A 117,978-nucleotide genomic window follows, 5' to 3' on the forward strand; every position below is an offset into this window, starting at 1 on the left:
TTAATTATGTTTTAGGAGCTAACACTTTCAAAATAGCGTTGGGTTCTCAATAGACTAGGATTACTTGTCTGACAGGAAATTAAATTCTGCTGCATAAACGAAAAATATCCTTTTTGTATAGTTATCCATACACTCTTGTAATCCAAGTTACTTATCAAAGACCAATTCTGTATTGCATAGGCTACTTATAGCATCGCAGGCCCACGAGCCAACCAAACTTTCAGATGGATTTAGGGCGACAAAGCCCACAATAGAAGCGTTTTAAATCGGTGAATCTCATAGAGACACAGAACTAGGGTTTCATACACACACATCACTAGGTTACAAGGTTTCATCTCCAAGATCATTGATGACGAAAAAAGAAGAGAAGAGGAGAAACACAATAGATCTTCCCGACGATTTGCTCGTGGAGATACTCTCTAGGGTTCCGGATGCTTCTCTGGCACGGTTCCGATCTAGCTCAAAAGGATGGAACTCTCTTATCAAAAAAGAAGGGAGACTTGCGATGAAGTCTCTTGTTGCCATGTTAACTGATGATAGGGTCTATTTTGCGAGGCTTGATCTCCACAGCACTACCGATGTTAACGTTGTAAAGGTAATAAGTCAGTTCAGCCTCAATGGTTATCCTCTTTCTAATTGTTCAGAAGAAGTTTATATACACGATGTCTTTCACTGCGACGGCCTATTGCTATGCACTACTACGGACGAAAAACTAGTTGTTTGGAATCCATGTTCAGGAGAAACCAGTAGGATTATCAAACCGTTAAACTCCAAACGTAGGTCTGATACCTACGCTTTCGGCAAATCCTCATGCAACAACGAGTACAAAATCTTGAGGGTGTATCATAGTGGAGATGGTTGGATGTCACCATGCCTTGTTAAGTACGAAATCTATGACTTTACATCTAATTCGTGGAGGGTTCTTGGTGAGGCTAGAGGGTGGACACTTCCAGGGCCCTGGCGACGTGGCACATCTGTGGATGGAAATACTTACTGGCTTTCTTTTGATTTTAGTCAAGACCGTCAAAGACCGAAAAATACCTTACGATATTTTGATTATTCAACAGAGAGGTTTGGACTTGTGTCTCTTCCGGGTGATCCTCTCTCTTACCATCCTTTTGTTTTATCAGTTACTAGAGAAGAGCAAAAACTTTGTCTGTTAACTTCTTGTGACAAGCTACTCCATATAGCTGTATGGATGGCAACTAAGATTATAGGTACAGGAGACATGTCATGGAGTAAACTCCTAACAGTGAAACGAACCAGTAGCGACCAGTTCTTTAAGCTTTGTAAAGGAATGAGTTTCTTGGCCGACCGGGAGAATAAAGTTATAGTTCATCCCATTAAAGATATGAACTGTAGTAACTTGTTACACATTGTGGGAGAGGATAAGTACAGAAAAGTGAAACTTTGTGCTGTAGGATACGCGCGCTCTGCCAGCTGTGCTCCAACTTTGGTTCAAATCCAACAAGGTTCTTCGGGGGTAGGCACATGGAAAGCACCAATCACCAAGTTTTCATGATATTTGATAAATTAAAATGTAAGTCTTGCTACTCCAAAATGTTTCAGTTACAATTCCATTGCTATTTCTTCTGCGACTGGAACAATATATTTTTGGTTATCTCTTATTAAATAAGCAAGTCTTGTTCTTAAAAAATCAGCAATACCACTGACTTCATTTACATTTTGTGATAGATTTTAAATCTTAAAACTTGGACGATTTTCCTTTTGTTTCATATTAACCTTAGTGTCCCTTGGATATGGTTTAGAGTTGTCTTGCATTGTAAACTAGACATGGGTACTTTTTCGGTTTCTTGTCCTATCGACATACAGATCCACAGTTTTTAGAGATCAGCGTATGTGATCAGTTATCAAGGACATAGGGTTGACAGAATAATAATTAAAGCATCTTGAGTTTGTAAACATTTGAACTCATTAGATGTTTCATAGTCACTACTGATTAGTGAGTGTGCGGCGTTACTTGGTCCAGAAGATGTTATTTTCGAGTAGATTGCAGTTTTCTTGTCCCTTGCATGGATTTTCATAGGTGAAGATGATAGCTGGGTCATTTTGTATATATATAATCTAAACTAAAAGCAAAATTTCTATAGCAAGTCCAAGTTTCAACTCATATCCTTCTTTGCTCATGAATCATGATACCGAATCCATTTCATGTTTAGGTGTTAAATATGATTTCTTTTAGTATGTAATTGTACAGAAAAGCTGTTCTATAAAGAAACACAAAAGTAACAAGGCCAATAACAAGCCACCATGAATAAGTGTTATATGTATATCCCTCAAACGCAGGGCAATTGCATAAAGTGGAGTACTAAACTGATTTGAATACATGAGAGATCCGACCAATCTATGATATATCTCCCTTTTGTAATGCAAAGTGGCAACATTCTTTTTAGGTTCAAATTTATGAGCCCAATTTATCCTACTACAAAATTGATATATCTTGTTAATGAGACAATATTTGTATATTGTTACGTAAAAGTGTTCAGTTTCATCTTACACTTGTCTTATGTTTCTTCTTAATCCGAGAACACTAACTTGAAATATATATAGCAAGTACGAAGCTTGTTTTTATAACACAAACTTGCGTTCAAGTTTGTTTTTTCCTTTCCAGTTCGAGAGGAAGGTTTCGAACTGTGTTTACCGCAGTCAGTTGTTACATCTCTATTACAGAATTGGGCGTGGGAGTTGTCTTCTTCTTCTCAACACAACAATGTGCGCTTCCTTTTATCTCATAGTTGTCTTCTGTACCTAATTAATCACAAGGCATTTTTCTCTTCCTAAAAGGATACAATTCGGAATCTGTTTTAGTGTAAGTGTCAATTTGCATTAATAACATAATATATATAGAAACTATATTTTATTTTAAAATATATTTTTAGATTTATGATAATTTTTCTTTTTGTTAATTTTAACCACTTATCGAATCAAAAAGTTAATTTTATATATTTTGTGACTAATTTATATATTTTTCATTAAGATATAAATAATATTAATTGTTTAACTTTTAATATGAGAGCTCAAATGCAAAATTTTGCAAATAATATTATAGATTATGGGGGTGATTGGTAGAAGCTGTAGGAGCTGTGGACAACCACTTTAATTTCTAAAGCCTTTTTTTAAAGCAATCATGCTTTTATTTTCAAAATTAAATCTAAAGCCAAAACATTATAAAAGGAAATATATTAGTTTTAGACAGCACTTTCTCTAGAGATTTTGGGGTTGATTGGTAGAAGCTGTAGCTTTGTTTTTTCTGCTGTAGAATTACTGCTGTAGATTTTTTGCTGTAGCTGTAGATTTTATTGCTGTAAAATTTTAGCTGTAGTTTTTTTTTTGTTTTAAAAATATGATTGGTATAACTTAGATGTACATTGTATTATACATGTATAAAATTTTATTAATAAATAAATCATAAGATTTATATAATTTCTAATTCTCGTAAATAAATAAAATAATAATTTTAATTTTTTCATAAATAGACTAATTTATAGTTTTAGAAAAAAATAGATTTGATATAAGACACAAAAACATAACCATAAGAATAAAAATAAGATATTTAATTGTCAGATCAAACTTAAAAGCAAAAAAAAACCCAGATGAATGATAAGAAGAACTAGGGTTTTAATGTTTACAAATTAATATTGGAATAAAACTAACGTAAATATACTTTGAAAGCCCAAAAAACTAGGCTGTAGATATATTGCTCTCTAGAGCTGTTGTACAGCCGTAAATTTAAAACAATGCTGTAGAAACAAAAATGTTAACAAAGTCTGAATGCTGTCAAATTAGTGCTGTAAGTATAATAATGCTGTGTGCAGCTTCTACATCATTAACCAATCACCACCTTTATCCAGTGTTCTGAAAATTTTCTACATCGAAATAAACTAAAGCCAAAGCAAAAAATCTAAAGCCTAAATCTTAGAGGAAAAAAATAGAAAGCCTAAGGATGGGCGTTCGGGTACCCATTCGGGTTTCGGTTCAGTCCATTCGGGTTTCGGGTTTTTGGGGTCAAAGATTTCAGCTCCATTTGGGTATTTATAAATGTCGGTTCGGGTTCGGTTCGGATCTTTGCGGGTTCGGTTCGGGTTCGGATAACCCATTCAAATTATTTTTAAAATTTTAAAATTCATTATATACTTTAAATTTTCAAAATCTATAAGAAAGATAATATATTACATATAAATTTTAATAACAAACATGTCAAAATACCTAAATTTAACATATATATTGGTTTTCTTTGAATATTTGGATAGAGAATCAATATATATTTAACTATTTTTGGTGTTTTTAGTATACTTTGGCTATTTTAAACATTTACTTTTTACTATTTTCATATATTTTTCGAGTATTTTAGAAAATTAAATGTATCTTATATATTTTGAATGCTCTTAATATACATTATATCTAAAAATAATTTATATATTTAAGTATATAAATCTATTTCGGATACATTCGGGTACCCGAAATACTTCGGTTCGGATCGGGATCGGGTTCGGTTTCGGTTTTTTAAATACCAAAATTTTAAACCCGTTCGGATATTTAATCAATTTTGATTCGAGTTCGGTGCTATTTTTTCGGATCAGGTTCGATTCGGTTTTTCGGATTCGGATTTTTTGCCCAGCCCTAAGAAAGCCACAGCATCTACCAATCATCCATATAACCTAACCCACTTTTATCTATGGACAAATTGGAATTCTTACATTTTAGCCCACATTATATATGGATTTAACCAGAACCGGTCCATTTAGATTTGGACCACAGCCCTAACACCATATAGCAAAATCTGTTGCTTATCAAAGACCAATATAGCGTAGCTGCGTAGGCTACTTATATAGCACTGCAGGCCCACCAGCTCAAATTTGAGCTAGATCTAGGGCGACAAATCCACAAGGTTTCATGAACACACATCAATAGGTTACAAGGGTTTTATACAGCCAACTTTGAAAGTTCTGCAGCACTGTTTTAAAGCTATCTGAAAACTCTCTGCTTAAAGATGTTGAAGAGGAGACTCTTATTAAAGATGATGAAGAAGAGGAGTAGATCTTTGATGACAAAAAAAGAAAAGAAGAGCCGAAACACATTACATCTTCCGGAGGATTTGCTTGTGGAGATACTCTCTAGGGTTCCGGAGGCTTCACTGGCACGGTTCCGATCTACTTCAAAAGGGTGGAATGCTCTTATAAAAAAAGATGGGAGACTTGCTAAGAACTCTCTCTTTGTCATGTTAATTTATCGTAAGGTCTATTTAGTTAAGCTTAATCTCCACGCCATTCACGACAACAAAGTTGAAAAGGTAATAAGTAAGTTCAGCCTCAGTGACCCTCTTTCAAGATCTTCTTTGAAAGAAGTCGATATACGCCGCGTCTGTCACTGCGATGGTTTATTGCTATGCACCACCATGGACGGCAGACTAGTTGTTTGGAACCCATGTTCAGGGGAAACCAGTAGGATTATCGAACGTTCTTACAGTGGTTTCTATACCTACGCTCTCGGTAAATCCTCATGCAACAACGAGTACAAAATCTTGAGGGTTAAAATTCATGTATATGGTTACTGGCTGCCGAGCCTTGTTGAGTATGGAATCTATGACTTTATATCTAATTCGTGGAGGGTTGTTGGTGAGACTAGAGACTGGTACATTCCATCAGACCGGCAACATGGCACGACTGTGGATGGAAATACTTACTGGCTTACTCGTAATCATTCTCCAACGGGGACGAGGAATACTGCCTCATAATGTTTTGATTATACGACAGAGAGGTTTCGACGTGTATCTCTTCCCGGTGATACTCTTTCTTGTAATGTTATTGCTTTATCAGTGACTAGAGAAGAGAAAAATCTTTGTATATTAACTTCTCGTGATGAGGTACACGATATAGATGTATGGATGGCAACTAAGGTTAAAGGTACCGGAGACATGTCATGGAGTAAACTCCTAACAGTGAAACGAACTTATTCACAGCAGTTTATTGCGTTTCGTAACGGGATGAGTTTCATGGTCGATCGGGAGAATAAAGTTTTAGTGCATCCCACTAAATATAAGAACTCTAGTAACTGCTTACACATTTTGGGAGAGAATTATAAACATATAAAAGTTGACCTTGATGATCATGTAGGATCTACTCCATTCAGGTCTACTCCAACTTTGGTTCAAATTCAACAAGGTTCTTTGGGGCTAGGCACATGGATAAGCTAGCTCCAAGTTTTCATGATATTTGAGAACTTAAAATGTAAGTCTTGCTACTCCATAATGTTTTAATTTCTTATACAATTCCAATTCTGTTTCTTCTGCGACTGGAACAATATTTTTGGTTATCTCTTATTAAATAAGCAAGTCTTGTCCTTAGTAATCAACAATACTATTATGGACACATTAGCTCTTATTTCACATTGATGTTAGTATCATTTTCATATGGTTATAGAGTTTTGTTGCATTGTAAATTAGACATAGATACTTTTTTTTTTTTTTTTTTTTTTTTTAAATAAAAATATTATTTCACAACCCGAAAACGGGAATTCAAGTTTCGATTACAAGCTTAATGAAAACAAAATGATCTAATTCAAACAAAAGACAAGCGAGCTTCGCTCAACCACCACCCCGGCGCATTCCACTAGCTGTCTCCGCAATCCTTAGACTATCAATCACCGTTCTCAACTGATAAAGTTACACACAAGGAAGGTGGCGTTCACCTCGTTTCCTTGGCTACCGGTTACTTCTCGTGCTATTACCAGAGTAGCTGGTTCTTGACGATCTCATCAAGCTCGTTCTCTCCACTGACTTTAAGCTCATTTTCCGAAAGAGAGGCAGAGATAACATACCAGAGCCTCGAGATACAATAGACGTAATGGAGATGGGATGGCCGAAGACACTAACCGAAGAGAGAGCTCCGTAAAACCAGACTTTACACCGCAACTCCACCGCCACAAACTAGAACAGAGAGAAGCCGAAGACTCCTAACTGAAACAAACCACACAAAGCGGGTCCGAGACAACTGCCGCAACTGATCCAGTAGAGCTCTATGACCTGCAAAACAAGTATTAGCAAGGCAGCACCACCAAAGGCAACTAAGAGGCTGTCCATGGCGTCGGGATGAGCTACTATGCCGAAAGGAGACACCGGTGAATGAGAGAGCCCACGAAGACAAACCGCAGACCCTACTAACACCGCCTATCGCCGCCTTCGAGAACCGAAGGACGGTAACTTGAAACTCGTCAAGGTTTGAACCGGTGACCACGGCACAAACAACAATCAAACTCCAAGAGCAAACCCCGAAGAAACTCGACGACAAAGGTTCATCGGGGAACCGAAACACAAGCCGGAAAGTGAAGGAACCGGAAGATGAGCTTTTACCACACCGCCTCCGAGACGACCATAGACGACCGCTCCGACACGGCGATACAGCAAACCACAACGAACCACCATCTAGGACAACAACACACGCCATTACCCTAAACTAAGCTCGCCCTTGAGTTGAGAGAACCTCCAAGGCATCCATGGCAGAGGATGACGATAACAGCTCACCAAGACGCCGAGATGAGACCACCAATCGCTACCCCTGCCTCTCAAATCCGACCAGAAACCAGAGTCACCGAATCGGAACAGAGCGGCTCCCCTCCTTCACGTGCTGAAATCTCTCCAGACGGTAAAAAGGCCGTCTGTACAACCCTAAAAAGCCGACTTCTTCAAAGGCCAAGCCTTACCCTTACAGCGTCATGACTCCACCACCATCTGAAACCGCGTCGTACCTGAACCTCTTCGCGAGCAGAGGCGAGTACGAGCTGTTCTCCTGAAGCAGAACCAACGACAAAACGGAAAGAGAAGCATGGGATTGAAGAAGCAAAGGAAAGACGAGAACAGAGGGAGAAAGGGGGAGGCTCCGGCGCCGGAAAGCGCGCTCACGCGCCGTCCGGACGTCGGACCCGAACTCAAATCGACTTTAGATCTGGAGAGAGTGAGGAGATGAGAGAGCAAGGGGACAAGGGGATTTTCACAGAGAAAGCTTGTTTTTGTTTGAAACTTCTTAATCGAACCTAGACATAGATACTTTACGGTGTCTTGTCCCATCCACATCCAAATACACAGTTTTTACAAATCGGCTTATGTGATCACATCCAAACCCACAGAGGAATATTTACAATAATTTCAACATTTGTCTTTAGTAATAATCACTGTAAAGATATTTCTCAATACGAGAAAGAAAAGAAAAAAAAAAGATTCTTCATTGTCTTTAACAGAGATGAAAGAAAAATTTAGAAGTTTAACAAGGCCTACATCACCTCCTAAGAAGCTATTAACTTGTAACAAACCCAAGTTCTCCATCCCTTAATTGTCCTTCAGAGTATCTCCACGACCAAATCCTCAAGAACTGTGCTCCTTTCCCATCATAACACTTTGAAGATAACTTGGAATTTCAAGAAACTAGAGTTACTTGTGTGACAAGAGATGATCACCACAATCATGTATAGTAAAAACACACACACTCTTGAAACTCAAATTAATTAGTAAATAACTTACCCATACACCATATGATGAATCCGACTACTATGCTCTCTGTAAATCTTCCTGGACCAGGTATAAAATCGTGACATTGGGTGTATGACTACCCCAAGTTGTCAAAAAAAAAAAAAACTACCACAACAACTTGGAATCTTAAGAAACTAGAGTTACTTGTATGACAAGATATATTATTCAGCACCACAACTATGTCGTATGGGTGGACTAAAAGAAACTCTTTGTATAATAAATACACACACACCACTCTTGAAACTGGAATTAGTTAGTAATTAACTTATCCATACACCATATGATGAATCCGACTACTATGCTCTCTGTAAAACTTCCTGAACCAAGTATAAAATCGTGACTTGGCGTGTATGACTACCACAAGTTGTCAAAAAAAAAACTACACAACAACATTCTAAAGACCCCGTTGATTAAACAATATTATAGCCAGCGTGATGGCCATAGGCAGTGGTGTTCCACTGATGTGATTGTGCAGGAGCGGCTTGCAAAGTTTGAGGGCGTGCAGGATTTGCGCCGTAAGCAGGTGTTAATGCTTGTGGCGGGTGGAGATAGGCAGGGTGCCACTGATGTTTTTGTGCAGGGCCATCTTGAGCTTGCCGCGAAGTGTGAAGCTGTGCGTCATTCTTAATTTTTACCCTTTTCATCATATATGAAGTGAGAACCTTATCTGCCCCATGCCTGTTTTGCTCTGAACTGATCCGGGGATCCAAAAAGACTATCGCATGCTGCCAGTTAGCAATCATAAGGTCATCATAATCTCCAAAACGATGCAGGAACTGCAAAATCCATACGCACATTTTGGTATTAAACCCCATATATATAGTTACTTAGAAGCCTTTAAGTATGGAAAAAGAAGATTGGTTCGTCACCCTTATGTAAAGTAACGATAGCTTTTCTCTCTCACGTGAACTTTCAGAGTTGTGGATATCAGCTTTTTGATATATAAAATCTTCAATAAGTGGCTTAAATTGATCAATTCCTTCTGGACAAATAGACTCCAAACATAACAGTTCGTGGATAAGCTGATAGATTCAAGATATCTCTTTACTTGTAAATTTCCCAAACTCTTTATTGAATATGAAGTAAGTGTTTACAGCTTTGTTGTTCAACAATGGATCACTCTCATCACGAGTTCACCATTATCGATAGTCTCATAGCGACTAGAAACAGAGGACTCATATCGTCTCTCTACAACAACATACAAAGCATGACTAACAAACACTAACGACTTCTCTATTTAACTCTCAGCTGAAAGCTGTAACTGACAATACTCCTTCTCAACCCGAAGGTCTCTACTCTTCTCCTTTATTCAAAGCCTCTCTTTCATTCCGAAGGTTACTCGTTTGAAGTGTTTCCCTCGCTAACATCCACTTCCTTCTCACTTCCTCTCTTGTTTCTTCGATAATAAGCCTTTCGGAACCTATCAATACTTCCCCCAACGAAATCCAGCTTGCCCTCAAGCTGGTAATCAGGAAACTGTGTGATGAACTCCTGATAAGGCAGCCACGAATTCTCCAAAGACGATTTCCCTTGCCATTTCACCAACAACTCCAATTCACCTTTCTTATCATAACGTTTCTCCAGCAAATCCTCTGGTGACACTGGCTCATCCACCTCAGTAATGCTTCCTGGAGGTAACGCCTTTGACTGATCCACTGACCCTAAAGCCAACTTCAACTGAGAGATATGGAACACAGAGTGAATCCTCGCCTCTGGAGGTAGCTGCAGCTTATACGCTGTCTTACCCACTCGCTCTAGAACTCGATAAGGTCCATAAAACTTCGCCGCAAGCTTCTGACAAACCCTGTGAGCTACTGTCTTTTGACGATACGGTTGAAGTTTCAAATAGACCATATCCCCAACAGCCAATTCAACCTCTCGTCGAGACTTATCTGCTTGTGTTTTCATTATCTCTTGAGCACGCGTAAGATTTTGCTTCAAAGATACCAACGCTTCATCCCTTTCTTGTAACGCTCTCTCTAATTCGAAGTTATTAGTAGACCCCTGTTCAAAGCGTAGCAATGCAGGAGGATCTCGACCATAAACAACTTTGAAAGGCGTGGTTTGAATCGACTTGTGATATGTTGTGTTGTACCACAGCTCCGCCCAAGCCAGATAAGTATGCCAAGTACGAGGTTGTGATGAAGAAAAACAACGCAGATACGTTTCAAGGCAACGATTCAGCACTTCTGATTGACCATCAGTCTGTGGGTGGAAAGCAGTGCTATACTGTAGCTTAGTACCCGCTAGACGAAAAATCTCTGTCCAAAAAGAGCTCAAGAATATCCTATCACGGTCAGATGTGATGCTCTTTGGAAAACCATGTAAGCATACCACCTCAGAGACAAATTTTTTGGCGACATCCAATGCAGAATACGGATGCTTCAGACTGATGAAATGAGCAAACTTACTCAGACGATCAATTACTACCAAAACGCTGTTATAACCGTTAGAACTTGGTAATCCTTCAATGAAATCCATGTTAATCTCCTCCCAGATCATCGTAGGAATTGGTAGCGGTTGTAACAGGCCGGCTGGAGATAAGGTTGAGTGTTTATGCGTCTGACAAATCTCACAAGCTGCCACATACTTCTGAACCTGTTTATACATTCTCGCCCAATAGAAAGAACCTTGTATACGCTTCAGAGTTTTCAAGACGCCTGAATGACCTCCTATCTTACTGTCATGAGCCTCTTGTAGAATAATGGAAATGAACGTTGAAGTCTTCGGAATGACCAATCTCCTTTTTGACCATAAACGTCCATCACTCACAGTATATTTCTTAGACTGCAACTCCCCATTTTGCAATTTCCGAATTAACTGTTGAATGCCCTCATCATCATGAATCTCTTTGTACAAGTCTTCCCACTGTAATGCGGTTGGCACTGTCAACGTAAGAAGCATTGTAGCCATGGACATCGATCTTGAAAGGCCATCAGCTACCTTGTTCTCAGGACCCGGCTTGTAGAATATCTCAAAGTCAAACCCCAATATCTTCGTTAACCACCTCTGATATTCCAAGTTAACTTCTTTCTGCTCTAATAGAAATTTCAAACTCCTCTGATCCGTATGTACATGAAACTTCCTTCCCAACAAATAATGCTTCCACTTACGAATTGCCATCACAATAGCCATGAGTTCTCGTTCATATGCAGGCTTCAACTGTTCCCTTGCTGTTAACGCATGACTAAAGAAAGCAATAGGCCTTTTGTTTTGCATTAATACAGCACCTAACCCAAACCCTGATGCGTCAGATTCGATTACAAACACCTCTTGAAAGTTCGGTAATGCCAGTACGGGAGCGTTAACCATAGCTTGCTTCAACTTCTCTAACGCTTCTTGTGCTTCGGATGACCACTGAAACTGATCTTTCTTTAATAATGTTGTTAAAGGACAAGCCATACTACCATAGTCTCTCACAAACTTCCTGTAATACCCAGTCAATCCCAGGAATCCTCGTAACTGCTTGATAGTCTTAGGAATTGGCCACGAGGTCATAGCCGCTGTCTTAGCTGAATCAGTAGCCACTCCTTTAGCTGAAATAATGTGTCCCAAATATTCCACAGCTTCCACTCCGAAGGTACATTTCTTTTGATTTGCAAACAAGCTCTGTTCTCTTAACACCTGAAGGACCAAACGGACATGTTCTTCATGACTTTCTTGATCTTTGCTGTAGATCAAAATGTCATAAAAAAATACTAAGACAAATCTCCTCAGGAACGGCTTGAAGACTTGATTCATCAAAGCTTGAAATGTTGCTGGAGCATTAGTAAGACCAAAGGGCATAACCAAGAATTCATAATGTCCTTCAACTGTTCTGAAAGCCGTTTTTTCGATATCAGACTCCACCATTCGTATCTGGTGATACCCTGACCTCAAATCCAACTTAGTAAACACTTGAGCTCCAAACAACTCGTCCAAAAGTTGATCAATAACTGGTATTGGATATTTATCCAATACAGTTGCTCTGTTCAATCCTCTATAATCCACACAGAACCGTAGTGAGCCATCTTTCTTTTTAACCAGTAGGACTGGGCTCGAAAAAGGGCTTGTGCTTGGTCTGATAATCCCACTTTTGAGCATCTCGCTCACCATCTCCTCCATTGCGATCTTGCTAGCATGAGGATATCTATAAGGACGAACAGAGACAGAAGATATTCCTGGTTTAAGAATAATGGCGTGTTCTTTTCCTCTGAATGGAGGTAAAGATGTAGGCACTGCAAACACGTCTTGATATTCTTGGAGTATCTTCGAGAGTTGATTACGAACTTCCGGAAACGGTGATGTTACAGTAGAGCTAGCAAGTAGCACTTCCCTTCCTGACTTGCCAACTGTACTGACTGGTTTCAGTGACTTGAGTGAGAGTTTGGTGTTATGCAAGGACTTATCGCCAAGCAAAGTAACCAACCTCCCTTCATAGGTGAACGAAAGGACATGCTCCTTCCAATCCACTTCGCAAACACCTAATGTTTCAAGCCACTGAACGCCGAGTATCACATCCACGTTCCCCAGTTCAAGAGAGATGAAGTCACTTATGAAGTTGGTTTGATGTAATTGGAATGGAACTGCTTGGCAAACTCCCAATGCATTCACAGTCACTCCATTACCCAACAACACGTTCAAGCTACTGTCAGCAGAAACTTTCAGTTGTAGCTTGTTCACAACTTCAGGTGAAATGAAGTTATGAGATGCTCCGCTATCGAGCATGACTATCACCTCTTTGTTTTGTATTAAACCCCTCATCTTTGTCGTTCGTGGGGATTCCATACCAAGATACGAATTAAGTGACAACGTATAAAGTGTCTGTGGGTTCGTATCTTGGGGTTGATCATCAATCTCGTCACGTAGATCAACCACTTCGAGCTCAAGGCCGTTAATAACCGTCAAGACGCGAAATTCTTTTTGAGGACAAACGTCTCTATGAGCTGGTGACCAAGGTGCCTTACACTTGAAACAAATTTTGTCTTTCCTCATACGATCCAACTCTGCATCTGAGTGTTGTAACCTTGGTCTCACGTAGTTGCGGTTCTGAGGTACGTTCTCCTTATTTTGAGTTGCTTCTAACTTGATTGGTTCAGTACGTTGCTTGTTATTGTAAGAACCCGTTCGATTACTTGACGTCTGTCTTTGATAGCCTCCCCGCCCTTCACTAGCGGCCGAGCTGATCACGCTACAGAACGTCGTCTTCTGCATCTTCAACACCGCTAGTTTGTGTTGAGTCAATGTGACTGGTTCCTTCAAACGTATTACTTCCTTCATATCCGGTTTCAAGCCATTGAAGAACACTCTTATCAAGTTCTTTTCATCAACTCCTGTAACTTGATTTCTCAAAGCTTCAAATTCACTCACATACTCTGCAATATCCCCTTCTTGTTGAATACGGAACAATCTTGCTGCAGGATCGTTATCAATAGGACCGCTGAACCTATCCAATAATCGTTCTGTGAACTGTGCCCAATTAACAAACGGATCATTGATGATCTCTCCGTTGAACCACTGCAACACAGATCCTTCTAAACTCAGCGAGACCAGATGAAGCTTCTCCTCCTCATTGAAGTTACCAAACCTGAAAAATCTCTCAGCACGAGAAATCCAATCGAAAGGCATCTCACCAGAGAACACAGGCATTTCAATTTTTCTCAACATCTTATCTCTATTGGCAAGAGTTCCATCAATTCCCCGATAACCTAACTGTTGTGGAGATCTTCCCGATTCAGAATTAGTAATCGGTACCTGAATATTAGGAAGTTCCGATGACGATGCGAGCTCTTTCCCCGGACGTTGACTGAATATCGCCGAGTTCTCCATCCGAGTCAGTGCGTCTGTAATACTGTTCATCTTATCCTCCATCGATTCGAATCTTGCTTTCGATTCACTCGACAATGTCTCCATCTTTGATTCAATCGAATCGAGCCTCCTCGTCGTCGTACGATCACTCTGACCGAGTCGTTCGCATTTCTGATTCGCAAGCTCCACTTCAGCTTGAAGCTGAGTCAAATCCATCGCCGGAGTTACCGCCATGGCTGTCACCTTATCCCGATCTCCTCCGTGACGCGTTTCCACCATCTCTACGCTTCGCGGTTGTTTCGATCGAGTTTCGCCGCACCAATGATAGATTCAAGATATCTCTTTACTTGTAAATTTCCCAAACTCTTTATTGAATATGAAGTAAGTGTTTACAGCTTTGTTGTTCAACAATGGATCACTCTCATCACGAGTTCACCATTATCGATAGTCTCATAGCGACTAGAAACAGAGGACTCATATCGTCTCTCTACAACAACATACAAAGCATGACTAACAAACACTAACGACTTCTCTATTTAACTCTCAGCTGAAAGCTGTAACTGACAATACTCCTTCTCAACCCGAAGGTCTCTACTCTTCTCCTTTATTCAAAGCCTCTCTTTCATTCCGAAGGTTACTCGTTTGAAGTGTTTCCCTCGCTAACATCCACTTCCTTCTCACTTCCTCTCTTGTTTCTTCGATAATAAGCCTTCCGGAACCTATCATAAGCTGTCTTGACGGTTTCACGTAGCAAAGTGCTTCCGCTACAATAGTCCTAGCTTTCACAGGATCATTTAACACCTGAAAATATCATTGAAACGAAAAAAGTAGAAAAGGAGTCCAAAAATCGGTTTTATGAAGTCATAGTTAATAGACCATTTGACATACCAAGTATGAAAACTTTGAATACTGAGAATACAGCAGTGGCAGTACTGTGGAACCCCTTTTCCTCCGTTCAACAGCAATCACATCATCATACACAGAGCAAGCATCATATAAATTTCCCTACAAATAAGATTAGGAGACAATTAAGTAAAGGGAATTCGGCCAAAAAAACACTGAACATGGCGAGAATGACCAAAAGAAACATGGACTCGAAACTGGCCAAAAAAAGCCTGAACTTTTGTTGACTTTTATCAGTTTATTAAGAAACTTTGATTGACCGACCAGATTAAGACACCGTTAACCAACAGTTAAGACGGTGGTTAATCAATCGTTAAGTAAAACGACGTCGTTTTGAGATGGAATGAAACGACGTCGTTTTACCTACTTTTATCATCAAAAATATGTTGTTCGCGTGGATCGAACCTGAGAACTCATGGCCAAATGACGAGGTTTCTTGCCACTAGACTACTGTCACTTTTAAGAATATCCATAACATGTTTTCTTTTATTGAGTATCAAACAAATCTAGAAAAATTTAAATTCTTTTTTAAAAAATTCCAAAAAAATCTTAAAAATTCAAAAAAATTCTGAAAAGTAAAATTAAAATTGAAATTATAAATATTTAAAAAAAATCAAAACATTAATTTTTTTTTATAAAAATTAATGTATCTAAGATCATTTGAGCATTTTATCTTAAATACATTAATCATACAATTTTTTTTATAAATGAATATATTTGTGATAAAATAGAAAAAATGATATTTATCACCCTATATATGTTTTTCATTTAATTATTATCATATTTTAGAAAAAAAATTTAGTGATAATACCAATTGTTTATTGTATCTTAATTATCATTTGTCTATTTTATCTTAAATATATTATTCATATTAAAATCTATAGTGTGATAAATATCATTTTACTTTATATTACATAAGTTAATTTATTTAAAAATATGTTTCAAGTTTTTTTAATCATTAAATTTAATTCGTTGCATTTTTGAATTATTTTAGATTTTTTTTGAAATTTTTAGTGTATTGATATTTTTTTAAAAAAAACTTATTTGTAATTTCAATTATAATTTTACTTTTCAGAATTTTCTTGAATTTTTAAGATTTTTTGGATTTTTTTTGAAAAGAATTTAGATTTTTGAGATTTGTTTGATACTCAATAAAAGAAAACATGTTATGGATATTCTAAAAAGTGACAGTAGTCTAGTGGCAAGAGACCTCGTTATTTGGCCATGAGTTCTCAGGTTCGATCCACGCGAACAACATATTTTTGATAATAAAAATAGGTAAAAACGACGTCGTTTCATTGTATCTCAAAACGACGTCGTTTTACTTAACGATCTTTGCAAACGTCGTTTAACCATTCTGTAACGGTGTGTTTAATTTGGCGAGTCAGCGATAACTTTGTGTTTAATTTGGCGAGTCAGCGATAACTTACTGATTAAAGTTTAAAATCAAATATAGTTCGGTGTTTTTTTGGCCAGCCAATATGTTCGTGTTTATTATGGCAATTCGTGCAAAGTTCATGATTTTTTTGGCCGAATTCCCATTAAGTAAAGCAAAAGTTGAGCGGGGAATATAATAATTTAATCTGTTACCTTGCGCAGTTCCATGTTCGCATGTCTCATTACTGCTTCAAGATGTCCTGGGGATATTTCAGAATGCAGTAATTTAAACGAGGCTCTAGCACCAATTATATCCTCATTCTGCTCATTAAATTCAGCTGCAAAAAGATGAATTTTTGGTTGTCTCTGCCACATAAAGAAAAAAGCAAATAAGTAACAAAGAATCACACGATTACACTACCCAAAAAGTTTGGTAAACACACATTTCATACCTTGACATACACGTTAGTTGCTCTAGCAAGGACGTGTTTTGCAATATCCATTCTTCCCCTTGCTTTCATGCACAATGCATAGCGAATCCAGTATTCAGGGTAATTTGCACAAGCAACTACACATCTTTCATACAGATGGAACACCTATTGGAAAAAATAATTTAATGTTAAGACATATATGATGGAAACCAAATAAAGCATATGATGGACCAGAGGACCAACTTAGTCTATAATATCACAGAGGACCAACTTAATCAATAAAATACTTGTATCTTCACATATAAAAAAAAGTTAAGCACCCCAATACCTTATCAAAGTCTCCATCACTCTCCAAAAAATTCAGATACTTGTGCCAATTCCCACTCTGCAACACTGAGAGGCTGCACATGGAAACTGGGCTTTCCTATAGCCTCTTCAAAACCAATGATCTTAGATTCAAACTTTTTGGCTTTTATATAATCCCTCTGTTTTTTAAAGATGTATGTTTTGGTGTTTTCACACATATTAAGAAAACACATTAATTATACATCATTTTTAGAAATTATCAAATTCCAATGCATTTTAACCAATAGTCTTTCAATAAATTCAATCAATTTTATTGAAATTTGCAATTTTTGTATAAGAAACATAAAAAATACATCTTTGTGAAACAATTTATTTTTCTAAAACATATATCTTAAAAAAACAGAGGGAGTACTTGGTTTCTATGATGCCTATGTATTTTTCAACTCCTCTGGATCAGTTTCAGATTTTCCTTCATCTGCCTTTCCATCAGACTCAGATGATGCGCTCTCTGAAGCATCGCTAGTAGCAGCAAACGCCACAGCCCTCTTTATGTCCGAAAGAGGGAGTTCTTCGGCTAGTTTCTTAAAGCTGTAGCAAGAGGCAACTACCACTTATCAACAACAGAAAAAAAATATTCTACATTGTGCATCAAGATATTGTTTTCTAAACATAACAATCACAAATCACATCAACTGACTCTATCCAAATAGAGGAAAATTATTTTAATGATATATCACTTGGAAAAATTTACCTGTTAAAGTATCTATCCAGACTTTGAATAGGGTTGTTCAATATTTTGGTGTAAATCATGGCAAGACGGCCACAGTCCTTGAGCGTTGACTCATATTCAAGGTATTTGTCCCACAGTGGAGATGACAGATAATCAGTTCCGACGTGATCCAAAGCTCGTTCGAAAAGTCTGCAGTAGCATGAGAGTAAAAAAAAAAAGAATGTAATGAGCTGAAAGACGCAGACAGATGTAATGAATGTTATATAAACATTAATTACCGCCTAACGGATGCTTTATCAGGATCGTGTGAATTGATGGTATAAACGCAATAATGCATCCACATGTCCACTGAGTATTTCATAGAGGCAACGGCTCTTTCATAAACGCGCAAGGGCTGGCCCATTTCTCCTACCCGAGCCTCATGATCCGCATACTTTTTCCAATAGTCATGACATAGAGGAAACTCAGCAAGGAAAGCATCATACACCTTCCGGATTTTTTCTATGTCGTCCGGTAACTAGTGCAAAGAAAAACATTACCACAATCTTAATCAACGGAATAAAAATACCCTTTTTCACATATAAGTAATGGTAAACATGATTTAGATGTTAAACAATAAAATCCACACACATACCTGAGCTATCTTCTCTGTCTCTTCAATTAGGGCAATCGAGGTATAGAAGGCGCTGAACAAGTATCCTTAACAGTATTCGATAGGAGCAACTCCAAACCTGTAACAACGTACGTGCAGGAATAAGCAAAGAGATGTGCTCATCATACACACGATTGAAAACCAGAAGAAATTACCAGAATTATCTCCTCCATGCTCTGCTGCTGGAACTGTTACAAGCACGTTATCTGCAGCATTAACACTATTGATCGCTAGAGATGAATCAACCATGTCCTCGCTATCTACTACCATAACTTTCAAGAAACTGCAAGAAAACTAAATTTACATGACAAGGAAATCAGGTCGAATTCGCAATCACTCATCGATGAATGTCATTCAGATTAGCTAATAAGAGGCCGTAACTGTATACCAAATATTCTAACATGACAAGCAAAACCTAATCATAGTAGAAAAAAAAAATCCTAATAGTATTCCAATTCGAAGAATACGAACCTCGGAAACCGAAGGGGAAGATCGATCCTATCGTGGGTTTCTTTCGTTTACAGCGATCGAGAGAGAGGCTTTAGATTTTAGGAACGACAGATAAAACCTTGGGGTGCACGGTATTATGGGTCTTTAACTTTTTTTATTAATGAGCCTTTCGAAGTTTTATAAATACGCTTAATAATTAATTAGCTCATAAATCACCGTCTCTTTTTCTAAATAGATTATCAAGTTCATTTCTTAAAATTGTTAATGGAGTACTTTAACTTATTTTAATCTATTTAATTCGAAATCATAGTTTTTGTCCTTCTCACACAAAAATAAGTTACCAGGGTTTTATTTTATACAACCAAATTGGGAAGTTCTGAAGCACGGCTTTGGTCTCCAAGTTATCTAAAAAACTCTCTGCTTAAAGATGCTGAAGAGGAGACTCTTGTTAAAGATGGTGAAAAGGAAGAGACAATCATTGATGACAGAAAAAGTGAAGAACAAAAGAAACACAATATATCTTCCCGAGGATTTGCTTGTGGAGATACTCTCTAGGTTTCCGGAGGCTTCACTGGCACGGTTCCAATCTACCTCAAAAGGGTGGAATGCTCTTATAAAAAGAGACCGGAGACTTGCTAAGAACTCTCTTTTTGTCATGGTAATTTATGGTGAGGTCTATTTAGTTAGGCTTAATCTCCATGGCATTCACAACAACAACGTTGAAAAGGTAATAAGTCAGTTCAGCATCAATGACCCTCTTTCAAGTTCTTCGTTGAAAGAAGTCCTTATACGTCACGTCTTTCACTGCGATGGTTTATTGCTATGTACCACCGCGGAGAATACATTGGTTGTTTGGAATCCATGTTCAGGGGAAACCAGTAGAATCATCAAATCATCGTTAGATTTCAGATATAGTTCTAATGCGTACGCTCTCGGTAAATCCTCATGCAACAACAAGTACAAAATATTGAGGGTGCATCATCATGGATATGGTCACCGGCCTCTACGCCTTGTTGAGTACGAAATCTATGACTTCACATCTAATTCATGGAGTGTTGTTGGTGAGACTAGAGAGTGGTTCATTCCAAGGGACTTGAGACAGGGCACGTCTGTGGATGGAAATACTTACTGGCTTACTTCTACTTATTCTCCAACGGGGATGAGGAATGCTGCATTGCAATGTTTTGATTATTCAACAGAGAGGTTTGGACGTGTTTCTCTTCCGGTTAATCCTCTTTCTTGCAATATTTATGGTTTATCAGTGACTAGAGAAGAGAAAAATCTTTGTATCTTAACTTCTTCACGTGATGAGGAGGTACGCGATATAGATGTATGGATGGCAACTAAGATTAAAGGTACCGGAGACATGTCATGGAGTAAACTCCTAACAGTGAAACGAATCCATTCACAGCAGTTTATTGGGTTTCGTGCTGGAATGAGTTTCTCTGTCGATCGGGAGGCTAAAGTTTTACTGCATCCCACTAAATACAGTAACTCTAGTAACTGCTTACACATTGTGGGAGAGAATTATAAACACATAAAAGTGGACCTTCATGATGTAAGATCTAACTGCTCAATTCTTGTCAAGTATTATCCAACTTTGGTTCAAATCCAACAAGGTTCTTTCGGGTCAGGCACATGGAAAGCACCAATCACCGAGTTTTCATGATATTTTGATAAATTAAAATGTATATCATGCTACTCTATAAGTAGTTCACAAACAGTTCGAATTCTATTTCTTCTGCAGCTGGAACAATGTTTTTGGTTATCTATTATTAAAATAATAAGCAAGTCTTGTCTTAGAAATCAACATTATATACCACTGACGACAATTATGTTTTGTGATAGATCTTGAATGATCTTAAGAACTTGGCACACCTTATCTCACTACAAGAAAACACGATTTTAACGACGACCATTTTCCTCGCTAAATCGTCGTAAATACGTCTTTACGACGATTTAGCGAGGAAACGCATATCGTCGTTAAAGTTTGGTCGTAACGGATATTTAATCGCCATCTCGTCGTAAAAGTACGAGGGACCCATTTCGTCGTAAAAAGAAGGTTAATATTTCGTCGTAAAGAACACGTAGATTTCCACGTAAAGTGGACGCTATATTTCCACGTAAAAGACACGTAATATTTCCTCGTAAAATACACGTAAACTATCCTCGTAAGAAAAACGTAAATAATACTCGTAAAGTAAACGTAAATAATACACGTAAAGTAGACGTAAACTTTCGTCGTAAAGGAAACGTAGAATTTGACACGTAGATTCGTCGTAAGATTTCGTCGTTCTTTACACGTCCACTTACTCGTCAATTCCTCGTGAGTTAACGAGGAATTTGCTTCGATTTTTTTAACTAATTTATTTTTTAAATTTAAATTTTAATATTATAGAAAATAATTATTTCAAAAATATTAGAAATATAAATAATTACTAATGCGAAAATATTAAAAATTTGGAATAAATTAAAACCGAAAATATTATATAAATAAAAGTTTAGAATTTTAATATTAATACATAGAAAAAAAAAAACTAAGTCGGGCCGGGGCGGTGGATCGTTTCCCGATAGAGGTCTTCACTCCTCCTCTGTAGTTCCTCCTCTTGCTGCTGAGTACGAGAAGGCTCGGGAACCGGGTTCCGTCGTCGCATATCCGCCAACAACTCCTCCCATTGGGGATTTCCAGAAGATATAACTTCCAGAAACCCCTCCACTCCACCCATACGAGCTTGGAATGATTGGCGCGTAGACTCCAACTCCGTCTGCGTCGACGCCAACTGAGTCCGCGTCGAGTGTAACTCCGAACGCAGCTCAGTGACTTCGTCGGCTCGTCTCTGACCATAAGACGATGTCGCTCTTGGGACATCGTTGACGGAACCGATTCCCAACGTACGTCCCTTTTTCTTAGGGACGACCTACAAAGAAAAAATAAAGTTTAATGTTAATAATTTAAAAAAATAGATTAAAAGTAGATTAAAAGGTAAAATTTTTACCTCCTCGTAAATCTGATCCACTTCTTGAGTGGATAATACGACCGGTATTCCATCGGGAGATTGCTGGGTCAGCTGGGTTTGGCGGTCTTCAATCCGAGCAACGACATCGTTGTAGATTTGCTCGGACCTCGGATCCACAAATACCCCCGCCTTGGTCTTGTGGGTCCTCTCGTAAAGCTCTTTAAGAGATGGGAGTTGTCCCGTCTCTTTAGCCTGAAAATATTTAAAATTTAAAAAGTTAGAATCAATATACATATATAAGTACATATTAATTATTAAAATATTTAATATGAAAAACAATTAGAAATTAATTACCATTTCCAAGCGGACACGGGCATGGGGTTTTTGACCCGTACAGTGAAGCATCGGGCCGTTGCCGTGCTCGTCTTTGGTGTTACGAGAGGCGGAGCAGGCGTTGGAGATCGCAATGGATGATGGCAGCTCCCAGTAACGGATGAGACCATCGTAGACATCCTTGGTCAGCTCAGCGGGTTGCCCGTCCTTGTAACCCTTGTAGATCCAGTCCTCCTTCCAGTTGCCTACGGTGTCCAACAACCGCTTCTTCGCCTTTGCGGTGAACTCCCGTTTCACGTCCTCGTGAACCCCGATGGACCAATGGTATCTTTGCTGCATTTTTAAACCCAAAAAATTAATAATTAGTTAAAAACTATTAACGAAATAAAAGTTAATAATAAAAATTAAACTTAAAATAATTATTTTAAAAAACTTACAGCAAACATCTTGAACCACGTGTTTCTAACGTGGTGCGGCGTCTTTTTCCAGTTTGGGTGAGCCTCTGAGAAGTATCCTTTGATGATATCGGATACGCTCGTAGCGACAGAATTGTCGACCCCAAACCTGAAAAAAAGAAAGTTAAAATATTAAAAAAGTATTAATAATTTTAAAAATATTTAAATAAAAAAAATTACGTACCACAGAGTCTCCTCTGGTCGGTCGGGGTCTAAAACCGGTAAACCGGCTCGGCCTGGTTGAGCGAGAAGATCCTCAACCGTGTACCGAGCAAAAGGAGCGGTCGGCGGCACCCGCAACTCCGGATGAATGTATCCGGGTGCAACCGGATCTGGAACCGCCTGAGGTGCAGCAGGTGGGGGTGGTGCACCAGATGGAGGAACCGGTGGTGGCTGTGACTGAGACTCCGGGACAATCTCCGGGATGGAGGAACCGGGAGCTGAAGATGATGATCCAGCAGCAGGATCACCACAGAACATCTGACTGTAGTGGGGGGTTTTCTTCTGCTTGTTCTTTCTAACCATCTGAAAAAAAATTCAGATTGTTAGAAAAAACAAGTAGAAGAAATCAAACTAATCAAAATTCTCTACACTAACCACCTAATCAACTATAAACCTATCTAAATTCACTAAACTAAACCACCTAATTCTAGAGAGAGATTAGAGAGAACCTTGGGAGGTGTAGGAGAGGAAATTGGGACGAAATGAAGTGGCTGGTTTTCGCGGGTATATATAAGATTACATAGGGACGTAAAGTCCTCGTAAATTTACGACGAAACAGCAAGGCCCGTGTCATTATTTACGACGATTTTGCAAGGCCCGTCTTTTTAACTTTACGACGAAACTGCAAGGCCCGTGTTTTTTGTTCACGTGGATATTACGACGAAATCGTGGATTTAGCATTTTTTTTTACATTCCCTAAACCCTAAACCTCAAATTCCTAATTTTTATTATTTTTTTAATCATGAAATTTTAATTATATAGGTTTAATTTATTTTTTAAGTGAATCGAAACCGTATATATATAGATTGAGGTTTGGGGTTTAGGGTATAGGGATTTCATAAAAACATGTTAATTCCTCGTAAACAAGCGTGGTTATTACGACGAAAAAAGAAACAATCCTTGCTAATTCCACGTAAGCAAGTTTCGTCGTAAAGACCTCGCAAGCTTACGTGGAATTAGCAAGGATAGTTTCTTTTTTCGTCGTAAAGGACACGTTAATTACGAGTTTTTAACGAGGTTATTTTGTAAATCCCTAAACCCCTAACCCTTTACCCTAAATCCCTAAATCCCTAAACCCCTATCCCATTACTAGTAACATCTATATGTGTTAAGTTAATTTAATCAAGAAATTTTAAATATGCATGTTTATTAAGTCTTCTTGAGTGAATTGAGTTTAGCAATGTAAACCTTATATATGATTCACTTATAAGTTAAGGAAGTTTTGGTTAATTTTGGGTTTGATGTTTTAAATTCTTAATTTTTTTAATCATACAATGTTAATTATACAGGTTTATTGTGTCTGCTAAGTGAAAACATATATAGATTGAGGTTTGGGGTTTGGGGTTTAGAGTTTTAGGGATTTAAACACGAAACTCGTTAAATCAACGTAAATTAACGAGGTCTTTACGACGAAACAGCTAAAAGGCTTGTTATTTCCACGTAAGCTGATTTCGTCGTAAGCACCACGCACGCTTACGTGGAATTTGCAAGGCCCGTGTTTATTTTTAACGTGTGCTTTACGACGAAATCAGCTTACGTGGATTTTGCAAGGCCCGTGTTTTTCTTTACGAGGAATTAACGTCGATAACCTTAAAATCCCTAAAAATGTAAACCACAAACACCAAACCTCAAACATCCTTTAACTTATAACTCAATCTCAAACACCAAACCCCATACCCTAAACCCCAAATGCATTAATCAAGTCTGAAAATAAATAATATTTTTAAATAATTACATCATCTTTCAGATACATCATCATTCTCTTCAACACTAGAAACATCATCACTTTCATTAAACTCGTCCTCAACAGCATCGTCAGTGGTATCGTCGGGAAGATCTTCATACTCATGATTATGCGGATCAATGAGTAGGATGTCTTCCATTTGTTGTTCAGGTTCTTCGACTTCATTGATGTGTTCTTCTTGCAAAGGTGGTTCTTCTCCACCGATTATTCGTCCACGGGGTGTAACTTTGATAACAGCTAACCAACTTATTCCAGATTCTCGCAACCTCGGGTATGGTAGGAAGCTAACTTGGTCTGCTTGCGAAGCTAATATGAAAGGCTCGAATTTGTTGTACATCCGTCCACCATTAACATCAACTACACCGAATTTGTTAAATCGAACACCTCTGTTGACCACGGGGTCGAACCAGTCACATTTGAATATGACGCATTTCAGCTTCAATAACCCAGAGAATTCCACTTCAATAATCTCCTGCAAGATCCCGTAGAAATCGGTTTCGCCTTTCACACAAATTCCATAATTGCTGGTCGCCCGGTGTTTACCATACTAGTACGTATGAAAAGTAAAGCCTCGTGAGAAATACATTGGTGATATGGTGACCTTTGCAAGTGGACCCTGAACTAATTCGTGAAACCATATGAGATAATCTGGATCCTCATATTCAACCTGCAAAATTAAATTAAAGAGAACATTGAAACAAACGTCTTTCGTTACACCCCGTGGACGAAAAAAATATCGGATTGGAGTAAATACCTGACTCTTCAACCATTTAATAAAGTGTCGATCTTTCCTTTTATCTACCTCACTTGTGGATATACCTGGGATAGCTTCTTGGACTTGACTAACAAATAGGCTGTAAAATGCACATATTTTATTAGTTATATCATCATTTGAAAAATATATTTTAATTACAATTAGTTTAGAACTTTCCATATATGTTACCTTTCAAAATAGCGCATAAATGGATCCTCACAATTAAGTAGAATGTAAGTGTGTGCACTATGGGCGTCTTCATCACTCGACCACCAAACCTCTTTCGTTTTCCCACCCATTCGCCCAATCTGGCTAAAGATATCCGGAACACCAGCAACTGCATATGTTGGGGCAACACCACCATCATCATATCTTCTTGGAGCTCTTTGTCGGGTCCGTACATTAGGTGCAAAGTAGTACGATGTGAAGTGAGATGTTTCTTCCGTCAAACTTCCAGCAATTATAGAACCTTCAACATTTGCGAGGTTTTTTGCCTTTCCCTTCAAATATTTCATGGCCCGCTCATACTGATACATCCATCCATAATGTACTGGTCCTCGAAGCAACGCCTCATACGGGAGGTGGACAGCTAAATGCTCCATGACGTCAAAAAATGAGGGAGGAAATATCATCTCCAAGTTGCACAATAAGATTGGAATGTTCTCGTGAAGTTGTTCTACGACATCCTCTTTAAGAGTGCGAGTGCTCAAGTCCCTGAAAAATGCTCCAATGGCTTTGTATATTCCAAAAACAATTAAGCAAATTATTAGTGCATATTTTTGAAAAATAAATTAAGAAATTAATTAGTGTGAGTAATAATATATTACCTGCAAGTGCTTCATGTACTTTTGTTGGAAGTAGCTCCGCAAATGCAAAGGGAAGTAGTCTTTGCATAAAGACATGACAATCATGACTCTTCATCCCGGAGAACTTTTGGCCCTTTTCAACACATCTAGAGAGGTTTGAAACATACCCATCAGGAAACTTCACTGCTGATGCAACCCAGTTGAACAAGACCGACTTTTGTTCTGAAGACAATCTGAATACCGGTACAGGAACTTGTCCATTGCTTTTTATATGTAACTCGGGTCTTGAGCAAATATCAGGCAAGTCCAACCTCGATTTTTGATTGTCTTTTGTCTTCCCTGGAACATTCAATATTGTATTCATGATGTTCTCAAAAAAATTCTTCTCAATATGCATCACATCTAGGTTGTGGCGCAAAAGAAGATCCTTCCAATACGGCAACTCCCAAAATATACTCTTCTTATGCCAGTTGTGCTGAACTCCATAATAATCAGGCATATTACCGGGAACATGCCAATTACCACCACAACGAACTGTTTCTTGAGCTCCGTAGTAATCGATTTGCTGTTCAATTTGTTCTCCAGTTAAATACGGAGGAGGAGTGTCTCTCACAACCCTTTTCTGCCTAAACAATTTCCTGTTTCTTCGATAAGGATGATTAATGGGAAGAAATCGCCGGTGACAATCGAACCAACTTGTCTTCCTACCGTTCTTCAGCTGAAATGCATCTGTCGTTCCATTACAATATGGACAAGATAATCTCCCATGTGTAGTCCACCCAGACAACATCCCATAAGCAGGAAAGTCACTTATGGTCCACAAAAGCATCGCTCGCATCGTAAAATTTGTCTTCGTTGAGCAGTCGTACGTCCTCACCCCTGTTGACCACAAATCTTTCAACTCTTTTATCAGTGGCTGTAGAAAGACATCCAGAGACCTTTTTGGATGGTTCGGACCAGGTATTAATATGGTCAAGAACAGAAACTCCCGTTGCATGCACATATCTGGAGGCAGGTTGTATGGCGTCATAAAGACTGGCCACAATGAATATTGTCTCCCTGACATACCGAAGGGACTAAATCCGTCCGTGCATAATCCCATATACACATTTCGGCTATTGCTAGCGAATTGTGGATATATTTTGTTAAAATGTTTCCAAGCTCTTGCATCTGATGGATGAGTCATCTCACCATCCGTCTGAGTATGCTCGGCATGCCATCTCATTTTTCCAGCAGTCTCCTCAGATTGATACAATCTTTTCAATCTGTCGGTAATTGGTAGGTACCACATCCTTTGGTACGGTACCCTATTACGTCCTCGTCCTTGCGGTTTGAATCGTGGCTTCTTGCAGAATCGACACTCTTCTAACTTCTCATCATCTCCCCAGTAGAGCATGCAGTTGTCGATGCAAACGTCTATCATCTCAGAAGGCAACCCCAGACTATAAACTAGTTTCTGAATCTCATAATAAGAATCAGCAGAGACATTGTCTTCCGGCAAATACTCTTTAAACAAGTCTGTCCATGCATTCATGCAACTTTCAGGTAGATTATGATCAGTTTTAATACTCATCATTCTAGCAGCCAACGACAATTTAGAGAGACCTTCTCTACAACCACTGTAAAGTGGCTGATTCGCAGCATCTAACATTTCATAAAACTTTTTTGCATCTATGTTAGGTTCTTCAACTTCATCATCATCATGAGCAACAAATGCATCAGCTACCATATCATGAACCCTATCATAATTATCTACCATCTGCTCCTCCTGATGGTATCTATGTTGATTATGCAAATGATCAACCGGTTCATTCTGAAAATTGCTATTACTACTACTAGCTTCATTCTCATAATTATAACCTTCTCCATGTTGAAACCAGATATAGTAATTTGGCATGAAACCTCTATTTATTAAATGCTTCCAAACATTTTCACGAGTTGCCAGTTTTGAATTGTTGCATTTTCGACAAGGACAAAACATCTTACCGCTTTCTTGGGCGAGCGGTGTAGAATCTGCTTGATGCCACTACAAGAAAAATCGGTATTAGTAGCACCCGAAAAACGCTATCATAGGGTTCTCGTAGCGTTTCGAAGAACGCCGTGACAGCCGCAGCTATAATAGAGCCCCCACTTATCATAGCGTTTTTTCATGTGCTATAATAAATAGACATATTGTAGCGGTAAACGTCTGCTCTTAATTAATCTTTTTATAGCATTGATTTATTGCTATAATGTATATTTTCATGACATTTTTATAAGGCTGTAAAAATGTTATAATAACATAGATACAATGCTATGTTATTATTTCTCATTTATATTTTATTAATTGAAATTATAAATTAGTATATTTTAATCCAGGTTTAAAATTAGAATTAAATTCTAATATAATTGGTTTGTGAAAAGAAATATTTATTATTAAAAATTTTGGTTTACAAATGTATGGGTTTATTACAAAAACCGGTTTACATACAAATCTGGTTTATTAACTAACCCTAACCAAACCTAACCTAACTAAGCCTAACTAAATCACGTTCTTCTTCAATCTCCGCCGCCACGACGCCTAGACCACCAGCCACGACCACCACCGTTCGATCTGCTCGTCATCTTCGTACGCGTCTCTGTCTGCTCTTCAATCTCCATCGTTGCTTATTCCTCTGCCTCCGCCTCTTCTCTCCATCTCCGGCTGTTCTTCATCTTCTTCATCTCCTGGTTATCTTGAAACCCAGTTTTCAAAACAAAAACAGAAAAAGATTCAAACTTTCATCAACAGTTTCAGACAGGGAGACAATCCGAATTTGGCACTTCACATCATAACTACAAGACAGATTTAGAGAAACCCTTTTAGAAAAAAAACCAGGAAACTCTGATGAATAATCCAAATCACGGACTAAAAAGTTTAGCCATATCACCTTCAAGTCTCTGAAATCAGGGCTTTCGATTTCCGACGAGTAATTGAAAAGAAAAAGAGATGCAGTGTCGTGACTGTGAGAGAGAAGAGAGAGGAGAGAAATCTGAGAAACAAGAAACGAGAAAAGGAGGAAGAAGAAAAGAAAGAAAAAAATAATAAATGTGTTTAATTGTATCCGTTGGATGAGAGTTAATGAATGGCTGTGAACCATTGATTTGTTGTGATCCATGCCATAAAAAAATTGACCAATAGGAAGAAAGTGTGAGGATAGATAGACAAAATGATTTTGGGCCTTTGATCAAAATCAAAATCAATGGCTCTAAAAAAACAATACAAATTATCTCTCTAATTATTTATAGTTATTGTAAAAGTTATTTAAACTTTAACTTGGTGATTTAACTTTATTTTGTAAATTTATAATTTGAAATATTATATATATAATTTGGAGTAATATATTTATCTTATGGGAATTATTAATTATTTATAATTTAAGATTTGATATTTTATGGTATATGTTAATATGAGGTAAGTGGTTTAGGGTTTAGGGTTAAAATTTATAATTAATATTATAGTTTGAGTTGTAGCATATAATGGAGTTTAAGTTTAAATTTATATTATAAATTTGAAAATTTTAGATTTGTGACTTTGTATGTAAGGTTTAAGTTTGGAGTTTAGGGTATTAGATTTAGGGTGTACATTTAAGATTAGTGTTTCAAATTTAGGTTTCATTTAATGATATAAGATTATCAAGATGATAAGATTTAAAATTTAAACTAAATCAAACTAATGATATAAACTTAACAAGATGATTAATAGGTTTAGGGTTTGGAATATAGTGTTTTGAGGTATGTGGTTTAGGGTTTAGAGTATGAGATTTAGGATGTAGATTAAAGATTTAGTTTTTGAGTCTATACATTTAAAAATATTAAATTTTAGTTTAAATTTAAGATTTAAGTTACACTATGAAAATATTAAAGTTTATTATGAAATTTCTAAACATAATCTTTATTTTATTATGAAATTTCAAAATTTAGTGGGAAATCATAAAAGAATATTATTTACAAATCAAAATTTTAAACAGAACTTTTATAAATATCATTAATCATTCTTTTGCTAATCATCCTCTTTTTTCATTGATAAAAATGTATTGCATAAATTATAAACTGCAAACTGATTTACAACTAAAATATACATATTATATATTGCATTAAATTCATCAACCATACATTTTACATAGAATTTCCAAGTCTTACCCTAACATCAAACATGTGTTATACTATCACCATAACTCTTAGTCAAGTCTTATACTAACTCTATTTCCTGAATTCCTCAAAGTAAAATGCTTCTCGCTCCTTGGCTTTCTCTCCACATCTGGTCCCAGTTTGTGTATTTGTGGTCAAATTGTTAAAAATATCTGCAAACACAGCAACGTGTAACCATCATTTACCACTGAAGAATGCTAAATGCTAAATAGAGATCAGTGACTAAAGTTTCAAACTGTGTAAGATGTGTAGAGGACACTCAATGATAATCTGCATAGAAAGATTACAACTTTTAACTATTTGATCTACCAACGCTATATGTCAAATTAATATCACCCTCATACTTGCCTACTTGGGAAATAGTCACATGAAAGTTGCATAAAAGATCATAAAGAGAGCAAGAACGAAACATGGCTCTCAGCTTAAACTGCACTGTAACAATTATCAAAGTATAAACAGCATCCCTAGATATATACGATCCCAAACGTCCATAGATACAGAGACAAACACAATGAAAAGCAATGCCAAAAAGATCAGAAATCACAAACCATAACTGGAACTGAGACTTCAAAGCCATAATTTTGTCTACTAACTATATATTAAGCACTCATTGGTCAAAATAATCAATAAAAATGTAAACTTTATATCATATTCATGGTCCTAAGATCTACAAAGACAGATCTAAAGCTTGCTTAAGCTCTTCAGACATAACAGTCTACTTCATACAGTCTTACGGATCAATGTAGCTTTAAAATGGGCAGGTTGATTCAACAAGCCTAAACATACCTTAGCGCGAGAAGTGGATACCCTGAAGCAATCAGCATTCATCCTCACAAGACACAACCCAGGAAAGATAACCTACACTCACAGACATTCACGATACACTATAAAAAACAATCTTCTTGCTGAAGTTTTGTGTGAGGCAATTCGTCGAACACTTTGTGACTTACATCGAGATATTTCTGCAAGGTCTTCGTCCTCTTTCGCGGTCGACTGAGACGGCCTGTTCCCATCATGCTGAACACGTCTTCCTCGATCTCGTCGCGAGACAGAGCCGCCCAGAGCCTGTGATTCTTGGTCTTCACCTCAACAACGCCGCCGTAGCCTAATCCGGGAGACTCCGCCGGAATCTCTCTCTGCCTGTTCGATTTTGCCTCCACCGCTGCAATTGGTTTCTGATTCTTCGCCGCCTCCGAAGCTCCTCCTCTGCCGCACGCCTCCGAGGGGACCACATGTGAGAGAAGAAAGAAACCGTGGAGAGACTTCATATTCGCCGGTGAGGCAGACATTGGGGACGAGATTTGGAGTTATCGTCACTGCAACTCCGACACAAGCTCCTTCGTGGCTTAGTCTCGCGAAGAGATCTAATACTCTTCAATTTCAATTTGAAAACCCAAATCTCATTTCGCAACACATACGAGAACAAAAAAAAATTATTTCTACAAAGCCAAATATTATGGTGCCAAATGTGTTTTTTCACTAAGTATTTGGCGCTCGTAAATGTTACAGAGATTAAAAAATAGATTTTTGACTTCCCGCTTCTTAAAAATCCTACAAAATGCTGCATAACACTACTTTAACGCTGCAATAAAGTAAGACATTCCAACTAGACACTTTTAGTAGCAGTTTGTGAATTCGTGCTACGGTGATGTGCTACCAATACTCATATTTCTTGTAGTGTGCATAAATGTCTCTAGTCCTTCCAAATACTCTTTCGTCACTCTCCCGTTAGCATCTCTATGCGTGTACATCCATCTCCGCAACTCTAAATAATTTCCATCACCAGACATTTTTTTTTCACGTTTTTAGATTTTTTATTCCTTTTGCATGTGGTGTGTTTCAAATGTTCCTCAAATGACATATTTATAGGAAAATTCGAAATTGGTAGGTGAGATTTTACTACGAATTAACGACGAAATATGGGTAGTTAGACAAGATAAAAAACGTGTGTCACCTAAAATTAGGTGACACTCGCAAAAACCACGTAAATATTTTCCTCGTTAATTACACGTTAATTTTTACGTGTTCCTTACGACGAAATGCTGTTTCCTCGTAAAAACGATGTTCTTTTACGTTTGGTTTACGACGAAACTCTTTCGTCGTTAATTAACGACGAAATAACGTGTTTATTGTCTTTTCACGTAATTTCCTCGTAAAGGCCTCGTAATTTTACGAGGAAATTATTTTGTCGCTAACTTTCGTCGCTAAGCCCGTGTTTTCTTGTAGTGTCTTTTGTTTCACATTGAGCTTAGTATCCTTTTTCATATGGTATAGAGTTGTGTTGCATTGTAAATTAAGACATGGATACTATACGGTGTCTTGTCCCATCCACATCTAAATCGGCTTATGTGATCAGTTATCAAGGACCTAGGGTTCACAGAAGAATATTTATAATAATTCAAAACATTTTTATTTGGTAATAGTCATTGGAAAGATATAGCTCAATACGAGAAAAGAAAAGAAAAAAAAAAGATTCTTCATTGTCTTTAATGTGAACACCAAGACCAGTGAAATATAACAGAGATGAAAGAAAAATTCTTCTTTAATTTTGGGTTGACACGGGAAAGGATTTAAGCAATCTTTCCAGGGAATATATGTTTTCCTGAAGTTTTGAATATTGACTTTGTAATCTTAAATTTTATGAATAAGATCTGTTTGCCGTAAAAGAAATCTACTATGTTAACAGAGATGAAAGAAAAATATTTAGAAGTTTCTCATGGCCTACACCATCTCCTAAAGAGGCTGTTGTCTTGTAACAAACCCAAGTTGTCTAAATTTGATATTCCATCCCTTGCTTGGATATGGATCTTAAGTGTCCTTGAGAGTATCTCCACGACCAAACCCTCAAGAACTGTGCTCCTATCCCGTTGATCTTTTAAAAATCTAAGACTTTGAAGATGAATCTCAAGAAACTAGAGTTACTTGTGTGACAAGATAAGGCTAGTCCCAGAGATCCAATTAAGGAGAAATGATTTTATGCTCTAGCGAGCCGAATTTTTCATCAGGTCGCTGAATTTTGGGTTCAATCTGTTCCCCCAAAATGATGTCTCTTATCAAATATATCCAGAGATCCAAAAAAGAAGAGCCGGAGACGTTGCAATGTTATCATGAAGTCTCCTGTTTCTCTCTATCCAAAGCGCGTATATTGCTGCTCCCTGAGAGAGAAGCCGTTTGAGGAGTCTTGGTGGTGATGATGAGCTGGAGATACTGATCCAATCGTTGAAATCTGTCCATGTGTATGAAAGGAGTCAGATTTGAGAGCACGAGAGGGTATTGGTTACGTAGTTAGGTGGATATTATAGGTCCTCTGCAGCTGGTGAGCGAGCGCCTAGGATTAACCAAAGTCTCGTGCTTACATGTTGTCTGGTAGCATTCAGACAAGATAGGTAGAAACTTGGGAACTTACATGTTGAGAATGTGGTCGCCTGCTTCAAAGAAGAGTGATCCTTCCTCGTGAACTCTAGCTTGCACCTTTGAGTATATCTTAGCCACATCCTCAACCAAGAAGTCATGAAGCTAAGCTGAGAACTCGACACCGGTGGGTCCTCCACCAACCACAACGAAATGCAGAATCTTTTTCCTCTCTTTCTTCCTTTAAATCAGGAAGAGCGTCCTTCAACTCCAGCGGTGTTGAACGTGTTGGGCTTGGCTCCAACGGCGATGACTAGGATTTATTATTACATGAAGACCTTAGTGATGGATATGACTATAACACTGGGTAACGCTCCAGGCCCACAAGCCCAAATTTTAAGCTGAATGGGTGAGTTTCATACATACAATACAACACTAGGGCTTCCTTCATACACACACAGCACTAGGTTACAAGGGTTTTATACAACCAAATTTTGAAACTTCTGCAGCATGCCCAAAACTCTCTGCTTGAAGATGCTGAAGAGGAGACTATTGGTAAAGATGATGTAGAGGAGGAGAAGATCTTTGATGACAGAGAAAGTGAAAGAGAAGTGTATCTTCCAGAAGATTTGCTTGTGGAGATATTATCTAGGGTTCCGGAGGCTTCACTGGCACGGTTCCGATCTACCTCAAAAGGGTGGAATGCTCTTATAAAAAAAGATGGGAGTCTTGCTAAGAACTCTCTTTTTGTCATGTTAATTTATCATAAGGTCTATTTAGTTAAGCTTAATGTCCACGGCATCCACAACAACAACTTTGAAAAAGTAATAAGTCAGTTCAGCCTCTGTGACCCTCTTTCAACTTCTTCTATGAAAGAAGTCGGTATACGCAGCGTCTTTCACTGCGATGGCCTATTGCTATGCACCACCATGGACAATACATTGGTCGTTTGGAATCCATGTTCAGGGGAAACCAGTAGGATTATCAAACCAAGAAATATTCACAATGGTTCTGATACCTACGCTCTCGGTAAATCCACATGCAACAACGAGTACAAAATCTTGAGGGTGCATCATCATGGATATGGTTGCCGGCCTCTACGCCTTGTTGAGTACGAAATCTACGACTTCACAGCTAATTCGTGGAGTGTTGTTGGTGAGGCTAGAGACTGGTTCATTGCAGAGCGACAGGGCACGTGTGTGGATGGAAATACTTACTGGCTTACTTCTACTTATTCTCCAACGGAGATGAAGAGTGCCTTACGATGTTTTGATTATTCAACAGAGAGGTTTGGATGTGTGTCTCTTCCGGTTGATCCTCTTTCTTATAATGTTTATGGTTTATCAGTGACTAGAGAAGAGCAAAATCTTTGTCTCTTAACTTCTCGTAAGGTGGTACACGATATAGATGTATGGATGGCAACTAAGGTCAAAGGTACCGGAGACATGTCATGGAGTAAACTCCTAACAGTGAAACGAATCCATTCACAGCAGTTTATTGCGTTTCATGTCGGGATGAGTTTCTCTGTGGATCGGGTGTCTAAAGTTTTACTGCATCCCACTAAATTTAAGAACTCTAGCAACTGCTTACACATTGTGGGAGAGAATTATGAACACATAAAAGTGGACCTTCGTGATGTTGAATCTAAACGCTCAAATCATGTCAAGCGTGCTCCAACTTTGGTTCAAATCCAACAAGGTTCTTTGGGGCTAGGCACATGGAAAGTAGCACCAGCCACCAAGTTTTCATGATATTGCAAGTCTCTTTATTAAAATGATAAGCAAGTCTTGTCCTTAGAAATCAACAATATATACCACTGACGACAATTATGTTTTGTGATAGATCTTGAATGATCTTAAGAACTTGGACACCTTAGCTTTTGTTTCACATTGAGCTTAATTAGTATCTCTTTTCACATGGTTAATAGAGTTGCGTTGCATTGTAAATTTGACATGGATACTATTCGATCGGTGTCTTGTTCCATCCACATCCAAATGCACAGTTTTCAAAAATCGGTTCATGTGATCAAGTTATCAAGAAACTAAGGTTCACAGAAGAATGTTTATAATAATTCAACATGTGTATTTGGTAATAATCATTGTAAAAAATATAAGTCACTGCTAGAAAGAAAGAAAATAAAAAAGATTTCACACCAAGACCAGTGACATATAACAGAGATGAAAGAAAATTACATCTCTAATTTGGCTAAAATACGGGAAAAGATTTAAGCAAACCTGTCAAGAAATATAAGCTTTACTAATCTGCATTTTGAGGGTAACAAAAACCTACCAGCACTTTTCAAGATAACTTCGAATCACCAAGAAAATAGAGTTACTTGCGTGACAAGAGAATTAATTCTGCACCACAATATATGTCGTATTGGTGAACAAAAAGAAATCAATCTTCCTTCAACAAGTATAAAATCGTGACTTGGCATGCAAGACTACCATTGCCAACTGGATTCCACGATGTTGTAGTCGTTGCATAACCAATAAATGGACCCAAACTTTCTTATTAAACTCAGATTTCAACCTGTTATTTCAAGATTATCGTGTTTACCCCCCATTTCGTAACACTATAAAATAAAATAGAGGGCGAAATAGATAGAGAAACTACAAAACCTTAGTGAAAGATGTCAAAAAGAGGAAACAAACAACATTCTAAAGACCCAATCTTCTAGAGAAAAAGGTGTTTTGTCATTTCTGCAAATTCCATGATCTTTTGGTCATTTCTGGAAATAGTTTAGCTTCACCTTCTCCATCACCTTCCATAGTGCAGCTTTAGCTTCTTCTAGCGTTTCAACACCATGACCTTCCTCAAAGGGCAGCCTTTGTACGTTGAACTGCAACAAAACAAAAAAAACATAGAGACGAGTAAGCTGACAAGCAACTGTGCATGATCATGAATCAACTAGGCTTAATTGTTAAATTAATGTTTATATTACCTGGGCACCCTGACGAACCCGTACATCTATCCCTTTGCTATCTATAGAGATGAGAGCAGCATCGTCTACCTCTGATTCAGAAGACAGTAGCTCTCTAAGCGGCTTTGAGAAGATGGCATTTAGTTCCTACAACAAGTTAAAAAAAAAAAAAGTAAGAGCCTACTTCAATTTACCAAAGAAGAAGAAAGTTTATTGAATCTGAAAAAAAAGCACCTTGAGGTTGTGCTCTCCACCATCGACGGCTATCTTATCTGGCTGTAAAGCCTCATACTCTTTGACATCAACCCATGCGACCGTGCCAAACCCTCCAATGAAATATATATCACTGCCAATATTCACGTTTGAATACAGAGTTGATAAGTAGAGAATAGGAGGTGGCATGAGTTAAGAAACAAAACCTTATGTTCTGCATTCTAAAATAGTGAAAGTTTCCCCATTGCTCTGAAAGCCCGTGCGGGTGCTTTGCAATATATTGCTTATGTGCCCACTCCTACCAACACGCCACAACCAGAGATATCACGACACATTAATCGCACATACATATGTTTTTTAGCAAGTGAGATTCATGTACAGTCAACGCATAAATTGAAAAGAAACAAAGGTTAACAATTAATTTAGATGCTCACCTGTTCATCTTCTGACAATGGGTAGACATCACCAAATAATGTCACTCTTGCATTCGATAGGCCACTCCATCCAGGTATCTGCCAGCCAAATCACACCATATTACAGAACAAAAGAGAGAAAAGAAAACCGTTTTGTCTTTTGTAGTTTGAATACAGTAGCCAATATTACCTGAACAACGAGACTGCATCTAGGTTCAGCCAATAGATTTCGTGTGTGGATGGCCAACGGTGAAAATAAAAAGATTGGATCTGGAAACAAAAATAATTTATAAGCCGTATAAGAAAACACAAGACAAGTTAAATGTACTAATCCAACATTCCCTTCAATACCATCCAAACGCACAAAAAAAACACCGATCTTACATGTATAATGAGATTTGAAGAAGAAAACATAAATTGATTTCACTTTCCTCCTATTCGTTCACACAAGAAGAACGAAATCAAGATACAATTTTTTATAGAGTGGGAGGAAGTTTAATACTTATGAATCAATTGTCCACTAGTAAGTCACTAAAGTCACATTCTAAAGAACATCTCAGCATACAAAGAAAGTGAGAGAGAGAGAGATAGTGTGACTTACGCCCCATACGATCAGGTGCAAAATCCACCAAAGACCCAAATGGGTAACCTTCCCTACGGTGGTGCATTTTAGACATCACTGTGCATAGATGAGCAAACCTAGCCTTGAATCATTTAAGAAAGAAAACAAGAACTTATCATCTTTCTCATCAAAGCAAAAAAAAAATGAACTCCAGAACAATCTTAAGGGGCGAATCTTTTTACCTGCTCCAGCAAGTTCCTTACAGCCAAAGAAGGCCTAGGCAACGCATGAGCTGATGTTGCATTCTGAACTCCACCAGATATGGGAGTTCTAAAAAGCCCACCTCTGTTCCCAGCACCCTGTGGAAGTGCAAGAGATGACTCCACATCTATTACACTCTCAATCTTTTCCTTCACACAACATAAAAGAAAAAGAAGCTATTAGCCTTATGTGCCAAAGCTACAACCTTTACACCAATACAAACTCTGCATCATATCCAGAACTAGCTCAAGAGTACCCATGACAAGAACGGTAATAAAGTATTAAACTTTTCATGACAATACACCTAATAATCACAAGACAAAGAGACAAGGAGTAGCCAATACAAAAGAATCCCACGGACCCACGACAAGAATTGTAATAAAGTATTCAACTTTGTCCCTTGAGGGTACCTGTGATAAAGAGAAGATGTCTCTAGGAAAGAAGCCAAACCCATTGCTTTCGCCGAGATTCTCTTCACCTTCGCTTGGTGTGTCGTTGTGTAAGAGAGCTTGTATCCGAAGGCCGTGGCTTGATCCATCTCTGATTCTCAGCTTGGGGATTCTAAGCTTTGGTGGCGAATTACAGAGCCAGCACGAAGACTGGGATGAAGCTACGAGTGGCAGGGAAGGTTTGAAGAAGAGATGCTTTGTCCTCGGGATAGGATTAGAGATGTATGATGATGAAGTAGAGAGAGCTTCCATGGTTAGGTGGAGATTTTGGCTTCAAGTGTTTGCGATCTTTCTTTCTTTCAGTGTGGCAGTGGAGATTCGTCAGGCGCCTTTATTGAGAGTAAAGCTTATAGGAATTAGGACTTTTCCTGAGTAGGGTTTTTTTGATTATATACAAAATAAAGTGTTTTTTTCTTTTTTATTTTACTTTATCTTTTTGTTGTTGTCAAAGATAGGGGTTGAAGGAACTACTCAGTTTTTAATTTATGTGATAACCTTAAGCAAACAAAAAGAGCTATTTATTTCAGGTTATACATAAGTATTTATTTTCAAATTGATTATTAGTTTTCTTCTATTAGGATAAATAAGAAAGATGATCTATTTTAACGCAAACCTCGTATCACACAAAGGATAATGATTATGAAATCAGTTTATAAAATCTATTATTATTGATAACAACAGTAGTCAGTAGTTATTGGAAATATAATTTTAATTACTCTCTATATGAGACTGTTTAGAAAAATAAATGAATTTGGAATTTCTTTTATGTAAATCATGATTTAGTTTTCTTTTTGTGTCACGTGGAAGTTATTTCATTACCTAAGACACGAGATATATGAGTTACAAGCTTACACGCATACTGCTAATTAAGTTGTCTTTTTTTTACAATTGTCTTTCCCTCACAATTTTATTAGTTCGAAACCGGTTTAGCTCATGAACACATACCTGATACCCAGCTTCAGATTCAGGTTAAGACTCGACATCATCACTAGAAGAGTAGCAGAGCGGTGCCTCCATTGTAAAAAATGAAGCTTTGTCTTATGGCAGCAGCATGGCCATCTTGGACTCTATAAAGATCCTGTTCAAAAAAAAAAACCTTTTTAATAATCTGAAATAATTTATATGTTTTTCTGTATCTTTTATATTTTCATATTCACTATTTTGAGTGGAAGAAACCTCTTTTTGTTTTTAATAAAAAACTTATGAAAAGGACCTCTTTGAAACTCTGATTTTTTCAGTCTTTTTTTCTTTTGACGTTTTTTTATCCACAATCAGGATTCATTACCTATAAAATAATAAATAGAACAATAAAATTTGGATAGTGGTCAGACAAAAATCTGTACACTCTTGATTTGGTTAGACAAGAACTTGGAAACTCTTCTTTTTTCTTCTCGACAGAAACTTGAAGACAAAAACTTTTCTTTCTTTGTGTTTACAATTTTTCTAGAAAAGTTGGTGAAAATTATATATTTCTCTCCCAATATATAATCACAAATCAATACTATTAATTCATGAACCTTTTTATGAAATTACCCCTACTTTCCTTTGGCATATTACTTTTTGTGCCATCAGATTTGCCTTAAAATTAGAAATCATTAAGGGTAGATTAGGAATAGAAAAAAAGACCACCAAAGCTCCCACAAATCACGCCATTAAATTATATTTGTAACAATGTCTATATTTATGCCAATTAGTTCTTTACTATCCAACTAAATGTAACTTTTACATATATGACAAGATAATAAGTTTCCATCGTTACAGAAATATGTTGCAACTAATTAACACATTGACATGTTATATCTATATATTGCTCTGTTATGAAAGGAACTAATCCTTAATTAGATTAATAGCTGTTTCCAAAAAGGTTTCCCAAACGTTAAGCAAATACACAGCCGGTTAGACATAACCTGCAAAACAATATATAGTCCAAGTATCATTTGGTTTTATATGTGTAAATAATTTGTAAAAACCGTGATGTGAGTAATCAGCTTATAACTTAAGTACCAGTTATACAAAAAAAAATTTGAAGATTACTTTAACTCCCTAACGAAACCCTAATTACCCTATTTGATATTGGGTTTGTTTTGAATAATTAACATATGAAATATTTTACAATCAATGGTATCCTAACCTTTTAGATCATTTATTTAATCAATTTTCATAAATATGAGCAATTAAACCTTAAATACAAAACCAAACCCATCCCAAAAATCTCGCATAGCATCTAATTTGTTATTAACCAAAATATCCATCTTCAAATATTTAACTATCGCTAGAAAAATATTTACAAACTCAAATATAAAACCTCCACATCCAAAACTTCGCATAGCATATTTATATTTTCTTAAATTAAAAAATTACAGACTCAAAATAGAAAACCACCACATCGAAAATTTCGCAGATACGTACATAAAAAGAATATTCAGATTGTAGACCGAAATATCCTCTTTAACAATTATAACTTGGATTATTTGAAGAGCCTTATCATCCAACAACCAAAATATCATAACTCCTAACTATTGAATTAGTTTTAAAATAACATCAGTTAGTTCAAATCTTAACTAAACGAAAATATATTGCACAAATTCAAATCTAATTGCCTTTTTTACAAAAAAAAAAATCAGATCTAATTGCACCTTATATATAACCACTGTAATCAACCATAATCCTAACAATCAACATTTATTTTCTTAACATCGAAAATGAGTAGAGTGCATAAAGTTTCTTACCTTTCCCAGCTGAAATCTTACAGAATCGATTGGTCCATCCAGGTGAAAGTACTCCACACCTGGAAGCAAACAAAAGCAGGCTTTGGTGAAAAACTTGAAATCGTGTTCGCTGACAAGAGGTAAACTTAAATCATTTTCGTTTAGTTTGATATTCATAGTGCTCCTAACGTGACATGACCTCTATTTTGCAGGGTGACAAAATTCAAGCAACATGTAAATGCATGTTTTGATAAGTATGGGGAGTAAATGTGTTGTGGGTGAGTGGAAGAACATTAGCAACTTCTCTGTGACAGACGCAAAGGGTCATTACCAAACAACAAAACATACAAAGAAGATAACATTTATCAATCTCACAAAGATATCTGATTGTGATTATCACAACAAAGATATGTTTCTTTCTTTGATGGATTTTGAAAAAGTTTTGAGTGGAAAAGAAAACACCAGATTCTTGATTGGTAAGATTATTATATTATATATAGATGTTTATATGTTAATATACAGAGTGAAAGCATACCGTCTATTATATATTGTCTCGAACACCTCTGAAACCATCTTAATATATAGAGGAGAATTCATCGTACTAATATCAAGATCTTTAGAAAAACATTAAAAAGAGTCAGATCCTTTTTAGTGTACCTTCGTTTGACCATGTTTCACTCGATCTCCCTTTTCTGTATGTCCAAAAAAAATTGAACGGAATTACTCGCGATTCCGACATGTAAAATAACAAAGTACATAATAAAAAGGGTTAGATTCAAGATTTATTTACTTATTAATCTGTCTCAGTCAACGTACTCATACAGATAAAGATAAATGATGAAATATATTTACCTGAATAGATAGGAAATCTGGAACCGGGGTGTCCGAGCTTGGTTTCTACTAAAAAAACTACTTTTTTAAGATCCTCTTTGGACACATGCAACTATATCTGAAAAGTAATATTAGCAGGTTTGATTTCAATAATATTTACTTATTATACTATCTCAGTGAACATACAAATACATATCAACATAAAACTTTATTTACCTGAATAGATAAGAAATACAAGATCCGAAGTGTCCGATCTTGGTTTGTATTACCCCTATGACTTTATTTTTTAAGATCCTCTTCGGGCATAAACCAAAAACAACAGATTCTCATCTGATTAAGCAGATTTATCATGTGAGAACACATGCAACCGTATCTGCAAAGTTAAAAGCATTAAGTTTTAGTTCGAAAATAAAGTTTTTATGAGCGTAAGATCTATGATCATCAACAAACAAAAAAAGGGATTTGTGTTATCGGTGATGATGGATCGTTTGATCCGATTAATTTGGGGAGAAAAGGGAAGATTTTTTTTTGAGTTGGAAGAGATTCTCGAAAAACAGAAAGACAACTTTCTATTTTGTTGGTTGATACTTAAACATTTTTGGGCTTGGGCTATAGAAAACATAATTTGGTCGTTTATTTGTAAGCCCACAATAATTCTTATTCAATTTTGAAGCCATGATTTTATTTTTCTTACAGCATTTTTGTAAACATAAATTTTGGATACTTTTGTTCTTACTAAAAAATGGCTACTTGAAATATTAACTTTTAAAAATCCTTCTTAATTTATATTTTAAGTGTCACTTTAAACTAAAAATAGAAATAGTTTCTAGGAAGTTATTATATATTGTAAGAGTTTTAAGTACTACTAGATTTTGACCCGCCCTTTAGAGGGCGGGATAAAGGGCGGGATAATCGTTTTGTTCTAAATTTATGCTTTTATTCAATTTTTCATAAGTGTGTTTAGGCATGAATATCTGGATTGAGATCGATTGTCGTTAATAAATTTGGTTTGGTCCAACATATATATATATCAACTACGATAACGTATAATCTTACCGACAGATTGCGTGGCAAGCAACCGTTAAGAGGGCGGGTATGTTTCCTTTGGACGGACGGGATTTGTTTCCTGTAAAGTTTAAACATCAAACATTGTATAATTTGGTTTTGAAGTATAATCTATACTATTATAACGATGCGTAATACTAATTCGAGTTACACGTTTTAGATTGTAACTCATGTTTTGATAATATACCGAGTTAAATAGTTGAGATTTTAATTTATGTTTTGAGAAAGTGACAATGGCGGATATGTTTCTTTGGCAAATTTATGTTTGTATATATTATGTGTTTCAACATAAAATGTATATCAAGTGTTTTAATGATTTATGTTAGAAGTTGTTTTTTAGGTTTATATTGGTTTTCATATATACAAAATGTTAGTATTGTGAATGGTTGAAAAAAAAATCATTTGATTAGAGAATAAGTTATTTTAAAGTTTTATATTTGTATTTCAAAAAACTTATTCTCTTTGGTTATTTATGATAAGTTTGTATTTTACTTATGTTTAGATCTAAAACTTAATTATAAGATGTTAAAAAAATTGAAAACTTTGCTTTGGTAAATTTTTATTATGTAAAAAATTTAATAATAATATCTTCTTTAATTTACATATATATATATATTCATATGAGATAATTAAATAATATTATAGATGAAAAAAGAGGTTGATGAATATGAGATATTTAAATAATAATATAAATAAACTAAATTTTTAATAAACATAGTCAATATTTAAATTATACTTGAAAATAAAAACCTTAGTTTACAATGGGGTTTGATGAATTGTTTTTTTAATATTGGGTTTAAGCAAAATGAGTCTTAAGCCCATGAGTTATATTAAAAAAATCCCATAAGTTATATTCTATGTAACACAAACCAAAGTCGATTCCGATCGTTGTTCATAAAAAAAAAGTCTTCTACGATCTATGCCGATTCAGCGACCAAAACCGGAGGACACCGCGGATTCGTTGCTCTCCAATATGAACATGTTCTCTTTTCTATCTTTGTTCTTTTACGAATTCATATGTCAACTGCGTATTTATTTGTCTTTGGCTTTAACTGGTGACCATTAAAATAGGAATATGAATGAGTAGGAAAAAAATTGCAGGAACAAAATAAAAGAAATGAAAAGAAAAATTTATTACTTTTGTTTTTGTTACACATAACAAAAATTCTTCATAAATGGTGTAATTTTTAAGGAATAGATAGGAATTGGTCATTACCATTATTCATAAATGATGTAATTTTTAAGGAACGCATAGGAATTGGTCATTCTTTTTGATTCCTTATATCACCGGTTAGAGCTTTTTTGTTTAATATTTTAGTAGAAATTAAATCTGTTTGTTAAATATTCTTGTTTCCTAATTATTATTTCAGGTTAGATATTTGAGACAAAACATCACGATTTACCAAACAGAGACCGATTTAAAACAAAAATACATGGACGCGGCAAAGAAGAATTGATAAAGAAAGGGCCATGGAAAGCCGAAGAAGACGAAGTGTTCATCAAAGATACGGTCCGCGTGAGTGGAGCTCAATTCAATCCAAAGGTCTTCTTCAACGCACCGGGAAATCATGCCGTCTCCGTTGGTTCAACATACTCCGCCCAATCTCAAAAAGTATACAACTTAATCCAATCCATGGTTTTTTTATTATTCTTCTTCAGTCTTTGTTTTGTTTGCCTAAACTTTATATGTCTTTTAATAGGTGGTTATTCTTGGCGGATGAAGAGAGAATGGTGATCGAATTGCAGGAGGAGTTTGATAATCAGTTATAGCAATCCAAAACGTCAAACAAATGAATTCCTTAAGAGGAAGACAGGTATTTTGAAAATTTTAAATAAAGAAAAAATATATTTCTGTTTGTTACCTTGGATTTTTCATTTTTCAGTTGTGTGTGTGTGTGTGTTTTAGTTTCAGAGATTTGCTTTGGTCGAGTTTGATCTTGTTGATAATTAACATTTGAGTTCGGCTCCCACTTTTGGCTAATTTTAAATAGTTCAGTTAAAATTCATTTTGGATAAAATAACGGATAAATAGGATAAATTTAATTTTTTGAATAAAATATATTCAAGTGATTCAGTTCTATCAAGAAATTAGGATACTTTTAAATATTACAGATAAAAAATAATAGAGTAACCTAGTTTTTGGGCAGTTCGATTTATAAATAATATTTTTAGACTATTTGATAACTTTAAAACTAAATATAATTAATATTTTTAGATATATAAAATGTGTTTGAGATATTCGGATACCCATTTGATTCTTGGTTTGATTTTAGTTTTTCTATTTTAGAGATGTAAGAACCATTCAGATATTTTGTTAAATTGATTCGGTTCTGTTTCTGTTAGACTTTGATTCTCGATTTATATCCTGAAGCTTAATTATATATATATATATATATATATATATATATGTATTTTATATTTGATAAATAATTGATTTAGACTTATTTTTAATTATGGAGTGTATAAACAAAATATTAAGACTGATATCATTTTTTAAATAATAAATATACTTATTTATCTATATATTTATTTATTTTGAATTTTGTTAGTTTAATATTTTAATAAATAAATAAATATTTAAAATTCAAAATAAAAAATTTAAAATAGTTTAAAAGGAATTTTCAAATTTCACAATAATTATCTATTTATTTTAAATAATATAAGGTTGTAACCAATTTTAGACACCAGTTGGATCCAATTTTGTGATTCTACCTTAATAATATTGATTTTTACACCCATTTCAAAATATGGATTTAATTATTTTTGTCAGAAATTTTAATTAAAAATTAAAATATATACATGCTTTATATATTATTTTTTTCAGTGTGGGTACGTTCTCTTGGCCACATATAAAAATACAAAGGTATATAAACATTGACTTATTTTTTATATTAAATTCTGTTTTCCCTTTTATTTCTAAGCTGGAAATACATAAGCAGAGAAAGAGAATTATGTACAAACACTAATATCTCATCCGCCATCAGTTTGTTATTTGAATTCTGGATACCTCGCTTCACGGCAATCTTTGCAATCAAACTTTTCTCCCAGGGCTTAAGTATAGCGTTGCCAATTCTTAGTGATTCCTGTTCCTACCTGTAAAGTGCATATTTCAAGTCAAAAATTTTGGCACACGAAACAGAACCCTCCGAGAAAAATGTAAGTAGGAATTAGAAAGCATCTTACCAAGAGCAAAATGGCAAGGGAGAGTTTTATAGGAAGAAGCCTGAAATGTGTTTTTTAACCGGGAATCGTATGAGGTAGTAAGTCAGCGCTCACCGGAATCACACCAGTACCCCACCACTCGTGAAAACGTGAGCCTAAGCTGTTTAATAGACTGTTAAACTCAGATTCTTCTTCTGTCATACTCTCCTTGCGAATCGGGTTCTTGACAATCGGATCTTTGATTTCCGGAGGTGCGTTTAGACTACTTGGCATTTTGTTGCTTTAATGCCAGCTGAAGATACATCTGGAACAAAAAAAAAGAGTTTCTTCAGGTCTGGCAATTTGATTAGAGATCGCAGAAGGAGTCACACCCATGATAAACCACCATCACGCTTCCTGCTCTCCATATCACCCTTCCACCAGTTCGACGCTGCTCAGGAATCAGTTTGACGCTGCTCATTAAGCTGATCAAAAAGCATCAGTACATATAATAAAGTCCAAGTTTCAAAGCAAGAACACTTATACTTATTAGCTGGAAATACATAAGCAGAGAAAAAGAATTATGGAGAATAAAAGGTGTGACAGGACCCTCCACAGAAGTCTTTTCTCCAGGGTCAAATAAACAGACAACAGGGTTAATGTTTGGCTTCCTTAAAATATCTGAGACAAATAAGGTACTCATTACTAATGATTCATCAGCATATCAATTTGGGAAGACAAAGAAACTATTTTCTGTAAAGACATTGCAGAAACATAAAAAGCTTAAACTTTGAGCTCTTTAAAGATGGGTGAAGATAACCGTTCACTGAGAATAAAACAGAGTAATTGAAACGAAATCGGAATAAGTACGATACGAACCCAATACGCAAGAAGAAACCCAGACAGTGGAAGCAAGAACAAAACCATACAATGAAAGAAATTGGGATCTTAGCAAAATCAAGTGTTGGGGTTTCCAAAATAAAACTCAATTCGGGCAAAGAAGTATATACCTAGTCATTGGCTTCTTATTGACATCAATCTTCTCCTTCATCTCGATTGATTCGCCTCCTCTCCTAGCCCGAAAATCAGCAGCGACCATGACAACTCAGAAGAAAAAAGCGGGTGTGGTTGTTCCTTCCGCAGGCTTCACAATCTGTACAGCTTCTTACTAAACTCATCAAAATGAAACCCAGAAAAAAAAACTAAAATCAACAACACATATTGCTTATCGGATGAACACAAAAGAATCGCATCAAAGAAATAAAACTCACATATGATGTTCGGGAGATCAGTGGAGGATAGAATAGAAAAATCATCAAGCATATTTTTGCCAATCGTAGGAATGGAAGTTTCAAAGCATTTGTATCAAGCTTCATCTGTATAATCTTCGAAAAACCACGGTTGAAAGTGGTACAAAATCAAACTAAATAGATGTCGTTTAGTATTATTAGGGATTTCAGGTAATATGTCGTTCAGTATTATTAGGGATTTAGGGTATATTCGATTACTTTGAATGTATTACGAAAATAAAAAGAATTACATAGCTATCACATATGTGTTTCTGTTTGAATAAAAAAAATTACAAAAATACTGATTTTAATTAAAAACATAGCTTAAAAATAATACAGTGGCAAAAAATGGTAAATATTGTTGAAACAGGAGGGCACCTAAAAAAAGGGCCTTCTGTTTTAATAGTATTGATTGATTTTTCGTTATTAAAATCAAATATCCCAATCAAACCATGGACAAAACTAATTAACCCAAAATCTAACCTATAATTTCTAAATTATCGAACGGTTCTGATATATCTTTAATAGGAAAAAGAGCACGATCGAACCGAAATCAAAAATCAAAAAGAAAAAACATTAAAACTTAACCGTATAATAAATTTAAATGAATAACCTCTAAGAGAACAAACATAAAAATTACAAAAAAATCAAGAAAATGTGTTATCGATACTATCGAAACAAGAATATGACATATTGATATAGGTGTGGTCCAACTATTTTAATACAATTATTAAAATTTCTTAACGATCATTTACAAAAAAAAATATTATACGATGAAAAACACAAATATAAAAATTAAATTTCTAGAAAATATAAAACATAAAATATACCCGCCCTTTTAAGGGCGGGTCAAAATCTAGTTAATATTAATTTCCAAAACATAATCAAATTAGAATATTATTCTAAAATTACATCTAATATTAGAACAAACACCACAACTATTTCTTTTTACTTTCCAAAATATACAATCGATATAAATGCTTACTTCCAAACTTATTGCATTTTTTGTTGGTTATGTTAACAAAATCAAATTTGTAATTTATATTTATATTTATTGGTTAATAAATACGAAAATTAAATTTAAACATAGCTATGTGATTTTTTTGATAAATATATGATTTTATATTTATAACTATTTCTAAAACAAAAAAAATTACAAACCCTCAAAATTTTGGATCATGTTTGATTCTCCACTTGCACGTGCAAAAAGATGGTCTTAGACTGCAAATTTTGAGAAAATTAATAAGTCATATTTTATTAATTTTTATATGACATGTTTTTTGTCTAAATGTTAAGCTTTTTTTTATATGACATTAAGAGCATCATTCAGTAGTATTTACAAATATGTCATATAATACTATAGATAATAATCTGATAAGCTGATACTTGGTGTTTTTGCTGATTTCTAATCTGTGTTTTAAGTATTTTATAGAGTCAAAGTATATATTTTGGTGTCTTTTCGTGCTATTTTGGCGTTTTTACTAATTTCTAATCTGCGGTTTAAGTAATTTTATCGAGTCAAAGCATATATTTTGGTGTGTGTTAATTGGTGTTTTTGAAGGTTTAAGTCTATTTAGAATAAAATAGATAGAATTGAATAAAAAATAAAGATGAAAATTATTTATGTGCATCATAAGTTATTAATGGATGGAGATTTTCCACAATGTAATTGAAATATACAGATTTTTAAATTATCTCGGATTAGTATTTACAAATATGGAGGTTTTCTCTAGAATTTGAGTTTTCTCTTTTTAGAAAAGAAATCTATAAAAATCCATTCAAATATTTTGGTGTCTTTTGGTGATATTTTGGCGTTTTTACTAATTTCTAGTCTGCAATTTGAGTAATTTTATCGAGTAAAAACATATATTTGGTGTTTTTCGGTGTGTTAATTGATGTTTCTGAAGGTTTAAGCCTATTTAGAACTTTGGTGTTTTTTTTGGTGTGTTAATTAATGTTTCTGAAGGTTTAAGTCTATTTAGAACAAAATAGATAGAATTGAATAAAAAATAAAGATGAAAATTATACAGGTGCATCATAAATTATTAATGGATGGAGATTTTCCACAGTGCAATTGAAATATACAGATTTTTAAATTCTCTAGGATTAGTATTTTTCTCTCAAATTTGAATCTTATATTTTGTTTAGGATTAATATTTTCTCTCAAGTTTGAATTTTGTATCTTTTAACAAAAAAATATACAAATTCATTCAAATCCTTAATGAAATCAAATATATTAGCAAATTCATATGATTGAATAACATTTGATGTGGAAGCACCCTAGTCTAATAGTTAAAGTCTAAAGACTTCTACATCCAGATCTGGGGTTTGACTCCCAGACTATATAATTTATTGCAGATTAACTCAAATCCAGATTTCAAAGTCTTGGAGATAGCGAAATTTATTAGACAACTATGCAGATTATAGAAGCAATGATTACAAGGGATTTTCAACATAATGTAAATAAATCTGGTCGGACGTAGATCTTCATAGGACGTAGATCTTCATAGGACGGTTCACATGATGCAGTTAAGTGTATATTTTCATAAAATAGGTAATATTCTCGGTTGTTGAATCGTGTATAATCTTCCTGATAATTGTAATATCATAATGAATCAGCGTTAAAAAAAAATTGATTTGAATTATAATTTATAGATCATTAAACCAATAACCTATGATTTTAATAAGGATTGTGAAATCATAGATCCAATAACACTAGATTTAGTTTAGATTTGAAAATCCACTAAAATCCACTAAAATCCACTATGTAACATACTAAGTTACTAACATAGCAGTGATAAAACCAAAAATTTCGACCAATATTATGTTTTTGTTCTAATCCTAGTGTTCTTGCTTAAGAACTAATCGAACCAGAGAGAGAGAGAGAGAGAGAGATCGGATGCTTTGTTTGTGAAAGAATGAGATGTGTTGTCTTATTCCATGAGTAATGAGTTCCTTATATAGGATTACATAGCTTGAAGACCAAGTCTAAAAACTTGGAGTAGGGAACAAGAAACTTAGAGTAGGGAACAAGTAAATCTAGAACATTCCATACTAGACATCACACAATATTCATAACACTTCCCCTTGATGTCCATTATGTGTGTAAGATGCTATCTCGTTAAAAACCGAGATTGTAATGCCATAACCGTCTAGAGTTTGTAATGCGTTTGGAATACTGCCTCGTTAAAACCTTTCCATGGTAAACCCAAAAACCCAATGTGGTAAAAACGGGAAGCCATGGATAGGAAAAAGAGTACAGCCGCATTACTTCCCCTGAAGTGAACATCACTGAAGGCTTCTCAGTGATCGCATACCAATATGCTGCATAAGCTTCCTGAGCGTGCATGTTGGTAATGCCTTAGTGAAGAGGTCGGCTGAGTTCTCGCTTGATCTGACTTGGAGTACCTTGACCTCTCCTTCCTTCTGTAGATCATGGGTGAAGAAGAACTTGGGGAGAACGTGCTTAGTCTTGTCACCCTTGATGTATCCATCCTTGAGCTGAGCTATGCAGGCCGCATTGTCTTCATAAAGAATGGTCGGCTCGTCTTTACCATCCGTGATTCCACATGCTGTCCGAATATGGTGTGTCATGAGTCTCAACCAGACACACTCTCTACTTGCTTCATGGATCGCCAATATCTCCGAGTGATTGGATGATGTGGCTGATATAGTCTGCTTGACTGATCTCCATGAAATGGCCGTGCCTCCATATGTGAAAACATAGCCGGTTTGGGACTTAGCACTGTGTGGGTCGGATTGGTAACCTGCATCAGCAAAACCAACCAAATCTTCTTTGTTTTGGTTAGCATAAAACAATCCTACATCCTTAGTTCCTTGTAGGTATCTTAGGATGTGTTTGATCAAATTCCAATGCCTCATGGTCGGACATGAACTGAATCTGGACAATAGGCTCACAGCAAAACATATGTCCGGCCTAGTATGTGTAGTTAAGTACATCAAGGCGCCAATGGCACTAAGGTAAGGGTACTCTGGACCAAGTACCTCTTCATCCTTGGCCTTGGGTCTAAATGGATCAGTGTCTAGACCAAGGGATCTCACAACCATGGGACTACTAAGTGGATGACACTTATCCATATTGAACCTTTTAAGAAGCTTTTCTGTATAGGTCTTTTGGTGCACAAGGATTCCATCCTTAAGATGTTCAATCTGTAGTCCCAGACAAAACTTAGTCTTTCCCAAATCTTTCATCTCAAATTCTTTCTTGAGATACTCAACTGTTTGGGAAATCTCTTTGGCCGTTCCAAGTATGTTTAGGTCATCAACATACACAGCTATGATCACATAGCCTTGGCCGGATTTCTTAATGAATATACATGGGCTTACTTGATCATTCTTGTAGCCTTCTTTCAGTAAGTACTCACTCAATCTGTTGTACCACATTCGACCAGATTGTTTCAATCCATACAAAGCTTTGTTTAGCTTAATGCAATGTTGTTCTCGAGAACCTTTAGCATTCTTAGGTATTTCAATACCTTCTGGTACTTTCATGTATATGTCATTGTCCAGTGGTCCATAAAGATATGCGGTTACTACATCCATTAACCGTAAATCAAGATTTTCTCTTATGGCCAGACTTATAAGGAATCTGAATGTTGTTGCATCCACCACGGGAGAATAAGTCTCCTCATAATCGATTCCTGGTCTCTGTGAGAATCCTTGTGCAACAAGTCGGGCTTTATACCTCACGACTTCACCATTCTCATTTCTCTTTCTCACAAAGACCCATTTGTATCCCACTGGTTTTATATTATGTGGTGTTAGGAGTATTGATCCAAAAACACCTCTCTTCTTGAAAGAGTTTAACTCCACGTTTATGGCTTCTTTCCACTTAAGCCAATCTTTTCTTTGCATGCATTCATAAATAGACGTGGGTTCTAGATCCTCATCATCTTCAATGATCTCAAGTGCTACATGATATGCAAATAAATCACTTATGTCGACATGTTTTCTGTTCCATTGTTTTCCAGACATGATATAATTTATAGAGATCTCTTCATTGTCAGGAAGTTCAGGATCCTGAGTTTTGGCGTCCCAAATCTCATTAGATACCTTAGCAGCCGGACCAATGGTCATGTCTGTGGATTCTGGTACGTCTGGACCATGTCCGGACGTTGGTTCGTCCACGTCCCGGAGCCTTGGGACGGTCGGATCGACCACATCGACCAGATCCATCTTCCCCTCGACCACGGTTGGTCTTGCACCTTTCTTATTTATGCGAGGGTTCTTATCTTTGGAACCAATTGGTCTACCACGTTTCAGACGTGCCATAGACTCTGTAGCAACTTGGTTTTGTCCCTTCTGGACATCAATTCTTATTGGTGCATTAGCAGCTGGTATGTATGACTTGGTCATTCTATTTGGGTCAGCAAAGGAATCTGGCAATTTATTAGCTAGCTCTTGCAGATGTATAATATTTTGAACTTCAAGATCACATGCTTGAGTTCGAGGATCTTGCCATGCTTGGGATGTATGATTCCATGTAATTTCTTTTACCAGCTTGCTATTATTTCCTCCCAATGTTGGATACTCAGATTCCACAAAGTGGCAATCTGCATACCTGGCCTTAAACAAATCACCCGTGGTTGGCTCAAGGTATTTTATAATTGAAGGAGAATCATATCCAACATATATTCCCATCATTCTCTGAGCTCCCATCTTTGTTCTTTGTGGTGGAGCTATTGGATAATAAACAGCACATCCAAAAGTCTTAAGATGGGAGATGTCTGGCTCTCGACCCATGAGGAGCTGGGATGGTGAATATCTATGCTCACTAGATGGTCTGATGCGTATTAATTCCGCAGCATGCAACACTGCATGTCCCCAAGCTGTGATTGGAAGATTACTTTTCATGAGTAAAGGTCTAGCAATCATCTGAATCCTTTTGATAAAGGACTCGGCTAGACCGTTCTGTGTATGGACATGTGCCACGGAGTGTTCAACTGCCACCCCCATGGACATACAGTACTCATAAAAGGCTTGGGAAGTGAATTCACCAGCATTATCAAGACGTATAGTCTTCAAAGGAAAGTCTGGAAAGTGTGCTTTCAATCTGATGATTTGAGCAAGTAGTCTAGCTAAGGCTAGATTTCGTGTGGATAATAAACACACATGGGACCATCTTGTGGATGCATCAACTAGTACCATGAAGTACCTAAACGTCCCACTAGGTGGGTGTATTGGTCCACAGATGTCACCTTGTATTCTTTCCAGAAAACCTATGGTTTCCTTTGTCACTTTGACTGGTGATGGTCGGACTATGAGTTTTCCTTGTGCACAAGGCACACATGTATGGATCTTAGGAACAACTTGTCTACCTTTAAGGTTATGACCATTAGAATTTAGGATAAGTCTACGCATCATAGATGTTCCGGGATGCCCTAACCGGTCGTGCCACAAGTTGAAATTCTCTTTGAATTCCTTGCTTATCATAGCATTGGCTTCGACCACACTGATCTGAGCACAGTAAAGACCAGTGGATATAGCTGGTATTGTCTCCAAGACCTTCTTATGGTCTTGGACGAATTCATAAATATTTAAGAATTCTTTGGCTCCTTCTCCAACAGTTTCAATATGAAGACCATTCTTGCGAATGTCTTTAAAGCTCAACAGGCTTCTTTTAGAGTTTGGAGAATACAATGCCTCATCTATTTCTAGATGTGTTCCATTTGGTAATAGAACATAGGCTTGGCCGTGGCCTTTTATTAGTGGTGATACACCAGCTATTGTGTTCACATTGGCATCTTTCAATGTTAGATCAACAAAGAATTTCTTATCCTTAAAAATCGTGTGGCTTGATCCACTGTCAACGACAAGTGTGTCCATACTTCCTTTCATTCTAGACAATAAAAATATAATCTGAATCATTCATATTATTATTGAAAATGAAAGTAAACATAGTTTATTCTTAAAATAAAATATAGAATGCAAAAGCACTTAAAAAATTCTTAAAGCCTAAAAACACCAAAAGCATTCAAACACAAATCGTTTGATGCATCACATTATTCAATTGGGTCATCATTCAGCATAGTGAGTATGTCTGAAGTCTCAAAATCCATGAGGTCGTCCTTGTCATGATCAAAATCGTCCTCACCATCCTTGTACACCATGTGTGCTTCCGGATTCTTGCCCTTGAGACTCTCTTGATAGAGGTCGACCAGATGCTTGGCTGTGCGGCAATTCTTTGCCCAATGATTCATCATTCCGCATCTATGGCAAGGTGAGCTTGTAGGATTCTGTGGTTTTGAAGATGTCCCATTGCCTTTGCTTTTGCCATGCCCATTATTGGACTGGTTTGGACGGTCATAAGGGGTGTTACGCCCTTTGCCATAGCCACCACGTCCACGTCCTCGCCCTTGACCCCCACGACCGCGTCCTCTTCCATATGAGGAACTGCGGCCCTTTTGGTCATACCGGACATGGTTGGCTTCAGCACCGTCATTAGGCTCATGTGAGGCATGATGTGCCTCAGGGACAGGCTTAGATCCAGGTGGTCTAAGCTCACTATTCTTCAAGAGCAGCTCATTGTTCTGTTCTGCAAGCAATAGACATGAGATGAGCTCACTATAGGTCTGAAAACCTTTCTGTCTGTATTGTTGCTGAAGCAACATATTGCTTGAGGACATTGTCTGGAAAGTCTTTTCCAACAACTGCTTATCAGTTACAATCTCGCCACATAGCCTCATCTTTGAGACTATTTTAAACAAGGCTGAGTTGTAATCATTCACAGACTTAAAGTCTTGAATCCTGAGATGAGTCCACTCATAGGTGGCACCCGGAAGAATCAAAGTCTTCTGGTGGTCATACCTCATCTTAAGCTCTTTCCATAACTCGTATGGATCACTTACTGTGAGGTATTGAGCTTTTAAGCTCTCTTCAATGTGATGACGGATGATCATGAGGGTTTGAGAGTTCTCTTTCTTAGTAGCTTTGTTCTGGGGAACGATGCACTGCTCTAGGCCTTTGGCTCCAAGAGAGATCTCAACGTCTAATGCCCATTGGAGATAATTGTCACCCCTCACACTTAGAGGTGCAAAGTCCAAGTTTGTGATTTTGGCCATCTGAAAATAAAAATCAGATTGTTTAGGTCTTTTAGAAAATTTTATTTTCTTATAATTCATCCATCAACTTGCTTTTAAAAATAAGATGGATAAGAGCATGGTCTTGGTCGTACCTAGGGTACACTTCATTGACTCATGCAGCCTGTGGGCTAGCTGTACCGGAAGGTATCTCATCGACCAATACGGCCTGTGGTCTAGTCGTACCGGAAGTTACACATCATCGACCATGGTCTATCATTGACCTTATTGTCTAGCCATACTAAGTAGTATGGATCATTGATTAAAAATTCAAGATCTAACCACACAATGGTGTGGATCATTGATCAAAAAAATGTGGAAACATAAGACTAATTTTGTTTTAGACATATAGCGTATCATCCTTTAATAAGGGGTATCACTTGTTGTCTTATACAAAATGAAAGTCATGTTATTACATGCTTGAAATTTTCTTATGATTTAAATTTCCTTTTAATCTGATATTAACTTTAAGGATTAGATTTTAAAGATTCAAATCAGATTTTAAGTTTTGGTTAAACATATACTTATGTTTTGATTTAGACATATAGCGTGTCATCCTTAAAAAGGGGTATCGCTTGTTGTCTAATACAAAACTAAAGTTATGAGGGATTTTAGGGTTTTGAGATCCGAAATTTTAGGGTTTAGGTTTAGAACTTCGGATCTGATCAAATATGATCTAATAGAGTTTATAAGATTTTATAAAATCGATTTATAAGTTTTTAAACAAGAACTAGATCAACTTTTAAAATCGGATTCAAAAATAAGAAAGATGAAACCGAAAACAAAACTTGAGCTGTAAGTAAAAATTAGGGTTTTGAGATCTAACATTTTACTTTGCCGATTCTTCTCCTTGGTTCCTTTCTTAGAAACCTTAATCAATCAAACAAAGAAAGGATTCAAAGTATGATTAGTTTAAGATCTAAGAAACAACTGAATGTAAAAGATCTTAGAAATAGAAGTGGTTGGCGGCGGCTAGGGTTTATGATGGTCTCCGAGTTGGTTGATCTTGAGCAAGATCGTGCTGATAACGTGTTCTAATCCTAGTGTTCTTGCTTAAGAACTAATCGAACCAGAGAGAGAGAGAGAGAGAGATCGGATGCTTTGTTTGTGAAAGAATGAGATGTGTTGTCTTATTCCATGAGTAATGAGTTCCTTATATAGGATTATATAGTTTGAAGACCAAGTCTAAAAACTTGGAGTAGGGAACAAGAAACTTAGAGTAGGGAACAAGTAAATCTAGAACATTCCATACTAGACATCACACAATATTCATAACAGTTTTTCTTTTCTTTTCTTTAAATTCGGTTGAATATTAAACCCAATCATTATAGGAAGGGAACTTGAAGAACAATTTCTCCACACTAGTAAAGAATTTTCTAAACGCGGTTGAAAACCATTTTAAACGTTTGGAAAGAAAAACCAACACGTCGATGGAAACTTGTATATCATCACTAACACTAAAAGGCCTAGGGGACCCACGTTACATATTCTCACCCCATCCTTCCTCCGAGTCGACGCGCCACCGTCTAAGCTGCATCGTCACTGCACGCGCCAGCTTGCTTTCGACAGCTCGAATCATTCCAGCTGCAACCCCGCTCACATCCGCCACCTTCTTTAGACTCGGCCACGACGTCACCGTATCACGCGAGTTCCTAACGCCGAACCAAAACGCCGCCGCTAAAATCACCTTGGTCGGCTTCTCAACGGCCAGAGCGAGAGACGCCAACGAAACGACCCCGTTTCTCGAATCTCCCTTTATTCCCAACTCATCGCACCATTTCACCAAAACGCCATCCGCAGCAACGGCCTCCACTCTCTTTTCCTTCCCTCGCGATGATGTCTTCGTCGACGACGACGGCTCGGAGCTTGAGACACGATCCAGCGACGAGCAGCAAGAAGATGATCCCGAAGACGATCCGCCCCCGCAGCGGCAGGTTATCCTCGGAGGCCAAGGAGAAAGAGGACCGGAGACGAGATCTCCGGTGAGGGATTTGCAGTCAGGGCAGATGATGCGGCGAACATGGCGGGAGAATAAGATGTTAGAGGCGTGGAACTTCGCGTCGCAGGAGCGGCAGAGGAAAGCGGAGTCTGCCGCGCAGTGGAGTTCGGCTCCTGCACCACACAGCTCACACGATTTCACCATCTTCTCGTCTGTAATGTTGATGGAAGAGGATGATAGATGTTTAGTTGGACTATGGTTCATGGTTTTGATGTATTATATAGTAGTGGGTGGCTATTATTTTCCCTCTTTCACAATTCTTACAAAAAAATAATGATATATGTATATATTTTTTTTTCGATGGAGATTGTGGCTTGGAGAATTGACGTGTGGAGAGGTTTTGAGGCTGGTGATATCTGTGGTTATTGCTTTTAAACCGTTGCACTCGCCTCCGTGTCATTTTCTTCCTCTCCTTCTGGCGTGACGTGGAGACTTAGTCAACACAACTAAAGTCTAGTTTTTTGACATGTCTTTGGTGTCATTGCACTTTGTTTTGTTTCCATTCATATTTTCTGCGTTGTTTCAACACTTAACTAGTTTTTTTTTTGTTTCTTTCAGTTATCTGAAGTTTCCTAATACATAGTTTGACTAAAAGACAGGAAAATAATAAAGATATTTAAGCTGAAAAATATCTTTTAATTGTTTCCTCTGATAAAAAAAACATGAAAAAATAAATACTCTTTAATTTTCATATTCTAATGGTGTAAAACACAAGGCAAACCTGTTTTATTTGGCCCCCCAAGTTTGTATAACAAAGTGTCTATCTTGAAATCTTTTTAAAAATGGTTCCTTCACTAAAGCAACAAACCAAATTGCCATTGGTCAGTTCAGAAATTTCCACTGAACCACACACACCTATTAATCACAATGCAAGGATTCACACTGTGATCTCTCAAGTGAGCGAGCGGGCGTGCTTACTTGTTTGTCATCCGACCAATCCGCCTCTGACGTAATCTAATTGTTGGCTTGCGTTGCTGCACGGCGGTGGATTGTCCGAGATTGACCTGATCATTCCAGGGCACAATCTTAAGTGGATGAGCTTCTGTGTTGAATACCCACTCGTCCAAGGGAATAACCGTTGTGGGGGAGAAGAGGAGATAGAGATACTTGAGCGTCTCAGCAAGGAAGAAACTTTGCATCTTGTTGTCCTTCACTCCTGTATTAACCTGGAAAGAAAATGGAAGAGAATCTACCATCAGATTATAATGCATCAGATTAAACTTAATATTAATGTCTCATTAGGGAGAGCTAGCTTACATCCTTCAAACCGACATATCCAGACTCTATGCGAGAGTTCTTCTCAAACGCTTCAAATATATTCCATCCCCAATCTTGATATGTCTTGTTGCCAGTCAACCTCCAGAGGTAAAACAGTGATTCCACAGTTTCTGGTCTCAGGATGTTCCACGACGTTCCAACACTCATGTCCTGAATCATCATCATCATCATGTTTGTGTGTGATTGTATACTAAACAACAAATGTAAAGCATAAACCAAAGAAGCAAAGGACATACACTTCCAGAGTTGAAGAAATAATTCTCCCCAGCCAGTTTTGTTGGTGTTAATTCGTAAAAGTTATAACATGTCCATGCAAGCTGGCAGATTAGTCGGAAAAATAGAGATGAAGGCTTGAGTTCAAACATCATAAAACTGTTTATGACCAGAGGTCACTAACGGCGCCATAGGTTTTACCTCTTCAGCAAGTGAGAGAAACTTCTTTGCTTCAGCAGGATCATCATATCCAAATGCTCCTAAAGCCAACATTCCAGGAGCAAAGCAAGCCAATTCATCCATCTGAATATAGATGAGAAAGAAACATGAGAAACTAGCAACCTATCACAATGGCAAACAATAAACAGACACGAGCATACCTTGTCGGACAAAGAGTTTCCATTCTTCTCGCAAATATATGTAAACGACGAAGGTGTTGATTTCTTAACCAAGCTTACCAGACCATTCATTGATTTCTCCCACATATCTCTGGTACCAACATCTCAACACATATCAGCACTAAATAAGGAAACTACAATACCAGTAAAGAAATGAGGAACATAAGAGATATCATGTGAGGACGTCAGCAAAGAGAAAAGAGAAAAAAACTTACCTATAGTGTTTCACTGATAGAGTTTTGCTCCCAAACACCCAAACTTTAAGCAAATATTCGTAAAAGCTGTATGCACAAAATATTAGCAAGTCACATATCAAACCAAAGCAAAACCAGAAGTTGGGGAAGTTGGGGGAAAAAGACCTGTCTCCCATAGCACCAAATGTTATGGTAGAGTGCGATGGATTAGCTGTCTCGGGACTTATATAAATTGGAACCAAACCATCATCAGGGAAGTTCTTATTTAGTACTGAAATAACCTTTTCTACCTGAGACGCAGAGTTACAAACAAGTCAGCCACCCATTGAGTTGCTAATTATTTATAACAAAATAATGCACCTAATCAGTAATATCAAAATATCTATAAACATCAAAATATCATTCTAATAGGCACATGTATATGATGAGGCAAGTAACAGAGAAACGCACCTTTTGTTGATATTTTGGGTCCCCGGTCCTCTGGGAAAGGGCAATAAATTCGAGCTGTTCAGTACCAGAATCTGCAAGAATACTGTCTCCCTAGTACAAGAAAGAAGTAAACAAATCAACTAAACCTTTATTATAGGCCACATTAGTTTGCTGCATGTAGGACTTACCCCTGCCCATGTAGGATTGTGAGCATTTCCATGTCTCAGGTTGATAAAGTTATATGGTATACCCGATGGAGTGTCCCATGCTGGCAATAATCTGTCTGCTATATCCTTTGCCTTATCAAGGAAAATTTTATCCCCAGAAAGATCATACGAACTTAGTAGCCCTCCCACCACTCTGAGAGCCAAAGAAAGAGAAAAGATATAAGGCGCAGATGCAACCACATGTTCTTTTAAGTGCAACCCAACACATAACCTAAAACAAGATGACACTTATTACTACTACAGGTAAGAAAAACAACAAGGTAAACCTGTTCAATGCAACCTTATAGTTGTCTCGAACATACTGGCGTCATAATCCTTATCGAAATCTAATGAGGTTGCAACCCACCTGCAAATGAAACACAATAATAAACAAAATGTAGGCTGGAAAAGATGAAGAGAGAAAGTTTTGGGAGTTGGAAAGAGCAGAAACATGATTCATTAATTACATCCAGAAAAAAAATATATAACAATTTTACAAATCATGGCTAGAAAGAGATCTTCCTAGAAAATGATGGAGGGGATGGAAAAGATGTACTCACTCTCTGGCTTTCTGAAACTGCTCGTCAAGACCCATTATGTAGAGTGTATCTAATGCATCTATCATAGTTGCTCCCAGGCCACCAAAGCTGTCAACGCCATCTTTTGTCTGGGGCTGATAGTGCAAAAACAAAAAAAACAAAAAAAAACAAAAGAAACAAGATCAGTGACATATATCTATTCCAAGCAGAAACTGTTGTCATTTGTCAATCAACAAAAAAGATAAGCTGTACCTGAAGCTCATCTTGTCCCCAGGCATACTTTTCATAAGAACTCCAAGCATGAAGCATTGCTTCTTTCACTCTCTGCATTCTTTGGGCATCAACCGGATCTTCCTGGACATCCTTCAATGTACTATTCACAGACACATCCTCCGAGACAACGCTTTTCACATCTTCTAACTATCAGAAATATAATTAATAAATTTGAGAGCTTTACAAAAAGGTTTTCCCAACATCGAAATAAGCTCTTAAGTCAGGTGTGTTACCAACAGCTGCAATCGCAGAACTTCTTCATTTAACTTGGAAACTTCAAGCTGCAACACATACAAAGGTAACGGTACATTACACTTCACATATAAAAGTCCTCTTTCTTTTCAATAACTTAGAGCCACTATAAATTGAGCAATGGTGGTCGAGAGCTATCTCTCCCTCCCTTCCCTACCTGGTAATCACGGGAAAGAGAATGACGATCCCAAAGGACCATGGAAACGGAGAGGAAGAGGAAGAAAAGAAGAGCAAGACGCCTAGGCCTTCTGAGATAATAAGCTGGGTTGAAGTATTTCCATATCCCATGATGATGATGATGATGACTACTACTCACCACAGCCTTACTCCTCGCCATTACCGCAAGAAGATCAGATCTCGTTACTTCCCTATCTAACAAGAACTGGTGATCAAAAAGGAGATCCGTGAGTAGAACGAAATGAGGAACAGATCGGGATCTGAGGAAAGATAAGGAAAAAAAACTTATGTCGGAGATCCGACGGTAAGGTTAGGAGAATAGAGTGTTCGGAAAGAATGTTATGTCTTTATTCTAAAAAGCTAGACACAACAAATGTGGGGGAAAGAGAAATGATTCGAGGCTAACCGCTGATTTTACATTGTGTGAAAATTCGTTATTCTCGTCAAATTTCAGTGGTGGAGGCTTTCTCTGATTGGTTCTTTTTAAGGATTTACAGCCAGGTAACAAGAGACAGGGAAAACACCAAACAATTATTTAATGAATCACAATAATCGAATCTTGTAAGACCACATCAATCTAGATAGAGAGGAACAGAGAACCAAACCGTGTTACTAGAAATTAAAAAAATTGAAAAAAGAATTTGAATTAAAAAATAATAAAAAAAGTTTGATCAAAAGCGTATTATTCAAAAATAACAAAAAGTTTTCATTTTTAATTATTTATTTTAATTATTATGCATATTTAAATATCTATAAAGTAAGGATGAAAATATATTTTTTTGCCTAAAACTTTTCAGGTTATTTTCTTCTTCAAATAAAGTTCGGTGAAAAACCTATTTTATAAACATTTGAGAGAATTACCCTTAATCATATTATAAAATACACATATCATAATCATATATGATCTATATAAGCCTATTTCAAATTTTGTAATCGAGAAATACTGTAAAAGTTCACTATTATTTTATCAATAAATGTATAACTAATCATATTCTAAATTATATATATATATATATAATATGTATATTAAATTCATACCATATATTTTTCTATTTTATCAGTGTGTTACAAATTTAGATATGATATTTGTAGCATGTCTTATATGGTTATTTGTTTATACATAACTACAATGTCTATGAAGAATAAAATATTTAAAAAGTTGTTACAATCTACTTCCTAAATATTTTATTTTATTATCTATATTTAATATTTTAATAACTATTATGGTATTTGTTATTATAATACAATGTAGATTTTTAAACTCTCATATTGAAAAGAGAATAAAAACAAACAAAATGCATAATGCAGTACTTACAACTTTCAAGTTAATAAAATGATAAGTTTCTCGTAAGAAAGAAAAAAAACTACATTATGTTATTCATTTTTGTTGTTGGGCAACCTGCATTAGAGCATTCGCATTGATGAACTTCTATGAACCCCTTCTTTTTGTATTATTTTAATATATTTTTTTTCGTTTTTTGTTTTTTTCTAAAAAAATAATAATAATAATTGGTCGGACCAATTGCGGATCGCCACGTGACGTGGAGTCCGCGCTACAGTGCATGAACCGGTTCACTGCCGCGAACCTGGAAGAAGCAAGTTCATAAGTTTGGTGGGACCCACGATTATAATAATATTTTTTATTTGGGAATGTGTGTGAACCCGTTGAATGATCCCTCGATGGGATGCTCTTATGTTATTCAACCACTATTTTTTTTTGTCAACCTACATTATGTAGTTCACTATACTTTTGTATTATAAACACTCAAATGGAGTTGCTCTAAAAAAAATGATAAGGATGAGGGGAAAAGGCTTCAAGGCCATTATGGAACCGCTGGTTTTCTATCTTAAAAGGCCTTAAGCCCACATAAGAACGCTATCTGGGCTCAAAAACCCTTAGATCCTCTGCTTTCTATTAAAGGGAATGATTTTCCTCAAAAAGTAAAAAATACTAATAAAAATCAAATCATTAGACCAGAACACACAGAAGCAAAAAAATAAAAAAAAATCAAAGAGGTTCCTCTTTCGCTTGTTTGCCCTTTTTCTGGTTTTGCAGTTTGGGTAATATAATCAAAATCAAATCCTCTGATTATCGTAAACTACCGCCGTCTCCATTGTCTTCATCCTTTCTCTTTCTCTTAGGCTTCTCCCTTGTGTTTGCCCTGAAACAACAGGTACCCGAATTGACCTCAGTTTTAGAGCTTTTTTTTTTTCAATTTTAGCTTGTCGAACTCAGAAATCATTACCAAGAAGATGATGATGATATGTGAAGTGGGCTCTATATTCTAGGGTTTTTATATTTGGGATTCCCATTAAAAGTGTGGTTGGGAGCGTGTATTACTTTTCCAATTCGAATCTGATTGTCTCTATGAAGCTATAGTTAATGTGTGGATTATATGAACCTTTGTTGTTAGGTTTCAAAATATATTGTTAGGGTTTTAAGGTAATAAGGTGTATTTAGTATGTGAGATTATCCCCCAGTTTAATTCTAGTTTTCATCTAATATTAAAGAAGCTTATCTTATCCTCAAGAAACTAAGAATCATCCTACTTTATATCATAATCTACTGCAGTAGGTAACGATTGTGACAAACCAGTAACCTCTTTCCTGTCTTAGCAATATCTAGTCATAATTAATGTTCTGTTTCTTCTTTGAACGTGTTTATCATTGGTTGACAAACTTGATGAATTTAAAGAAGCATGGATGATGATGGCCTTCATGGAAACATGCACAATGGCGGAGATGAACATCCAATGCATGTGCAGTATGAGCATCACGGCATGATGGATGCTGACCACGCTGCAGATGATGATGGGAATGGGATGAATGGGGGACTTGAGACTGACATTCCTTCTCACCTCGGAAACCCATCTGATCATCGCGGCGAGGTTGTGGACCGTGGCGCCGGCGGTGATAACGGAGACCAGTTGACGTTGTCCTATCAGGGACAAGTTTATGTTTTTGACCATGTCTTGCCTGACAAGGTGTGACTTTTATAATTCTTCTACTAACTTCTCTTCTTTGATGGTCTAGTTGTTGTTGTTTTTTTCTGCTTATCAAAGTTATTCTTGATATTTTGTTACTGCAGGTTCAAGCTGTGCTTTTGTTACTTGGTGGACGGGAAGTACCACAGACGCTTCCGACAACGCTAGGATCACCTCATCAGAACAATAGGGTACTGGTAATAAAAGACTTGTTTAATTACCATGTAGAAGTTTTATTTCCTTGAGTTTTCTGCTTACTAATGCATGAAACAGGGTTTATCTGGTACTCCTCAAAGGTTAAGTGCCCCGCAGAGGCAAGCCTCGTTGCTCAGATTTAGAGAGAAAAGAAAAGGGAGGAATTTTGGTCCGACCATTCGCTACACAGTCAGGAAGGAGGTAGCATTGAGGTACATACACGTTTATGTCTTAATCAGTAAACTAGGTTTTGTTAGTCGCTGTTTAGAGATTTAAATCGTTTTCGTTTTCGGAATGCAGGATGCAGCGTAAGAAAGGTCAGTTCACATCGGCCAAGTCAAGCATTGAGGATCCTTCATCCACAGGATCGGATTGGGGATCAGGCCAGAGCTGGGCCTTAGAAGGGTGTGAAACTCAGAAGCCAGAGGCTTTGTAAGTTGAATAAAATACTCTTTTAAGTCTTTATAGATGGTGAAGTTATTAATAGCTTGGTTAAGAAAAAACTTATCTCTGACCTTTTTCATCTTTTTTGTGCACATGCGAAAGATGTCGGCACTGTGGAACGAGTGAGAATTCAACACCAATGATGCGACGTGGACCTGAAGGGCCAAGGACACTTTGTAATGCATGTGGACTGATGTGGGCAAACAAGGTAATAAGCTTATTAATTACTCTCTTTTTCTCAGATTGATGATCACTTCGTTTTATTATCACTACATTGATCAGTCTGATTCCAACTCTATATAAACGTAACACTAATAATAACATTTTGTCTTTGATTTCAGGGGGCTCTTAGAGACTTATCCAAAGCCCCTCCTCCTCAAATAACCAGAAATCAGCCTGCAAATAACAATGACGTGAGCAACATCAGTTTTTTTTTTTCTTACTATACATAACATATGTCTCTCTCTTAAAAGTTAAATATATATGTTGCAGGACTCAAATCTCGATGCTGATCAAATGATGGTAGTCGTAGCTGATGACATTAGCAACTCAAACTGAGAAAAGCATTGCAAGCAAGAAAAGATGGGATGTGAGTTGGGTTCAGGGTTCTTTGGGGACACTCATAAACTGTTGGTTTTACTTATTTAGAAGATCACTCACCAGACGAGAGAGAGAGAAAAAAACACATTTGCTCAGTCTCTCTCATCTGTTTTTTTTCTTCCTCAAGTAGAAACAGTGCACATTATTCTTAAATCTTTTGAGTTTGATTAAGGCCACATTAAATATTTGATTAATAAAAATATTTGATCAAAAAAAAAAAAATTTGATTAATAAAAGCGTACTTAGTAGAGATAATAAAATAGTTAAATTAACATTACAGACAATGAATGGTGATGTAGTGCAACTCTATTTAATTTAATCTGAACCAAAATATTTGGATTGAAAACCTAGATATTTAATCTGAACCAAAACCAAATGAGAATCAATTTTTTTTTGGGTATTGTTTTGTTTCTAGTTTTACTATCTGAAATGTATCAAACTCAAACCAAAAATATACAATGGATCTTTTAGCCCTTTACTCAAAATATGAATACTCGAGTCGATATCTGAAATGTTGAGGCTTAACCAGAATATTTATATTTTCTGGGAAAGATTTATCAATTAAAGTGATAAAAAGTTGTTTCTTCTTCTTCTCTGTTTAGATGTGAAGAAGAAGTAAAATACATGCTTTTTAAAAAGTAAGTAATAATTAAATGTGAGATTATTTAGATATATGCCAATACCATGTTATTATGGTGAGAGATGCCATGCATGCATGTATAGCATGTTCATTCCGGGAAAGTCTCTCCTTCTTCATTTTCTTCTCTTCCCCACAAGAAGGAGAAAGAAAACAAACAAACTTTCCGCAAATGTTGCAAAGAAACAGACCAAATATAGCAAACAGACCAATCATTTGCGTTCTGTCTCTCTCTCTCTTTCTCCTCTGTCTTTTGTTTTAGTTTTTTTTTTTTGTGGGAATCGTATATTAGGTTTCCTCTAAATTAGTTTCTCTTATTTTTTCATCTTCTCTGTGATTGACAGAGAGAAATCTTAAGAGAGAGAGAGATAGTGATTTCGTTATTGTTTTTGTTGCCTTTCTCCTTCTTACGAGTTTGGCATTCTCTCTCGCCAAATTAGTAACAAACAACCTTACTTAATCATAATAGGTCGTTTCTATTTCTTTCTTTATTTTTATTTTTATTTTTGTGGTTTTCTCGAGAACATCTAGAGAAGGAAGAAGAAGAGGAGGTAAAGAATGAGCGCTTCGTCCAGCAATGGATTGCTCCTCACGTCAATGTCAGGACGTCACGACAACATGGAAGCTGGTGGGTCGTCTAAACCAGAAGATTTGCATCCTTCTGATCACCATGAACAGCTTGAACACGATCCTGATGATCCTTTCGACCTTGATAACACCAAGAACGCCTCGGCTGATTCTCTCCGTCGCTGGAGGGTATGTCATATCTCTTCTCTTAGCTTCTTTGATCATTGCATCAGTTTTTCGATCTTAACATGGATCTGAAATGGTTATTTTTTTTTTGCAGCAAGCGTCCCTTGTATTGAACAAGTCACGTCGGTTTCGATACACTTTGGATCTAAACAAAGAAGAACACTATGAGAATCGAAGGAGGATGATCAGAGCACATGCTCAAGTCATTAGGGTATTTTTTTATTTTATCTTCTTGATTTAGCTTTAGATTGCTTCTTGTTTGTTTCTTGATCTCTCACATCATTAATTGCTTTATTGAATCAGGCAGCATTGCTTTTTAAGTTGGCTGGAGAGCAGCAAACTGGTATGTCACTCTTATATTTACATAAATCTGATCAAAGTATGTTTTTTTGTTTTCTTATAATTAATCTAGCTTTCTTTTTGTGGTTTCAGGGTTTGGATCAGCATCATCAACTCCAGCAATTTCACCTGGTAACTTTGACATTGACCTTGAGAAACTTGTGTCAATGACCAGAAACCAAAACATGTCTAGTTTGCAGCAACATGGAGGGGTTAGACTCGTATTGCTTTCATTGTTATGCTATAAATGGCAAGATTTCATGATACTGAATCTTTAATTACAACCTTTTTAGGTCAAAGGTGTTGCAGAGAAATTGAAGTCAAATCTGGAGCAAGGAATCCAGGAGGATGAGAAAGAGGTGACAGACAGGAAGAATGCATTTGGATCTAACACATATCCAAAGAAGAAGGGGAAGAACTTTTTTGTAAGCATGTGGTTTCTTTTTTATAACCGGTGGTGTTTCATCAGCTTGTGGATAACTTACACATTCTTAACTTTATGTTGTTCAAAAAGATGTTCCTCTGGGAAGCATGGCAGGATTTAACTCTTATCATCTTGATCATAGCTGCTGTGACATCATTGGCATTGGGAATAAAGACAGAGGTATTTTTTTTTCCTTTTATACAGTTTCCTTCTTAATGATCCAAACTAGGAACTCACTTACTATTATCTTTTTGGTTACTACTACCTTCATCAGGGTTTGAAAGAAGGTTGGCTTGATGGTGGAAGCATTGCGTTTGCAGTTTTGCTTGTTATTATTGTTACAGGTATGAACATGCTTTTTCACCTATTTCCAACATTTTGAGCTTGTGTGTTTATAAGATGACTATGTCTTTACGCTTTATCTTTTGATTTTATTCAGCTGTTAGTGACTATCGCCAATCTCTTCAGTTTCAAAACCTCAATGATGAGAAAAGAAATATACAACTAGAGGTGCTTGCTTTAATATCTTAGATTTTTTTGCAAACTATATGGTTTTGAGCTGACAGTTAAATGAAAAAAACGTTACAGGTCATGAGAGGAGGGAGAACAGTGAAGATTTCAATTTATGATGTTGTTGTTGGAGATGTTATACCTCTTAGAATAGGAGACCAGGTACCTATACTCTTTCAATCTGTAGATTCAAATTTATTACTACACTTTGGCCTTATTACGTATTGGATCCCCATCTAGGTCCCTGCGGATGGAGTGCTAATTAGTGGTCATTCTCTTGCCATTGATGAATCTAGCATGACTGGTGAAAGCAAGATTGTGAGTTCATCATGACTCTTCTTGTTCAGTTTTATGCTCATCTTCTCTTTCTACTTGTTAACACATACCATTTTTGCAGGTTAACAAGGATCAAAAATCTCCTTTTCTAATGTCTGGTTGCAAAGTAGCTGACGGAGTCGGTAGTATGCTGGTATATTTTTTTGAGGCCTTTGGTCCTGTTCTCCACCACATTTTCTAGTATTGATTATCTGTGAGTCTTTCAACAGGTTACTGGTGTGGGAATCAACACAGAATGGGGATTGTTGATGGCAAGTATCTCAGAGGATACTGGTGAAGAAACCCCCTTGCAGGTATATCATCTTGATTATTGGTTTATGGTCTCCATATAATCTCTTGAAGAAGTTTAACAATTCCTTTTGGTAATCTTATAACAGGTGCGGTTAAATGGTCTTGCAACCTTCATTGGTATAGTGGGGCTCACGGTAGCTGTTGTTGTCCTGGTAGCTCTTCTTGTGAGGTAATATGGTTTACATTTGGTCAATAAAACTTTTGGCTTTACAACTTCATGGCATGTTGAGAGCTAAATCTTGAGTTATTTTTTTTCAGATACTTTACTGGAACTACCCAAGATTCTAATGGAGCAACTCAATTTGTCAAAGGGAAGACTAGTATCAGTGACATTGTAGATGACTGTGTAAAGATATTTACAATCGCCGTAAGCATTCATTCCACATTCTTGGTTATTATGCTGTTCGGTAGATATATCATTTAACTTTGGCATTTGTTTAGGTTACTATTGTGGTTGTGGCTGTGCCTGAGGGACTTCCCCTAGCAGTTACCCTCACGTAAGTCTTATATCATATACTCCACTCAGAAAATATTAACTACATTGTAGTTCTTTATCTACTTTTTTCTTGACTCCATGTGTGCAGTTTGGCTTACTCAATGCGTAAGATGATGGCAGACAAAGCTTTGGTAAGAATCAAATATAGGTCTTAATTCTAGCTTCTTTTTTTTTTCCTTCTTGATTGTTGTCTGACCGCATTTCATTTACTAACAGGTCAGGAGACTTTCAGCTTGTGAAACCATGGGCTCAGCAACAACAATCTGCAGTGACAAAACTGGAACTTTAACTTTGAATCAGGTCAGTATCTAGTGAAACTCAGCATCAATGCAGTGGCAACTTTCTTCCATGACATGAAAATCATCATTACCCCTTTTAAAAATTACAGATGACTGTGGTTGAGACTTATGCTGGAGGATCAAAGATGGATGTAGCAGACAACCCCTCTGGACTCCACCCTAAACTTGTTGCCTTAATAAGTGAGGGTGTGGCACAGAACACCACAGGCAACGTTTTTCATCCCAAGGTGGTGTCTCTAAGCTCATACCGAGGTTATCAAATGATGGATGGTTAGTGCTTATGTTGTTTTAACTGTAGGATGGTGGAGAGGTGGAGATCTCTGGATCTCCCACAGAGAAGGCTATTCTGTCTTGGGCTTATAAGGTATCAAATGTTTGCTTTCTATGGTCCATATTTCACATTTTTTTTTGTTTCTCTGCATGAGCAGTATGTTTAAAGAAGCTATTGTTACAGTTGGGGATGAAGTTTGATACCATCAGGTCGGAGTCTGCTATCATCCATGCTTTCCCTTTCAACTCGGAGAAAAAGCGTGGAGGTGTTGCTGTTCTTAGAGTAATTTCTTGACCCTCTCTCAAGTTTTAAGATTAAGGAATTATTTAAATTGTTGTTAAGGCATTGGACTAAGTAGTTGCTCTGCTCAACACATGAACATCTTCTCATCACTATTCAATAGGAAAGTCTCTAATAATAAATTATAATTAATGAAGCTGATAAGGAGTATATTAACTCACTGCAGGGTGATTCTGAAGTTTTCATTCATTGGAAGGGAGCAGCAGAGATAGTTCTGTCTTGCTGTACACAATACATGGACTCAAATGGTACTCTTCAGCCCATTGATAGCCAAAAGGTGAGGTGACTCAAAATTTGTTAATAACAATCTCTCCAAGTTTCTTATTGGTGGTATAGAGATTAAATTAGGAGAAGGATGTATCAAAAAAAAACATTTGCCTATTACTTTGTTCTCATCTCAAACATCAAAAACATTTATGTTTGGATATTATATTACAGGAGTTTTTCAGACTTGCAATTGATGCCATGGCGAAAAATAGCTTGCGATGTGTTGCGATTGCATGCAGAACACAAGAGCTGAGCCAAGTTCCCAAGGAACAGGAGGACTTGGATAAATGGACTTTACCAGAAGATGAATTGACTTTGCTTGCTATCGTTGGTATAAAGGATCCTTGTCGTCCTGGTGTCAGAGAAGCAGTGAGAATTTGCACCAGTGCTGGTGTTAAGGTAGGCTTCTAGCCTCTACTAATATTTACAGTAGTTGCAACATCTATGATGGCAGTTAAATGCTGCTGTAACACAAATGTATGAAACATTTGTGTTATCTAGGTGCGTATGGTGACTGGAGACAATCTTCAGACAGCAAAAGCAATTGCTTTGGAGTGTGGTATACTTGCTTCAGATACAGAAGCCGTTGAGCCTACTATCATTGAAGGAAAAGTGTTCCGTGAGCTATCTGAGAAAGAGAGAGAACAAGTAGCCAAGAAAATAACGGTATGAACAGTCAAGGATCATGTGACCTTACTGATGATGCTATATTTCAAATATTAACTTGGGGTAAAAAATAATGCAGGTGATGGGTAGATCATCTCCTAATGACAAGCTTTTACTTGTTCAAGCACTAAGGAAAAATGGAGATGTTGTTGCTGTCACTGGTGATGGTACTAATGATGCTCCTGCACTCCATGAGGTTAGAATCACTGGGGAGGGTACATGCTATATAAAGTTTTGTGTTTCATTTCCAAACCTGACTTATTGCTTTGTAATATAGGCAGACATAGGTCTCTCTATGGGTATATCAGGAACTGAAGTTGCTAAAGAGAGTTCAGATATCATCATTTTGGATGACAATTTTGCTTCAGTTGTAAAGGTTTGTCTAGAGAGCATTGAGCTTATCCTTCATCTCTGAGTGTGTATGCCTCTACAGCTATTTTCTATGCCTTTTCTAATCTTGAAACTCTGTTCACTCTTCTAGGTTGTTCGATGGGGCCGTTCTGTGTATGCAAATATTCAGAAGTTCATACAGTTCCAGCTTACTGTGAATGTTGCAGCTCTTGTAATCAATGTTGTAGCAGCAATGTCTTCTGGTGATGTTCCCCTAAAGGCTGTACAGGTTAATTAAATCTTCCTCTGCCTTTCTAGCACGAGATGGTTGAACTTTTTGAGACACGTTAAACTATAATAGTGTTCTTTTGATACAGCTGCTTTGGGTCAACCTTATTATGGATACTCTTGGAGCACTTGCACTAGCTACAGAGCCACCAACAGATCATCTTATGCACAGAACCCCTGTTGGAAGAAGGTATAGTAGCATAATGAACTGAATAGTGTGTTTGATATATTGTGGTTTCTGTGGAGTGGTTCGTGATGGTTTTGTTTCTGGATTTGCAGGGAACCTCTAATAACAAACATCATGTGGAGGAATTTGCTTGTGCAGGTGATGACTTGTTCAGCAAGAAAAAACTAATCTTAATGTTGATTTATTACTACAACGTTTTTTCTGGAGTGCATATCTCTAAAATTATAATTTGTGGGGATGTTTCAGTCGTTATACCAAGTGGCTGTCCTCCTAGTTCTCAACTTTGCAGGGTTGAGCATTCTTGGCTTGAGCCAAGACAGCAACCATGCACATGCTGTGGAAGTGAAGAACACTATGATATTCAATGCATTCGTTATGTGTCAAGTAGGCAAAATCATCTCCTCTTTTCATCTCCTTGTAGTTGTACTTGAATCATATGGGGATTTGGTTTTAATCATGCAAGTGGTACGCAGATATTCAACGAGTTCAACGCAAGGAAACCTGATGAAATGAATGTATTCAGTGGTGTATCCAAGAACCCTCTCTTCGTTGCAATTGTTGGAATCACCTTTGTACTTCAGGTAAGACAATTAATAGCAAAAAGCCTCTTTGTCTGTCTCTTAGACACTTGATAGCATCTGGTAATAAACTCTTGTGGTTGAAAATGCAGATACTCATTGTGACTTTCCTTGGGGAGTTTGCCCATACCGTTGCACTGAGTTGGCAACTATGGCTTGCTTCTATTGCCATCGGACTAGTCAGCTGGCCACTAGCAGTTGTTGGGAAACTACTTCCTGTACCCAAGACTCCGATGAGCGTTTACTTCAAGAAACCGTTCCGTAAATACAGAGCCTCAAGAAATGCATGAACACATTAATTAGTAGATATTTCATCTTTCATACTGCAACTTCAGAAGCAATAACTTGTGACAATGGTCTAAACCTCTAACCTTTCTTTCTTTCTTTCTTTCTTTCTTTCTTTTACATGGTAATAGTATTTTACAAATGTATACTGCACGATTCAACTATTTTGCTCCTTATTCATATTTCTTCTTTTTGTCTGATGTAAAAGTGCAACTGTGAATTGATTTGGATTTGGGGTTGTACTAATGGAAGTTTGGCTCAGTCTTTGTGTTGTGTTTTACATAGAGGATTCTCTGTGTATATAGTTCATACCAAACAAAACTCTTTGCTCTTTGTCTGTAAAATGGACATAGTAAAGATAACATCTTGTCAGAGTAAAGACCACATGTTTCCTCCTTCCTAAAATAAATCTTACAAACAAGTTTTGATGTGTAAATATGTTTCATACCATAGAGAAAAATTTATAGAATGCAAAGGCTATGAGAGCCAACAGAATCAAATTGTAAACCTTAATAGTTTTCTTTCCTACACATGGCAAACAAAGATAAACTCACCGGAAAAGAAAAAAACAACTTATATTGAAACAACCTTGCATAACAAAAGATACAAGAACAAAAAAAAAGTTAAATTGCATACACTTGGTGAAAACTGAGAAAGGCCATGCTTAAAGATCAATTTGGAAATGTGAGAAGGTCAGCAAAAGCAGGAATAAGCCAAGTGGTTCTTTTTTGAGATGTAAGGAGAGATGAAATCTGTAGCAAGACCAGATGTCTCTGAGATTTCTGCTGGAACTAGCACTTGTGGTTTACCTAAAGCTATCCTCTTCCCAACTATGTTTGCATAAAACAGACCTGATATGGCTGGAACAAACACATCGCTTCTCGAGCTTATGTAGAAGTCAATAACATTTTCGTACTCTGAACTCTCTGATTCAAGGTACTTTGATTTCTTACTTGCTGGCATTATCGCCTCCTGCATCAAAGATTTAGCATAAGGGTAAGAAACTTTTCCTTGGACTAAAGAAAATGTTTTGATCTACACACCTTTGTGAACGTTTTTGGGAAGATGTCCTTAAGGATGTTGAGGCTACTGTCCCATCTCGGCTGAGTGAGATAGATAGTTGTGTCACCAGCAAATCCAAGCTTCCTTAAGAATACAGCAATCTCTTGCGCGTTGTAACATGTCTTGGACCCTACTACACCAGTTGAATGGCAATTTTTCTTATCAAGTACGTCAACTCTAAGGTCTACCGCTATGAAACGGCCACCTGATTTCCTGCTATGAGTCCTTAACCTCTCAACCATTGATTCAACAACTGCATTCAGTGCAGGCTGCAGCTCCAAGGAACCAAACATTGCCAAACATGCCACGGGATCGGTTTCGCCGTCTTGTGAGGATCTCCTCAAGTTTACAGAAGGGAAGTACGTGGCCACTCGAATGTTTCCTTTTGATTTGAAGATTGGATCAATGTTCTCTTTAATGTAGTCTTTTGTAACTCTGGTAGGGACTTTTACAATGGCCATGTCCCTTAGAGATACTTGTTCAGGCAATTGTTTGACGACTTTGATGACGTTTTCCAAGCTTTTGATTAGTTTATCAGCATCATAAATATCTTCAAAGTTGCTGATAATTCATTATTGATCTTAGAAACAAATTATCAAAAACCAAAAAGTTTATGAACATTAAAAAAAGAAAGACAACTCTTAACCTTTCATCACCAGGTTTGCTTCCTCTTATATCAGGAAGCACTAGTGTTGCTCCAAGATGTTTTGTCACCATAACAGCATCAGTGATCTAACACAGGAGATGATAATTTATTTAACCACCCAAACAACAAACGGCAGAAGACATCTAAAAAAAAAAGAACAGTACTCTTAAGAGGTTTTATAAAGTATACCTGAGAGATATGGTACTCAGGACCGTTCGTTAATGAGAATGTAACGTACCCTTTCGATGATACAGCTTCATCTGTAACAAGAAGTTCCTTACAGCTCCAAGATCGATGAAGCAGACAAAAAACAAGAAACTGGGAAAGACAAGAGTCTGAGTAAAACAAACACATATACCTGATAGTAATGTTGGCCAGCAAGGGTTAAGATCATTGTTATCATCCATCCAAGGCCCTTTACTGCCTTCCGCAGCTCCGAGAAGACTATCTTTCACAGATACTCTGGATCCTTCGAACTCCATATCGTGTGCAGCATCTCCCTGAGCTTTCTCCTGTAAACAAAATGAAGGAAAAAATTAGAGAAGGATCTTGAGTTTAGCTACAGAAGAGAAGGTGAGAACTTTTGCACTATTAGTTTACACCAAAAGAGATGAAACTAATTATATGTCCTAATGATCAATGGAAAAAAAAAATTCACTTGCTGATTCTAATTTGGGTTTCTTGTGATCCATGAAATCCACATTTTATCTAAAAATGGAAAGTAATGGTAGGGAAGAAATCCCTATAACACACAAATCAAGAAAGTCTAACATTTAACATTGAATTAGATCTTTTTCAAAGACATCAACACAAAAAGTGAAGGAGACAAAATGCTAACTGGCAATGAGGAAGAGAAGTCCATGATAACACACTTGAATTAGCTCAACTAGTATCACACTAGAGGAGCAAGAGTTAGAAAAAAAGTGTCGGCAGTGAAGATACCTGAAGAGAATCATAGTAATCTCTATGAAGCATCTGCCCGAGCATAACAAACATGGTAATGGTGAGGATACCAGCAACCACTTGCCTCAAATCTACACCCATTTCTTCCTTCTCTCGAAAAAAATGGATTGTGAAACAGAGAAAACAGAGGATCCTGAGATTGTGAGTTGAAATATAAAGAAGGAAGTAAAGAAAAAGAAAGACCAAAGAGCTGTCATGATGTGTTGTGTCTTGTGTGGGGCTGATAGAGACAATGTATCTCCCTCAAATATGATATCTCAGTTCCCTTTTGATTACTTCGTGATTAAAGTTTGTCCAAAAAGATCCTTTGAGAGTGTTATTGTCAGTGTTCATTGTTGAAGTTGATGTTTTACGCAAACAAACACACAACACAGCCACCGACACATTTGCCGTGAATGTTGGTGTAATCTTTAACCGTTGGTTTCACATGTACCAAACCAATAAGACCAAAACATTATCATTGTTTGTTTTTTAAAACATTCTGATTGTTTTGTTTCTTAAACATTTCTTACTCCTCTGTTTTTTTTTTTAATTTTTACCTCGGATCAATGGATGCTTGGACCGTATACGTCTTTAAGGTCAACGCCGACTTTAAGTGCTTTGTTTTCTTTTTCTTTATGTTGGGTAATTATGAATTGATTTAAGATTAGGATCTAGGTACGTAGTTTATATGCTGAGCTTTCTTTTTTGTGTTGTAAAGATGCACGTTTTATTGAAATATAACACCATGATTAACCGTACTTTCCTAACTGGGGTTCTTAGCTTCGGATAAAAGATGATTCTTATTTTTTTTTAGATTTTAAAAAACTAAGAACCGTTTCTTAAATAAAATAATATAAAAGCCGTCTTTTAACCAAAAAATATAAAATAAAATAAAATTGTCAAATCATGAGTCAAAAACCGGACTAAGAGACCGAAATTAATCATGCTCTAATTAGAATTGCAACCAGAGTTTTTCAAGCACTTAGAAAAATACTATAATCTTCTTTGATCTTGCCGAGAGTATCATCATCTTCAAAACCCTCTTATTTACTATTGGAAGCCGTCTTTTAGTCGAAAAATATAAAAAGAAAAAAAGTCAAATCATGAGTTAAGAACTCCGATTAAGAGACTGGGCTTAATCATATGCTCTAATTAGAATTGTAACCAGAGCTTTTCAAGCACTTAGAAAAATACTATTATCTTCTTTGATCTTGCTGAGGGTATCGTCATCTTCAAAGCCCTCTTGTTTTCTATTGAGAATATTAACATCAACAAATTTCCTTTGATTGTTCAAGTTCTCGTTGAGTTCTAGTCTAATCCATGTTCTCTTAGCTTCTGCTTCTCTATCAACAAACCAAACGAAAAACATGCGAGTCAAAAATTTGATTTAACTGAAATAGTAGTAAAGTGGTAACAAATTTAACTCTCAAATCCTTGATATGTACTTGATTAAACTCAATATACTTATAATTTTTTCAATAGATTTGTGTACATGGTTTACTCAAACCATATTATTGTTGTCCATCAGTAACGTTTTTGGGATTTTGAATTAGTCAAGTTTTGAGTTCGGATTTGGTTAGGATAATAACTACAACTCAAAATACCGTAAAAGAAGATCCCTTTGGTATTAGTGTTGAGTTCAGATTGGTTCAGATTCATTTTTATTGGTTCAGATTTATTTTTATCGGATCGGATTTGATTCAGATTTCAACTTCGATTTATTTTGGTATTTTAACTAAAAATTATCACTTTTCATATTATTTATAAAATTACATCATAAAAAATCAATAGTAAAATTTTGATACTAATTTTAACATTTTTTTAAATAACAAATTTAAATTAATTTTGTTTAAAGACAACTAGCATAATTATAATTTTTAAATAAAATAAAATAATGGTTATAAATATGAGTAATAGCATATTAAATTTTAAATTTCAGATATGTAAATATATTTTAAATAAAATATATTTTTAAAATATATTAGTATCACATATTTTTTAGTTTGTAAAATATAAATATTCTATATGTATCCCGTATGAGACCAAATGCTCAACTTTTGCTAATCATACATTATTTATCTCCGCTTACCACACCATTAGTACAACATTTGTTAAGCCAGAGTTAGGGGTGGCACAGATCAAATAGTACCATAACTTTTAGTATTTTTAATTTGCTTCGTATCTTATGAATATCTGATTTTCTAGTATTTTTTTTTGTCTCGGAGAAATATAAATATCCAATGTTCTGGATATCCGAAAAAAATTTCGAATATTTTTGAATATTTATACATTTTATTTAATACAAATAAATCTAGAAAAAACTACACATATTTGTTTTCAAAAAAAAAAATTTTTACGTAATACTAAACCAAAAGTGAAAATTAGTTGAACTATATGTTCCATGTTTTTTATAATATAAACACACATAATTTCAAAAATTGTAGTTTTATATTTCTTTTTTAATTTAATACTTTATATGTATTTTATAAATAACAAAATTATAATTATATGTTAAAAATAATTATATAAAATTATACATTTGAACATTATATTTAATTGTAGATATACATTTATTTATACAAAAGTCAAAGCAAACCATATATCCGTCTCTAAAGACTTTAGTATTTATGATTTGCTTCGTTTTTAACGGATACTGAATTTTTAATATTTGCTTTGCTTTGGAAACTTATGGATATCTAGATTTTCTGAATCGAACTGAAACAATAACGAATCAAATCAAATTTAACAGATTAAATGCAGTCACAATACTTATATGTTCTTCTCTTTTTTTCTTTGCTAAAGTTATATGTTTTTCTCTCCAATACCGGTTTAGGTACACACACAAAAAAAACTAGTGAACATCGATCAGGGAAACACACACATACACATGTTGCTCAATGATTAAGTTTTACGCATGACTCAATGTATTTTGCGTTCCTTGTCTTCTAAGTTTGTGGGTGGGGGATCACAAATGGACAATTGATTGATCGTTGAATGGTACGTAGCGTAACGCAGTGTAAGTAACTACGCTACTCAAGAGTAATATACAGAGAGTCAATAGTATCTACTCACAGTGCGTAACGCACTCATATACCGTTTACATATAATTTTGTTAACACATCTACGCAACACAATTGACAGAAAGCTATGCCAGTATAAAATAATAATGATGAACAAAACGTCAAAACCCTTTATATGCTTTTCTAGTTTTTCTGAGTTCTAGTTACATTCCTAGTACTCTAAGACACTTTTTTTTTCTTTGCTATGTTGCGAATAAAGTATATCTCTCATGACTCTCCTTGTAAAACCGTGAGGAGAGATTGATTTTGTTAACAAAAAAGTTGTTTAGTTGTAGTGTAGCAAAACAGAACAAACAAGAAGAACCACTTCTTGAAACTCGGTTTAAAAGATCAATACATTTTTGGTTTGTTGCATTAGAGAAATTTAGAATTGAAAAGATAGATGTGAAATCAATGATGGCATAATGTCTGGTCAGATTTGAAATTCTTATTAATTTTGATTTCACCCCAAGGTAAAAAAAAAAAAAAAAGTTCTTCCAAAAACACACTAACCGGATACATTTTTGTGATTGATTTGGTTTTAATCGGTACGATTCTGGTTTATTTTATTCACAATCACAAGATTATCTTTACTCCTACATTCCACACAAGAGTCAATTCTCTCTCTCTATCTCTATCTCTATCTCTGAGCAAAATCGAGAGATGAAGCTCCAAACCCAATCCTTCGCTCTCAACCTTCTCCCATCCCCAAACCTCTGCAAACCCATCGCCAAACGCGAATTCATCTCCCCGAAACGAGACCCATCTCGCCCAATCTCCCTCCGATGCTCCTCCGTCTCCACGCCGCCGCTAACGGCGACGACCAATCACCATCTCTCCGCCGCGTCGAGCCACAAGCCCTTTCCGGCGGAGGTTTCGAGGAGCATCATGGAGCTTTCCTCCGTCGGAACCCTCTCCACTCTGACCCACGACGGGTGGCCGCTCGGCGTCGGCGTTCGGTTCGCCGTTGACGGAGACGGCACTCCTGTTCTCTGCCTCAGTCGCGCCTTGTCTCCTGACAAGAGGTCTGCTCTTCACGTTCAGGTGTCAAATGCTGGTTTCAACTCGGTTTTAAAAGTGTCAAAGTTTGATCCTTTTTTAGGTTGTTAAGAGTGATTGTGATCCTTTTATTTGTTGTGGGAATCAGTTGGAGCAATGTGGACTGAGGACTCCTCAGTGTACGATTCAAGGTAGCATTGCTCGACCTGGTGACGACCATGTTGTAAAGGTACTACCTTTGTGTTGTGTATGAATATGATCCGATCCTTTCTTTGTGTGGAAGATAGGGTTTCTTCTTTGACCTGCTTATGTTTTTCTTTTTTTTTTTGTCCTTGGCACTCTCAATTTCACGTAGAAGTTAAAAAAAACACTTGCACTTATATTCATTTCCTTTGTATCTGTGTGTGTGTGAGAGTACTGGCTTCATGTGTAGTATTATATTAATAGCCTCTAGGAGATGAATGTAGATAACAGATTATTTCTTATTAAAATTCTTGGTTTAATTGGTTAAGCATGTGATTTTACTTGTCCCTATGTTTTGTGTAGCGTCTTAGTGCTACATGGAGGAAAAAGTTTGGAGAACAAGTTGAGGAAGACAGTTTATATGTTGTTGCTGTTGACCGTGTGCTTCAGATGGAAGACTTCATGGAGGTACAAATCGCTAGCTCTCTTATAGTTTCTTGTGACAGTCTATTCCCTTATATTTAAGTTCATCCCCTCCAAATTAAAAGACGTAGAAGAAAGTCTTGTTGTGATCCAAACTCTGATAACCACGTCTGAAAACTTTTTTTAGGATGGAGTTTGGGTGGCGTCAGCAGATTATAAAAATGCAAGTCCTGATCCTCTTCGAGGTGTTGCAGAAGACATTGTCAACCAGATTAACGCTAACAACATGGAAGACATTTTCCGTTTCTGCAACGTATACGTTGATCTTGACTTTGTGGTTAGTATATTCTCATTCTATGCATGTACTTCTTAAAGAACGTCCAAATTAGATGAGATGTTTATGGAGCATGACTACTAGTTTCACTTCAGATTAGTTGACTTGTGGAATGTTCAAAACTATACTTTCTCTGCTTAATGCCAGGTTTCAGAGACAAAGATGATTTGGATGGATAGGCTTGGATTCGACCTCCGAGTGTGGTCTCCACGAGGTGTATACGATGTCAGGATTCCTTTTCCAATGGAAGTAACAGATGAAAAAGGAGCCAAATCATCGTTTAATGGAATGTCACAGCTCGCTTGGGAAGTAGAGAAAAGTTATTGCCCTGCAGATTTCAACAAGGTTAAACTACTTAAGCAAGTAGTTGGATCATCACACAAGGGAGGACAGTAGCCGTTTCATTAACTCATCTTTTTTTGTTCACATTCTTTACTAGTGGATGCCAAAATATGGCATTGGTCTCTGTTGTATCTCTTGGATTAGTATATTTTCTGAGTAATAGTGCTTGTACCCACCACTTGAAGTAAGATTTGTTATCTATTTTGGTTATTACCTTCGAGCAAATGGTTCAGTTTTCCTTAAAATTGTTTTTATTACTCTTGTAAAAGGAAAATTAGGCCTAATCGAGAAAATAATAACAAAAAAACACACACAAATTCAACTACCACCCAAAACAACTCATTTGCTCTCTCTTCTCTCTGCAAATTTAATTTCCATTTTTTAATTATTTGACAAATAAACCATACAAGCATTACGATCGAAATAACGGTCGTAATGTGTTACTCGTAGACTAAGGGGGATGAGGACACCTTTGTGGTAACCAATACTGTACTAATCTAATTGGTAATTGTATTCTTTGCAGGTATAAAAATGTGGTACCATCTATAGAATTTTTAAATATTCCCTAAAATTAACATTTGTTATGAAAAGAAAACATATAGAAAGAATAATATGAACATTAAGCAAACATATTAAAATATAGTACAACGATATTCAGACACTTGAGAGAGCATATCTCAAAATCAAATACTTCGTATACTATTTTGTATTCACAAAGTTTATCGCATCTTTTACATATGTTGCGACTAAGGCGATTATTGAGAAGAATAGAAACATCCACTCGAGGATACTCGAGTATGACACCATGCATAATATTTATGTCTTTTCCAAGTAGACATTTAATATGCAGCGTAACGTTGCAATCACTGCACCTATAAACTCCATTCTTGGGATCTGCTTCTTTCTCACAAACTTCGCAAAAGTATTGACCTCTTACGTCTTCTTCGTAAGAAAAAAGGAGAACATGTTCATCATGCTTGTACCTCAACTTATTGGGTAAAGTTGCGCATCCAAAACACACAACAAAACCACATTCTCCACAATTTAGACGATGACCTCGAGATTTATGGCAAACCAAACATATTTCTTTAGATCGGGGTTCAAATGTAAGAAACAAGGGATGCTGATGACACCGATGATCCAATGGCTCAGCTATAGAAGCACAACGTACGTCTAACATATAATCACAATCCTCTTCATCACATAAGTACGCAAATCCGTTGCTTGGACGAAGACAAGCTTTACATTCGAACAATGCGCAGCCTTGATGACCCACTTGTAGACTAAGCGAATGAGGATGCGTCACTTGATGTTTCTTCCGAGGAAGATGTGCACATTCTTGATGGAGGATAAAACCACATTGCATGCAACTGTAAATAATATCATCACATATAGGAAGTGTGCATGCTTGACAATAATTGTTCTCGTCAAAAGCTCTATCGGTCTTCTCATCGAGTCTCATATATATGATGATCTTGATGACTAAAATGTTGTATAATCCCCTCACTTATCTCATTGAACGAGCTAATATCTTCATATGGATCTTCTGGTTTTCCCTCAAGTTCTTCTCCGTCCCATACATCTTCTCGTGTTGCACATTTTGAATGAACACCATAATTGCAACCCTTTACGCAAGAATATCTTCCATAGTTTGTGTCTATCTTCCGGTGACACATATAGAAGGATATAGAAGTTAATGTGATCGATGATTTAGGGATTTAGTCAATCCACCGAATCTGCATTCCATATTCTATCACACCCCCTCAAGATGGACGGCCTGAAGAAAGTCCAATCTTGACAGAGAGTGTCTGAAAACGAGCGCGCGGAAGTGGTTTGGTGAGAGCAAAGTGAGCGTCGAATTGGATTCCATCGGGGTGGAGACTGGTTTCGCATTGCTCATGTTGGCCTTATGCAAGATATCTGAAATATAACGAGACTGAGTTAAGTGCAGGCCTGATTTTGTTCGTAAAACTTCAATGCCTAAGAAAAAGGAGAGATCACCCAAATCTTTAAGTGAAAGGATATAGAGTATCATAGATATTATTAGCAAATATTGTATATTTATTATATAAGATATTACATATATTTGTATCTACATAGATTAGGAAATATCATTAGTATAAATATGTATGTAGTCCTAACTGTTATTCTTATGAGAGTCAATATACAATTCTTCCAATCATCTACTCTCATCATTCTCTAATATGGTATCAGAGCCACAATGATCTAACGATCTGCTCCGTTCCTATTTTTCTTTTATTTTCTTCAAGCTATAGAGCTTCTTTAGTTTTTTTATTTTTTCAAGCCATTGAACTTCTATTATATTTTCTGTTAAGCTATATGCTTCCACCATTCAAGTTCATGTGAACCTCTGAATCTAAACCATTGAGTTTTTTGTTATTCAAGTCTATCATAGACCTCTGAATTCAAACCTAGTGCTTCTTTATATTCATGGTTCTCTTTTATTTTTAAGATTCTTAAGTCGTCGTGGCTTTACTTCCAAAATCAAAACTTAATGCTTTTTGGTTTGTTTTTTTTTTGTTTTTCTTTATTAAAGCCATGGAATTTCTTATTATTCAAGTCTCCAGAGACCTCTGAATCTATCTTTTTTTTCTTTTTAAAAAAAAACAAAAAAAAATGTTTTCTTTATTCTATATTTCTTAAATATTGAAAAAAAAACATTAAAAAAAAAAATTGTTCCCAAGCCAAGGTGCTTCTTCTCATGCAACTTAGCATATCCAAAATGAGATTATGGGTCTGTGTTGCATTTCCAACCATCAACGCTTTTAAAACGTTTGGGCTCGTCAATAAGATCACAACCACCAAAAGAAGGCACGTGGTTATCATCACTGTCCATCCATCTCCTCACCACTAGCACAGCCATCTTCTGCCTTTGATCCAAGTACTCAAATCAAATTACCACAAGTCAATCTCAAGCTTGCCATTCCACTACCACTTCATTACCACCTTGAGATTGAGGGGGCATATAGAAGGATATAGAGTATCATAGATATTATTAGCAAATATTGTATATTTATTATATAAGATATTACATATATTTGTATCTACATAGATTAGGAAATATCATTAGTATAAATATGTATGTAGTCCTAACTGTTATTCTTATGAGAGTCAATATACAATTCTTCCAATCATCTACTCTCATCATTCTCTAATAACACACTCCACACATCAGTTTTTCGGGAGTAAGAAAAGAATTGAAAGAGATGCGGTGTTCGTGACGTGATATTCTTATGATGCATGGAATATAAAGACACTCTTTATGGACAACAAAATCACATTGACCACATGAATACATCAAAGACCTATGATCACTCAACCCACAAATGTCACAAATCAATGATCTTGGCCTATAATTGTAGACAAGGGTATGCTCATGCCTTTTTGGATGGTTTATTTTAAGAAGTGTTTCTTTTCTAGAACAATCTCCACACATACTAAAGTCGCATCTAGAGCAATTGTAAACCCATTCACTAAAATTTGAACAACATAGACATATCTTACTTGGATCTGTAAAAATAAGCCGGAGAGTATGCTTAGGATGATATGGGTGCTTTGATATTGGCTCGATACACACTCTGTGGAAACTGTGGTCATATTTTAGTGCTTGAATATGGCAAGAAGGTTCTTTGCAGATGTACATTAGGGGTTCAAGATTATGGAGTATTTGATCCCCGCAAACTGCACACTTGCTGAAAGCATACGTTTTGTTGACCTTTCGATGTAAAGGACGGATGTGATCAGATGAAGATACTAACTCTCCGAATTGTATACAGTGAAACTCATCTTCTATGTTTAGAAATTTTGCATCAGGGCATAAGAAAAAGGGGGTTGCACATTTTTGCTTTGACATAGAATGCATGGCTGATTAAATGGGAAAAGATAGATATGAAAATTATGATGGATAAATGATTTTAAACTGTTGGTATGTCTGAGTATTTTATAGATATATGATTTAATAAAAACATACAACATTTTTTTATTAGTAATTGATTCTATAACTTCTCACGCAAAGTACTAATGCTATATGTACTTTTATGCGTTTCCCTTCAATTTCTATCACATTTTGTAATGTTGCTTGTGGAATAGAACAAGGGTTACTATACTGTATTCTTTATTCTTTTCTATACACCATTTCTTGATAACAAAAAGAAAGTTAACTTTATTTAATTTTTTTTTTTTTTTTTTTTCAAAAAAAAAAGTTAACTTTATTTAATGGCTTAACAGAAGACTTGCTTGATGAGCAAACGAAGACATGTTAAACCTCAAATATCATAAAGCTGCCTCGAGTAACACAAATTTAATATCTCGTTCAAGATGCTGAAGTAATAAAATAGAACAATAGTAATAATAATAACAATCTTTCAAGCCTTTACAAAAAGAAAAAACAAATCTCTCAGGCTTAATCTATTATGTTTCCTAATAAAAACTATGTATAAAAATACTTTTCACTCTAGTCTTTTAGACAAAATGTTTGAAAAGCCAATGTATCACCTTTTTGGTAAGTTATATATATCACCCTGGTGAAGGTGCAAACTAAACTCGACTACATAGCATGATGTAATCATTGTACAATTTTTCTTGTCCACGCCACTAATTAGTGTCTACTTCTTCTCATCAAGCTCATTCGTAAACCTCTTATAGCTTGATTTGCGATCTTGAATGTGATATACAACTACATTGTTATGTACCCAACACTCAAATCAGTAGTTATTCTTGACTAAAACAACACTTAGATTCAGAAGAAAAAAAATTTGGGGAAGCTCTAACTTGGTCAAAGTGGTTAGAAAGCAGAATAAGAAACATACCTATCTTCTTAGATCCCATCAGTTGCTTATGTAAGTGACTGTCACTTCAAAATGTATTAAAATGGGGGTGGGGTATGACTCTAAAATCTTAATAAGGTGGAGAGGGATTTCATATTTTAACTCAGTTTGGTTTAGTCTAATAATAACAAATCATTTTTCTTAACAATTCTGCCCTCAGGTGTGATGCATAATTGATCCTCACGACATATGTATATGGGGTGTGCAAGAACCCTTCTCTACGTAGTTTCGCTAACATAAATCTACCAATTCAATTTTGGTTATAGTCTTTTGGATATTAATTTTTTTTTTCGTTAGGTTGATACGCTTTCTCAAGGTGGAGAAGTAGCATTTTATGTCTCCAAATTCCAGTAAATGTAGTCGTCTCTGTCGAGATTATAGAAGTGAACCAGAACATTTTGCTTGATCGAGAAAGATTCAGTTCTGAAAGTATTGGTATCCACATGCATAATGCAATGGTGTGTAATAATTCCCAAGCTGATCACGTGAAGTATTAATACTGTACAGTTCATACTTTTATGTATTATGTTTGCAATATAAGTTTCCCTATGTTACTTATTTCTGGAGAAGGAAAATGTCAAATGTATTTCTATATTTATACACCATCTTTTTAATGCTTACTTTGTTTATCAACAAAGCAAAGTATTTTGTTAATGAGATAAGGAAGACTTGTTATACTATTTGTGAGTTGTGAACTTGTTACATAAACATCGATATTATATTGTGGAGTTACCTCTTAACTTGTAGCTCAAGTTTTCATATTTGGTCCATAATGGAAAATTTTACTTAAGCCATGTTCATTTGTACATTTTTCAGATGTAACCATATGGTCCATCTAGATGTTTTATCCAAATTCTCCATCTGGATACAAATCTTAATAGATTTAGTGGCTCACTCTAGCTAACTTCCCAAATAAGAGATACTAGATTTTGACCCGCGCTTTCAAAGCGCGGATTTATTTCTTTTATTTTTTAAAAAATTGATAAATATTTAGTAAATGTCACATTTTCATATATATTTTTTTATAAAAGACTTAAACTTTTTATCTTTCTTTATCGTATTTCATTTTAAATGAGTATAGGCATGAGCACAATATCCGAATCCGAAGAATCAACCCGAAACCGACCCGAAAATCAGGGTCCCGAACCGATCAGACCCGGGTAAATATCCGAATGAGTTCTAAATTGCTATATCCAAAGCACTGGTCCCGAACCCGATCCGAACCGAGAACTGAATGAGTACCCGAAGATATCCAAAATGTGAATATATATTTAAAAATATATGTTATTAATTATATTTATAATTATTTTAATATTTTAAATTAATATTATAAGTTAACTATAGTAGTTATTTTCAGTATTTTGAGTATTTTTGGATAAAATATGATAATTTGGATAAAAGTTTACCCAAAAAATTTATAGAATGAATATTTTGGTTACTTTTGAGTAATTTGGATACAAAAATTTGAACCAAATCCGATACTTTGGTTACTTTGAGTACAAATAACCGAACCCGTTTTAGATACTTTGGTTATTTGGTTATTTTTCAGGTTCTTATGCATGAGAACCGAACCCACCCGGAACCGGAAATACCAGAATCAAACCCGACCCGAAATTTTATAATACCCGAATGGGGTTTAATTTCAAAACTCTAAAAACCCCATACCCGGAAAAACCGATCCGTATCCGAATGAATATCCGAACGTCCAGGTCTAATGAGTATTTATGTTTAGAAAATTGAACTTTATTTTTAATGAATTAAGTTGGTATAACTCTGATAAAATTAATTTTCTTATGTGGCTAATTTTTTAAATAAAAAGTTATATACTTTTAATAAAGATTTATACTTTTCAACGAAAAAAATCAAATTTTTTTTATGAATGCTTAAATTATATTAAAAAAGAAAAAACATAATAATTATGTGACTTTTTTTTCACAACACAAAATATTAAGAATGATTGAAAATAAATTATTTGAACTTGAAGAAAAAAAATAAAAATTGGATCTGATTTTTTAATCGGCCCAAATGGCCCAAGAGAGATCTGATGTAGGAAATGGGTTGAATCCAAAAAATAGACCCAATATAGATGTGTTATTATTATTACTTGATTGCCCTTAATGAAATATGCAATAATAGTAAATGAAAGGGTATTTTTAGTAAAAAACCCAATAGGATCCTGCTTTAATAGTATACTAGATTATTACCCGCCCTTGAAAGGGCGGATATGTATTCATATTTATGTTTTTATTTGTATAATATTTTTCTTAAATGATTAATAAGAGATTTGAATTGGATTTTTCTTAAATTATCTAACATATGAAAATTTGAATTGGATTTGTTTTGTTTAGATTTACGATTTCATAACCGAATATATTTTAGATTTGGTAACAACAAATTAGTATAATTTTTGAGATTCCAAGTATATTCAGAACTGTAATTATCAATCAATATAATTGTTTACATTTTCATAATTTCCGGTGACATCAATTATAATTGTTTAAATTTTATCTTTTTAACGATTTAATACGATCAATTAGCCATAATAATCATTCTTAATTCTGTTTCTATTTTTTAAATCTGTATTTATTTTGAATTACAATGGAATATAGTTAGAAATATTTATTATATTTTGATTTAATTTTACTATCGATTTATGTTCTATTTTTAAAAATAGATCGAGTAACATGGTATCTTATGTAGGTATATCACCATATAAACATAAGGGGAAAGAAATGAGAAAGAGAAATATGTCTATTGATAGTGTCATCATCAATTAGTTAAAGAAATATGTCTATCAATATTAATAAGTTAGTCTTATGTCGATTTTGAATAAGACTTAGTTGAAGAAGTATAAGTCTATCAATGGATGCTGAGATGATTAACAGTAGTTGGAAAAAGTTTGAAACGCATAGGACAAATGCGAAACATATGTCGAGAAGAAGTATTGTATTGATATCTCCAATAAATGAGATATGCCAAGTATAGTTCTAAATTATCAATCTTACTTTAAAGCATCAATGGTTTTAATATATGATAACTGTTATTAGTAAATACTAAGGTATATATTTAATATTAGTAGATTAAGGATAAGTGGAAATAACAGAAATGTTAATTAATAGATAAGTCCCAACATTTTCAATAGGCCCAAAAAAATTATGCCAAGGTAATTTTCAAATAGGACTCTATTTTAATAGAGTAGATATATTTTGGCACTTGATTTAATAATCTCAGTTTTCTAATTTATGTAAACCATTTCATGCAGATAGTGGGATTGTGGTGATACCAAAGATGAATCCTATTTTATGGGTAGAGTCTGTAGATATACAATTATTGGATAAAAAATGTTAATGGGCTGGTCGGATCGTTATGTTAATATGGCGTGAAAGCCTTTTCTAAAAATTAGGAATGTATAAAGTTAATGTTAGTGGCAAAAATTGTAAATATTGTGGAAAAATTAGGGTTAAGTACAAAATGTACTTCAGTTTTAATAGTTTAGATTCTCAAATCTCTTTTATATAATCTTTTCAGATCTTGTTCAAAGCTTTTTGAAAATTTCCCATTGATTAATTTCCCTTATCCAAGATAAATTTTTGGTTGTTTTACCTCCAAGTAACCTCTTGTTTAAGTTTAAATCGGTTCCAATTTTGAGTCTTCATTCAAGTCAGCTACACAGCTTCGTTTCCTATAACACTTCTTATACACAATCATATCGAACAACTAAAACTAAATGTTCTTAAATATGATATGTACAGCAAAGCCAACTACCTTTTGGATCATATAGAATCACTTGTCGATTCGGACCAGTCCAAGTTGAGTCCACCACGACTCGTAAATGAAAACAACATTATATATTTAACAAAATTTAAAAAATGAAGCCCGGTCATCTTTTTTTTTTGAACACCAAGCCCCGTTCATCTTTTTTTTTCTGAACACCTAGCCCCGCTCATCTTGATTTTAAAAAGATGAATGTAAAAATCCCTTTTATCTTTACATGATTGATGCTTCAACACCCAAGTGAGATGACAAATAGTTGTTACTTATTACTTCTCTAAGACATCAATCTCCGATCTTACACACACATTTGAAAACTCTCTTTTATCTGTTTAGTTTAGGAAACTCGGCTTACAGTTTAGCTCGAAGAACCTTTCTCAAAAGCTTTCCGGAAGCTGATTTTGGTATAGATTTTACGAATAACACCATCTTGATTCTCTTGTAGTGAACCACCTATATAGACCATCGCACGATCGATTCAATACATCTTAAGTTTTTATCATTGTGTTTTGCCCATGTTGAAGATCAAAAGTGAAATCTAATAACTGTACCTGTTTGTTGACATAGTTCTTGACATCTTCTTCAGTTAGTTTAGATCCTTCTGATTTAACCACACACGCTACAGGAACCTCACCAGCTATTTCATCCTTCATTCTGAAATACAAATATTATTACAAGTGAGAAAATATTATTTTTACAGTTGAAAGCTTTTATATTTGCTTTAAATCTCACGCGACAACAGCAGCATCTTTGATACAAGGATGAGAAATAAGCAATGCTTCAAGCTCAGCTGGAGCCACTTGATAGCCTTTGAATTTGATGAGTTCCTTCAACCGATCAACAATAAAGATCTCATCGTCTTCATCAACAAACCCAATGTCTCCTGTGTGTAACCACCCATCCTTATCTATGGTTCGGACAGTAGCTATCGGATCATTCAAATAACCTAATAAATTCACATAAGTTCCTTCCTATAAAAGTATTCTTGCAAGGGAAAAACACTAACATGTAATGATCATTAAACTTTTTTTTACCCTTCATGAGTTGATCGCCTCGAATGCATATTTCGCCAGGTTTATTGCGTGGTAAAGAGACTCCGCTAATTGTATCGACCACTTTCATCTCTGCGTTTCTGATCACAGTCCCACACGAACCGGACTTAGTTTTAAACGGGCTCTTTGCAAATGCCAAAGAGTTAGCCACTGTTCCTGCCTCAGTCATTCCATAACTCTGAAAATATGCTTTTTATTTTTTAGTCATTACAACAATTTTAAAACAACAACATTAGATGTTTTCACAATATTAGCATTCCATTAAATTTATTGACAAATTTTTAATTTACTAATTAATTAAAATATTACATTTATATAGTATTCTTTCTGTTTTATTTTAAATGTCGTTGTAAGCTTTAAAATATGTTTTATTATAAATGTCGTTTTATATTTTTAATGTAAATATATGATATTTTTTTATTTTGTCTTTATCTGTTAGTTCATTAATTAGTATAAATAAATAAAATAGTGTATTAATTAGAGGTGTAGTAATTTTTAATGATTTTTTAATATGTGTGAAGAAAATATTAATTTATGGAATCATGTTACTATACAATCCAGCTGCTTGATGACATGTATAGTCAAAAGTTTATGACAACTAAGATAATCAATGCAGACATATCAAAACAATACTAAAAGGTAAATAAGCTCAACAACTAGAGTGTACACATATGCAAATTAATTCCAGCCAATAAAATTGTGTTAAGATGCCATGTCAGCTTAGTCAAAAAAATCTAACCTAGCGATAGCGCTTCCTTCCTCTTCTTCGACGTCTTTCCAGTTACTCTATCCAACTTCTCGGCCATTCAGTTTTCTTCCATCATCTACCATTAATTTGACATACTATTGTTTTTTTTAGCATTCACATCATGAATCTCTCTTCGACTTCTACTTTCTTACCCTATCGTATTCGTCTGTATAAGATGGTTCCAGAATTGAAGAATTTCTATTGAGGGCGACCAAAAGTGAGCTGTAGTCTATCTAACAGATCCTACCCGGAAAAAAACTGCAGAGAGGTTTCAAGCAAAGATTCAACAACACACATCACTATGTCTTCCTAGCTTGCTCTTGCACCTCTTCTGGTACATATTTCCTGTTTCTCATTGCGGTCATTTTTCCACCTTGACCAATGCGATCATGCCAAGAATTATTACAGTGATTTGAGCAAGGCTGAGATGAGAAAGTCACAACACAGCTATGAAAACATTGGAGTTTGATCTTAACCAAAGTCTCATTTTTTTCCTTCAGGGAAATTATATTGATTTATTTTATTTTCATTGTAATTTTCTGTATTCTTAAAAGCGTTGAAGCGTTACCTTTTAGCTGCTAGAGCTTCAAGAACAAAGAATCAAGATGCTATATGGTTGGAATACTTGCTGATCCTAAGAGGCAAGAGTTGGTATTAGAGAGATTCAGTACTTCCGATTCAATCTTGTCTTAGTTATATCGATAGTAATGGAGACTGGCACCGAGTAAGCAAAAGGAGCTCCAGAACAGGTACCTACGAACTGATTTTGTTTTACTGCACTTCAAGTTTTAGTACTGTTTCTTCTCTTCAATGATTTAACCAGTAAAACCTTTTTCTTTTGATGATATTCAGATTCTTGGTCTGTGCAAGTGCAATACAAGAGCTGATCTGAGGAACAGAGTCCACTTAGCAATCGATAAGTACACTGAGCCTGGACTGAGTTCATTAGCTGATGCAAGACGGCTCTACCTGAGAAAACATAAAATAAGCTCGGGTGGTCCATGTGAACTCATTGGTGTGTTGCCTTTGTTTGGTCCTCCAAGACATGATAGTGCATACATGTGTATTAGAAGAGCTTCAGACTTCGGTGTCAACATCCAGATGATCACTGGTTAGTTAGTATCTGTGTATTTACTTCTCTTTTTGGCTTAAATCTTATGCTATATTGGTTTTCTTATAGGTGATCAACTTGCTATCTCCAAATACACTAGACGTAGGCTCAGTATGGGATCAAACATGTATCCATCAGCATCAGCTTCTCTACTTGGCAATCAAAAGATGAAAGCCTAGCTGCTGTTCCCATTGTACAGTTGATTGATAAAGTTGCTGGCTTTGCTGCTCTCTTCCCAGGTTAGTTAAAATGATGGTTTTGTTTGTTCATGAACTTGCTCTTTCTCTCTACAACGATGTTTCAATATTGTTTCAGCCAGAGCACAAGTACAAGATTCTGAAAAAGTTGCAAGAGTTGAAACATATATGTAGAATGACTGGTGATGGATGCTCCTAATTTGAAGAGAGCCAATATTTGTATCGCTGTTGCTGATGCTACATACTCTGCACGAGGCGCTTCTGATATTTTTAGCCTTGACTCATTGTTAACCACTCGAATATAATGAAGAACTACAAAGTCAGTGCTCTCTTTTAAAGCTATATTTTTTTTTACAGTATCTTCTCTCTTTTGTTTTCTCATGTTGTTTTCTAACAGATTTATTCAGTCTCAGTCACCATTCTTATAGTGGTGAGTAATCAACCTTCCATGTATTTATGAACACCTTCAAATAATCTTCATGTTTATAGCCTCTTTCTGTACCTCTTCTATAGTTTGAGTGCATGCGCATTGCTTTAATATGGATCTTTGACTTTTCACCATTTATGGTTTGATCATTGTCATCTTGAACGATGATGTGTTTCTCTCTTTTAAAAACTTCTCCCAAGTGCTTTATTGAAAACATTACTAACGTTGTTAATTACTTGCTCGACAGGAATAATCATGACTATCTCAAAGGACAAAGTCCTGCCTTATCCTACACCAGATAGTTGGAAAATTAAATAAATCCTTGCAACTGGCATTGTCATTGCAGGCTACATGGCTTTAGTGACCATCTTTTTCTTCTACACTGCTTACAGAACCAACATCTTCCTGGTAAATATCTAACATTTAAACAATCTCTCTCTTTCTTCAATCAACTTCTCCATCACATAAGCATAACTCCTCTTTGTTCTTTTCCTTAGAAAACTTCCATGTGAGAGACTTGAGAGGCAATGAACATGAGATGATATCCGCTTTGTAATTACACATCAGTATTGTGTGCCAAGCTCTTATATTCATCACGTGAATGTGTTTGGTTGGTTAACTGTATGTTGTTGTAGGCACAACAAGGAGAGGTTGCTATGGAGGCAAACCTGGCTGAGCCTGGTTATTCTCTTGAGCTTTCATCACCTATTCCTATTGGCTACGTGAGTACCATCTCTTACATTGTCTACTTGTTGTTGCCGCCTTTAAAAGCTTTTGTGTAACTCCTGGCGGTTTTTTTTTCTTCTTGCAGCCAAGAGCGACACTTAAATTCCCATTAGGCGAAGTTTCGATGCAAGAGAGAGAAGAGGAGGAGGAGGAAGAGGAGAAGAATAAGAGAATGTTATCTGTTAATGGGATCCTCAAACGTCAAGTTATGGATGGTGTTTGTTCCGCTCTATACACAGATGAAGAGTTGAGGCTGAGATATGCTTATAAGGTTTTGGACTTTTTTCAAAAATTTCTTCTGTTTTTTTTAGTAGGCAATAACTTGTAGAAGGTACACATGTAAAGAGAATGTCCTTACTTGCCATCTTTTGGATGTGACATTTTAAGTCTTTGATTACAGGATGATGCATTGTCTTTCATCCCAACAATCTCCCTTCCTTCCAATGCTGCTTCATTTGCATTCAAGCGCAGGATTATCCCTTCAGATAAGTTGAGGTTAGTGGCCTCTCTATTTCATCTGCTTCATTATTCAGTTTATGGAAGTGTATAAGCATCATGATGATGACTTGCTATGCAGCTACTGGTACAAGTTTGATTCAAACATGTGGAGTGCTATTTACAAACGCACATATGGTAAAGACTACAAGTTCAAAGCTGGCTATGATTCTGAAGTACGCCTTGCCTGGGTTTCTCTCTGGGTAAAACACCAAACTTTAGTTTAATTGTCTTTCTCTATATTATCCCTGAAATCGTTTTTTCCTCTTAATCCCAAAACCGAGTCACAGTAGTATGTTGTATATAGCATTCTAGCTAATGTAACATAGCACCTGAGGATGAGCTGTGTTACTACAATTAGGGTGATATTATTATAGCTAAGGACACTGTGCTAAGCCTTTGATTGTTGTGTTTGCAACAGGTGGGGGATGAAGCTGGGAAAGTGAAATCGACGCCAATGAAGATGAAAGTGCAGTTCATGCTTCAAGTTCCACAAGATGACATCAAAACCTCAGTCTTGATGTTCCGAGTCAAGAAAAGATGGGACATTTGAATGAAAAAACAAAAAATCTACGATTACAGTCTCATTTTACACTTTTGCATACTGTCTCTCTGTAATACTTTAGTAAAACCGCTGTAATAAAGATTAGTGTAAACCTTCTTTTGAAATTTGCAAATTGTCTTCCTTCACTTTATTTCTTAGAGAAACATGTTTGACGTGTGAAATTATATTAACTTTTTGAGCTTTTACCCGCGGGTTCTAGGATATTATTACCCTGTTTGGGCGGGTGCGGACCGGCTGATTCTAAAAGTTTAACATATGGATGCAGGTCGAGTCGATTTCAAGTGGACGGGTGCGGATCGGTCGGATTTGAATTACGGTACCCGCTAACCCGCAAAAAAAATAACTGTTTTTCCAAAAAATAATAAAAAATTCATAAAAATATATATAAAATATTAGAAAATTATATAATTTTAATTATATAACACAAAAAGAGGAAAATTTAATTTTTATTTTTAAATATATAATTTTAATTATTTTATTACAAAAATAATTAATATATAATTAAAATAGTTATTTTATTAAAATTTATATAACCGCATATCCCGCGGAGTTATCCACAAATCTAGGCGGGACGAAAGCGGGTTTTTAAATCTTTCTTGGCGGGACATACGGGTCAAAAATCTTGAATCAAAAAAATAACAGACCCGCGGATTGGCGGAACGGATTGACCCGCGAACCCAGTTTTAGGTGTGTTAAAAACCAAATCGACAAAACCTATCTGAATCAAACCAAAATATCCATTTAATTCAATGTTTTATTAATCCAGAACCAAACCAAAATATATGTCTCAGTCATTTAGTTAAAATTGTTTAACTAATCCAAATAGTTTGATTTTAACAATGGTTCAATATTTTATTCCAAATAATTCGGTTTGGTTTAGTTTTAAATCGAACTGAACCGAAAAATCAAGCTTTTTTAATTAGCTTAACTAAATAGACTAGCTAGTGGTGAGTTTTCATTTGTATAATATAAACTCTCTAATATAAAAAAAATTGAAACTTTTTTATATACAGTAAGATTTCACTTCTAAATATTTGTTTCCAAATTGTATACATGTTGCTCGTCCTTTTAAAAACCAAGAATGCAAAAACGTATAAACGTAATGCTCTTTATTACGGTAAGAATTAACCCTACGTTTGGAGCCATTGTCATTACAAAATCGTTTGTTGTTAATTAACATAAAAATAATTAAAAAAACAAAAACCTTTCTCATGTCAAAGCGCTGTTATTTAAATACACATGTGTCTTTTAGTAAATCCATATATAATATGTAAAACACCTACTAAAAGTGAAGAATATAGTTTACAGAGAAATTTTTAACGATCTCCCATCTTACGAAAGTTAAAAAAAAAAAAAAATGTTTCACTTAGACTGTTTCTTTCTGGTCTTATTACTAATAGTTCTCATTTTAATGTTTGGCAGTGTTCTAGCTATCGACAAAAGGAAAATCTCACCTCCTGAGCTTTCCCAAACGAGGATTGATGCCTAACCACTGCCAAGTATGTCTTTTTATACTCTAAAATAATATATTTGGATTACTATTAAAAATTTACGTTAACTAATTCACTCTTTAACATTTTCAGGCTCCCTGCTTTCATACAGTCCACAACTATAGCTATAGAAAAAGAAAAAAAAATCTCCAAACCTCTTTATGATTTTTTAATTCGTGTTCTAGCAACTTTTATATCACGTCTTCAGATTTAAATATTCCACCCAAATCTATCTTCATCAATTAATTCACAAATTGGGAAAACCCGTGATACAACATATAATAAAATTTTAATTAAACTAAACAATGAAACTTGATTTTTTTTCTAGATTATTATCTGAAATTTAAAATATTTAAAAATATTTTCCGCGCGTAGCGCGGACAGAGACTCTAGTAATATTCTAATAATCCAATCTGGAAGTTGCTCTCGTTGCCGTAGACAGCCATAAATAACTCACAGTCACATTTTTTTACCACTCTAACTTTTCTTTACTTTTTCAAAACTTACAGCTTAGTTTCCTTTTTTTATTTTTTTGGCTGTAGATACCATTTTTCCCACAGCACAAAATCAGAGCTCTATAAAACTTTAACATGTCTGTGAGTTCTTATCGATGTTTACTAATTATAATTTTCTTTTAAAAATCAAAGCAAAAAATCTATAGCTACAACCAAAATTATACAGCTAAAATTCTACAGCAGAAAACTAAAAGCTACAGCCTTAATCAATCAAACTCTTAATTACTATGTTAAGTCAGATTTCATACTTTTTAATTCAAAATTTTATTAAATTTTTTACAATGAGATACATTATAGATTATAAAAGCCGGAAAATAGTGATATTTGCGGAAGCAATAGCCAAAAAAAAGAGATAAAAGTTAACAAAGAGATATAATAATACGAGAATTAGTATAACTATGTTAAAAATTAGTAAGGAAATCTTTCTATATTTCAAAATTCGCACCATGATCAAGGCAGTGACGTAAATAGTCTTAAAGTTTGATATGGTGAATCAATAAACCACTTTTTAATTATATAGACCACGAGATTGTTGTGTATACATAAAAAACTCCATTTGGTTACCACATGACTTGTACCATAAGTAATAATCAAACTAGCTCTGTTTCCAAGTAGCTTAGTCATCCAAGAACCATCAGTCAATCTCAGTAGTCACATTTCTCGATTTTCAGCAATTTTGTAGAGACCGTCGCACGAACATTTATGAAGAAATAATACAAAATAATTGTGAAAGTGAGCGTCATTAAACTGACCTGACCAAATATGGCATTGGGAAGCTTAAGACGTACGGCATCTTCAAGCTCCTTCTTGAGCGTAGCTGCGCCTGAAAGCATCATCCTCACGGAGCTCAGGTCGTACTTCTCCGTCTCCAGGGACTTCACGAACGCTAGAACCACGGGAGGAGCCACCGGAACTACAGTGACCTTGTACCTCTGAATCAGCTCCATCACTAGATTCAACTCGAACCTCGGCAAGATCAAGAACGCCGCACCGGTCCTCATCGCCGAAAGCATCAAGGAGCTGTGCGTGAAAGTGTGAAACATTGGGAGAAAACATATGATGACGTCATCTCTGGTGAAGTTAAGATTAGGGTTTTCTCCGTCGACTTTTTGAGAAATGCTCGTGACTAATCCCTTGTGAGTAATCATCACTCCCTTTGGTAGTCCCGTGGTCCCGGAGGAGTAGGGAATCGAGACCGTGTCCTCCGGAGAGATCTGCGGTTTAGGAAGCTTTGTCTCGTCCGCTTGAGTCAGTTCCCTGAAACTCACGCAACCGTCAGCTAACGAAACGACGTCATTTCCGTCGTCCACACAAACGATGACAACACCGAGCTGTTGTAGGTTTGTTAGTTTATGGACGTGACATGATTTCGTGATGATCATCTTCACCGCGGAGGCTTTTGCCTGTTTTGCGATCTCCGTTTGGGTAAATAACGGATTAGCGGAGGTCGACACGGCTCCGAGGTGAACCACGGCGAGAAAAGATAGAGCAAACTCCGGCGAGTTTGGGAGAAGGAGCATCACGGTGTCACCATGGCGGATACCCATGCCGTAGATTCCGGCAGCTATCCTCCGTAAAGTGATCTGCACGTCGGCGTAGGTAAAGACACGTCCGGTGGCACCGTCTATGAGACATTTGGTGGTGGAGTCGCCGTCTCTGTGGCCGGAGAAGACGTATTCGGTGAGAGGAAGGTGGTTTGGAATAGAGATATCGGGAAGTTTGGACCGAAAAATAAAATCTTGAGAAGGATCTTGATCTGTCTTTTTTGTGAGAGAAAGTGCTTCTTGTTGTCGGAACGCCATTTGTGTGGAGAATGAAATGTAGTTTTACTATTGTTACTATAATGGACGAGTCCGATTTTACGTTTTAAAAACTCTCGTAGTGATAAGGTTTTCCAACTAATTTCTAAAGACGACATCTGAATAAATGCATGTGAATCCTGCCAGTCAAATCCCAATAATTCAACATGTATCACCTATTTTTTTAATGGATTTGAAACGTGGACCTGAGCTGCATAACTAACCATGCCAACATTTCTCGAAATAAGAAATAAAACAATTATCAATTAAAATATATCTCAGGTTTTTTTTTACGAGAAAGGGAGCAAATATATCTCAGTTTTTCTATGGTTTTCTTCTTTAGAACATCTCCAGAATATCTGAAAGTAACATCTTAAATTCAAGAGTTCTCTCTCCTCTTCTCCTTTCTCTCACTTCTAACTTTCACGGAGAAGGAGATGAGGCTTTTGTTTTGTTTTTGTAAAATATTCGATCCAAGTGATCGACTTTTTCTCTTCGCTAGGCGAATCTCTTCTTCGTCTTGACGAATTTCATTGTTCCGAGTAGCGGATTTCTTTTTGTTTTGACGAACTTTTTGTTGTATCAAATGTTTTCCAGAAGCTGATTTTGGTATAGCTTTTACCGAAAACACCATCTTGATTATCTTGTAGTGAACCACCTATATAGACCATCGCACGGTCGCTTTAAAACATGTGTGTTTCCCATTTTCAAGATCAAAAGTGAAATCTCAAAATCGTACATGTTTGTTAACATAATTCTTAACATCATTTTCAGTTAGCTGAGATCCTTTCGATCTAACCACACCCGCTACTGGAACCACACCAGCTATTTTATCATTCGTTCTCAAACACCAAATACCTGGTGACGATCCGCGCCTTGCGCGGTGTGAAGTATTTTATAAAAATATATGTTACATACATATAGGAATGGTTGTTCGGGTTCCATTTGGATTCGATTCAGATCTATTCGGTTTTCGGGATCAAAGATTTCATCCACATTCAGTATATATAAATTTCGATTCAGATTTGGTTCAGATCTTTGTAGATTCGATTCGCGTTCGGATAACCCATTTAATTTATTTTTTAAAAAAATTAAATTTATTTTATACATTAAATTTCTCAAAATCTCTAAACAAAATAATATTACATATAAACTTGAATAACATATGTCATAATACCTAAACTTAGTATATATATTGGTTTGGTTTGAATATTTGGATAGATAATCAATAAATATTGTAAGTATTTTTGGTGTTTTGAGTATACTTAAATTTAACTATTTTGCACATTTATTTTTGACCATTTGTATATATTTTAAAGTATGTTGGACAACTTAAGTATGTTATATATTTTGGATGTTTTTGATATACGTTAAATCTAAAAATAATTAATATGTTTAGGTATATAAATATATTTTGGATATATTTGGTTACCCAAAATATTTCAGTTTGGATCGGTTTCGGTTCTCTAAATACCAAATTTTTTAACTCGCTCGGATATTTAATCAATTTCGGTTCGGATTTAGTACTATTTTCGGATTCGGTTTGGTTCGATTTTTTGGATTAATATTGTTTTTCCAGCCTTACATATGTATATGTATTTACATATAAAATACATTTATTTCATACGAACTATATATATATATATATATATATAAGATACTGTAAAAAAAATTGTGAAATGGGTTTAAGACACCGTAACTTATTTTAAAGTATATATCTTAATTTTGTTTACAGTCGGATATAAAACTTTAAATTTGGTATTATATCTAATATTAATTTATAGTCGTTTTAAAAATTTAAAATATATCATATAAGAAAAAAAAGTATAATACCCTACATTTATATATACCACTAATTCAGTTAGGTACCTTAATAACCTAAACAAAGAATAACATTTTTCTGCGTAACCCTAATTAATTTACTTTTTCCTCAACTGACTTCCATATATTTATAAACCTTGCATTGGGGGAAAATTTTTCGAAAATTGAATGTAATTAATTTTCCAAATTTTCATCATCCCAAATTGTGTATCAAGGCGAATATATACGTCATTGTACGATATAAGGCTCGTACTTAATTCGATGTATAAATGCTGGTTTACGAAAATTTATATTCCATACATACCGATTTTTTTTATTTCAATAGTGTTCGGTTCTAATTAAATTTATAAACTGGCTTACTTCTTATCTTTTCCAAATCCCTGTAATTACAATACTTTAGTGACATAACAACAATGGCTATAATGGTAAACAAAATACAAAAACGTTGAAATAACAATGGCTATAAGGCTTCAATGACATAACTACAATGGCTATAATGTCTGTTGATCAAAGCGAGTAATGTTGAAGTTGTTGCTGTCAACTAAATTGCATAGAAAAGAAATACGTTTACATCAGAAACGAAAGCTCCAATAAGTCACAATACTAATTCATACTTAACAATCAACATATTTATTAACATAGTTGCTTGTAATCGACAGTTCCATATTTTATGAAAGTTCAGTTAATGGCGTATTGTTCTTAAACTGTTATGAGTTAGAATCCTGTCGTCGAACGTTTATCAAGTTTAGTTCATGTGCGTTCGAAGTTTTATCAAGTTTAGTTCATACGTTTTTTTAACCTATGTCGTATACATACATAGGTCATAAATTGAGGATTATAAATTATATTTTATCCCTTATATATCCATTAATCTCTTTACTATAACTTTCTCTAGCATTTAAAGTATGGACTCACCAATTTGTCATTTGATTCTCCAGCTGACACGTCACCTTAATTAGCATTTTAATTGCTTGACAATTCACCAGAGCTATTTTTTAATTAATACAAACTTAAGGTTATATTTTTAAATATTTCTCTATTAATATATAGGAGATTATTTCATACAAAAAACATTAGTTTTTCAAATTAAAAGTTTTTATAGTTATTTTTAAATTCATTCGACACAACAGCAGCATCTTTGATATAAGAAGGAGAAATAAGCAATGCTTCAAGCTCATATTGAGCCACTTGATAGCCTTTGAATTTGATGAGTTCCTTCAACCGATCAACAAGGAATATCTCATCGTCATCATCCACAAAGCCAATGTCTCTGGTGTGTAACCACCCGTCTTTGTTTATGGTTCAACAAAATTATAACTTATTCAATAGAACTCGTTTTTGACGAAATGATTATAGACTATTTTTTATAAGTTTTCGGAGGAAGACGTTTATCGGAATAACCAAATATTTTACACTATGAAATAGTGTAACCATGTGTCAAAATCGTTATTAGTTTGAATGAGAAATGAAGATTTAAAATGGATTACTTGACAAGCTTGTAAAACTTCAAAATTTGGCTAAATGTAAAAAATTAGTAAATAACCACTTTAAAGATTATGGATTTGGATTTATGGTCTTAATTTGTTAATTGAACATTATGTCCATTAAACTTATTATTACACCAAACTTATGATAATTTTTTGTGTTAAATTTAGTTTACACAAAAAAAGAAAATCCATTATTGAAGTATATTAGTGTTTTTCAAATTGGTCATACATAAATCTTCATTTTAAGTACACAATAGAATCTTGGTGATAATGGTGTTTGACTCATCTTTATTGTGATTAATATTTGTATTCAAAATCTACAGAATGCATTTGTACGTTTTTGTTTTGTAAAAGCCACTTGTGCTTCTCAATCTCTTTTCTACATATATAAAGTTAATTAGCCATTTAGAAAAAGTGATTCATACTGAACAAACAAAACATACGAACAAGTATAGCAAAAATAAATCTCCCACTGGAAATTTTGATTCTTTATTTTGTGTCTTTCTTTTCTTTCCTGAGTAGAGTGCAACGCAAAAATCAGGTTCAACATATTCTGTTCTTCATCGATGAGAGAAGGAATCATATCCCGTATATACTAAAGGAGTAACATTGACTTTAATGCATTTACATTGATTTGCGCCACATGTCATTTTTACGGTCAATTTAAAAATCGAATGAATATAATTTATATAAATTGTTTTTCCTATCCCTTAAATAAAAGTTACGGAATTACCAAATATGACTAATATTTATATGACACTTAATGATTCTAATAAATAAGATTTGATAACAATTTATATATCCTCCATCATTTTTTTGTATAATTTTATATTATTAAAATAAATTAAACAATCAAATTAGCTATAAAATTAAAATTTTGATTTTTTCGTATATGTTATATTTTGAATTTAAAAAAACCAAAAATAAATTACTAAACTGTTCAAATTATTATGTTAAAAATTAATGATCAATGGTTTAACATCCATTATATATTAATTGAGAAGCATTACAACATTATTTTGTAGTTACGTGTTACCATGAGAATGAAATTCAGAACTTTTTGAAAATAGGTTGGTCTATCTTAATTTATATTATACTTTTTATTAAACTATCTATCAAATAGATAAATATTATACAAATGAATATTCTTGCACTTTCCTTAAATAAAATTACAGAATTACCTAATAAGATTAACATAAATATGACGATTAATGATTATGAATAATAAATATTTGATCACAATTTTTGTATCATAGATTTTTTGTTTAATTTTATATTATTAAAAGATATTAAACAATCACATTAACCATAAAATAAAAAATTAGATTTTTTCTTATATGTTTTATTTTTATTTTTTAAACCACCAAAATTATTAGAAATTTTAAAATCCCACTTTGAAAAGTATGTGATGAATGGCTTAATTTGTTTTGTTATAACAAGATACAACTAATCCTAAAATTGTATTAATATTGATTTTTATTTAATAAATATTCAAATTAAATTTTATATATATGTATATTCAGCTAACGACTTAAAACAAGAAAATATGCTGCATCAATTTAGTCATTTAATTGAAACCTTTCAAAACTATGTGAAAGATTAAGGTCAAAGTAATTCGATATTGAAAATAATACTAAGTTGCTGGTTCTAAAACCATTAAAATAGTTCTCAATGATGTTAAAGTAAAGTATTGAAAAAATTGTAAAACATGTTTTTGTATTAAAATTTTACTTGATGACCACATTACGATTTTTTAAGTATAAGTAGGGTGATAAAAATTTTAAGCTCAAATCGATCATGCTCACCATAAATTCAAAATAGATTTCGGTCCACTATTATAATTACAAATACTCAGACCAACATATAAATAATTATATAAAGAAAACACAACTGTATGTATATTAAAAAAAATTCAACACATATACATATTTAATTTTTCAGTACTATATAATTTTAATTTTTATTATATAAGTTCAACCTTGCGCAAAACGCAGGCAGTGGCGGACGTACATTAGGACCAACGGGGTCACGTACCCCCTACTAAATTTTGTTTTTCTTTAAGCAATTGTATTAAAACTAGCTGAATTTCTATTAAAATGCCCCCAACTAATTCAAACTTTATCTTGATGCCCCCGACTAATGCCTCTCCTAGATCCGCCCATGAACGCAGGTCTTATCATAGTGCAGTTGTATTCCCGAGAATCTGAGCGCTATGAAACTGTCACACTGTAGGGCATTTAAAGATTTAAGGAAATATGTTAACCATCTTGATTCTGCAATTCTTCTTTATTCGTTTGTGTTAGGGCATTTAAAGATTTAAGGAAATATGTTAACCATCTTGATTCTGCAATTCTTCTTTAGTCGTTTGTGTCTGTGTTGTCGTTTTTAATTTATGTTTTTATTATTTTTATAAATATCAATTTTGCTATTGTAATGAAATAAGATTCATAACCATTGGCAGTAAGTCTTTTTGTTCTATAGTTCAAGATGCTTATTTCTTTTGATATATGCTAATTACCATTATTTCATATTATATTAAGGTCATATTTCCGTCAAATCTAAATAAATAAAACTTGAAAAGAAACCCTTGTTTATTACTTTGTTCATCAACACATTCTTTATTTTTGTATTAGATAAGATTTTTTAACTTCTGTTCATCAAGCCATTAGATAGTCTTGACCTTAAATCTTTCCTCAATATTTTCCCGGATGGAGCTTTAGGAATGAAATCAGTGAAAAACACCATCTTAATTCGCTTGTAGTGAACCACCTATACAGATCATCACACCATTATTTATTAAGACATCTAAAGTTTCCACCACTTTGTATATATCATGCTGAAGACCAGAAGTGAAATTTCAAAATATTACCTGTTTGTTGATAAAACTCATGACATCATCTTCAGTGAGCTTCGACCCTTCTGATCTAACCACAAACGCTACTGGAATCTCACCAGCTACTTCATCTTTCATTCTGAAACAAGAAATATCATTAGAAGATACACATTTAGAGTTTCAAACTGGATACACCCATTTAAACTCACGCGACAACAGCAACATCCTCAATAAAATGATGAGAAATAAGCAAGGCTTCAAGCTCAGCTGGAGCCACTTGATAGCCTTTGAATTTAATTAGTTCCTTCAAACGATCAACAATAAAGATCTCATCATCGTCATCCACAAACCCAATATCTCCTGTGTGTAGCCACCCGTCTTTATCTATGGTTTGTGCAGTAGCTTCCAGATCATTCAAATAACCTAAATAGATCACATCATTTCTTTTATATCAAAGTATTCTTCTTCCAAGGGAGAAAAAAAAACAGACACATCAGAATCATTAAACTTTGTTTTACCCTTCATAAGTTGATCGCCTCGGATGCAGATTTCGCCATGCTTGTTGCGTGGTAAGGAGACTCCAGTAATGATATCGACTACTTTCATCTCAGCGTTCCTGATCACAGTCCCACACGAACCAGACTTGATTTTGAACGGGTTCTTTGCAAGTGCCAACGACTTAGCTACTGTTCCCATTTCAGTCATTCCATAACTCTGAAATGTGTTTTTGTTTTTGTCATTACCAAAATTTAAGAAACAACAATATTTGAATTTTTTCCCACCATTGTAGCATCCCTTTATTTATTATTGGTAAATTAATATTTTGAAAATTAATAAAATATAATGATTCTAGATTTTTTTTAAATGTACTACTCCCTCTGTTTTTAAATACATGATGTTTTATAGAATTTTCTTGTTTTAAATTACATCACGTTTTCAATTTTTAGTGTGAACATTATTAGTTTTATTCGATATAAATTTTTATATTATGCAGTTTATTTACTATTGGTTAGTTTATGATTATGTAGATAGTTAATGATATATTTGGTTATAAAATACAATTTTTTAATATGTGTTAATAAATAAAGAAAGACAACTATTAAAAATGGAAGGCACCGAGTGGTAAGATTCAACTGTCGTTCATCGTTCACATGGACACAAAATCACCAATTTGATTAGTAGAGTATTAGTTGAGTCGGTAATATTGATGACCAAACAAAAGTACAAATATTTGATTAACATTGTAGTGAATATTATGACAACTATGGATCCTACCTCAAGCATAATTACTATTGGTAGATGAATTTAAAATATTTCTGAAAATTTTGAAATTCGGTTTATTGGATTATGGGCTTTAAAAGCCTAATTGGTAGAAGTATTTATTACTGATTTAAGAATTTTTGAATTCATTCAAAATCATTATTATTTAAAATTTTAGTTTTCATTGACTTTGTGATTTTATTAAATTATCTTATTATAGAAACATATTTTTTTTAAAAAAAATTTACTCATTAGATTCAACTTTAGAATTAATATTATGTATACTGATAAAAAAATTAAAGTCTATGGTGATGATTGGTAAGAGATGTAGGGGCTGGGATGTGCATAGTTTCATTTCTTTCTCTTTTTTTGTCGAAGTTTCGTTTCTTTCTACATCACTAAATCTATTACTATAAAGAAAGGATGTTTCTCTCCCGGTGACACGTCAGATTCCAGGTCACAAATTCGTTGATCTTGGCGTTGACATGTGTCCTGTTTGCAAAGTGCAGCGTTTCATTAAACTTATTTCGTCATGGGCTTCGTTCGTATGTGTGGTTGGGTTTGGAAGTAGAAGGTGTATCTGGCCCAGTTAGATTGTTCTGCGCTCCAACCCTAATTTTGTTTGATTGAAAAAAAGATCGTCTCTCTTCTGCGTCAACGGCGACGAGTTGACGTTTTTGCTTCTCCCTAATATATGAAACGGTCCGAGTTATGGGTTTGTGTTAACTCCAATTGATACACTCTCCCACTATGTAGTTTTCAATGCTTTGTTTTGATCTGTAAGGCGGTGTCTCTAACCCTATAAAAGGTAACTTTACTTTCTGTAGATCATCATCATCATATGTACTCTTGATTTTGCATACGTTTTGCAGTCACCATCTCCTTCTTCGCCGTCAATCATCGTCGCTCCTCTAACCGGTTAGTTTCTTCTTCTCTTAGTGTAGCACAATCTGATGTATTCTTAATATATACTGAAATTATGATTGTGTTTCGTGTTTCAATTAGATTGCATGTTACTCTAGATTGAGAAACTCGATTTTGTGTTTTAGATGAGCAGTAAGGGTTTCTTCACTTGGTTCAAAGTATATGGCTGCTTCAGTTTCAATAAGACTTATTCTCACTGTTGGATCCTTTGAAGATCTAGGACGCATAAGCAGTACTATCTCAGTTTCTAAGCTTTTTCTTATATGTAAAAATGTGAACATTTTTTTCTTTGATCTCTAACTGCTTCTCCTTTCGCATAGCTAAGGCATCTGGGAATTTTTTAAGCTCTCCGCCATGTCATCAAGAGGTTGGTGTTTAGATCATGAAAATATTTTCATGTTACTTCCATTGCATATAACTAAGATCTACTTTTCCTTAGATTACAGAGAGTTCGGAATCGCGGTGACTCTTTGTGATTGTATCTATGCCGAGTCTAATCTACAAATTGAGCAGATGAGGTTGGGAAAGACTCTACAAGCAATTGTTTTTGAGTTATCTGAAGTTTCATTAAGAATTGTGAGGGTCATTTTGTTCGTCAATGAGAGATCTGCTTTTTAAAGACAAGTTTTTAATGTTGAACTGTTTAATATTGTGTCTTTATTTCTGGCAGTTGTGCTTTGTCCTTTGAGCGTAACGGACGGTGGGCTGTGGGAGACAAAAGGTTCACTCCAGAACATGATGTTCTTTGCTATTCTTGAGAATATCTAGCTGCTTACAATCGATCTCTCTACCCAAGATTCCGCGAAGATTTTTTTTCTCCCTACTTATTGTTCTCTAAAAGCTGTTAAAATTCTGTCAAGATTTGGATTATTATTGATCTTTTCTATTGCAAGTGTAGATCTTTTACTTTTGTTCTGCAAAGCTACAGATCAGTGTGCTTTACTTCTTATGTGTTCTATTTATCATGTGTTGTGTTACACCGACGAAGTTAGTAAACAAAGTCATAACTTCAAAATAGATCTTTAATTTGTTTATCAGTGCGACTTTGTTCGGTGGAATTCTTGCTGTTCCAAAATTTTAGTAAACAAAAAAGAAAAAGATTATACAGAGTAATGGAGATGTCTTTTTTTTCAAATTAATGGAGACGTCTTCTTATTACAGTACTAGGGTTAATGTGTTGTTTCTAACGTATGATATAGCATTGCTGGATCAAGACTTCTTTTCTCAGAATGCCACGCAGTATGTTGTATACTTGATGAACTCAAATACTAAAGAATCCCAACAGTGTTGCTTCACTAGGAAAATTCATCGACTTTTGAACTGTGATATCAAAATCTGTCCATTACAAACTTACTTTAGTCATTTTATAACAGGGCTAGAATTTTTATTTTTTGCGAGCTGGTCTATTGGTGGACTTGAAAATGAAGTATCGTTCTGATCTTTATTGTTAAAATTTTATGAACCTATTTTACTGAAAACATTCTCTTTTAAAACAACAAGTAAAAAAATTAATATTAGTTTGTTTAACGGTGGTAACTATTTTTCATACTCGGATTATGGATTATTCGCACCGTAACTGACTTGACAAGCACGCAAACAACAATAATGATAGTCTTCTGTTCCACCAAATATGCTTAGTATGTCAAAATACAACACGAAAAATAAAAAAATATTATGTATTGGTATTCATCAATACTTTTAAAACAAATACATATCAAATAAATCAACGCAAATGGTACACACCTCACAAAATATAATCAATACAGCAGAAATTATTTTGACATAATTATAAAAGTAATAATTTTAGAAAACAAAGTAACTAATTAGTACATCCATAATATTGTTAGGTTTAAAAAATAATTCATTCGCAAATTCTGATAGAAAGAAATATATATAAATAAAAATTCAAAAGTAAAATCGTTTTAGTATTTCCTAAGTGTTGTTTGAAAATTAAAATTTAGTTTACTGTAAGCAATATATATATATATATATATATCAAAGATATTCTATTTAAATATTTAATTATATTTATATATTATGTATTTAATGTAAACGATATATATATATTAAAAAGATATTTTCCGCATGATTTTAAAATCATTTGTATTTTGTTATAGAAATTTAAACTCAATCACAGATTTCTCATTGTGAACTAAAAATATTCAATTACAATGACATGTATAAAATTTAACTAATATGTATATTTTATATGATAGAAATTTATATTATATGTTTACTTAATTGTTGAAATTGTTTTAAGATTCACATCCCGCCCGTAGGGCGGGCCGGTCCTAGTTTAGAGGAATAAGCTGTGATTGCTTAGCTGTAACCCTAAGAACTCCGAGTTAATCATGGGCTTACAGCCATATTAGCTTTTTCTAATATCCACGGCTCTGAAAAGCAACTTTTCTAAAGCAATTTAGAAGTGCTTCTGAGAATAGAATTTTCTTGCCTTCTACAAATATTTTCTTTCACTCTGCTAAGTAATTATAATAATACATTTATTACAATATATACGAAAAATGATAATGTATGACTAAAATATTATAATTACTACTAGAAATTGACTCGTGCCTCCGCACGGATGTTTGATTTAACTTGTGTTAAACATAAACTCATAAATTGTTGATTTTATAAAAAATCTCATGTATATTTTTGATATTTTGCAATTTACATATAGAGTAGAATCTATTATTTTATAATATAGATATTTGGTAATAGTTTTTTTATTTGTATATAATATTATATTAAAAATTTATAACTTGGTGCAATTTGATGTAATTGTACTATTCATATGTTAACATGTTTTTTTGTTAATTTATTTTAAAATGAAACAACATGCTAAATTTTTTTAACTTTTTCATTAGTTTTCTATGAATTATTATTATTTTATGATATTTTGTTTTGTTGAAAATTGAACTCTCGAAATTTTTATATTTGACAAAATTAAATAAGATAATAATATATCTAAAATTTTATTTATATATTGTATACTATATATTTCAGTTTGTATTTTTATTTCCACCACAAATAAACAATAACCATTGTAATTAATTGATTTTAAATACAGTGGCAAAATATGTAAATAAGAGAAATACAAAAAAATATTTTATTTATTCTAATTAAAATGGCTAAATCTGCAAATAAAATAAAGTATTTAATATGTTATCGATATTTCTAAACAACTTTCATTTATCATGCTATCAATGTTTCCAAACAGTACTAAAAAGTATTTCAGTTTTAATAATATAGATTTTCAGATTATGCATAACATATAAATCTAAATAAAGTTACTTATTTATTGATATGAATTATTTTTACTTATGATAATAGTTTTATAATATGTGACTAATTATATTTAAATTTATTGATTTTATCAATCCCGCTTTGTTTTGAACTAGTCACAACTTAATATTTAATCGAGTATATACAACTACTATTAAAAAATTCAAAATTCAATTCTTGTAACTTTATTATAAAAACCTCAACATTAATTCTTGAGCAAAAAAAATACTTCCTCTGTATTTTTATATGTGACGTTTTCTAGCTTTTCACATAAAACAAGACGTAAAGGGTAAATAAAGTCAAATCTGCTATATTTTACATAGATTTCTGGAAAACGTTATAAAAACATTGGAACAAAAGAATAGTTGTAAAACGACATGTAAGGGAGTATTATATTTCAAAACAATATAAGTATGAATATTCGGAGTTCAGTGAATGATCTGGACAATTCTAAAGCTTGATTTGGTGAATCGTATATTAATTATTTATACCATGTGATTGCTGTGTATATATATATATATATATATATACATAAAAAAACTCCATTTGATTACATTAGGGAAACAAATCTCACACCTACTCATAGATACCACATGACCCGTATCATTTATTTGTAATCTATTCAAATCTGCAAGAATCATTACTCAATCTCGCTTCTCAAATCTCAACAATTTACTGAATTACTCAATATTAATTTCATTACTCGGTCAAATTTCTCGAACTTCAATAATTTGTAGAGTCCTTGCACTCAAATATACTACGAAAATTTAAAAATAATTGTGAAAGTGAGAGCATCATTAAGCTGACCTGACCAAATATGGCACTGGGAAGCTTGAGACTCACTGCGTCTTCAAGCTCCTTCGTCAATGCACCTGAGCCCGAAAACATCATCCTCACCGAACTCAGGTCGTATCTATCCGTCTCCTGCGAGTTAACCAACGCTAAAACCACCGGTGGGGCCATCGGAACCACCGTGACCTTATACTTCTCAATCATCTCCATCACCATATTCAACTCGAACCTCGGCAAGATCTGTTGGAACTCGTTTTTGACGAAATGGTTTAAGACCATTTTCCGGTATGTTTCCGGACGAAGACGTTCGTCGGAATAACCGAATGTTTGACACTATGAAGTAGTGTACTCGTATGTCAAAATCAGAGTTGGTTTTGAATGAGAAATGGAAGTTCAAAATGAGTTTGGCTAAATATTAAAAATTAGCAAATGTCATATATTGGATATTTGGGTTTGAATTTGCTAGTTGGATATTATGTCCATTACTTATTCATGACTATCTTTATATTTGTATAAACATAAAATGCAAACCCAAATTAAAAGAAATATTATTTATGTTTGATATGGTCAAATATATAATATATTCTTTATTGCTAAGTCATTAAAAATTGAGTCAAAAGGAATTAAATTTTCTTAATGACAATATTGATTTTTTGACTTTAAGACTCCATTACTCTCTTGTATATTATGGCTTCTCAAAAGCATAATGTGATGTTTTGTATTTTCTATATAAAGGCTTGTGAGCCATTTAGAAAATGGCATGGAGAGACACACTTGAAAACCAACAACAAATACAATTCTTCCATGTTATAGTGATGTTTTTATTTTATTTATTTTTGTGTCTGAGAGTACAACACAAAACTAGTTTCGCCAGGCTTCTGATAGAGTGACGCAAATTCAGAAGATTGTTTGCAGTTGTATCCTGGGACTCATTACGTTATCGAACCGTCGCACTACGGGACGTATTTGAGTTATTTTTTTTTGTCATTAGAAATCATGAAACTGTATCCTTGTCAAACGACAGAGGGATGAACACACAAGAGTACGGAACTAAAAAAAACATAACAAACTCCACTAGGAGACTTAAAAGCATAGATAAAAGATGATAAGAGCAAGAAGCACATGTTGCCACAGTCAAGTGGACTTCTTCATGCTACAACTTCCTGGCGAATCTGAGATGTTAGCCATTAGGTGAAGCCAGGCTTATTTTGAGTACGTAGATGGAGAAGAGACAGCATCAACAAGAATGATACCAATAAGCCACCTTGGACCTCCACGAGCTACATAGAATTGAACTCGTTCAATGCTTGCCGAGTACACTCAATAGTATTGGACAGCCAAAGAAACCAATGCGGATTGTTCAGAACAGTCCACCGAACCGTTTACCATGAAGGTATAAATGGACACAATATATTAGAAACTAAAGATTCCACGCACACCAATAGGGGCTATGGTAAAGATAAATTTCCAAGAAAATAAGCACACCAATAAGAACACCGTTGATCTTCCGCTCTGGCACAAGTCTAATCAGGCACCTGACCGTTGAACTTCCAATCCGGAACACAACTAGATCTTCAGAAACCAACTCAGCAACACACGGTAGAATAACTCGTCACAATTGACGAAGAGATCTAAAAAAACCCTTAAAACTAAGTGACAAAAAGAATAAATTGATGAAAAATACTAATAGAGAATAGAGATCTCCCCCGGCATAAGCGACAAGAGCCCACCGGGGAAGAAACAAAGATCAGATCAGAGAGGTTTTACGTATTTGAGTTAAGGAAAGAGATAATATCTCGCCTCTGCAGTTGTATCATCCTTTTCTTAATCTTTGGTATATAATTTTATCAATTTTATTCTTTACAATATTCAGTAATCCGTAGTTTATAAAATACGGTTCTATCAAGATCAAGAACGCCGCACCGGCCCTCATCGCCGAAAGCATCAGCGAGTTGTGGGTGTAAGTGTGAAACATTGGGAGAAAACATATGATGACGTCATCTCTTGTGAAGTTGAGATGAGGGTTTTCTCCGTCGACTTTCTGAGCGGTGCTCGTAACTACTCCCTTGTGAGTAATCATTACTCCCTTTGGATGTCCCGTGGTCCCGGAGGAGAACGGCATCAACACCGTATCCTCCGGCGAGATCTCCGGTTTAGGAAGCTCATTCTCGTCCGCTTGAGTCAGTTCTGTGAAACTCAAGCATCCCTCCGGTAACGGAATGTCGTATTCGTCTACGCAAACTATCAAAACGTTTTCAAGGTTTGTTAGCTTATCGACGTAACATGGCTTTGTAATGATCATCTTCGTGGCGGAGGCTTTTGCCTGTTTTGCGATCTCAGGTGGGGTAAATAACGGATTAGCAGGGGTCGATATGGCTCCGAGGTAAGCTAAGGCGAGGCAAGATAGAGCAAACTCCGGCGAGTTTGGGAGAAGGAGCATCACGGTGTCACCGTGGCGGATCCCGTGCCGATGGAGTCCTGCAGAGATTCTCCTTAGAGTGATTTGTACGTCGGCGTAGGTAAAGATGCGTCCGGTGACACCGTCTATGAGACATGTGGTGGTGGAACCACCGTCGTCTCCGCCGCCGGAGAATCTCTGGAAGATGTAATCGATGAGAGGAAGGTGGTTTGGAATAGAGATATCAGCAAGTTTGGACCGGAAAATGATATCTTGAGAAGGTTCTTGTTCTGTTGTCTTCCTTGCGAGAGAAAGTGTTTCTTCTTGTCGGAGCGCCATGTGTAGAGATTCAAAACAAAAACAAAGACAAAGAGAGAGTTATGTTCTCAACGTAATTTTACCTTGGGTTTTATAATGGAGGAGTTCGGTTTTAGGATTAATGTTTCGCGAATATTCTACAGATAATGTGAAACATGTGAACTTCCCTCCGGTCAAATTGCAATAATCGAACATGTAGTAGTGTCTTTTTCATGGATTCGAACGTGGAACATGAGCTGCAGAACTACCTACCAACAAGTGACGAAACAAACCATTTTAATATATATCAAATTCTCTATGGCTTTCTTCTTTACTTTGGCTTATTTCTACGCAATCTTTTTGTTCTAAATTCTTTTTTTTTTATTCAAAATTCTTGATCTCTATACGATCTCCTGATTAGTTGTTTACATTCCCTGTGTTCGTCTCAAGTCTATGCAGTTTTAGTAGATATATTTAAGATTTGACACATCGGCTCTAGTTTATGTAGTTTTAGTAGATCTATTTAAGCATGTTGTTATTAGGTATGGACCGTAAAATTTTATTCATTTCATTATATATCAATTTAGATCAATTATCAATATATATTCAGTATTTGTATATAAGTTCTATAATATTTTATTCATGAAATTAACTATTTAGTGAATTAATTATCAATAATATTTAGTGAATTAACTAATAGTTAAAAATTTAGATCAATTATCAATATTCAGTATTTATATATAAGTTCTATAATATTTTATTCATGAAATTAACTATTTAATGAATAATTTTTTAAAAGATAATATTTTATTTTTGTAATGGAATATTGCTGTTAAGTAAATTTTGGTTTTAAAAAAAATAATCCGATTGAATATTCGAACATCAAATATCTGGATAGTGGGGAAGAAACTCAAATTTTAAAATTGCTAATTTAGACAAAATATTTTTTTTAAAGAAAGTTGGATCCTAATATTATGGATCCAGGGCGGTCCCACAAATGATTTATTGTTCGTCTCTAGTTTATTTAGTTTTAGTAGATCTATTTAAGAATTGTAACATTGGGATTGATTGATTGTTGCTGTAATTTTAGATTTTTTGCTTTAGAAAATAAACTGTAAGATTTTTGCTTTGGTTTTAATTTTTTTCTGCTTTGGATACTTTTCAAAGCACTTGATAAAAGCTGTAGAAAAATTGATTTCTAAAACCAATATATTTCCTTTTAAAGATTTTGGCTGTAGTTTTAGATTTTATTAATAAAACTTGATTGTTTTAGTTTTATTGCTTTGTAGAGATTTATGGCTGTGTGGAACACTCACATCCATCACCATTCACCCCATCATCTCTAGTTTTTGTAGTTGTAAGCATTATGTATTAGAGGTAGGCTTTAAAATTTGATTTGATTTTGTTACCCATTTCGGTATAATCCAAAATTATGTATATCTATAATTTTACGGGTCAAAATAAAACATTCATATTCAGTATTCAATATTTTTACGTTTTACAATATTTATTCACTAAATTATTGTTTAGGGAAATAGAATTTTAAAAGATTTTTTTTGTTCCTTATAGTAGAATATTGTTTTTACTAGTTTTTATAGTTTTTTTTAATTCTTTTGTAAAAATAGTTTATTTTTAAGAATCAAACCATTATCTAGTTAAACTATAAATTTTACCAAATATCTTAATTAAATATTCAGACATTGTGTATGTAGATAGTAACGAAGAAATTAGTCAAATCTTAAAATTGTTGATCGGAACGAATGAAATAAATCATGTGAGAAAGTGATGAAAATAGTCCGGAACTACGAACAAATATCAGGATAACGTATTAACTTTGATAAATCTTCTCTGTTGTTTGGTAAGAAGATTAACACAAATGATAAAGTTTATCAGGTAGATTGCTAATTGTGGCATTAAGCTGACACTTCTTAAGAGCCTGGTAGCAAAATGAATGGTTTGTTAGAGAGGTTTTAGATTTATCATTGATATAGAAATCTAAGAATGTGTCTTTTCATCATAAACACTGCACTAATATTTCATTCCTTTGGACTTGGAGGTGTACTAATGCTTCATTGACCTCTTGTAACTTGTTGTTTGTTGGGGTTGACCTGACCTTGCTTGGTCGAATGATCTTGGTAGAACTCATCGAGAACTCTTTTTATGCTTTGATTATACTTATGTTGAAGAATTTTAGCTTTTTGTTGCGTCATAGCTCCTTAAAATGTGTTTGGTGCTCCATCATCCAGATCTTTGTTTCAATCTCAAATGGTTTGATTCGGTTAAACTTAGCATGTCCTCATCAGCAATAGAGGACAGTAAAATCCAGACCGTTGTTGTTGCTCTGCTTTTCCTAATAGATAACTTACTCTATTTTTAGGCATATAATGGTTTGAAATTTGACCAATCTCAATTCTTTCAAGTTTGTGATAGTGTAAATACCTTTTTTTATATATAAAAAATATCAAAATCAAAACCCAACGTAACTTGGAAAAGTCTCCCAAGGAATCCTATTTTAGTATCTTGTGTTAGATTAGTATACACTCTAAACAAGGATCAGCTAAAATTAGTGTACGCCCTAATTTTCTTTCTATATATAAATCCACTTTTCATCTAATTCACGCTAAAAGAAAAGCAAAAAAAGAAGAAGGATCCATCATATTCCGGGATTACTATTCCCCTTAAGAACATTAAGAACAGAAAATGAAGGCATGCGTGAGCGTGATACTGATATTGGTGATTTGCGCCGCTGTGATTGTGGAGCAATCAGAGGCGATAGAAAACAACCCCGTTTACAAATGTCTTCAAAAAAATCCTACAAATAATAAATGTCGTATTGAAAAGGGTGCTCCTCCCCGTCCTGCCAACAATTACAGTCGTGGTTGCTCTAAAGCACACCGATGCCGCGGCAAGTAAATCTCACATAATACATACAGGGCCATGCTTACTTGATTATGAAAAAGGCGGTCGCCTCAGGCCCAACATCTGTTTACAAGTTTTAAGGCCCCCGATTGATAATTTCGTTTTGTTTTAACCAATAACTAAATTTTTGCCCGTACTTTTGTTTTACATTTTTAGAATGTTTTAATAATTGTATTACAATAATTGGACTAAACTTATATTAATAGATCACTAGATTTTGACCCGCGCTTTCAAAGCGCGGGTTTATGTTTGGTGAAAATTTTATATAATCACATTTATATAATCCGTCTTGTATATATATTTATATAATCCGTCTCATATATGTATTTTATATCCAGATTTATGTTCGGTAAAACTATATTATACATGTATTTTTAGGTTTTTAATTTTGAATTAGATATTTTAAATATAAATCAATATAACAGTTTTATAGTTTTGATCGGTGTTTTGAAATTCGATTGAGACCTGCGGTTGAACGGATTACCGGTTGATCAAAGATAAATTCAGTTCAGGTTTGAAAAAAAAAACAAAATTTAAAAATCCAATAAAAACTACTAAAATCGAAATCCAGTTACCGGTTGAACCACTGGTTGAACCAATAAACAATTTTTATTTTTTATAAATAATTTTTGTTAGATAGTTGGGATTATATTTAGGAAAAAGTGGTTTAAAACCAAACCATTAAATAGTTTGAGAAAAAACGATGCAGTTTCAAACATGTCCGGTTGGAAAAATATTAAAATGATGCAGTATCAAACACGGAATAATCACATACCAAAATTGAATTAGGAAACCGGTGGTTAATGACAAACCAAAAACAATTAAAAAAAAAACCAATGCAAAATGTCCAAAATGTCATTAATG

The 117,978-nt window shown here is 35.1% G+C and overlaps 19 protein-coding genes, 4 long non-coding RNA genes and 2 pseudogenes across 33 annotated transcripts; 8 read left to right on the top strand and 17 right to left on the bottom strand.

Moving 5' to 3' along the window:
• Positions 1 to 280: 280 nt before the first annotated feature.
• On the top strand, positions 281 to 1,621 carry LOC108835904 (putative F-box protein At4g10190). Its single transcript, XM_018609124.2, has one exon. The coding sequence runs from the start codon at positions 350 to 352 to the stop codon at positions 1,520 to 1,522; it is 1,173 nt and encodes a 390-aa protein (XP_018464626.1). The 5' UTR covers positions 281 to 349; the 3' UTR covers positions 1,523 to 1,621.
• A 3,255-nt stretch (positions 1,622 to 4,876) lies between these two features.
• LOC108834596 (putative F-box protein At4g10190) lies at positions 4,877 to 6,335 on the top strand. The gene has a single exon (XM_057010780.1). The coding sequence runs from the start codon at positions 5,012 to 5,014 to the stop codon at positions 5,753 to 5,755; it is 744 nt and encodes a 247-aa protein (XP_056866760.1). The 5' UTR covers positions 4,877 to 5,011; the 3' UTR covers positions 5,756 to 6,335.
• A 2,442-nt stretch (positions 6,336 to 8,777) lies between these two features.
• Positions 8,778 to 9,559, bottom strand: LOC130512436 (uncharacterized). The gene is made up of 2 exons (XR_008945960.1): positions 9,412 to 9,559; positions 8,778 to 9,318 (listed from the first exon to the last, which is right to left on the bottom strand). It is a non-coding gene; the product is annotated as an uncharacterized LOC130512436 (long non-coding RNA).
• A 5,194-nt stretch (positions 9,560 to 14,753) lies between these two features.
• Positions 14,754 to 18,998, bottom strand: LOC108858153 (pre-mRNA-processing factor 39-1-like; annotated as a pseudogene).
• Positions 18,999 to 19,649: 651 nt separating this feature from the next.
• Positions 19,650 to 20,848, top strand: LOC108861802 (putative F-box protein At4g10190). The gene has a single exon (XM_057010421.1). The coding sequence runs from the start codon at positions 19,660 to 19,662 to the stop codon at positions 20,845 to 20,847; it is 1,188 nt and encodes a 395-aa protein (XP_056866401.1). The 5' UTR covers positions 19,650 to 19,659; the 3' UTR covers position 20,848.
• Positions 20,849 to 21,715: 867 nt separating this feature from the next.
• Positions 21,716 to 25,028, bottom strand: LOC130494828 (uncharacterized). Its single transcript, XM_056985633.1, has 6 exons — positions 24,897 to 25,028; positions 23,108 to 23,448; positions 22,906 to 23,032; positions 22,490 to 22,801; positions 22,175 to 22,387; positions 21,716 to 22,096 (listed from the first exon to the last, which is right to left on the bottom strand). The coding sequence occupies exons 1-6, from the start codon at positions 25,026 to 25,028 to the stop codon at positions 21,716 to 21,718; spliced, it is 1,506 nt and encodes a 501-aa protein (XP_056841613.1).
• Positions 25,029 to 25,436: 408 nt separating this feature from the next.
• LOC130494829 (uncharacterized) lies at positions 25,437 to 28,462 on the bottom strand. The gene is made up of 6 exons (XM_056985634.1): positions 26,471 to 28,462; positions 26,289 to 26,376; positions 26,220 to 26,232; positions 25,833 to 26,143; positions 25,644 to 25,743; positions 25,437 to 25,556 (listed from the first exon to the last, which is right to left on the bottom strand). Exons 1-6 carry the CDS (start codon positions 28,428 to 28,430, stop codon positions 25,437 to 25,439), a joined length of 2,592 nt encoding a protein of 863 aa, XP_056841614.1. The 5' UTR covers positions 28,431 to 28,462.
• Positions 28,463 to 28,841: 379 nt separating this feature from the next.
• On the bottom strand, positions 28,842 to 29,503 carry LOC130512608 (uncharacterized). Its single transcript, XR_008946179.1, has 2 exons — positions 29,359 to 29,503; positions 28,842 to 29,263 (listed from the first exon to the last, which is right to left on the bottom strand). It is a non-coding gene; the product is annotated as an uncharacterized LOC130512608 (long non-coding RNA).
• Positions 29,504 to 30,522: 1,019 nt separating this feature from the next.
• LOC130512710 (uncharacterized) lies at positions 30,523 to 32,281 on the bottom strand. 2 transcript variants are annotated; one of them, XM_057010956.1, is made up of 3 exons: positions 31,570 to 32,281; positions 31,406 to 31,477; positions 30,523 to 30,771 (listed from the first exon to the last, which is right to left on the bottom strand). In XM_057010956.1, the coding sequence occupies exons 1-3, from the start codon at positions 31,906 to 31,908 to the stop codon at positions 30,754 to 30,756; spliced, it is 429 nt and encodes a 142-aa protein (XP_056866936.1). In that variant the 5' UTR covers positions 31,909 to 32,281; the 3' UTR covers positions 30,523 to 30,753. The 2 variants fall into 2 exon arrangements, with proteins under 2 accessions (XP_056866936.1, XP_056866935.1); XM_057010955.1 differs by lacking the exon at positions 30,523 to 30,771 and having other exon boundaries at positions 30,803 to 31,477.
• A 1,902-nt stretch (positions 32,282 to 34,183) lies between these two features.
• LOC130494830 (putative F-box protein At4g10190) lies at positions 34,184 to 35,783 on the top strand. Its single transcript, XM_056985635.1, has 2 exons — positions 34,184 to 34,255; positions 34,438 to 35,783. The coding sequence occupies exons 1-2, from the start codon at positions 34,184 to 34,186 to the stop codon at positions 35,719 to 35,721; spliced, it is 1,356 nt and encodes a 451-aa protein (XP_056841615.1). The 3' UTR covers positions 35,722 to 35,783.
• A 672-nt stretch (positions 35,784 to 36,455) lies between these two features.
• On the bottom strand, positions 36,456 to 39,161 carry LOC108862522 (uncharacterized). The gene is made up of 9 exons (XM_018636679.2): positions 38,753 to 39,161; positions 38,324 to 38,491; positions 38,121 to 38,223; positions 37,710 to 37,789; positions 37,541 to 37,618; positions 37,313 to 37,404; positions 37,128 to 37,239; positions 36,915 to 37,040; positions 36,456 to 36,812 (listed from the first exon to the last, which is right to left on the bottom strand). Exons 1-9 carry the CDS (start codon positions 39,041 to 39,043, stop codon positions 36,696 to 36,698), a joined length of 1,167 nt encoding a protein of 388 aa, XP_018492181.1. The 5' UTR covers positions 39,044 to 39,161; the 3' UTR covers positions 36,456 to 36,695.
• A 1,334-nt stretch (positions 39,162 to 40,495) lies between these two features.
• On the bottom strand, positions 40,496 to 42,897 carry LOC130512722 (uncharacterized). Its single transcript, XR_008946307.1, has 5 exons — positions 42,547 to 42,897; positions 42,352 to 42,448; positions 42,157 to 42,191; positions 41,521 to 41,579; positions 40,496 to 40,698 (listed from the first exon to the last, which is right to left on the bottom strand). It is a non-coding gene; the product is annotated as an uncharacterized LOC130512722 (long non-coding RNA).
• Positions 42,898 to 46,264: 3,367 nt separating this feature from the next.
• LOC130512721 (uncharacterized) lies at positions 46,265 to 48,237 on the bottom strand. 4 transcript variants are annotated; one of them, XR_008946305.1, is made up of 5 exons: positions 47,808 to 48,237; positions 47,547 to 47,704; positions 46,929 to 47,217; positions 46,579 to 46,861; positions 46,265 to 46,488 (listed from the first exon to the last, which is right to left on the bottom strand). It is a non-coding gene; the product is annotated as an uncharacterized LOC130512721 (long non-coding RNA). The 4 variants fall into 4 exon arrangements; XR_008946306.1 differs by having other exon boundaries at positions 46,929 to 47,021; positions 47,808 to 48,232; XR_008946303.1 differs by having other exon boundaries at positions 46,579 to 47,217.
• Positions 48,238 to 54,847: 6,610 nt separating this feature from the next.
• LOC130494831 (glycine-rich protein 2-like) lies at positions 54,848 to 55,531 on the bottom strand. The gene has a single exon (XM_056985636.1). The coding sequence runs from the start codon at positions 55,529 to 55,531 to the stop codon at positions 54,848 to 54,850; it is 684 nt and encodes a 227-aa protein (XP_056841616.1).
• A 1,624-nt stretch (positions 55,532 to 57,155) lies between these two features.
• On the bottom strand, positions 57,156 to 58,236 carry LOC108862524 (B-box zinc finger protein 32). Its single transcript, XM_018636681.2, has one exon. It carries the CDS (start codon positions 58,125 to 58,127, stop codon positions 57,405 to 57,407), a length of 723 nt encoding a protein of 240 aa, XP_018492183.1. The 5' UTR covers positions 58,128 to 58,236; the 3' UTR covers positions 57,156 to 57,404.
• Positions 58,237 to 58,586: 350 nt separating this feature from the next.
• On the bottom strand, positions 58,587 to 62,263 carry LOC108862521 (mannosyl-oligosaccharide 1,2-alpha-mannosidase MNS2). The gene is made up of 14 exons (XM_018636677.2): positions 61,863 to 62,263; positions 61,687 to 61,734; positions 61,433 to 61,600; positions 61,202 to 61,314; positions 60,943 to 61,008; positions 60,624 to 60,795; positions 60,457 to 60,546; positions 60,172 to 60,296; positions 60,028 to 60,093; positions 59,795 to 59,903; positions 59,616 to 59,717; positions 59,438 to 59,518; positions 59,181 to 59,351; positions 58,587 to 59,089 (listed from the first exon to the last, which is right to left on the bottom strand). Exons 1-14 carry the CDS (start codon positions 62,040 to 62,042, stop codon positions 58,838 to 58,840), a joined length of 1,743 nt encoding a protein of 580 aa, XP_018492179.1. The 5' UTR covers positions 62,043 to 62,263; the 3' UTR covers positions 58,587 to 58,837.
• Positions 62,264 to 63,843: 1,580 nt separating this feature from the next.
• Positions 63,844 to 66,341, top strand: LOC108857309 (GATA transcription factor 24). Of its 3 annotated transcripts, none has more exons than XM_018631280.2 (8): positions 63,844 to 64,056; positions 64,578 to 64,866; positions 64,971 to 65,063; positions 65,140 to 65,273; positions 65,362 to 65,493; positions 65,608 to 65,713; positions 65,847 to 65,918; positions 65,998 to 66,341. In XM_018631280.2, the coding sequence occupies exons 2-8, from the start codon at positions 64,582 to 64,584 to the stop codon at positions 66,061 to 66,063; spliced, it is 888 nt and encodes a 295-aa protein (XP_018486782.1). In that variant the 5' UTR covers positions 63,844 to 64,056; positions 64,578 to 64,581; the 3' UTR covers positions 66,064 to 66,341. The 3 variants fall into 3 exon arrangements, with proteins under 3 accessions (XP_018486782.1, XP_018486784.1, XP_018486781.1); XM_018631282.2 differs by having other exon boundaries at positions 64,971 to 65,057; XM_018631279.2 differs by having other exon boundaries at positions 64,581 to 64,866.
• Positions 66,342 to 67,041: 700 nt separating this feature from the next.
• LOC108859397 (calcium-transporting ATPase 9, plasma membrane-type-like) lies at positions 67,042 to 73,541 on the top strand. Its single transcript, XM_018633296.2, has 31 exons — positions 67,042 to 67,498; positions 67,590 to 67,706; positions 67,799 to 67,838; positions 67,928 to 68,046; positions 68,128 to 68,259; positions 68,349 to 68,438; positions 68,533 to 68,602; positions 68,698 to 68,768; positions 68,847 to 68,930; positions 69,009 to 69,086; positions 69,166 to 69,237; positions 69,314 to 69,397; positions 69,482 to 69,564; positions 69,654 to 69,762; positions 69,837 to 69,892; positions 69,980 to 70,022; positions 70,108 to 70,191; positions 70,280 to 70,417; positions 70,489 to 70,554; positions 70,645 to 70,743; positions 70,928 to 71,038; positions 71,200 to 71,427; positions 71,530 to 71,694; positions 71,774 to 71,890; positions 71,972 to 72,070; positions 72,176 to 72,313; positions 72,402 to 72,502; positions 72,592 to 72,637; positions 72,746 to 72,883; positions 72,973 to 73,080; positions 73,170 to 73,541. Exons 1-31 carry the CDS (start codon positions 67,301 to 67,303, stop codon positions 73,365 to 73,367), a joined length of 3,282 nt encoding a protein of 1,093 aa, XP_018488798.2. The 5' UTR covers positions 67,042 to 67,300; the 3' UTR covers positions 73,368 to 73,541.
• Positions 73,542 to 73,842: 301 nt separating this feature from the next.
• On the bottom strand, positions 73,843 to 76,355 carry LOC108856410 (protein MANNAN SYNTHESIS-RELATED 1). Its single transcript, XM_056986567.1, has 6 exons — positions 76,013 to 76,355; positions 75,429 to 75,582; positions 75,260 to 75,330; positions 75,071 to 75,156; positions 74,406 to 74,985; positions 73,843 to 74,334 (listed from the first exon to the last, which is right to left on the bottom strand). The coding sequence occupies exons 1-6, from the start codon at positions 76,112 to 76,114 to the stop codon at positions 74,056 to 74,058; spliced, it is 1,272 nt and encodes a 423-aa protein (XP_056842547.1). The 5' UTR covers positions 76,115 to 76,355; the 3' UTR covers positions 73,843 to 74,055.
• A 3,310-nt stretch (positions 76,356 to 79,665) lies between these two features.
• Positions 79,666 to 81,570, top strand: LOC108856724 (glutamyl-tRNA reductase-binding protein, chloroplastic). The gene is made up of 5 exons (XM_018630591.2): positions 79,666 to 80,118; positions 80,222 to 80,302; positions 80,620 to 80,724; positions 80,867 to 81,016; positions 81,161 to 81,570. The coding sequence occupies exons 1-5, from the start codon at positions 79,738 to 79,740 to the stop codon at positions 81,407 to 81,409; spliced, it is 966 nt and encodes a 321-aa protein (XP_018486093.1). The 5' UTR covers positions 79,666 to 79,737; the 3' UTR covers positions 81,410 to 81,570.
• A 376-nt stretch (positions 81,571 to 81,946) lies between these two features.
• On the bottom strand, positions 81,947 to 83,549 carry LOC108858160 (uncharacterized; annotated as a pseudogene).
• Positions 83,550 to 90,163: 6,614 nt separating this feature from the next.
• On the bottom strand, positions 90,164 to 99,174 carry LOC108805208 (4-coumarate--CoA ligase 4-like). Of its 2 annotated transcripts, none has more exons than XM_018577183.2 (5): positions 98,052 to 99,174; positions 91,008 to 91,203; positions 90,706 to 90,898; positions 90,525 to 90,627; positions 90,164 to 90,426 (listed from the first exon to the last, which is right to left on the bottom strand). In XM_018577183.2, the coding sequence occupies exons 1-5, from the start codon at positions 99,099 to 99,101 to the stop codon at positions 90,325 to 90,327; spliced, it is 1,644 nt and encodes a 547-aa protein (XP_018432685.1). In that variant the 5' UTR covers positions 99,102 to 99,174; the 3' UTR covers positions 90,164 to 90,324. The 2 variants fall into 2 exon arrangements, with proteins under 2 accessions (XP_018432685.1, XP_018432684.1); XM_018577182.2 differs by having other exon boundaries at positions 90,706 to 90,919; positions 98,052 to 99,173.
• LOC108805209 (outer envelope pore protein 37, chloroplastic) lies at positions 92,745 to 95,419 on the top strand. Of its 4 annotated transcripts, none has more exons than XM_018577184.2 (10): positions 92,745 to 92,884; positions 92,954 to 93,123; positions 93,200 to 93,400; positions 93,479 to 93,511; positions 93,756 to 93,916; positions 94,144 to 94,230; positions 94,320 to 94,505; positions 94,635 to 94,729; positions 94,812 to 94,932; positions 95,151 to 95,419. In XM_018577184.2, the coding sequence occupies exons 5-10, from the start codon at positions 93,860 to 93,862 to the stop codon at positions 95,280 to 95,282; spliced, it is 678 nt and encodes a 225-aa protein (XP_018432686.1). In that variant the 5' UTR covers positions 92,745 to 92,884; positions 92,954 to 93,123; positions 93,200 to 93,400; positions 93,479 to 93,511; positions 93,756 to 93,859; the 3' UTR covers positions 95,283 to 95,419. The 4 variants fall into 4 exon arrangements, with proteins under 4 accessions (XP_018432686.1, XP_056842548.1, XP_018432687.1 ...); XM_056986568.1 differs by having other exon boundaries at positions 93,204 to 93,400; XM_018577185.2 differs by lacking the exon at positions 93,479 to 93,511.
• Positions 99,175 to 104,998: 5,824 nt separating the features above from the next.
• Positions 104,999 to 105,950, bottom strand: LOC108859869 (4-coumarate--CoA ligase 4-like). Its single transcript, XM_018633772.2, has 4 exons — positions 105,758 to 105,950; positions 105,449 to 105,662; positions 105,276 to 105,378; positions 104,999 to 105,175 (listed from the first exon to the last, which is right to left on the bottom strand). The coding sequence occupies exons 1-4, from the start codon at positions 105,942 to 105,944 to the stop codon at positions 105,050 to 105,052; spliced, it is 630 nt and encodes a 209-aa protein (XP_018489274.2). The 5' UTR covers positions 105,945 to 105,950; the 3' UTR covers positions 104,999 to 105,049.
• Positions 105,951 to 113,023: 7,073 nt separating this feature from the next.
• LOC130494832 (4-coumarate--CoA ligase 4-like) lies at positions 113,024 to 114,237 on the bottom strand. Its single transcript, XM_056985637.1, has 2 exons — positions 113,396 to 114,237; positions 113,024 to 113,072 (listed from the first exon to the last, which is right to left on the bottom strand). Exons 1-2 carry the CDS (start codon positions 114,235 to 114,237, stop codon positions 113,024 to 113,026), a joined length of 891 nt encoding a protein of 296 aa, XP_056841617.1.
• Between the last annotated feature and the right edge of the window lie 3,741 nt (positions 114,238 to 117,978).

This window comes from Raphanus sativus, chromosome 5 (assembly GCF_000801105.2).
Source record: "Raphanus sativus cultivar WK10039 chromosome 5, ASM80110v3, whole genome shotgun sequence".
Taxonomy (NCBI): domain Eukaryota; kingdom Viridiplantae; phylum Streptophyta; class Magnoliopsida; order Brassicales; family Brassicaceae; genus Raphanus; species Raphanus sativus.

Excerpts from the sequence above, each read along its gene's own strand:
- LOC108835904 (XM_018609124.2), top strand. The coding sequence starts at position 350 with ATGACGAAAAAAGAAGAGAAGAGGAGAAACACAATAGATCTTCCCGAC.
- LOC108834596 (XM_057010780.1), top strand. The coding sequence starts at position 5,012 with ATGTTGAAGAGGAGACTCTTATTAAAGATGATGAAGAAGAGGAGTAGA.
- LOC108861802 (XM_057010421.1), top strand. The coding sequence starts at position 19,660 with ATGACAGAAAAAGTGAAGAACAAAAGAAACACAATATATCTTCCCGAG.
- LOC130494828 (XM_056985633.1), bottom strand. The coding sequence starts at position 25,028 with ATGGAAGACATCCTACTCATTGATCCGCATAATCATGAGTATGAAGAT. Across the intron at positions 23,033-23,107 it reads CGACCAGAGGAGACTCTGTG|GTTTGGGGTCGACAATTCTG; the intron begins GTACGTAATTTT and ends TCTTTTTTTCAG. Across the intron at positions 22,388-22,489 it reads CCCGTGTCCGCTTGGAAATG|GCTAAAGAGACGGGACAACT; the intron begins GTAATTAATTTC and ends AAATATTTTCAG.
- LOC130494829 (XM_056985634.1), bottom strand. The coding sequence starts at position 28,430 with ATGTTTTGTCCTTGTCGAAAATGCAACAATTCAAAACTGGCAACTCGT. Across the intron at positions 26,377-26,470 it reads AGTACATGAAGCACTTGCAG|CCATTGGAGCATTTTTCAGG; the intron begins GTAATATATTAT and ends GAATATACAAAG. Across the intron at positions 25,557-25,643 it reads TTAAATGGTTGAAGAGTCAG|GTTGAATATGAGGATCCAGA; the intron begins GTATTTACTCCA and ends TTAATTTTGCAG.
- LOC130512710 (XM_057010955.1), bottom strand. The coding sequence starts at position 31,908 with ATGTCTGCCTCACCGGCGAATATGAAGTCTCTCCACGGTTTCTTTCTT. Across the intron at positions 31,478-31,569 it reads CCTTGCAGAAATATCTCGAT|GTTATCTTTCCTGGGTTGTG; the intron begins GTAAGTCACAAA and ends CTGTGAGTGTAG.
- LOC130494830 (XM_056985635.1), top strand. The coding sequence starts at position 34,184 with ATGCAGAATCTTTTTCCTCTCTTTCTTCCTTTAAATCAGGAAGAGCGT. Across the intron at positions 34,256-34,437 it reads CAACTCCAGCGGTGTTGAAC|GTTACAAGGGTTTTATACAA; the intron begins GTGTTGGGCTTG and ends ACACAGCACTAG.
- LOC108862522 (XM_018636679.2), bottom strand. The coding sequence starts at position 39,043 with ATGGAAGCTCTCTCTACTTCATCATCATACATCTCTAATCCTATCCCG. Across the intron at positions 37,790-38,120 it reads TGCACCTGATCGTATGGGGC|ATCCAATCTTTTTATTTTCA; the intron begins GTAAGTCACACT and ends TTTTGTTTCCAG. Across the intron at positions 37,041-37,127 it reads GTGGAGAGCACAACCTCAAG|GAACTAAATGCCATCTTCTC; the intron begins GTGCTTTTTTTT and ends AACTTGTTGTAG.
- LOC130494831 (XM_056985636.1), bottom strand. The coding sequence starts at position 55,531 with ATGAGGCTATGTGGCGAGATTGTAACTGATAAGCAGTTGTTGGAAAAG.
- LOC108862524 (XM_018636681.2), bottom strand. The coding sequence starts at position 58,127 with ATGAACCATAGTCCAACTAAACATCTATCATCCTCTTCCATCAACATT.
- LOC108862521 (XM_018636677.2), bottom strand. The coding sequence starts at position 62,042 with ATGGCGAGGAGTAAGGCTGTGGTGAGTAGTAGTCATCATCATCATCAT. Across the intron at positions 60,547-60,623 it reads ACAATCCTACATGGGCAGGG|GGAGACAGTATTCTTGCAGA; the intron begins GTAAGTCCTACA and ends TTCTTGTACTAG. Across the intron at positions 59,718-59,794 it reads GAAACTCTTTGTCCGACAAG|ATGGATGAATTGGCTTGCTT; the intron begins GTATGCTCGTGT and ends ATCTATATTCAG.
- LOC108857309 (XM_018631280.2), top strand. The coding sequence starts at position 64,582 with ATGGATGATGATGGCCTTCATGGAAACATGCACAATGGCGGAGATGAA. Across the intron at positions 65,064-65,139 it reads ATCAGAACAATAGGGTACTG|GGTTTATCTGGTACTCCTCA; the intron begins GTAATAAAAGAC and ends TGCATGAAACAG. Across the intron at positions 65,714-65,846 it reads GACTGATGTGGGCAAACAAG|GGGGCTCTTAGAGACTTATC; the intron begins GTAATAAGCTTA and ends CTTTGATTTCAG.
- LOC108859397 (XM_018633296.2), top strand. The coding sequence starts at position 67,301 with ATGAGCGCTTCGTCCAGCAATGGATTGCTCCTCACGTCAATGTCAGGA. Across the intron at positions 69,087-69,165 it reads TGACTGGTGAAAGCAAGATT|GTTAACAAGGATCAAAAATC; the intron begins GTGAGTTCATCA and ends CCATTTTTGCAG. Across the intron at positions 70,023-70,107 it reads TGATGGCAGACAAAGCTTTG|GTCAGGAGACTTTCAGCTTG; the intron begins GTAAGAATCAAA and ends ATTTACTAACAG.
- LOC108856410 (XM_056986567.1), bottom strand. The coding sequence starts at position 76,114 with ATGGGTGTAGATTTGAGGCAAGTGGTTGCTGGTATCCTCACCATTACC. Across the intron at positions 75,583-76,012 it reads ATTACTATGATTCTCTTCAG|GAGAAAGCTCAGGGAGATGC; the intron begins GTATCTTCACTG and ends TTTTGTTTACAG. Across the intron at positions 75,157-75,259 it reads CTGAGTACCATATCTCTCAG|ATCACTGATGCTGTTATGGT; the intron begins GTATACTTTATA and ends CTCCTGTGTTAG.
- LOC108856724 (XM_018630591.2), top strand. The coding sequence starts at position 79,738 with ATGAAGCTCCAAACCCAATCCTTCGCTCTCAACCTTCTCCCATCCCCA. Across the intron at positions 80,725-80,866 it reads AGATGGAAGACTTCATGGAG|GATGGAGTTTGGGTGGCGTC; the intron begins GTACAAATCGCT and ends AACTTTTTTTAG. Across the intron at positions 81,017-81,160 it reads ACGTTGATCTTGACTTTGTG|GTTTCAGAGACAAAGATGAT; the intron begins GTTAGTATATTC and ends GCTTAATGCCAG.
- LOC108805209 (XM_018577184.2), top strand. The coding sequence starts at position 93,860 with ATGGCTTTAGTGACCATCTTTTTCTTCTACACTGCTTACAGAACCAAC. Across the intron at positions 94,506-94,634 it reads GGCTGAGATATGCTTATAAG|GATGATGCATTGTCTTTCAT; the intron begins GTTTTGGACTTT and ends CTTTGATTACAG. Across the intron at positions 94,933-95,150 it reads TTGCCTGGGTTTCTCTCTGG|GTGGGGGATGAAGCTGGGAA; the intron begins GTAAAACACCAA and ends TGTTTGCAACAG.
- LOC108805208 (XM_018577182.2), bottom strand. The coding sequence starts at position 99,101 with ATGGCGTTCCGACAACAAGAAGCACTTTCTCTCACAAAAAAGACAGAT. Across the intron at positions 91,204-98,051 it reads CCAATGCCATATTTGGTCAG|AGTTATGGAATGACTGAGGC; the intron begins GTCAGTTTAATG and ends GCATATTTTCAG. Across the intron at positions 90,427-90,524 it reads AGAACTATGTCAACAAACAG|GTGGTTCACTACAAGAGAAT; the intron begins GTACAGTTATTA and ends TGGTCTATATAG.
- LOC108859869 (XM_018633772.2), bottom strand. The coding sequence starts at position 105,944 with ATGACTGAAATGGGAACAGTAGCTAAGTCGTTGGCACTTGCAAAGAAC. Across the intron at positions 105,379-105,448 it reads GAGGATGTTGCTGTTGTCGC|AATGAAAGATGAAGTAGCTG; the intron begins GTGAGTTTAAAT and ends TTCTTGTTTCAG. Across the intron at positions 105,176-105,275 it reads TGAGTTTTATCAACAAACAG|GTGGTTCACTACAAGCGAAT; the intron begins GTAATATTTTGA and ends TGATCTGTATAG.
- LOC130494832 (XM_056985637.1), bottom strand. The coding sequence starts at position 114,237 with ATGGCGCTCCGACAAGAAGAAACACTTTCTCTCGCAAGGAAGACAACA. Across the intron at positions 113,073-113,395 it reads TTCTTGATCTTGATAGAACC|ATCTAGTTGTGTTCCGGATT; the intron begins GTATTTTATAAA and ends TGGTTTCTGAAG.